General features: G+C 42.1%; 2 protein-coding genes across 2 annotated transcripts in view; one reads left to right on the forward strand and one right to left on the reverse strand.

Moving 5' to 3' along the window:
* Window positions 1–8,134: 8,134 nt before the first annotated feature.
* vir (VIR_N domain-containing protein) lies at window positions 8,135–108,413 on the reverse strand. The gene is made up of 24 exons (XM_080271890.1): window positions 108,335–108,413; window positions 107,930–108,042; window positions 103,103–103,238; window positions 101,445–101,642; window positions 92,337–92,399; window positions 90,547–91,214; window positions 87,375–88,003; window positions 84,195–84,469; window positions 81,361–81,553; window positions 78,225–78,307; window positions 77,363–77,520; window positions 74,288–74,555; window positions 55,760–55,885; window positions 50,670–50,845; window positions 45,308–45,566; window positions 39,010–40,107; window positions 37,837–38,693; window positions 36,704–37,394; window positions 36,304–36,400; window positions 35,285–35,433; window positions 31,755–31,941; window positions 27,246–27,433; window positions 9,201–9,297; window positions 8,135–8,391 (listed from the first exon to the last, which is right to left on the reverse strand). The coding sequence occupies exons 1-24, from the start codon at window positions 108,380–108,382 to the stop codon at window positions 8,135–8,137; spliced, it is 7,014 nt and encodes a 2,337-aa protein (XP_080128016.1). The 5' UTR covers window positions 108,383–108,413.
* Window positions 108,414–122,371: 13,958 nt separating this feature from the next.
* LOC145399261 (serine/threonine-protein kinase SIK1-like) overlaps window positions 122,372–144,179 on the forward strand; it is a 102,816-nt gene continuing 81,008 nt past the window's right edge. The window contains exon 1 of the mRNA XM_080271957.1: window positions 122,372–122,587. Coding sequence (XP_080128083.1) covers window positions 122,465–122,587 — 123 coding nt within the window. The 5' untranslated portion in view covers window positions 122,372–122,464. The remainder of the gene's footprint in view (window positions 122,588–144,179) is intronic.

Raw genomic sequence — 144,179 nt, forward strand, 5'->3', positions numbered from 1 at the left:
AGCTGCAATTAAGGAGAAAAGAAGGCTTTTCCGGGAATGGAAGAAGGGTGGTAGCAAAGAGGAATATTTGGCTGCCAAGCATAGGGCCAGAAGAGAGGTATACAGGGCAAAGTCTGAGTCACTGAGACAATTACTTGATAACCTAAATCATGGGGAAAGGAAAAATATATTTAGGGTGGCAGGTCAGGTGAAGAGGGATAATCGGGATATCATACGTGAGCAGTGTGTGAAGAATGATGAAGGAAGGGTAGTGGTGAACAGTGAGGATATTACAGATGCATGGAGAGAGCATTATAACCGGTTGTTGAATGAGGAGTTTGACTGGGACAGGGAAGGTTTGGAGCCAGCAGATCCAGTGTCTGGCCCTTGGCCTTTGATTGATAATGCTACTGTGAGTGAGGCAATAGGCAGGATGAGGGTGGGGAAGGCAGCAGGTGTGTCGGGGTTGACTGCCGAAATGTTGAAGGCCTCAGGCGACATAGGGGTGGGTTTAGTCACTGACCTGATTAATAGGATTATTTATGAGTGTGTTGTCCCAGATGATTGGCTGAAGAGTGTAATTGTAAATGTGTATAAAGGGAAGGGTGATGCCCTGGAAAGAGGAAATTATAGATGTATAAAGCTTTTAGATCAGATAATGAAGGTAATGGAGAGAGTTTTAGAAGGTATGATTAGAGAAAAAGTGAATATTGATGAGATGCAGTTTGGGTTCATGCCAGGTAGGGGGACCACTGATGCCATATTCATTGTTCGACAGCTTCAGGAAAAATATATTGGTAGGAGAAGGGATCTTTATTTTGTTTTTGTTGATTTGGAAAAGGCCTTTGACAAAGTCCCTAGAGAGGTGGTGAAGTGGGCAATGAGAAAGCTTGGCTTGGAGGAGTGGCTGGTTAGGGTGGTTATGGCCATGTATGTGGGTGCTCACACCCAGGTGAGAGTGAATGGAGATTTGAGTGATGAGTTTTCCGTGAATGTTGGTGTGCATCAGGGGTCAGTCTTGAGTCCCATGTTGTTTATCATGGTACTTAAAGCCCTTTCACGTGACTTTAGAAACGGACTCCCGTGGGAGTTGTTGTATGCTGATGATTTGGTGTTGAGTGCAGAGAATGAAAGAGAGGCGGACGAAAGGTTTAGGAAGTGGAGAGATGGTATGGGGCAAAAGGGTTTAAGGGTAAATGCAGATAAAACAAAAGTGATGATATCTAGGGTTGGTGGCGGTACTATCAAAGACGAGGGAGAGTGGCCATGTGCAGTTTGCCACAAGGGCGTGGGAAGTAATTCCATCTTGTGTGGCGTGTGTGATAAATGGGTGCATAAGAGATGTAGTGGTATCAGAGGTAGACTGCGAGATAATGCTGATTTTATGTGTGCGGCGTGCCGGGGTGAGCAGGTGGAGATTGCCAGACGTGAAAGGATTGAACTTGCTGGTGAATCTCTTGAGTGTGTGGAAGAGTTTTGTTATTTGGGAGGCATGTTGTGTGCTGGAGGTGGGGCTGGAGCTAGCTCTGTGGCTAGGGTGAGAAGTGGTTGGAAGAAGTTCAGGGAGCTCTTGCCTCTCCTGACATTGAGAGGGCTCTCCCTACGCGCTAAGGGGTCTTTGTATGCAGCATGTGTTAGGAGTATAATGCTGTATGGCAGTGAAACCTGGGCAGTGAAGGAGGAAGATATTCGCCGCCTCAGACGTACAGAAATGACAATGATTAGGTGGATGTGCAGTGCGTCCCTGCGTCCAAGGCCTGGAGGGGCTGGGTTTACAATGGAAGAGTTGAGAGGTAGGATGGGACTGGAGTGTATTGGTGTTGTGATGAGGAGAGGTAGATTGAGGTGGTTTGGACATGTGGAGAGGATGGGGGATGATAATTGGGTGAGGAAGATAAGAAGTTTTAATATTGGGGGTGGGGTTATGAGGGGTAGACCGAGAAAGACATGGGACGCGGTCATTAAGTGTGACCTTAGGGTTAAGGGACTGAACAGGGAGGCTGCAATGGATCGTGCAGCGTGGAGAGCCGCCATTAGGTGACCAAGGCCGACACATGCAAGCATGTTGGAGCCTTTAAAAACGAAACGAAACGAAACGATATCTATCTATCTATATCTATCTCTATCTATCTATCTATATATATATAAAAGGGAGCAAAGTGAGTGCAAGAATTATCATGGCATAAGATTACTGAGTGTGGTAGGGAAGGTATTTGGAAGAATTATTATAGAGAATGTGAGAGAGATATCAGAGGTCCTAGTGAATGATTAACAGGGTGGCTTTAGGAGGGGCAGAGGATGTGTGGATCAAACATTTGCAGGGAGACAGATAGTGAAGAAGGCTTGTGAGAAGGATTGTAAGGTGTTTATGGCATTCATGGATCTGGAAAAAGCAGACAGTAAGTTGACAGAGAAGGATTGTGGAAGGTTTTGTGCATGTACAGTGTAGATGGGAAGCTGCTGCGTTCTGTCAAGAGGTTTTATGATGGTAGTGAAGCATGTGAAAGGGTTAATGGGCATCTAAGTGAATGGGTCACGATAGGCGTAGGCGTGCGACAAGGTTCTGTGATGTCTCCTTGGTTGTTCAATATACTGTATATATATATATATATATATATATATATATATATATGGATGGGGTGATGAGACAAGTAAAAACATGAGTAATGGAAAGAAGGACGCTGTTGGTAATGAATGGTCATGGATAAAATATCTAAAATTTGCTGTATGCTGATGACGCAGTACTACTTGCAAATACTGGACAAGAACTTGGGAAATTAGTGCAGAGTTTTGCTGATGTCTGTGGGTGTCGTGCCTTGAGAGTAAATTCAGAAAAGAGTAAAGTGATGGTTTTTAAGACAGAAGGTGACTCCCAGTGCAATGTTACAGTGAATGCTGAGACTGGAATAGGTAAGAGAGTCCAAATACCTGGGTACTGTGATAGAAAATATAAAGATGTGGAAATCAGAGTGACACAAGGAAGGAAAGTAGCTGGTGCAATGAAGGCCTTGATAAGAAACAGAGGCTTAAGCGTTGCAGCTGAACGGCTTACATGAAGGTGTGTTAGTACCAATTTAACATATTGATGTGTGAGACTAAGGTGTGGCATGAAAATGAAAAGTCATGGGTGAGAGCAGTCGAGATGGGATTGCTGAGGAATGTATGTGGAGTACAGAGAGTGGATAGGATACGTAATAATATGATTCATGAAAGATGTGGAATAAGGAAGTCTGTGGACACCAGAATCGAAGACAGTGTACTGAGATGGTATGGTCATATGGAGAGAATGGATAACAATAGAGTGGTGAAAAGGGTATATCTGAGTGAACTGAAGTAGGGAGGCGGCGAGGTAGACCAGAAGATGGAGAGATTTGGTGGATGAGTGTGTGAGGAAGAGAGGTTTGGAAGTCGGTGAGGCTAGGGAACTGACTAGAGATCGTGCTAGCTGGATGAATATTGTGAGGAGAAGTGAGCGATCAGGGATTTTGGACTTTTTTAACATAACAGCATCTGGATTGACTCTATCAGATACGTTTATGTGAAGCTACAGAACGTGGTAAAAGTTTTTGGCTTATCAGATAGAAACAGGCTTCTGGGGGCTTGAATGGTGAGTGAATGGAAGCATGGCCCATTGGTTTGGGTAAATTTGGGCTGTCTGGACATTGCAACTCCTCAACCTGCCCTCAGATGGGAAAGGAGGTCCAGATGATGATGATGATGATATATACCAAGGCATATACATGCATATGTGTATATATATATCTATCTACCTATTGCCAGACACCTCAATCCCGTTTGGGGTGGCCACAAACAAATCACCTCCAAGTCGCCCTGTCCTCCGCCATTTCACTGCCCTGCTCCCAACTCACACCCCCATCTCTCATATACCTCTCCACCCCTTCCCTCCATCTCATCCTCGGCCTCCCCCTCCCTCTTCCCCCCTCCACCTCACTCACATACACTCTCTTTGTCAGTCTTTCACCCTCCATCCTCTCCACATGGCCAAACCACCTCAGTGTGTTCCTCATAACGCTTCCTATCACATCTACATCCACACCACAGCGCTCCTTTATATCCTCATTTGTCAGCCTGTCTCTCCATATGACTCCACATGCTCCTCTTAAATAATTCATTTCCACTGCTCTCACTCTTGACTTGTGTCCTTCCAACAACGTCCAAGCTTCACTTCCATACGTTAGAGTTGGTATCACAATACTATCATGTAGTAACTTTTTCACTTCCATGCTCACTTCCCTGTTTCTTATCACTGCTTTCAAAGAACCAGCAACCTTTCTTCCCTGCTGTACCCTTTCAAGCACTTCACCCTCCAAACCTCAATCCTTACTCATCACACTACCCAAGTACTTAAACGTACTCACATTTTCCAATTCCTCACCATCCAACCTTGCTGTACATTCACTGACTTCACCTCTCTCAAAGACCATCACTTTACTCTTCCCTACATTCACCTTTAGATTCCGTTTCTTACACACTCTCCCAAACTCATCCACCAAGCCTTGCAGCTCCCCTTCGTCTTCACTCAACAACATAGTATCATCTGCAAACAACAGTACAGGGAGTTTCCAAACGCTATCTTCTCTCACCAGGGCCACTCCAACATCCGCTACCCTACCTTGTACCTCTTTTATTACCCCATCCATGTACAGATTGAACAACCATGGAGACATGACACATCCCTGTTTCAACCCAACTTTCAAGGAGAAAAATTCACTTAGTTCACCATCCACACGCACTGCAGCCTTCGCACCATCGTACATACTCTTCACAGCATTCAACAACTTCCCATCTACTCCATATATTCTTAATACTTTCCACAATCCTTGTCTATCCACCCTGTCATATGCTTTCTCCAAATCCCTTCTCTAGAAACTTTTCCACTAAAGATCTAAGAGTGAATATCTGATCTACACAACCTCTTCCCTTCCTAAAGCCTCCCTGTTCTTCTCCAACTAATTTCTCTGTTCTTTCTCTAACTCTGTCAGTAAGTATCCTACCATACACTTTTCCTATTATACTAAGAAGACAAATGCCCCTATGATTACCACACACTTCTTTTTCCCCTTTTCCTTTGTACAAGGGAATAATTATACCAGACTTCCAATCCTCCGGGACTCTACCTTCCTCCCAGGCCAATCTGCACATCTTCCACATCCATTCTACTACTATCTCTCCCCCATGCTTCAGCATTTCACCACACACTCCACCAATTCCTGGGGCTTTCCCCAATTTAACTTTCTTCATTGCTTCAACAACTTCTATCCTACTGATTTCTTCCTGTCTTCTCACCTCCCTCCTTCTCCCAGCCACTTTTACTCACATTACTTCCATCCTCTATGTTCAACAATTCCTTAAAGTGTTCTCTCCATCTGCTTACTTTTTCTCCCTTCTCCACTAGTAATTTACCATTTTTATCTTTCACTTCCCTGCTAACTTCACTTCCACCCTGTCTTACTCTTTTCACCTCTTTCCAGAACATTTTCTTACAGTCCCTCCACTTTACACTCAAATTTCTTCCAAATTCCTCATCCACTCTCTTACTAATCTTTTCACCTCTCTCTTTCTTTCTACATATAACTCTCTCTTCTGCCTCTCAACTTCTTCCATGCCCCTATTTCTCATCCATTCATTGTATGCTTTCTTCTTTTGTGCCACAGCCTGTCTCACCTGTCCACCACGCTGTTCCTTGCATCCCCCTCCGTCTTCTCTTCCTTCCACACACCACATCACATGCTGCACATATTTCTTCTGTAAATATCCTACACACACCTTCCACGTCTCCCATCTGCTCCAATTCATATTTGCCCAATCGTTCCTCCACTTCTCTCTTATACTCTGCCTTTTTGTCATCCTCTTGTAACCTTTCCACTCTCCTTGCAACTACTCCTTCCTCTCGTCCTTCCCTTCTATTCCTCCATCTTACTTGAATCCTAATTCTGGCCACCACCAAGTAGTGGTCAGAAAGTCCACTCCCCCAACCTCTATAAGCTCTTGCATCCATTACACATCTTCGCATCCTTTCATCCACGCACACATAATCAATCATTGCCTTCCTTTCATTCAGTTCACCACCCACCCTTCTTATCACTCGCCATGTATACCTGTGGATCATTTTATGCCTGAAGAGGGTAATGGCTATCACCAACCCCCTCCCAGCACAAATGTCCACTAACGCACTGCCATTCTCATCTACATCAGCAGGCACACCCCACTCACCAACTATTCCATCCACCTTCACATTCCCAACTTTACCATTCATATCACCGATCAAAAACACTCTCTCATTCCTTCCAAACTTTTCCATGCACACTTCCACATTTGTCCAGAACTCTTCTCTCACTCTTCTAGCACGATCTTGCGTTGGCGCATACACACACACAATCGCCCACATTTGTATTCCAACTTTCAACTTTACCCACACAATCCTTGACCCAACTGATCCATACTGTCTTATGCTCTTCTTCCATCTTTTACTCACAACTATACATACTCCTTCCTTTGCCCTCTCATTCTCACCTACTCCTGCACATATACCCCATCCATACTCCCATTCTCTCACACTTTCTCCTCTCCATTTTGTTTCAGTTATTCCACATACATCCACTTTCGCACCCTCAAGCACCTGGACAATCTATATACTGTATATATATATACTTTATATATATATATATATATATATATATATATATATATATATTATATATAACAGTAATCCCTGTACTTTCCGTCCCACTTTCCGGACTCCTCACTTACCGGACATTGTGGGCCTAGACCTTCGCCCCCCCCCCCCCCCCAAATCCGAATTTTTTTTTTTTCCCACTCGTAATTTGAAATTGCCGCGTGGCACCAAACAGCTGTTTACACCACGGCCCCTTCACCCCTTCCTTCCTCCCCCTTCCCCCCTCCCCAGTCACGATTACCATTTGGTATCTCTCATTACCAAATATGGGCCAATTTGGTGCTGAAAAGTTCGTTTGGTAGTGAATCAGCATGATCCATTACTAAACAGATTTTTACATGTATGAAGATATAGAGAATGGAGATGGGGGACTGTCTGCTTTCTCTGATTAATCTGCTAGCATACACAGTGCAAAAAAAACATGCTGCTGATTATAAGGCTAGTGATCATTTCCATTTGTACATACAGTATAATTAGTGAAGAATAAATGCTTCCTTTAAGAATTTGGTAATGAAATGTTAAATTTGGTAATGAAACTGAGGAGTTTGGTAATGTGGCCGAGTTCAGATCTGGCAACCCTGTCCCCAGTTACTGCCTAACCTTCGTTCAGGGAAGACGTCCATCGTAATGGATGCCGCACGTGCTCGTTTTTTATGGATGAACAGTGAATAAACTGCAATACCTCGCCACTAGCCCACATAGGAATTTACAGTGTTGTGCAGTGTTAGGAAATTAGAATTTAGAGCGCAAAGGATTAAGTGTGGAGTGAGTGTGGAGTGCAAAGTGGCGGTTGAAACTGGCATGGTTCAATTAAGAAGAATGTGCAGTGTTAAACAATTATAACTCACAGTGCAAAGAATTAAGTGTAGGACAACACTGGATTACTGTACGTGCTTCAAGAGCATTTTCACAACTACCAGAGCCTTAGAGAGTTAGAGGAGGTGGCCACAGACGTAAGTACAGTACCCTGTACACTGCTAGGCGTAAGTATTTTCCATACTCACTTCTAATTCCTCATTCTCTGGTTCCTTTTCATTTCCTTCATGCTTTACGTCCATAATTGGTGTGAATAGGGTCTTAAATAGGTTTAAATAAGTGCTATGCATGTCTGGTAGGGAGTTATTTAGGTGGCTTTCAAAGTTAGGCTAGGTTAGGGTCATAAGTACTAGTCCAGCAGTCAGAGGCCCACTTTCTGGACATGCCTTTGGCTCTATTACATCGAATAGTGAAGGGATTACTGCATATATATATTTATATATACACCAGTAAATAGAAAGGAGATTCATGAACAAGATTTTTCATACACTTACAGATGTACACAGATGCCTGTCACAACACTCCTACTCTCCAACATCTGCTCATAAAGCTTGCATCCCACATATAATGCATATCATTAACTAACATTTACACATTTCACAGCTACAGCTCCCTAATTGGGCATCCACATATTCCTGGAACTTACCTAAAGCCTCCTCTCCTATACCTACTTCCATTCATATCCCTTCTACCCCCACATTCACCAAATTTTCCTGAAAGCCTATCCTTTGATCCACTCCCCACCCCACCATTACCCCGAGTGTATGCTCCACGTCCTCTTGTGAACCGCATACTCCCGGAACTCATGGATGTGCCCCGGTAGCCCCTTGGAGACCCATCGCCCCGGAAGAGCCAAGGTGCTCCTCCCCTGCCACGTGGGCTGATGCCTCGGGTTGACCCTATATGGTGATGGCACAGGAAAATAAGTTATCATCATCATCAATTACAATTAATCCAATTAATTTAAGCAATAAAATCCATGTAAAAGAACAACACTGTACAATACACAGAGGTCAAAATACAGTATAATTACAATCTAAATATGGATATTCGGTATTATTTTTTAAATACAGTACATGTAAGTGTAAATACTGACTGAAAGCAATATCCAAGAAAATATGGAAATCTGATCTCTGTGAACCACAAATACAACCTTAAGGTAAAACACTAGTAAATATGGTAACTATGTAGGCACCGTATATTTGTATGTACTGTTGTGGTGATGGCGACCATCATCTGCTAACTTAATGTAGTCCTGCTTACTACTTCCTTCACTTTCATCATTCTTTTTCTGTGTCTGCCCTCCTCTCTTCCTATTTCCCCCATCTTTCCTGTCACTTTTTATTACTTTTCTTTCCTTTCCAGGTGACTTTACACTGAGTGACAAGTCTAATGGTTTCTAGTACGTGAAGAAACCATTTACAGTGCTCGGTGGTAACCATATAACCAACCCACACATGTTCCTTGTGTGTCAACAAGTGGGTTGGAGGAGGGTTAGTGCCCCTCCCCCTAAAACAACTAACTCAAAGACAAATGGCCACTCCTTCCAGGAGTATGGCATCTGGCTATAGACAGACAGATAGACTATTGCAGTGGGTGAAGTAAACATACATTATCAATGCAACAAAAAAGTAAATATAGAAACTTGGTGAAAGATAAACATTAACGGCTCCAGCAAATAACACATTCTCTCTCTCTCAGAACATACCAGGCTCAGGCCTAAAAGGTGGTCGATGAAAGAATCTGGTGCCTCTTCCCTCTCCTCTGCCACGACTGCCTCGTCCCCTCATGGAGTCTAACAGGAACTACCAAACCAATACAGAGTATAAAATGCATTATTTATATTTCTCTGTTTCAAGATACATTTCTTTCAACAATATTAGTCCCTATATATGGATTTTTCAAAGACAATTATACTGTACACAAATAACATTACAAACTGCTCTCTTACAATCACAAAGTAGTGAATTACTAACTCGAACATTACATTATAACATATGGTGATTCACAATATTTTAAACATCACAATAGTTATTTTTTCCCTTCATTATTAGTGACTGAGAAAATTCACATTTTTCTTCTTCAATAACAGTGACTTGTACATATGTGTGTGTGTGTGTGTGTGTGTATATATATATATATATATATATATATATATATATATATATATATATATATATACATATACATATACAGACAGACAAACAGTATATAATAGCATCCCCCCCCTCCCCCGGTATTACTGACAAAAAAGCAAAAATATTGTGACTGACAAAAAAAAATTTATATATACAGTACCCTCGCGTCCAGCACGGTAATATTGTCATGCATGGGTCACGTGTTGGACCAAAAACGTGTTGGACTAACAATAGAGCTCATGGGGAAAAATGAATTGTCAGCAACCCTCGGAAAAGTCACCCTAAATACCTACCATATACCTATACATATATTGGTACTATTGTAATTATAATAAATGGTACTGTGCTATGAATGATAACTAACCTTTTAGGATAGTGTTGGTGGGCTTGCTGGGAATGGAAGGTGGTATCCAAGGCTGTAGTTAGTCCTACTGGGTCCCCAGAGGATGGCTGCTGGCGTCACTAGCGGGTAATGGCTATTGCTCCTCCTCAACCTCCCTCATAAATCCTTCGAAATCAAACCTCCCTCATAAATCCTTCGAAATCACACTCAGAATCACTATCTTCGTCCATTAATCCTCGGCAAAGAGCATGCTTCTCACACTGTTGCCAGAGCCCCGTCTCGTGACTGTGGAAAGTGATCGCCGTCGCTGACTCGGTAGAGAATAAGGAGAAGCAACTTTGTTTAAAAACTGGTACGCACGCCGATGAGAAGGGTTTCAAAACGATTGATATTTATTTTAAAATATTAATATGTATTCAGTGTCATGCTAAATGTTCAATGCTGTAGTATGATAAATTCTCTGTCGAGTCGCCTGGGTTTTGGTCACACTGTTTTCCCCGTCGTATGCTCGGCAGGAATCCATCCAGATGAATTCCAAATGCCCGTGGTATCGTCGGCAATTTTACCACGTTACCGTTCCGATTTACCATCGTATCCTCGGCAAACCTTGTATGAAGTGCCGTGTGATAGCCTTCGGCTGCCAGGATCTTGTCTTAAGTTTTTTATTATGATCACTTTGGCTTCATTCATGTCATAGGCCTTGGCAATGTCAACTTTCCTCTCCCCTTTCTTCTTCCTCTCGATGCTTTCTAGCTTGGTGGCCTGAGGGAGGTGCCAACGCTTCTTGGGGTTCTCAGAAGGCTTCCTAGGCATCGTGAGCAGGGTAAAATGCAGTAACAAGGGCAGAAAATGCAGCAAGAAAAAAGCACCTTCCAATGCAATTATGCGACTGAGTGGCTCTGTGGCGGGAGAAATTTAAACAAAATATCACATGACACCAGAAGCGTTTTTAATTGGGCAGCATCACGATCACGTCACGATAGCGGGCGGGGAAGGCTACTTGATCAGAAGTTTTTCATTGGCTATCATCATCATGGGAATGTCCAGTATGACCGTGTTGGACCGGGGGTGATCGTGCTAGAGCGAACTCTGCAGATTTCGCCCACTTCTCGGAGCTCTGTGCATGTTATGCTAACACACTCGTGTTGCAGTAATTAAATCATATTAAATAATACTAATTAATTGCTCTCCATGCTGGACCCGAATCATGCTGGACTAACGCGTGCTGGACGCGAGGGTACTGTATATATATACATACAATATTTTTCTCCATCAATATCCAGTATTACTAACTGCCAAAATAGTCATAACATTTTCCCCCCAATATTAGTGACCATTAAAAATTTCAAAAATAATAATAATAATTCCCCCAACATTATGGAAAAGGGAGAAAGAGAGAAAGAGAGAGAGACTGCATTAACGATTTCTGAGGCTTAGAAAGAAAGCAACTGCATGAGACGATTTCTAAGGCTTCTCTCAATAATGGCCTCCCCATACTCTTCAGCAACCTCACAGACATGCTCCCTAATTATTCTTCATCCCAAACTGGCACTGAGGATATATCTGTCTGGAAAGCATTATTATTATTTTTTTGCTTAAATCTGTACTCAGTTTACTCTAACTTAGCCTAAAACTGCCATGTACCTATTTTGAATGCCGAGCTGTAGCAACAGATCAACACAAGAATAAAGTGACCTCGCGTCCAGTATTAATTAGACTGCACAACACTGCCATACTGGACTAATTCCCTACTTAACAAATAATAAACCTTATAAGGCAAATTATTTAGATCAGACAAGACTCTAATTCAAGGCAAAAAAAAATCCCTAGAAAGTTGTTAACGATGACAGGCAAACACAAAAAAATGCAATTTAACAAATATGGCCACTTGCCATGTTGGACTTTCAAGCTGATTTGGTTCCAATGTCAATTTGTCACTGATCATTTGTCCCTACTAACGTAACCTAAAATGACCTAACTTAACCTAACCAAATCCAACCTAACCTAACCTAACCCAATCAAATTCAGCCTAACCTAACCTAACTTAATTTAACCTAACAACTACATGGAACAATTTGGGGACAAATGAATTTTGGGTCTGAGTAAACCCACTGGCCAGTCTGTAGGATGCCACTGCACATCAACAAACTGTCATACAATTATGAAAGATAGTCTCTGTCATAAAATCTTCACCATTTATTAACCCATGGATTGCGCCATTACCTTTTTTATCCCACCCCGCAGCGTGGAAAAAACGAAAGGAAAATTTTGTTTAGTTTTTGTTTATTATAAACTTGAAGATAAACATCCAGGGCATCATCTGGTGAAAAAAAAAAAATCTCTCTCTCTCCATCTTGCATAAAGCCATGTGTAAGTTTACGTACGGGAGAAGTGAAAAAATGAAAAAAAAAAAATATATATATATATATTTTTTGTTGTTTATATAATAAACCTGAAGATAAACATCCAGGGCATCATCTGGTGAAAAGAAAAAAATCTTTCTCTCTCCGTCATTGCGTAGCACCATGCATAAGTTTGCCTAGGGGTCGAGTTGTTTATGGTGATGCATGGCCAGCACAGCCTGAACTGTGGCTCGCAACATGATGCTACCCAGCCTGGGCTGTGGCTCGCAATCCACGGGTTAATGCAGCTCCTGCAGTTTGCCCCAACAAGCTAGTATGGTGTAACTGTTACATTAGACAGCACAGAGAGATTGACACTTGGTGATGTCTCAAACACCCACCCACCCACCCACCCACCACACACACACACACACACACACACACACACACACACACACACAAATGTAGATATGGAGAGAGGACAAGATGAGCTTAGCTCAATTCTTGTTTACTACAAATAGGTAAATACACACACACACACACGAATGTTCTGATTGGCTGTTGCACCTCTCCCGCCACTGCACGTTCTCATTAGCTGCAGCACCTCTCCCAAGATTTCCCAGAATAACAGATAACCTCCCAAACTCCTTGGTTTTCGTAAATGTACCATTAACCCCTAAAGATCACAATTCCCCCACTCTGTCTGGCCCAGAACTGCATTTAGGGTCCGATTTTTCAACTTTCACCAAGGTAAATTTTGGTCTTGTGGATTTCAAGAACTTGATTATACACAGCAGAAAATGTATACTATATTTCATTTTCATATCTTTCGTGATTATCGCACCATCGACTGTCAAAGAACATCAAAAATAAAAATATTACTTTGTGTACAGAAAGAGAGAGAGAAAAAATGCATTAAAGTAAATTTTGGTCTCATAGATTTGAAGAGCTTGATTTTCCACACCAGAAAATGTATATTTATGTCTAATGGTTACCGCAATGTTGCCTGTCAAAAATAAAAATAGTGACCCCTCACTATGAGCGAGAATGGGACGTCACTGAGAAATAAGGGGGAACAGGGAGGTGGAGGGGGTGTGGGAGGTGCATCAGGAGGGAAGGAAAGGGAGGGAATATGTCTGCCACCCACAGACAATATCATCTAGAGGGGGGGTATGAGGGATGATTTGAGTGGGAGGAGTCATTGAGGACAGGGCCCACTGGAGCAGAGAGAGGTGGAGAACAGCAAGGGAATGGACCCTCCCTCACCACATCCAGGGGAACCAATCAGGCCAGACACCACCAGATATTGTACTTTCCACTGGCTAGGTTCCATATATGTCACCAAAGAGGCAGGGATACCTCACACCAGTTTTTGGTAGCTTGTGTGCAATCGATGATGTTAGGACTCTATGTACCAAGGACTAAACACAGCAACAATCACTGGCCTTCAGGGGTTAACTAATTTCTTTTTTTACTGAATATTTTGAGTGACGACCATATTAAAGGCAATTACTATTAAAGAAATCGACGCCACTATAAAATGCTAGTCATGAAGAAGTGCTATGGAAAGTGTTTCCAATGCAGAGCTGTAGCCTTGTCGTTTTTTGCCAACTGTGTAACAGACTTTACGTGCAAAAGGATAAAAATCTGGGCCAAGGTACTGTACTGTAAATGAACTATAGTGTTACAGCTAAAAATATTACTATCCCACTTAAAAATCACACCGCTCTCTTCATACAGAACGGGTTCAATTTTCCTGCATTCTATTTGAAATGAAAGGTTAAAAAGAGGGGTAGCTGGATATTTAAGTAGAGAGCAGCTACAAAACATCTTTTCTTGACAGCCATTCAACTCAGATACTCACTAACTTGTTATTCACATAGAGTATTCACCATTTAAGTACACTAGGATATGCCAGTTTTTTTTTTTTTTTTTTTTTTTTTTTTTTTTTACACTATTATACGTGTCAAGTGGGATTGGTGGAGGATTAGTGCCCCTCCCTGTAAAACAATTAACTCTAAGCCCTTGGCCACCCCGTTTGGGATACATGGCATCTGGCAATGAATGAATGAATGAAAATAACAGTACCAGTATGTACCACACATACAATACTTATTTTGTGCATCATACTGTAAAAGCTAGCAACATATTACAGTATCATAAATATATGATAAAGCTAACCATAGAATCTGCAAGAAAATAAAATGATGACTAACCATAGTTTCTGAAACAACCACCAACACCATACAGTTACACTTTGGTACACGATGAGGTTATGTCAAGAGAAAACCCATCACATGACAATTTATTGTATTGCAAGGTCGAAACAATACGGGTTCAATGGGGATACACTGGGGGTGAAGGGCCACTTAACCTTTAAAAAAAAAAAAACTTTCTGGCTTGCCCTCTCAATAGCATCATGTTTTCCACTAGGAGTAGCATCCTTGCCAGCATGATTTTCATGTCCCAAGCTTACATATTTCAAACATAGAGTGTTATCACTCCACTTAACATTGCCCACTGCACTATTCACTGCAAACTTGCACTGTTTTATGTGGCAATAGCAATGCTGTTTCAATGACCTTGCAAGCACGAAATAGAATGAGAGACAATAACAGTGGATGTAAACACTGGGTGGTCATCTTGGCCCAAACATCTGACTAACAGCTTGTGTGGGAGGCACCATGTACTAACAGAATTGTCATATGCAGCTAGCACAATCAGCATATCTACATAAGCAAATTTCATCATCATTATCATGTAACTGGGTATAACTTTTAGTTCATGGTTCTATCAATTTATCACAAACCAAACAGATGTATACTGTGGTCTGACTGTACTGAACATTCTGTGAGACTGAACAAATAATGTGGAGTATGTGAGGGAGTGGCTGGAAGAATGAGGAAGTAAGAAGAGAATTCAGCAAGCCACTGTACTGAAAGTACAGACAAATGGACACAATGATATATATTTTTATATATATATATATATATCTCTCTCTATATATATATACAGTAATCCCTCTAATATCCGAACGCCCAATATCCGAACGCCCAATATCCGAACATCCCCACTAACCGGACATAATCGTCCCGGGATCCAACATTCCCAAAATGGTCCGAAAACCGCAAAAAAAAAAAAAAAAAAAAAAAAAAAACTATTTTTTCCCGCCCGTAATTTGAACTTGCCGCGTGCGGCGCGGGAGAGCATTGTTGTGGCGCGTCATTCCTCCGATGTCCGATAGAGCGCCACTGCATCCTCCCCACTTTCTGCCTGTCTCTCGCCGCGAGTGCACGCTTGTCGTTATGGCTGCCCACGTACTCGCTTTTGTGGTGGTGCCTTACCTGCTACAGGCACTCCTGCTGCTCTCGGGCCTCCTCTTAGTGTGTGTGATGATGGCCCCGCCACCTGAGAAAAGGAAGAGAATGGTGTTGACTCTGGAGAAGAAACGGGAGATATTGGCAAAAGTAGATGCGGGGTGGTCTTCTTCCCGCATCCTCCGCGAGTTCAACCTGGCCCGATCTACTTTGTTCGATATTAAGAGATCCTGAGACAAACTCATGCAGTGCACGGCTGACTTCTCGCCGAGAAGCAAACGCAACGTGGAGAGGAAGGTGATGTTTACTCCCAAGTTTGCTGAAATCGACCGCTCCACGTTGATTTGGTATCGACAGCAACGTGCTGCTGGTGTGTTGGTACGTGGAACGGAGCTGAAGGCTGCTGCTGAGAAGTTCGCCAGGCTTCACGACACCCTAGGCTTCAAGGCATCCGAGGGTTGGCTCTTTGCGTTCAAGTTATGGCATGGCCTTACCAACCATAAAGCTCATGGCGAAGCTTTGGATGCTAACGAGGATGGAGTTGACGAGTTTCGGCACAAGGTGAAGGGCTTGATCGTCAGGAAGGGCCTCACTCTCGGTCAAGTCTACAACGCTGACGAAACTGGTCTATTCTATCGCTCTTTGCCAACAAACACTCTAGCCGAGGAGACAGAGAAGTGTGTACCTGGCCGCAGGCTCTCCAAGGCACGGATATCTGCTTTGTGTTGTGCCAATGCTAACGGCATGCACCAGCTTAAGCCCGTTGTTGTTGGCTGTGCAAAGCAGCCTCGGTGTCTTCATGGGATGATGGATGTCCTTCCTGTCATCTGGTACCATTCTTTGAAGGCATGGTTTATAGCTGTGATCTTCAAAGACTGGTTCCACCGCCACTTCGTCAAGGAGGTCATCAATTACCAAACGGAGACACTGGGAATCCCACGCGACCAGGTAAAGGCCCTCCTTCTCCTCGACAGTGCACCTGCCCACCCATGCGACAAGGACTTGGTGGCTGAGAATGGCCAGATTAGGTGCATGTTTCTGCCACCTAATACGACTGCTCTCATCCAACCAATGGACCAAGGAGTGATCATGGCAACAAAGCGCCTATACCGACGGAAGTTCCTGGACGAGGTGATGGTTGTTCTCAAGGACGAGGACGAGTGCAGGGAGGGACGGGATACACGAGGCCAGCCGACTTTGGAAAACCTTCACCGCTACAACATCAAGTCTGCACTGTACAACTGGGCTAGTGCATGGAAGGAAGTCTCTGTGAAGACTCTGGAAAATGGTTGGTCTCGTCTGCTTCTCGGAACGGATGTGGAGTACGATTTTCTAGGGTTTGACGTGGATGACTTCCATGCACGGCTACGTATGCACGGCGATGATGTTGATGTGGACGATGTTTGTGAGTGGTTGGATGACGACGAGGGCGATCCTGGGTATCAGACATTGTCTGATATCGAGATCGCGTCTTCAGTTGCAGGTGTCAGTACCGAGCCTGAAGATTCCGACGAGGAAGGCGACGATGATGCGGACTCCTCTCAGCAGGACACTACTCCAGCCATCCCCAAGCTGAGCTCACTCCGGGAACACCAAGAGTTTGTCCTAGACTACCTGGAACACCCGTACTGCGACAGGGAGATGGGGCCCTTGGGACTTGGGGAGGAAGTGCGTGCTTTCAGGCAGCGCATCATCAATCGTCAGAATCGTCGGTTATTGCGCCAATCAACCATTGACAGTTTTTTCAGGCCCGTGACCCCCGCTGTGCCCAGCCCTGGCTCCATTCCATTGCCTCCCCAAGACAGGCCCTCATGCTCTGAGCCACAGCCCAGCACATCAGCCACGGTGGAGTCACCGCTCGACGTGAGTTTGCGTCTGTCTTCAGAGTCGTCTGCAGTGGGTACACCATCACCACGACCCAGCGACGCACCCCTAGGTCACCTGCCAGTGATACTCTCGGACTCTGACAGTGAATAAACAGCAAGAACTTCTCCACTAGACCACACGGGAATTTACACTGTTGTGCAGTGAAAAGAAACAGTGTGTTGTGTTAAGGATTTACAGTTGTGAGTGAAAAGACTAATTTGGAACAAAATTTAACGTAAATAGACTTGTTTGTTTTTGCTTCAGAAAATTATTAGAAGAATGGGAAAAGTTAAAGTGCAGAGTGCAACACTTAGTAGGTTACAATGGAGCATTAGTTAGACGAGTGCACACTGTGAAGAGAACGACTTCTGAGTGTGATTGACTAAGTTCAGTGCAAGACTTCATGAACAGTGTTCTGGAAGTGCTCCAGGAAATCCTTCTTACTGTCAGAGTCCGAGAGGAGCCGGTTATTCATCGAGGTGGACATGGACTTGCTGTAAGTAGGAAGAATGTTTCATACTGTACTTTTTTCCATACTATACGTACCTCAAACACCTCATTTCACTCTTTAATGTCCTTTATTGGTGTGAATAGGGTGTTAGGAGCTATGCATGTGCAGTAGGAAGGTGTTTTGCTGAGTTAGGCTAGGTTAGGGTCCATAAGTACCAGTCCAGGAGCCAGTAACCAGAATGTTTAATATTGTATGAACCTACTTCTAAACCCTCATTTTATGCTTCTTTTGCATTTATTTCAGTCATTTATGTGCCTTATTGGTGTGATTTGGGTCTTAAATAGGTGCTATGCATGTCCAGAGGGAGTTGTATAGGTGTTTCTCTGAGTTAGGGTCCATAAGTACAAGTCCATAAGCTGGGGCCCAATATCCGGACAGGACCAGTATCCGGACCTGCCTATGGCTCTATTATGTCGGATATTGGAGGGATCACTGTATTCTATATATATATATATCTATATCTATCTATCTATCTATCTCTCTCTCTCTCTCTATATATATATATATCACTCTACTTTCAAACAAGGAAGAAAAGTAGCTGCTGCAATGAAGGCCTTGATAAGAAACAGAGGCTTAAGTGTTGCAGCTGCACAAGTTTTACATGAAGGAGTGTTAGTGCCAACTTTAACATATGGATGTAAGACTATGGAGTGGCATGAAAATGAAAAGTCAAGAGTAAGAGCAGTGGAGATTTGACTGCTGAGGAATGTATGTGGAGTACAGAGGGTGGATAGGATACGAAATAATGTGATTCGTGAAAGATGCGGAGTGAGGAAGTCAGTGGACACCAGAACTGAAGAAAGCGTATTGAGATGGTATGGTCATGTGGAAAGAATGGATAACAATAGGGTGGTGAAGAAGGTATATCTGAGCGAATTCGAAGGAGGGAGGAGGCGAGGTAGGCCAAGGAGAAGGTGGAGAGATATGGTGGATGAATGTGTGAAGAAGAGAGGTTTAGAAGTCGGTGAGGCTAAGGAAATGACAGGAGATCGAGCTGGCTGGATGAATTTTGTGAAGAGATATGCATGATCAGGGATTTTTGGCACCACTTTTTAACGTGGCAGCGTCTGGATTGACTCTGTCGGATACGATACGTGAAGCTACAGAATGTGGTGAGTGTTTTTGGTGTATCCGATAGAGCCAGGATTCCGGGGGCTTGAATGATGAGTGAATGGAAGCATGGCCCATTGGATTAGGTAATTTTGGGCTGTCTGGACATTGCTACTTCTCACCCTGCCCTTGGGTGGGAAAGGAGGTCCAGATGATGATGAATGATGATATATATATATATATATATATATAGATATATATATATATATATATATATATACAGTAATCCCTGTACTATCCAGACGCCCACTTTCTGGACATCCCCACTTACCGGACATAATCATCCCGGGATCCAATACAGGTATTCTCAAAATGGTCCAAAAACCGCAAAAAATTAGAAAAAAATCCGACTTTTTCCCGCTCGTAATTTGAACTTGGCGCACGCGGCGCAGGACAGCTTTGTTTTGGTGTGTCATTCCTCCGACGTCTGCTAGAGCGCCCCAGCATCCTCCCCACTTTCCGCCCGTCACTTGTCGTGAGTGTACACTCGTCGTCATGGCTGCCCACATGCTTGCTATTGTGGTGGTGCCTTACCTGCTGCAGGCACTCCTGCTGCTCTCGTGCCTCTCCTTCGTGTGTGTGATGATGGCCCCGCCGCCTGAGAAGTGGAAGAGAGTGGTTTTGACTCTGGAGAAGAAGAGGGGGACACTGGAGAAAGTAGATGCGGGATGGTCTTCATCACGCATCCTTCGTGAGTTGAACCTGGCCCGATCAACTTTGTTTGATATTAAGAGATCCCGTGACAAACTCATGCAGTACACGGCTGACTTCTTGTCAAAAAGCAAATGCAACGTGGAGAGGAAGATGATGTTTACTCCAAAGTTTGCTGAAGTCGACCGCTCCACATTGATTTGGTATCAACAGCAACGTGCTGCTGGTGTGATGGTACGTGGTACGGAGCTGAAGGCTGCTACTGAGAAGATCGCAAGGCTTCACGACGCCCTAGACTTCAAGGCATCCGAGGGTTGGCTCTCTGTGTTCAAGTTATGACGTGGCCTTACCAACCGTAAGTCTCATGGCGAAGCTTTGGACGCTAACGAGGATGGAGTAGAGGAGTTTCAGCACAAGGTGAAGGGCTTGATCGACAGGGAGGGCCTCACTCTCGGTCAAGTCTACAACACTGACGAAACTGGTTTATTCTATCGCTCTTTGCCTACGAACACTCTAGCCGAGGAGACAGAGAAGCGTGTACCTGGCCACAAGCTCTCCAAGCAAAGGCTATCTGCTTTGTGTTGTGCTAATGCTAACGGCATGCACCAGCTTCAGCCTGTTATTGTTGGCTGTGCAAAGCAGCCTCGGTGTCTTCGTGGGGTGATGGATGTCCTTCCTGTCGTCTGGTACCATTCCTTGAAGGCATGGTTCACAGCCCACATCTTCAAAGACTGGTTCCACTGCCATTTCGTCAAGGAGGTCATACATTACCAGACGGAGAAACTGGGAATCCCACGTGACCAGGTAAAGGCCCTCCTTCTCCTCGACAATGCACCCGCCCACCTGTGCGACAAGGACTTGGTGGCTGAGAATGGCCACATTAGGTGCATGTTTCTGCCACCTAATACTACTGCTCTCATCCAACCAATGGACCAAGGAGTGATCGTGGCAACGAAGCAGCTATACTGACGAAAGTTCCTGGACAAGGTGATGGTTGTTCACGAGGACGAGTGCAGGGAGGGACGGGACACGCGAGGCCAGCAGACTTTGGAAAATCTTCGCCGCTACAACATCAAGTCTGCCATTTACAACTGGGCCAGTGCATGGAAGGAAATCTCTGTCAAGACTCTAGAAAATGGTTGGTCTCGTGTGCTTCTCGGAACGGATGTGGAGCACGATTTCCTAGGTTTCAACGTGGATGACTTCCATGCACGTCTGTGCAGATGGGGACGATGTTGATGTGGATGAAGTGCATGAGAGGCTGGATGATGACAAGGGTGATCCATTCGACTGAAACTGCACTAACAAGGATTCAGAGCGACTTGGTGGCAAACACTTGTAGTGGGATGTCCTCTCTCCTAGTTCTTTTGGATCTGTCTGCAGCTTTTGATACAGTAGATCATAAACTATTGTTGGATGATCTGTATTTTTATGGCGGTCGTGATAGTGCCCTTTTGCTCCTTAAGTCGTGTCTGTCGGACAGATCTCAGAGAGTGGTTGTTGATTACGCTAGCTCTGATTCTGCTCCTCTTCTATTTGGAGTCCCTCAAGGATCAGTTTTTGGTCCAATTCTATTTACTATCTACACAAGTAGTTTATCGTCTTTACTTGATGCTCATGATGTGTCCTATCATTTTTATGCTGATGACACCCAGCTCTATGTTAAGATGTCAGATATCAACGATACTAAGATAAAGTTTGAATCTCTATTGTCTGATATTAAGATTTGGATGGCTAAGAGGAAACTTAAGCTGAATGATGGTAAAACTGAGATCATCATCATCAGAGGAAACAGAAGGGGTGATGACACTGACAATGCCCTGGCTTTGAACATTGGCGTGTCACAGCTGCATCCAGTCAGTTCTGTTCGAAATTTGGGTGTTTATTTTAATTCTAAGTTAAATTACAAAGAACACATTAATCAGGTTGTAAGAGGGTGTAACTTGCATATCAGAAATCTGTATTCTGTGAGAAGATTCCTGAATAGACAGTGCCTCCTAACATTGGTCCATGCAGTGGTCTTGTCTCGTGTTGATTATTGTAATTCACTGTGGGTTGGTCTTCCAAATAATATACTAACAAAAGTTCAGTCTGTGTTGAACAGGGCGGCACGGCTTATCTTTGGTCTCCCCCCGAGAACCTCAACTACCCCGTTTCTGATTGAGTTGCATTGGTTACCAGTAAAGGCTAGAATTGAATTTAAACTATGTCTTATTACATTCAAGGTTCTTAAGTTTGGTGAACCGAAGTATCTTGCTGAATTGTTAAAACTCCCATCGACACACCCGGGTGTGATGTTACGCAGTGAAGATGATTCCTTGCGTCTTGATGAGCCAGGAGCCATTCACCAGTCATCTTTCTCTGATCGTTCTTTTGCATATAGAGCCCCTAGATTATATAACAGATTGCCATTGTCCATAAGACAACTCTCTACTGTTGAATCCTTTAAGAGACAGCTGAAAGCCTTTCTTTTTTCAAAATGCTACGACCTGAAGAGAGGTATTATGACAGATGATTATAGGGTTTAATTTTTGCCACTTTCATGTATATATGATGTAGCTTGTATTATATACAAGAAATGTCACAATTCTTGTAATTGTAAAAATAACGAGCGCTAGTGAATTCCCAAAAGGAAGAACTGGCGCTTTTGAGAAACAAAAGGCCAGATTATTATTATTATTATTATTATTATCAGGCCCTGTCTGATATCGAGATCACATCTTCAGTTGCAGGTGTCAGTACCCAGCTTGAAGGTTCCGACGAGGACGGCGACGATGATGCGGACTCCTCTCAGCATGACACTACTCTAGCCATCCCCAAGCTGAGCGCACTCCGGGAACACCTAGAGTTCGTTCTGGACTACCTGGAACACCCGGACTGCGACAGAGAGATGGGGCCCTTGGGACTTGTGGAGGAAGTGCGTGCTTTCAGGCAGCACATCATTAATTGTCAGAATCGTCGTTCCTTGCGTCAATCAACGATTGACAGCTTTTTCAGGCCTGTGACCCCCGCTGTGCCCAGCCCTGGCTCCACTCCGTTGCCTCCCCAAGACAGGCTCTCATGCTCCGAGCCACAGCCCAGCACATCAGCCATGGTGGAGTCACCGCTCGATGTGAGTTTGCGTCTATCTTTTGAGTTGTCTGCAGTGGGTACGCCATCACCACAACCCAACGACACACCCCTAGGTCACCTCCCAGTGATACTCTCAGACTCTGACAGTGATTAAACGGCAAGAACTTCTCCACTAGACCACACAGGAATTTAGTGTTGTGCAGTGAAAGAAAAACAGTGCATACAATATTGTTAAGAAATTAGAAATTTGAGTGAAAAGACAAACAATTTTTGGACTGTAAATTTAACGTAAATTAACTTAAGTGTGTTTTGTTTAGAAAATGGTTTTATGAGTGGAAAGACAAAGTGCAGAGTGCAACACTTATTAAGTTACAATGGAGCATAAGTAAGACAAGAGTGCGCAGTGTGAAGAGAATGGACTTCTGAGTGCGAATGACTAAGTTCAGTGCAAGACTTCACGAACAGTGTACTGCAAGTGCTTCAGGAAATCCTTCTTACTGTTAGAGTCTGAGAGGAGGCGGTTATTCATCGAGATGGCCATGGACTTGCTGTAAATACGCAGAATTTTTCATACTGTACTGTACTGTATTTTCCATACTGTACTTACCTCAAACACCTAATTTAACTCTTTTATGTCCCTTATTGGTGTGAATATGTAGTGTCTTAGGTGCTATGCATGTGCAGTAGGGAGGTGTTTTTCTGAGTTAGGCTAGGTTAGGGTCCATAACTACCAGTCCAGAAGCCAGGGACTTGTAAGTACCCAGAATGTTTAATATTGCATAAACCTACCTCAAAAACCTCATGTTATGGTTCTTTTGCATTTATTTCAGTCTTTTATGTGCCTTATTGGTGTGATTTGGGTCTTAAATAGGTGCTATGTATGTCCAGAGGGAGCTGTAAAGGTGTTTTTCTGAGTTAGGGTCCATAAATAAAAGTCCAGGAGGCTGGTGCCCACTATCCAGACAGGACCACTTTCTGGACATGCCTTTGGCTCTATTACGTCGGATAGAGGAGGGATTACTTATATATAATATATGTATATATTAAATATATATATATATATTAGATATATGTATATATATTAAATATATATATTCTATATATATATATATATATATATATATATATATATATTAAATATATGTATATATATTAAATATATGTATATATCTCTATCTATATACCTAGGCTGCTTCCCCCAAGGAAAGGGAGGTAGCCGAGACAGGACGACTCACTCTCCATTTACTCATCCATTCAAACACATTCATTCGCATCTTAGCCCCAAAGGGTAGAACGGACAGATCCTCACCGCACCACACCGCACAAGGGTCAACTGGGCAATGCAATCAGTGACATCCGCAGCAGGGCCCGACAGCAGAACTGGTTTACCCCTGCCACATCATAACAGACCCATCCCCTTACCCGCACCTGACCTGACTAGCTGATATATATATTATATATATATATAAATATATATATATATATATATATATATATATATATATATATATATATATATATATATACAGTACCCTCGCATCCAGCACGGTAATATTGTCATGCATGGGTCACGTGTTGGACCAAAAACGTGTTGGACTAACAATAGAGCTCATGGGGAAAAATGAATTATGTCAGCAACCCTCGGAAAAGTCATCCTAAATACCAACCATATACCTATACATATATTGGTACTATTGTAATTATAATAAATGGTACTGTGCTATGAATGATAACTAACCTTTTAGGATAGTGTTGGTGGGCTTGCTGGGAATGGAAGGTGGTATCCAAGGCTGTAGTTAGTCCTACTGGGTCCCCGGAGGATGGCTGCTGGCGTCACTAGCGGGTAATGGCTATTGCTCCTCCTCAACCTCCCTCATAAATCCTTTGAAATCAAACCTCCCTCATAAATCCTTCGAAATCACACTCAGAATCACTATCTTCGTCCATTAATCCTCGGCAAAGAGCATGCTTCTCACACTGTTGCCAGAGCCCCGTCTTGTGACTGGAAAGTGATCGCTGTCGCTGACTCGGTAGAGAATAAAGGAGAAGCAACTTTGTTTATAAACTGGTACGCACACCGATGAGAAGGGTTTCAAAACGATTGATATTTATTCTAAAATATTAATATGTATTCAGTGTCAGGCTAAATGTTCAATGCTGTAGTACGATACATTCTCTGTCAAGTTGCCTGGGTTTTGGTCACACTGTTTTGCCCGTATCCTCGGCAGGAATCCATCCAGATGAATTCCAAATGCCCATGGTATCGTCGGCAATTTTACCACGTTACCGTTCCAATTTACCATCGTATCCTCGGCAAACCTGGTATGAAGTGCCGTGTGATAGCCTTCGGCTGCCAGGATCTTGTCTGAAGTTTTTTGTTATGATCACGTTGGCTTCATTCATGTTGTAGGCCTTGGCAATGTCAACTTTCCTCTCCCCTTTCTTCTTCCTCTCGATGCATTCTAGCTTGGTGGCCTGAGGGAGGTGCCGACGCTTCTTGGGGTTCTCAGAAGGTTTCCTAAGCATCGTGAGCAGGGTAAAATGCAGTAACAAGGGCAGAAAATGCAGCAAGAAAAAAGCACCTTCCAATGCAATTATGCGACTGAGTGGCTCTGTGGCGGGAGAAATTTAAACAAAACATCACATGACACCAGAAGCGTTTTTAATTGGGCGGCATCACGATCACGTCACGATAGCGGGCGGGGAAGGCTACTTGATCAGAAGTTTTTCATTGGCTATCATCATCATGGGAATGTCCAGTATGGCCGTGTTGGACAGGGGGTGATCGTGCTAGAGTGAACTCTGCGGATTAGGCCCACTTCTCAGAGCTCTGTGCGTGTTATGCTAACACACTCGTGTTGCAATAATTAAATTGTATTAAATAATACTAATTAATTGCTCACCATGCTGGACTCGAATCGTGCTGGACTAACGCGTGCTGGACGCGAGGGTACTGTATATATATATACTGTATATATATGTATACAGTAAACTCGTCCGGAACACGTTCTCGCCGAACGCGCTTGCAATTATACACGGTTAGTGCTGGGATATGTATAAGATAATGTAAGATTAAAGAACCATTACGGAAACTATATATTTACGCAAGAGAGGCCTTTGATAGGCCAAATCCTCGAACATCAGCTCAGCACGCACAGTTTGTTTTGATCATGTGATGTGATTCGCTGTACTGCTTTTCCTCAGTGCTGTATTTGTAAGTTAAATATTTACAGTACTGTTCTGGTAAGTTTATGTGCAAGTTAAAGTATTATTAAATAACGTTCAAGCAAGAATTAAAGTCTTATAACCAGTTTTCTGATAGGCGTCAGAATATTACCTTTTTTATTTGTTTGTTAAATATTTGCTGTACTGCTTTTCCACAGTACTGTATTTGTAAGTTAAATATTTACTATTCTGGTATGCACTTGTAAGTTAAAGCACTTAAAGAAAGTAGGTAAAACATTAAATAAAGCCTTGTAACCAGTTATAGATTACACACGATCGGTGGGTTCCAAAACAATTCGCCATCATGTCAATTCCCCGTCAAAACATGAACGATTCCCCATCAGGACAATTCGCACCCTATATGATTCCCCATCATTCTATACATATATTAATTAATCAATACTTTTATAAATATAATTATAAATTAATCAATACTTTAATAACTATATTTCAGGGGGATCCATCAAAGTCTGTGTTGTCTTGTTATTGTTGTGACAGCGAACTGGCTTGACAACGAATAGTCCAGAAACCATTTTGCTCCCTAGACTCTCTAAACATGGTCTTTTGCTGTTATCTGCCATTGATAATCAATATGAAGCACTTTAAGTGGTTAGAAGGTTTATTTAATGTTATAACTTACAAATACAGACTGCACAGCAAAACTTCGACATAGAAATACGTAAACACAAGGCAACATTCCGACGCCAACTGGTTTCGGCCTTGGAATGTTGCCTTGTGTTTAGGTATTTGTATGTTGAAGTTTTGCTGTGCAGTACTGTATTTGTAAGTTATAACATTAAATAAACCTTCTAACCACTTAAAGTGCTTCATATTGATTACCAATGGCAGATAACAGCAAAAGACCACGCTTAGGAGATCTAGGGAGCAAAATAAGTAGTTAAAACTTACGTGCTTTCGCGCCGAACGCGCCACGTTAGGAACGAAACCCATGCGTTGGGGGCGAGCTTGCTGTATATATATATATATATATATATATATATATACTGTATTTTTTTTTTCCCCAACTCTAGGCACAGACTTGACAGCCACACCTTCTGTGCTTATACCAACCATCTATGCTGCCCCTGTCTATGATTTAAGTCACATCCTTCAAACAACAGACTACTTCTGTATTTACTTAATCAACAACTCCCATACGACTGACAGAAAGCGCTCACCTTGCCACGACCAAAGGAAATCTTATTATACCCGGTTGGTCCCGTGGGCTGGTGGCCAGTGCTCTCCAGGGCCACAAAGTCGTCTACGTGAAGGGAAGGTGGCCGTGAGGTGTTAGGTGGTCGGGAGCGGAACGGATCACTTCTTATATTCATCCCACGACTGAAAGAACGTCCTCTCATTGGAGCAACTGTTGGAAAGGACTCATATAAGTTATTATCACCATCTCCAACATCGTCATCACTAAAAAGAAGGGAACGTATGTAAGTTCTCATCACTGTCACCATTATCACTAAAATGGAGGGAATGTGTGTTAATTCTCATCACTGTCACCATCAACACTGACAAGAAGGGCTTTCCAACTTCACAACAAAGAGGGCTCTCCAAACTTCCACATTTTGGCTTAAAGGTTATCAAACAAATGCTGGTATATGTGTTAATTAACCAACTCAGAACCCCGATATTATTTTATCATCACTACAGTGGACAGTTTCATTCAGCTGAAGAGAGACCCCTTATAATGAAAAGATGAGAAAATTTCCATGAACATGTTTTTTTTTTCATTTTTGTTTCATCCATTTGTAAAGGTTCCAACATACTTGTATATGTCAGCCTTGATCAACTAATGGCAGCTCAGGACACCCTCAGTACAATGATGGACTCATTCTTAATACAGCAAGACAAATCTGGCTCTGGAGAGATCCCTTGAATCAAAGAGTTTTGAAACATTATCCAATAATCTCTTCAGTAGAAAGACATAAGAACAGTGGACATGAGGTCACGTGCTTACACCATTTAATCCACTGGACATTAATAAAAGTTAAATGTAATATACAACAAATTAATAAAACACTGTGCTCGCTTGATCCATTTAATGTGTCACAGCTGCCAGATGTGTACAAACATGCAGCAGACTGTACTTGTAAAACAGTAAACTGATGCTTCCTGGAAGGTAATGCTGTGCAGTCTGAGAAACATGCCTTGCTCTGGGTCCTACTTAAGAAACCTGATCTCAGTGTTGAGGGCATGTTAAACTTCCATCCAGTCTCTAATCTCTCATTCTTCTCTAAGGTTACTGAGTGTGCTAAACTCGATCAACGTCTACCACTACTTGAACAACATAGTGTTGTTCCCTGTTGAATCGGCATACAGGAACCAACACTTGACTGAAACCTCATTAACAAAGATTTATAATGGCTTGGTGGCACACACCTGTAGTGGAATGCCCTCTCCTGGTTCTGTTTGATCTGTCTGTGGCTTTGGACATAGTAAATCATGAACTGCAGTACTGTTGGATGATCTGCATGTTCATGGTATCTGTGACAATGCCCATTTACTCTTATAAGTCATACCTGCCTGACATTACAGAGTGTGGTAATTGACCATGTTTGCTCAGACTCAGTTCCCCTTAGGTTTGGAGTCCCCTAAGGATCCATTTTAGGTCCAATTCTATTTACAGTTTATACAAATAGTTTATCATTTCTACCACATGCAAGTGAAGCATCTTCCCATTCTTGTGCTGATGATATGCAGCTTCATGTTATGATGCTGATAATTATTAATGATACATAGAATAAACTAGAATCCCTAATGTCCAATATTAAGATCTGGATGGCAAAGAGGACAGTTAAACTGAATGATGTTAAAACAGAATTACTATTTGGGGAAACAGAAAGGATGGTGATTCTGATAATGCCCTGACTATGAAGAGTGGCATGTCACAACTTTGTTCAGTCTCTTTTGTTCAGAATCTGGGTGTTCCTTTCAATCTGAAACTAAATTATAATGAACATATTAAATAAGCTGTCAGAAGTTGTAACCTGCACATCAGAAACCAGGATTCTGCAAAACAGTTTCTAAATAAATGTTGCCTTTTACACCCTGGTCCATACAACGGTTTTGTCTCATGTTGGTTACTGCAACTTGTTATGGACTGATCTTCCAAATAATCTATTAAAGATGGCAGTCTGTGTTGAACTGGGCAGCATGGTTTATATTTGGCCTTTTCCAAAGAACCTCAACTACCATACCCCTCGGTTACACTGGTTGCCAGTAAAGACTAAAATAGAATTTAAACTGTGTCTTATTACTTTCAGGGCTCTTAAAGTTTGGTGAACTGAGGCAGTTTGCTGAACTGCTGAAACTTTTGCCGGCACACCCAGGTCTGATGTTACGAAGTGAGGATTTGTACCGTGATTAGCCTACAGTTGGTCATGTCATCTCTCTCTGATCTTTTCCCTACAGTGCCCCTAGGTTATATGATATATCATCGCTACCCATGAGGCAACTGACATATGTTGACTCTACTAAGAAGTAGCTCAAAGCCTTTTTCTTTTCAAGGCGCTATGATCTGGGAAGGAGTGTTGCGACCAATGGTTATTAGGTTTAAAATGCTGCCACTTCTGCTGACTAAGTTTGTATATGAATGCTATATATATATATATATATATATATATATATAAAGCAGCTCAAACCCTTTTTCTTTTCAAGGAGCTATGATCTGGACAGTGGTGCTGCGGCCAATGATTACTGGGTGTAAATTGGTACCACTTCTGCTGACTCAGCTTGTGTGTGTATATATATATATATATATATATATATATATATATATATATATATATATATATCCATCCATCCATCCATCCATCATCCAATCCTACATTGCTCCATGAGGAGCGTAGGAGCCCGGGGCTAGGCAGTTGGTCCCGACATTTAAGATGAGAGTGACCAGCCTCACTCATCCCTGAGTGGCATTACATGAGCAATCAACCCCAACCATCCCTTGGATATAAACCTTCACTGGCTCAATCCGACCGGAGCGCAATAATTACCCACTAAACCACCAGGCGCCAAAATTTGGTTATATGGTTACCACCCAGCATAGTAAATGGTTTCCTGGTGCACAGGAAACCATTTGGCTTGTCACTCAGTGTAGAGTCACCCACAGGCTGAAGGAAGTGGAAAGAATGAAGGAAAGAAAGACAGAAGAGGGAGTGTAAAGTCACCCGTTGGCAGAAGGACAAGGAAAGAATAAAGGAAAGAAAGACAGAAGAGAATGGAAGGAAAGAAGGATGGAGAGGAAAGGGCAGACACCTGAGAGCAGCACTACATCGAGTAAGTGGATGGTGAGCCCCCCCACCTACCACAACATATATATATATATATGTATGTATGTATGTATGTATGTAAAAATGTTGAAAGGGTGTCGAGTGATTGTGAATTCCTTACTGGAAGAACTGGCACTTTTAGAAACAAAAGACCAGATTACTATTATTATAAGGTGGTAAGTGGGGGTGCTCACCATCCACTCACTTGATGCAGTGCTGCTCTTGGGTGGCTGTCCTTTCCTCTCTTCCTTCCTTCCTTCCTCTTATGTCATTTTTTCCTTAATTCTTTCTTCTTCCTTCTGTCTATGGGTGACTCTAAGTGACAAGCCAAATTGTTTCCTGTACACCAGGGAACCATTTACTATGCTGGGTGGTAACCATATAACCAAACTATGGCACCTGGTGGCTTAGTGGGTAATTAAGGAGATCCAACTGGATTAAGCTTCCGCTGGTTCATATCCAAGAGATGGCTGGGGTTTACTGCTCATGTAATACCACTCAACTGGATTAAACTTCCGCTGGTTCATATCCAAGAGATGGCTGGGGTTTACTGCTCATGTAATACCACTCAGGGATGAGTGAGCTGGTCACTTTTGTCTTAAATGTCAGGACCAACTTGCCTAGCCCCAGGCTTCAATGCTCCTCATGGGGCAACACCGGTTTAGATGACGTATGTATGTATTGTTAATATTATTATTATTATTACAGTAAGACCTCACTATAACGGACTAATTGGGGCCCAAGCCACTCCGGAAAATGTGAAATTCCGATAAGAGCGACATCCGGACTTTCCCCAGCTAACTCAGACTTTTTCCGATATATCAGACATTAGTCCGGATAATATGAATGGTTTTTAAACTGTTCTGACTATCACTGCAGTACTGTACTGTGCTATAACTTCACTACATTAATCAAATAGTATAATATATATAATAATACTGTACTGTACACTAACAAACATGTCTTTTATTTGCCTTATTGTAGTGAACATAGCTGAAGTGGTCAGGCAGTTCGGACTGCTTCTGGCTTTATCAGACTTTTTCCGATATAAAGTATAGGAGTTTAGTCCGGTAGCTCCTCAAATTCCGATAAAAGCGAATTCCGGTCTATTGATGTCCGTTATATCGAGGTTTTACTGCATTATTATTATATCATCATCATCATCCTGTTCTTGGTAGCACTGCAAAGGGTCCACTAGTTTCATATCCAGGTGAACCTGGGTTTGCAACAAGAAGAAAAATAATTGTCTTAGTAATGCCACATTCATTATTAAAAAAAAAAAAAAAAAAAAAAAAAAAAAAAAAAAATACAATGATGACAGTAAATATGGTACAGATTATTTTATTCAGCTTATGAGTGACCCCTCACAGAAAAGGAAGGATAAAACCTAACTGCTTGACTCACCAAATGGGCGACCCCTCTTATCTGGTCTGATAGCCCCAGCACTATGCTTGTATCTGGGAGGACCTTTTCCGAGTTTCTGTGGTGTGAGTGCCTGTGCTCCCTGGCCTTTCATCAACTTGTGTAGGGATCCCATCAGATCATAGTCACCTGCATACTGTCGACATATTTCAAGGAGGTTTGTGGGCACCTTGGTAAAAACAGAAAATCAAATGTTAATGATCTGGGCCTAGCCATGGGCTCCTTCATCTATAACTGCAGTAACATGAGACTGGCTGTTGCTGTTTTCATAATTCACAGAAACAGTACATTTCACCTTGCTTATTAGTATCTAATATAACTCAAACAATGGAATATGCATCACATAATGTGCAAGAAGCATGGTATTAGAAGTTTTTAAGTGAGATCTAAATGTCAATATAATCATCATAATATAAGTAGGACCATAACATGGATAGTACAAGAAGGATGTAGGAGACTTTAAACAACCAAGTCCTCACTGAATTAATCCATCCATCATCCAATCCTACATTGCCCCATAAGAAGCGTAGGAGCCTGGGGCTAGGCAAGTTGGTCCTGACATTTAAGATGAGAGTGACCAGCCTCACTCATCCCTTAGTGGCATTACGTGAGCAATAACCCCAACCACCCCTTGGATATAAACCTTCACCAGCTCAATTCGTAATTACCCACTAAATCACCAGGCCCCATAATTTGGTTATATGGTTACCACCCAGTGCAGTAAATGGTTTCCTGGTGTACAGAAAACCATTTGGCTTGTCACTCAGTGTTGAGTCGCCCATAGGCAGAAGGAATTATTTCAGAAATTTATCACATCCTTCTGTATGATTTCTGATATCTCTCTACTGGCTGATGCCTGATTTTAAATCTACGTCAATCACCTTTACTTTCCAATTTGTACTCATTTCAAGATTTCAGGTATAAAATGTATTGTTACTGTGAAGAGGATAACATATTTACTTTACATTTATCAATATAGGCATATCTGAAGCAGGCCCATAATTTTCAACAGAATATGGGGGGGCTACACCAAATGTATATACCTCTGTACTACAAACTTAAATCGAAGCATATAAGTTTGGAGACCATCCGATAATTTTGTGTTTGATTCTACCAAAAGGTTGATGGTTAATGAGGCATGTATGTTCAGAGATGGAGGTGGGTGTTTAAATAAATGGCTTCACTGTCTGCATTTCTAAACTTTCAATTCAAACTGTGACTACTTTTAATAATTTGGCCATTTTACATTTTTGAAGCAGTATGCTGCACTCTCATCAAGATTGTTCCTAGATGCCTGCGGTAGGATGCAGGGTGAATTATTCCACCCTGCCTTTATTCTTTTGGAAATGATAAAAATAACAAAATCTAAGTACTACAGTAAACCCCCAATGATCAGACATAATAGAGCCAAAGGTATCCCCAAGTAGTGTCAATATCTGGATAATGAATAACATCCCCCTACTATACCCAGACAGTACCTATACCACACCTCCATCCTATACCTAAGCTATTTATACAGTACCCCTGCTTACTTTGCCAGTGTTTTCCGGTCATTCAGGCATATTTAGACATCAAAACACACACAGGAATATCCAAAGTAATGCTAAAAGCCAAGAAAACCATTAAAAAAAAAAAAGGAAAACCAGAAAACACCCTACCTACACACTACCATATATACAGTGCCCCTCCTAATTTTGGCACTATTTTAATGTCAATCTCCATATTTAAACATCAAAACACACATAAGAATATCCAAAGTAATGTTAAACACCAAGAAAACCATGAAAAAGCAAAAACACTGACAACCAAAAACACCCTACCTATACACTACTGTATGTACAGTACCCCATCTAATTTCACTGTTTTTAGGTCAATCTGCCATATTCAGACATCAAAACACATACAGGATTATCCATACTAATGCTAAACCCCAAGGAAACAATGCATAAACAACATCTATCTATCTACAGCCCAACGCCATAATCACACAAAGGGTGGCTGCAAACAAAATGCCTCCAAGTCGCTCTGTCACCCACCATTTGACTGCCCTCCCCCCAAATCACTCCCCCCTCCCTCATAAACAATACATATCCACACACACACACACAGACACACACACACACACACACACACACATACACACACACACACAAAACTCAGGAGGGTTGGAAATTCAGTTGTTTGACACCAGTAATAACTGCTCCAGGGCCGCAAAAAAATTCCACGGCCAAATATGCCATCGGAAATTGGTTAAATTGGTATAAATGGTATGTCATCTTCTTCATTGGTGTTTATACTATAAACTAATAAAAACACAGAAAACTGATGGGTAAAAGTACAGAATGCAGTGAAAATAAATAGTGTTCAAGAGTAAAACTTATCTCCATAAAACTTCCCACCATCTTTGTGCGAAATTTTGCCAGCACCTTCCAAAAGCTAAGCTCATATCTAGATGCAGAATTTCATAAGCTTTCTCGTGGTCACTTCAGAATTTCAAAACAACCAATAGTATTCAAATACATCACAAAAAAATTTAAAAACTCGCAAGTCAATGCTATCAGTGCAAAGGAGAGGAGGGACTGAGGGAGCGAGGAGGGAGCCGGGAGGGTATGAAGGAGGGATGGGAAGGGGGAAGTAGCGAGGCTGTGGGCAGAATTTTTACCCTTCTGTCATAAGTAGCGAGGCTTGCGGTATGTTAGACATGTGGTGGCCATTTGGAAACAAAACTCCCAGTGACTGGGCGACTTTGGATGTTCAGTAGAGAGACGGACGGCTGCTGTCACCAAACACGTACTCATGGCTTGTGGTCTCTGTTCGATGCGTGGTGGCAGTTGAGAAAGACAGCCCGGTGGCCGTGCAACTTTGGACATTCAGTGGGGATGCATCTGGATGTTTTGGCACCGTTTGTGGGTTACAGTCATATTACTCGGGTGCTGGAGGTTTGCTGGGAGTGATCGGACCAGTGCACGACTTTGGCCATTCAGTGCAGGGGTGGACAGACATTTTAGCTCAAGTTGTGGGTTACAGCCTATTTCCCACTCACAGCTCGAGCCCAGCGGCCACAATACTGAATGTCTGAACATGTCAGTTGGCCGGCCAAAGTTCTTGGGGACTTTTACGTCTAGATAATAGCAAGTAAATTCAGATAATGGTTTAATAGAGCTAAGGTGCAGTATCTGGATAATGAACCGGTCCGGATACTGCACGTCCGGATAAATGAAGGATTACTGTATTATGATTTAGTTTATGATTAATTTGGATCAAATTTAGAAATATCCGATCAAACACGCATAGAACTGTTTAAATTTTCAACAAAACTACCCCATATTTTTCTTCCTTTATATTTTCAAGTTCAGCCTTACAAAACTACCCCAAATTTTTCTTCCTTTATATTTTCAAGTTCAACCTTATAAGCTTTCAACCTCAGGTGAATATTTGACAAATTAATATACAGACCCCCAGAAATTACATGCATTCACAGCCTTACATCTAAAACACAAATAAAATCTTACCATTTCTGCATGATCTGCCTCCTCATAAACAGGAGGGACCAGCCAGTATGATGGAATATCTTCATCCGACACAGGAACTGTCCACACAACTCTTGAAGAAAAGAGAGACTGAAGACTCTCCACTTCTGGTCCACTGGGTTCAGTCATTTCTAAAATGTATAAACAAATGAAAGCGAGATGAAAATGGGGTGAGTATCTAACTTTCTACACAACAAACAAGGGAACTCTTGTACTTCCCTGGGGATTGGGAAGAAGGAATACCATCCATTTATTATCTGCATATCACTCTTGTACTTCTCTAGGGACTGGCAAGAAGAAATACCATCCATTTATTCCTGGTATCTCTGTTTCCCTGGGGACTTCGGAAAAATGATTAAGTTATTACCTGCATGTCATAAATGGTGACTAACTGGTGCAGGCCAGAAACCATTCTACTTTGAAATGACACAGAAATGAGGCTACTACATCATGCAATACTTGTGATGCAAGCAGCCTATTACTCCTATGACAGGAGGGGGACTGTACCTGAGGTTTTCTTTCTTAATCATTTCCCAATGAGATCAAAGAACCTTTCCCTTGACCTCCCCACTTCATGTCATCTGGAGATATTGGGATACAATGAAGAAGATGGTAAATATAAAATTATGATAAACAAGCACTTGAAGAAAGCTGAATATTTGCACTGAAATAATGAATGAATCCATGCTGACTGATTCAGTGTTACAGATCTCGATGTCTGACACTAAACACTGACACTGGGTTAAAATGATGATTGCTGACAATGAGGGTACATCACCTAACAGTGTGATGTGTTGGTCACTTGCAAGAGACATGAACTGGTGAAAGATTTCATGTGAATACCTTTGTGGATCTTCACCTCACAGTTCAATATACAACATGTGACTACCCAGTTATGTTGGTGCCACTGCATGAAGGCACCTACTTCCTTAGTAGAGGGTGTCAAGTAACAGATAACTGGACTAAGAAAAGTGATCTGTGGGACAATTATATGAACTTACCTTTGATTTCTGATGGGCAAGCCTGATCTAAAACACTGATCAGCTGCGAGATGTCATCATAAAGACTCTCCATCACTTCCTCCTCACACCCCTCTGCCTGTAATGATAAAGAGACATTCATCATCATCACCATCTTGGGGGTCATATGATCATGTAAATATTTTCCTATATAAAAAATGATCATCAACCTACCTACAATACCCTACTGCCTACAGTATACAGAATGTGTCATCAATATATTTACAGCATTCTCATAAATTAAGATGGAGAAAAAAAACAACCAATCTTTGACCTCTATGGGAACACAAATAAAATAAGAAGAGTCCCACACCAATACTGAGAAAACTGTTTCCATATCATTTCCAAAACTGAAGTGGCTATGAGGAAGTGTCATACTCACTATAACTTGCTTTTCCAATAGCTTCAGTGGGTGTATTCTTTCTTGAACCTCTTCCTCCCTCTTTGGCTCCTCCTTCCTTTGTTCTTCCCTTTTTATCTCCTTCTTCACCTCTTCCTCCCTTTTCTCTAATTCTTCAGCTTTTTCTTGTTTTACCTCACTCTCTGTTTCTATTTCTGTTGTGTCCTCTTTTACCTCAGTGTTTCTATCTTCTTGTGTCTCCTCTGCAACTGTTGCCTTCTCCTCCTTCTCCTTATCCTCCAATGATTCTTCCTTCTCATCTTTCTTATCCTGGGACTTGAATTCCTTCTCATCTTTCTTCATTGCCTCCTTTTCTTGGACACCTTTGACCTCCTTATCTTTCTCCTCTTTCTTGACCATCATATCTTTTCTCTCCTTGTCATCTTTTCTTCCCACTTCCTTCCTCTCATCCTTCTTCCCCACATCCTTCTTATCCTGACTGTACTTTGAGAACTGCATTTCATACCCCCCTGGCTTCCATCCTAAATAATTTGCCAGCTCTGCAGGTGAGACAACCAGCACTCTGTTCATTGGCTCCTCGGTGGATATCAACAACTGACAGAATTCCAGCGCACCCTGTAGTGATGTCAGGTGCTCAGTCAGCTCCTTCCTGAAGCCGGTACTGAGGCGTTTGAAGAGGCTAATCAGGCAGGCTTTCTTCTTCTCCATTACACTGAAATAAAAGACAAAAGTGTGAGATGATCAGCCTTACTTTCTTTTGAATGAAACTACACTGAAGAAACTGGATAACATAACAGTCAATCTTCCTACTTCTCCTACATGCTAAAATAGGATCAACTGATCAGACAAACTTTCTTCTTCTCTCAGCATGCAAGAATAAATGAAAACAGGATGAATTAAAATTTTCTCCAAAACAATTCATATTCTCATCACCATCCTCAAGCTGAATTTTATTTCATGTAATCTTAAAAAGGAAAGAAAAAAGGACAAACCCTAAATGAAACTGAAACTTTATTCTAGCCTGGGCTATTAAGATATAAAACTTGCACTAGAAAAAAAACATTTTACAAGGCTTATCCTCGAAAGGTGTTTTTTCAACAATACTATAGGGTAACTCTGGTCAGATAAGTAATGTAAGATAATGCACACAGTACCTCTTGATGTGATAGAAACCATAGTCATGTTCAGTGAGGTGGATGAGGGCACGAAGGACCTGCTGGAGTGACTGGTGCGGCGTGTGGAGGTTACGTAGGTGGTCCACCAGGGCATCCACCATAGGGATTAACACATCTTTATTTGGTACCCCACTCAAGCTGCTGCTACTACTGGGGCCAGGGGTGGTAGATTCTGGGGCACCTGGGTCTTGGTATACATGCATGGCATTCTCATGATCACACAGGTACTGAATAATAGACACTAAGCAATCCTGTGCTTGCATGTGGCCTTGGGATCCACTGGCGGCAACATTGAGAATACGGCACCAAAGGGGCACCAGCCCAGAATACTTCTCCTCAGCCCGAGGTGTGGCAGGGGTGGGAGCAGTGGTGTGGCCACGCAGCAGGTGCAGCACAGCAGCTTTGGTGGGGGCATGGGACACTAGCGTAGCCAGCATGCCCAATACTCTAGCTGTCTGAAGTGAACATGGACCAAAATCCTCTCCACAAGCCCGCTGGTCCTGTTTGTGAGCCTGTAGCACTAGGTCCAATGCTGCCCTTGCCACCATCAGAGCCATGGCTGCCGAGAGATCTGCCAAGGCCACACACAAGCGGCGCAAGAGATGCATCAGCTGTGGGCAGCTGGTGATGCCTAGACGAAGGATGATCTCATGTAAGTTGGGAGCAAGGAGGTAGAGGTGGGCACTCCATGCCTGCCTCAGGGCCACCACCTGGGTCTCCTCCTCACTGCTCAGTGCCACTCGAGTTTGTAGAGGCAGCGGCACAGGTAATAACTCTATCACCAGGTTAATCACCCCTAAGAAGCTGTGTGGTCCCATCATCAAGTGTTTCAACACCTGCAAAAAGCATAGTACCCTTCCATACCAAACCAACCACTGCATACTGCTAAATGTAACCAAAATGAGCGGTACTGGATTAATTAGCCTACGCTGCACACAATATCAAAATACTACCATCAATAAGATCTTTGGTTTACATGCTAAAATATTACAAAGCACTTATATTTGTCCAAAATTTATATTAATAACAATTTGAAGACATGACACATTAAACCCACTAAGTGTATTTGCTTATGACTACAGTAAAACTGTACAATGCTTATCAAAACATTATCATCACTCTTCCCCAAACAATGAAATTACAATACATTACCTCAGCCATCATTTTAGTCCAAAGACTCTTGGCAAGGTCGTCATCAGCCTCAGTGTCTGAGTGAGGCTGTGTGTACACCAGCAGGATGGAGATAACCAATCGCTGTAGCTGCTGTGCCTTAGGGTGGTGCTGGCTGCCAGGAGGGAAGGCATGTAGCAGCAAATATGTCTCCACCAAAGGCCCCACTGCACTTAGATCTTTAAAACTGGTGTTACGGGCTTGGATGACATAAGTAAGGATATTACTAAGGACAATCAATGCTGGGTGTAGCACAGCCAGCAGCACAGCACCCTCTGAGCATGTGAGGCTGGAGGCATGAACAGCAGGTTGGGAGTACATGGCACACAGACGTGACAGAAGATTGGAGAGATGAGTATGGCAGTCAGCAGAGAAAAGTTGTACAGTGGCATATTTGTACTTCAACTCTTCAATTAATTCTCCATTGTGATCATGTGGAGTGAGGTCAGAGACAGGGCGACGAGGAACAGTCAGGTACTGAATAATACGAAGATGGGTCACCAGTTCACCAGAGAACTTGTCAATCTTCTCTAGCTGTTCTTTCAAACTGTTTGAGAGATTGGCTAGATTGTGGTAGGTGAAATTCTCAGCAGGTCTGGCAATGGATACCCAGGGTACCAGTTCAGTCAATCGGGCATGCTCATCCCCTTTAGTTCCCTCTCTGGCCTCCTCATATTCTACTATTTCCAGTATTCTTGGGGCAAATTTTTCCAACACCTCCACATTTTCTGAGAACTTCACCACCATAGCCACCAGGTCCACAGCGTACCCATAACATGCCAGACGAGTTGGGGCATTGTCCTGGTCATCTCCAGGTCCCAGTCTTAAGTATGGTAGTAGAATTTCCAAGTTGTGACCCAAACTAAGAAGAGATGTAATAGAATTCCGCCCCATTTCCGATACCATGAGGCCTGAGAGTGCATTAAAAAGTCCACATGCTTGGGAATAGTCTATATTTAGTGAGGCAGCCAAATGAGCCAGCCCATCCAGCTGTTGTAAGGCCTGGAACATGTAAACCATTTGTGTACCCAGGTGCAGAGCTGTCCCCTCTCCACCTTCCTCGGTGCCATCCTCACCCAACTGAAACAAAATTTAACAATATACTGATAATCTGACTATCAGTGCCATGTTACAAAAGGGGTACAATCCTTATTTTCTATACCTCCATACATATGGGTTCATATCCAGATAAACCTGAGGTGAGATTCTCAAAAGTATTTATGATGAATTCCCTGTTGTAACTCATGACTTGTTTGTAGTAGGAAAGACAATAAGCAAAATATTTCCGTCTCTCCTTCTTCCACCATATACAAGTCCTGGTTATGAAAGGAAAACTGTCATAGCTGTTACCTGTTTCATGCAGAAGGATAAACAAAGAAAAAAACAGTCTTTTCATATCTTCAGTTCTTCCTGAAGAAACAAATCTAAGTTACGACAAGGAATCAACTGTAAGTACGGTAAACCTCACTATAACAGACTAATTGGGGCCCAAACCATTCCGAAAAACGTGAAATTCCCATATATGCGACATCCCGACTTCCCCCTGCTAACCCGGACTTATTCCAATTCATCAAATATTAGTCCGGATTGCACCAACGGTTTTTAAACTGTTTTCACTACCATTACAGTACTGGACTGTATTATACATTCACTATAATAATCAAATGATATAACACTGTGTATACAGTATAATAATAATATACTGTACACTAATAAACATGTCTTTTATTTACAATTGTGGTGAACATAGCTGAAGAGGTCAGGCAGTCTTTTTTTTTTTTTTTTTTTTTTTTGTGAGGAAGAAGGAACCAAGGGCTGCGAGCCCGCAAAATTGCTCCTTCCAAGAGAAAAACAAAATACAAGAGAAAGCCAAATTCAAGATCTGCTGCTTCTGGCTTTATCGGACTTTTTCTGTTATACAGGGAGTCCTCAACCTACGAAAATAATTGGTTCCTGAAGGTCTTTCGTAAGTCGTTTTTTTTCATCAGTAGTTTTTTTTCCCTTAAACTTCCATCAATCTTAGTAGCTCTTATTTTCATGCATGTATGATTAATATAAACTTGCAAAAATACAAAGACCGTGATATATTTACGTACTGTATTCTGTACAGTAGTGTGTAAGAAAAGTTCCTTGTCCTTTAAAATTGTTCCTACAGTTGAGGGATTCAGTTTCAACACATGTGCCACATCACTCAGCCTCTCTCCTCTTTCCACTCTCGTAATTATGTCCACTTTGGATTCCATTGTAACTGCATGCCATTTTCTACTGTTATCATCACAACTTTCACTACTTTTCCGTTTATGAGACATTTTTAGGGAAATACAGTAATCAAGTCTAAATGACAAAAATCGCAGCTGATGTTAATTGAGCTGATAACAACAATGCTCTGGGCTTCCAAGCATGAGGAAGGCGGGAGTGCACTGTTGGCATCTGTTGGGGACTGCAGACTTGTACTTGGTGTACAGTTTGAATCAGTAAATTATGTTTTTTTAACTTTCTACCCCTGAAAATAATTTCTTTTGTATATGCGGATTTTTCAGAAATCGATACTTCGTAAGTAGAGGTCTGACTGTATAAGAATTTAGTCCAGTAGCTACTTGATTTTCTATAAAAGTGAATTCTGGTCTATTGAAGCCCGTTATATCGAGGTTTACTATATCTTTGAAAATCTTTCCTGCGGTTGTGACAACAGCAACACCAAAAACATGTCTTTTGCTTCCTTAACCCTTTGTCTGCAATGAGTTTCTATGAGCTGAATAAATATCATCTGTTGTTAGCCACTGTAAAATATGAAGTTTCTTTATTATCTGCCAAGACCTTAGTTAGCTTTTAGAAGCTATGATGCCATAGGCTTCTCTTGAGCGGTCATCCAACATCAGCCAAAATGTAACGCAAAGTAGATGTTTTGCAGCTAAAGGGTTATTTCCATACCACATCCAACCATCTTATCCTTGGCCTTCCAAACCTCCTCCAACCTCAAACTCACTCACATATAAACATTTCACCATGGTATTCATATCTACTTCCATTATCACTGGGCCATCTGCACAGACTTATTCTACGTTTCATCAACTGATTTCCTACTTACATCTTTGGAGGCACTTCGTATCCTATCCAACCTAACACCCAGTATTGACATTTTAAGTCCCAAGTCCCATTCCTGCTGCATTCATTGACAAGTTATCAAACTCATGTCATTACCAAATCTTGAACTCATGAGCTAATGTGAACACAAACACATCTTCATGCAGCTGTCTTGCAGTCTTTACACTCAAATCTCTTGTTTCATGCCAAGGTCTTTGAAGAACCAAAAACTTTCATTCATTTAAACACTTACTCCAGTTCCTTCACACATCTGCCTCTATTCTCTGTCACTGCACAAAGGTATTTCATATCTCCTAGCAATTCAGTTCATGTTCATTTACCAGTATCTCACACTAAATAGGGGGGTTTGAAGAAGGAGGGGCCACATACAAGGCACAGGCAACGAAACAGAGGGCAGCTGAGGAAGACAGTGGTATGGTGTAGGTTTCATTAACTGATTGTTCCAGACAAGGCGCCAGCTTGTGAGTGTCCATCCCCAAAACTTTGACAGTCAGTGAAACTATAACCCACCACTCAGAGCATCCTCCAAATGTGGGGCCAGCACTAAACTGATCAAGCCACTGTGTTGCCCTCCATATCGCACCCTACATTATCATAACCTCCCCATCAACAGGCATCTCTTTACTCCCATCTTATTTTCAGACCACGGTGATTGTAGACATCCACAAAACTCTGAATCAGCTACCAAAGATCCATTAACTGTCTTAGCACAGAGGACACCAGTGAAGCTTAATTAACAGCTATGTGTGTACTGAATACCGTGAATTTTTTAAATGTAGACCTGGGTAATAAACTATATAAATGAAAATAAAGTGCAAAGAGATAACTCATCTGCATTAGATTTCTGGCAATTACAGGCATACACCGGTTTAACGATGCAATTGGTTGAGTAAAAACCCATTGCTAGGTGAGGTATCATATCTCAAGGCTGATTTAACATGTAAAGTATAGGGATGTGTTTTTGAGCCTTGGGTTCCCCCCTCCTCAACCAAGTCCTAAATCCAACCAAATGAGTCCAAAAAAGATTTAAAGCCAATCTAAATGGTCTAACAGCTGTACAAGATGCTAACCAAAGCCTAAAACCAGTGCCCATCTTCCTTGTACCCAGTCAAGGTCACTGGAGAATGCAATCTCCAACTCACATTCAAACTCGGATGTCAAGAAGCGGCAACACTGAATACAATCCCACCATCAGATGGTCCCAGGATAATTAATCCCCTCATGCTCCGCAAGTTTTCTGTAAGTGTTAGTGATATGATCAGAGTAAATGCCACGAGGGCAGGCTGGACTCGTGCACAAAGGAATACATTCCCATGTATTTTATTTGCTCCCAAAATTGGATATGATGGATATAATGATTATACTATACGATAAGCTAATAAAAACACACAAAACTGATGAGTAAAAGTACTGTGAAAGTACCAAATATGAGATGAGAATACTGCTGTTCAACAGAAAAATAAATGCCCTACACTCTTGCACAAAATTTTGCCTGCATAATGCAAGAGCTAAGCATCTGCCTAGATGTAGAATTTCATGAGCTTTCAAGTGGTTGTCAGAGTTCTAGTACGACCAACAGTTTTCGAGTAAATCGCCAAAAATCACGCTCGCGTCCCCCCTCCCCCCCGAACTGAAAACCGAGAGAATGCCAACTATTTGAGAGTGCTGACCTGGAAATAGAAACCCTCCCTTTGACACACCAAATATTGACACATTTCATGCTAGAACATAATTTTTGGTTAATATTTTTGTCTAGAATTGCCTAATCGGCATCCCTTCAGACCAACACTGACAATCGCGTCACATTACGTCATCAGTTCCTCTTCAGACTAACACCGTTTTGACTTGTTTTGAGTCATCATGCGCGAGCAGGTTCTATGCAAAATAATAATGTATGAATGACGCAGAATCGTCCAAGATGTGAATTGTTGTGACGGAGAATCACTAATGTCTTGACAGGGAATGCGATCAATGATGCAATTGGGATTGCCTTTGCAACGTCCCCCCTTTATGTCATTTTTGTTAATGTTCTGGTTGTTAAGCTGCTTTATTTTCTTCTTTCTTATTTTCCAACATTTATTTTAGAAATTCCTTTGCATTTTCGAAGCATTTTCCCTTTAACAACCCGAATGAAAACACGTGATTTATCGACTGACAATGAAATCAGGATAGCCTGTTCAAAGGCCCCTCCTCATGTTAATTTCATTACTGTTCTGGTTGCTGAGCTCCTTTACTTTCTTCTCTCTTATTTTTCAACATTTATTTAGAAATTCCTTTGTATATTCAAAGTGTCTTCTCTTCAACCCAAACGTAAACACATGATTTATCAATCGATGATGCGATCGGGATAGCCTGTTCAAAGGCCCTTCTTTATGTCATTTTAGCTACTGTTCTGATTGTTGTGCTCCTTTATTTTCTTCTCTCTTATTTTCCAACATTTATTTAGAAATTCTTTTGTATTTTCAAAGCATTTTTCCTTGAATAGTCCTAATGCAAACACATGATTTATCAATGTCACAGTTTTCATCAATGCATGAAATATTTACTTTCTAAGGTTTTCATAATTATCAACATTTATTTAAAATTATTATTCTGTATTCCATGAGAGATTAGATGACAGTTCAATGGTCAAACATGAAATATTCTTCGTTGAGTCGCCCAGTTGTCCACAATGTTTTGTACCTCGTCTGATGGGTGAGAATCCGTATCCCAAATGACAGTGTTCACTCCATCTATGACTAAAACATACAGTATTACTCAGTGTCTAAAAACACTTTACAAATCAACCTAAACACAAAATTCAAGTCTAAAATATCAAAATTGGTACAAAAAATAATAATAATAATCGCAAAACAAGGGGTAGGCCTACGACAGGCAGGGTAGGGTGGTATCATCACTATTCGGGGGTATCGCATCTAAGGGGTATCGTAAATTGGGGTTTGCCTGTACAGGTGTACTAAACTGAGGATAAACTTAAAAAGTGACAATTTACCGGTATTAGATTTCAGAAAAGTATGGCTGTCACTGAAAACAGTACAATTTACTTGTATTAGATTTCTGAGAATTATGGATGTCATTATCTGAAAATAAATACAAAACAGACAATTTACCTAATGTATTTAAGACTTCTGATGATTGTTGATAGAGAGAGAGAGAGAGAGAGAGAGAAATTCACCTGTATTAGACTTCTAATAATTATGGATGTGTGGTGAGGATGAGTGGCTAAGAAGGTGATCCCATGAGCTTCCTCCAAAAATGCCTCCAACAATGCCTTAACCCCCTCAACCACTGCACCCCCGTGCACCATTCCCCCCACCCCCAGAAGAGCAGCCACACTCCCAATTAGGTCCCCACGTTCAAGGATCAGGTACAGCTGTGGGTATGGGTCATGGGGGTTCTTGGGCAGCTGGAACTGCTTTGATCCGGGAAGCCATCTGCAAGAAAAGAAAAAATATCATCATCGTCAGAGTCCTGTGCATCCATCCATCTAATCCCGTGTTATCCCATCAGCAGTGTTGGAACTTGGGGTTAAGCCATTCAGTCCACATATTTAAAGTGAAGGAACTGTCACTCCTATGCATGGGAATAAGAAAAAGTTTACTGAAATCAAGACAAACATTCAAATCACCCTGAAGTGACTTTTTAGGTTTTATCAAGTGAATGCTACAAGGGCATACACAGGTGTTTCATATTACAGCAGCCTAGCTTCAGGGCCATATATCCCAAAGGATGTAATATGATACTGGCTTTTTTTATCTCAAACTTGAAAAAACAAAGCATACACTGATTCCTCAAAGAACTACAAATAAAACTCTGTAAGTTTCATTTCATTTATAAAAGCAAAGCTTTCTTCATTTTGTTTATAAGGACTCCAACATGCTTGCATGCGTCAGCCTTGGTCACCTAATGGCGACTCTTCACACAGCTTGATCACTGGCAGCCTCCCTATTCGGCCACTTATCCCTGAATGAACACTTTATGACCTCATTCCAGGCCTTTTTTTGTTTGCACTACACATCCATATACAGTAATCTTCCCAATATCCGATGTAATACAGCCAAAGGCATGTCCGGGAAGTGGGTTTGTCCGGATACTGGGACCCTGTCTCCTGGACTGGTACTTATGGACCTAACCCAGCCTAACTTTGAAAGCCACCTAAATAACTCCCAACTGGACATGCATAGCACCTATTTAAGACCCTATTCACATAGATAAGGGATATAAAGCACAAAATAAATGAAAAGGAACCAGAGAATGAGGAATTAGAAGTGAGTATGGAAAATGTTTAACAGTGTACACGGTACTTACAGCACGTCTGTGGCCGCCTCCAATAAGGCTCTGGCAGTGGTGAAAGGGCTCTTGAAGCACGTACAGTAATTCAGTGTTGTGCTACATTTAATTCTTTGCACTGTGAGTTATCAGTGTTTAACAATGCACATTCTGTTCTTAAATGCGCCACGCCAGTTTCAACTGCCAGTTTGTACTCCACACTTAATCCTTTGCACTAAAAATTCTAACTTCTAAACACTGCACAACACTGTAAATTCCCATGTAGTCTAGTGGCGAGGTATTGCAGTTTATTCACCACTTATTCACAAAAACAAGCACGTGTGGCATCCATTGCGATGAGCATCTACTCACAATGGTAGTTAGGTGGTAACTGGGGAGGGGAGGAACAGCAGGGGGCCGGTGGCCGTGCGTAAACACAACTGTTCAGTGCCGCACGCCAAGTTCAAATTACAGGTGCGAAAAAATTTGGATTTTTTTCTTACTTTTTTCGTGTTTTGGCCATTTTTGGGTTCCGAAACCCCAGGCCCAAAATGTTCAGGTAGTGGGGTGTCCTGTTATTGGGTGTCCGGATTACAGAGGGATTACTGTAATCATTATCTTCTCTGTTTGAGCTGACAAATATCTCTTCCTTTATTGTGCAGGTCTCACTACTATACATTACACTCCTAATACATGCTGCATACAAGGACCCCTTAGCACAGAGGGAGAGCCCTCTCAACATCAGGAGAGGCAACAGCTCCATAAACTTCCTCCAACCACTCCATACCCTTGCCACAGAGCTTGCTGCTGCCCCACCTCTGGCATATGGTTTGATGGCTATTGTGCCAGAGCAACAGCCCAAAAGTCATTAGCATATAACTCTTACTTAAAATCAAAAACATCTGAATCACTCTCCCAATTTAAAATTGCTAGAAATCATGCAAAAGCTGTATTAAATCTATCTAAATCAAACTTTCTTCAAAAGCAAGCATCAAAACTACTTAACAACCCTAATGACAATAGAATATTCTAGTCAACTCTTAATTCTTTCAATAATAACTTTAACAAGTCATCTTCCATTCCCTCACTAAAAACTTCAGATGGCAATATTACAAATGACCCACGTGGGAAAGCAGATATCTTTGCTAGTACCTTTGCAAGAAACTCTACTATAGATGATACCAGTCAGAATGTCTCAGTACTGGAACTTGATTCTCCCGAAATTGCCCCACTTAAAATACAGACAAGATACATAAAATCCATCCTAGACAATTTACCTACCAACAAAGCTCCAGGCCCAGATGGAATTCCGCCAATTGTTTTGAAAAAGTGTTCCCCTGAACTTGCCTCTGTCCTAGCTAAATTATTCAGACTATGCATACGTACTTCTTTATTCCCAAATTCATGGAAAGAAGCCAATATCCACCCAGTTCCGAAGAAAGGAAGTTCGTCTGACCCCTCCAATTACAGACCAATAGCTGTCACATCTTCTCTTGGTAAGGTATTTGAAACTTTAATTAATAAGCATATTGTTAAACATCTTGAATCCAACAACTTAATTAGTGATAGACAATACGGTTTTCGCCACGAAAGATCCACCATTGACATACTCAATCTCTTAACTCATACCATCCATCAATCAATTGATCTTTTTGGAGAAACTCATGCAGTAGCTCCTGATATCTCTAAAGCTTTCGACAGAGTATGGCATCGTTCCCTGCTGTCCAAACTCCCTTGCTATGGAGTAACGTCTTTTGTTCCTTTGATTTCTTCTTATCTTAGAGACAGGACAATAAGAGTAAAAGTAGATGATGTATATTCGAATTTCCACTCAATTAACGCCGGCGTGCCGCAGGGATCAGTTCTGGCGCCAACCCTACTTCTGGTTCATATTAATGATCTCTTATCTGTCACTCACAATCCCATTCACTCATATGCAGATGACTCAACACTACATAGTTCATTCACACTCAGACATCCATTTACAAAGTCTAATATCTCTACCTCTCAACTCAGTACAGCCATCTCCATAAATCAAGATCTATCTACAATCAGTGTACGGGGACAACACAACCTTGTCTCTTTTAATGCTAGTAAAACTAAATATATACAGTTTACTAATAGACAGATATTGCCAGATTCGTACATTACCTTCAGAGCTACTAATATTCCCATCTCCAAAAGTATTGAAATTTTTGGTGTCTCACTTAACAGTGCCTTCAGCTGGACCTCTCATGTCAGATCACTTGCTAAAACCGCCTCAAAGAAACTTCGATTATTGTACAGAGTTCGTAACTTCTTCGCCGATGAGCAGTTAGCTATAATTTATGAGTCATGTGCGCTCTCAGTTTGAATATTGCTCACCCTTGTGGGATGGTTGTGGAGAGGTTGCATTAAGACAACTAGACAAAATTCAGAATAAAGCTGTTAGAATCATTAACAACCCTGCCATTACATATAAACTACCTCCCCTGCAAGTAAGAAGGAATGTTGCCTCCCTTGCATTATTTTACAGATATTTTTTTGGCAAATGCTCAGACGAAGTTGCGTCCATGGTGACACCTCTCCATGCCTTCCCTCGTGCTACACGGGCATCTGGTAGCGCTCATGACTGGAATGTCACTCAACCATATTGCAGAACTTCTGCCTATCAGAATTCTTTCATTCCCCGAACTGCATCTCTCTGGAACTCGCTTCCCCAGAGTTGTTTTCCTCCAAATTTCAACCCACAACTGTTCAAGTCTAACTGTTGCAGATATTTTATGAACAGAGGACACCAGTAATCTGGTGTACGGATTATTTTTTTTCCCCATTTGTTTTTCCTTCCTCCGTTCTGTTATTAAAAAAATAAATAAATAAATAAAAATATATATATACGTCCCCCCAAAAAAAAAAAATTCCTCCACACACTCAAGAGACTCTCCAGCAAAATCAATCCTTTCCCACCTCTCAATCTCTGCACACTCTCACCGACATATCAGGGAAAAGGGTGGCTGAATCGATAGAGAGATGGCCTGCAATCCTATTGGACCCAGGATTGAATCCCGGTTGGGGCAGGGAACAGTTTAAGGATTTGAATTTCATAAAAGCAGACTTAACTGATCTACCAGAATACCTGCTGACATATTGTAAAAATACCCTAGCTAAAACCAGCACACCAGTCCTCTATGAAAGTCCTTGTATGTATTCAATATGGATGGTGGGTGTCAGCACTGAAGTGGTAACATGTGGAGGTGTGTAGGAGGACTATTGGGCCTTGAAATAGACCTTGAATCCTTTGCCCAGGGGGGGGGGGGAATAAAAAAAATAAAGCATTATTTCACAGTCTACCACTAATACCGCTTCATCTCTTATGCACCCACTTAACACAAACACTGCACAAGATGGAGTTGCTTCCCACAACACTGTGATAAACTGCACATGGCCACACTCTCTCTGCTTTGAATGTACTGCCACCAGCCTTAGATACTGTCACTATTGTATATACCCCATTCCATCTCTCCAGTTCCTAAATCTTTCCTCTGCCTCCCTCTCACTCTTTGTGATCAACACCAAGCCATCAGCAAACAACATCTCCCATGGGAATTCAGTTCTGAAATCACATGAGAGAGCTTCAAGTATCATGATAAACAAAATAAGGCTCAAGACTGACCCTTAATGCACACCAACATTTACGAAAAACTCATCACTCAAATCTTCATTCACTCTCATCTGGGTGCGTGCACCCTTGTACATTGTACATTTTCATAACCACTCTGACCTGCTACTCCTCAAGCCCAGGCTTTCTCACTGCCCACTTCACCACCTAACAAGGTACTATCAAAGGATTTCCGCAAATCAACAAAAACAAAGTACAGCTCCCTCTTCTTTCCTAGGTATCTTTCCTGAAGCTGTCAAACAACGAATACTGCATCAGTGGCCCCTTTACCTGGCATAAACCCAAAGTGAACCTCATCAATACTTAAAAAAGCCAAAAGCAAAAAATATAGAAATTAGCACATAAAAGACTATAAATAATATTTTTATCATGATTATAGCCATTAACTTCAACCCAATGACGTCCCATATACAGTATTTTATTCTGACTACATCTCAAAAAGTTTATATCCATGAAGAGGCTCTCTGACCAAAAGAATAAAAAACTTTTCAATTACCCCTTCACTGAAAGTGGTCCCTTTAAAACTAAATAAAATCATATACTATAGTGGCTGCAAGAACAGAACATGAATATCATTGTCATGACGGAGTTAATATGACTAAATTATTACCTGTGTGGGTGGGCAAGGAGTTGATCAGCAAAGTAGTACACCCTGGTTATTTCTCGCAAGCAAGAATTAATGGACTGAAGAAGAGTTGATGGTACACCATTACCCCAGTTTGCCGGCACCTCCACACGAACTTCACTCTCGTCTACCTCCATACCATCATCATCCAGATGTGGTGGCTGGAAAATGATAGGTGGTTAAGCCAGACCTGCTTGTGTGTCATTCTATCAAGTTTTTCTGGCTCTTGGGACCCTATCCCATCTGACTCTTAACATGGGAAAGAGGGTTTGGGTGATGATGATGATGATGATGATCAAGATGATGGCTATGTTGTGAGCAGGAACCAAGTATCAAGCAGCCTGAATGGTGTGTGAATGACTGTGTGGCCCATTTCATGACTTGCTGCTGATATTTCACCCACTTTTGTACTTTCTCTTACCTTGTTTCTAGATTCTACCTCATCTCATCCTTAGCCGGAAGAAAAAGGTCATGATAATGATGATGATGATGAAAAATTAGATACAATGGTTATGGGTTCTCATGCTGAGACTTTGGTGGAAGAATATACTGCACATTTTGGCACTGTGTACCTGAGACATTTCACTAAGGTTTAAAGGCAAAAAGGCACATGTTAACAGATTTCACACTTTTCTCCTTAAATTAATTTTAACTACAATGGAAAGCCACTTTTAAAAATAAAAATTACTTTTAATTATTTAGCATTCATTTAGGGTACTAAAGGTGTGTGCTGCTGTTGATGAATAACTCTAATCTGTCTGGCTCAGTAGACCTATCAACTACAGGCAAACAACCATCCCTGCATAGCCATACTATGCTGTAAACTAATGTTCCCTTGTAGTGCACAGTGCCTTGCCACAGCAAGGCATGAGGATGAGTGTGAAGGTTTGGTTCCCAGACAGATGTCACAATTGCATCTCACCACCCAGTTACCAGGGGCACCATAGCGGGCTCCACATAACCCTATCATTTAATTATTCAAAGTGGAAAGAAGTGTAATAAATTAAAATGGTAGGTGAGGATGCTCACCATCCATTCACTTGGTGTAGTGCTGCTCTCTGATGACTGCCCTTTCCTCTCCTCCTTCCTTCCTCCTTTCCTCTTCTGTCTTTCATTCCTTCATTTTTCCTCTTTCTTTTGTCTATGGGTGACTCTACACTGAGTGACAGGCCAAATGGTTTCCAGTACACCAGGAAACCATTTATTATGCTGGGTTGTAACCATTTAACCAAAGTATGGCACCTGGTGGTTTGGTGGGTAATTAAGACTCTCCAACTGGATTGGGCCTGTCCAGGTTTATATCCAAAGGGTGGCTGGGTTTACAGCTCATGTAATGTAAGGCTGGCCACTCTCATCTTAAATGCCAGGACCAACATGCTTAACCCTGGGCTCCTATGCTCCTCATGGGAAAACACAGGTTAGGATGATGATGACGATGATGAAAGGAAAGATGGGAGAAACAGGACGACAAAAGGGCAGACACAGAAAAAGGATGATATAAGTAAAGGCAGAAGCTAGCAGCACTACATCATGTGAGTGGATGATGGTTGCCACACTATACCACCACTAATGGTGTGCATTAAATATACCTGTGTATCTACCTCTGAATGATAATCATCTCTATCTATCTATTGCCAGACGCCTCAATCCCGTTTGGGGTGGCCACAAACAAATCGCCTCCAAGTCGCCCTGTCCCCTGCCATTTCACTGCCCTGCTCCCAACTCACACACCCCTCTCTCATATACCTCTCCACCCCATCCCTCCATCTCATCCTCGGCCTCCCCCTCCCTCTTCCCCCCTCCACCTCACTCACATACACTCTCTTCGTCAGTCTTTCACCCTCCATCCTCTCCACATGGCCAAACCACCTCAGTGTGTTCCTCATAACGCTTCCTATCACATCCACATCCACACGAAAACGCTCCTTTATATCCTCATTCATCAGCCTGTCTCTCCATGTGACTCCACAGGCTCCTCTTAAATAACTCATTTCCACTGCTCTCACTCTTGACTTGTGTCCTTCCAACAACGTCCAAGCTTCACTTCCATCCGTTAGAGTTGGTATCACAATACTGTCATGTAGTAACTTTTTCACTTCCATGCTCACACATGGATAATCATGTGGTTAAAATTAACATTTAAACTTTTAACTGGGAAAAATAATATCTTGTCTTATGTATTGTTATCATTACTGATTATTACATTTTTGGCTGCAATGCACTTAAACATCGAGTAACGTGGATAACAGGGACTAGACAAGAACAATGTTACTCAAACCTGCATCACTCAAACAATATGTCTGCATGTATAACAGTACAATGTGGTCTGGCGACTTTTCAGAACTCTCTTTTACCCCTTCTTACCACCCTACCCCACATTATTACCCTTACTTATACCCACCACCTACTAAAATCACTGAAAGAGATATAACTATTGTATTGTAATTAAGAACATGAATGGTATTAAAACAGCATTAACAAAAACAAAAGTATGGCTGGGTACCCGTGTGTTACTGATGCGTAGCTCCATGGCACTCTCCCCGTCCCACAACCCCCATGTTGTTGTTGTCATAAAGTTCCACCTTCTCTCATATTATGTAGCCTTCTGTAAGGCCATTATTCATTCTCTGGCACTCCACATAACACCCTATGAGCTTCTGAGTCAACTTCAGGACAACACTGCGAACTTTTGATCACCAGGGTTCCCAAGGACGGTCTTCTTTACCTTCTCCTGGTCCCTCTAAATCATTCTGATGGTGCTTTCATCCATGCCATGCTTTCTCATAATTTCTACCTGCTTCTTCCCCTGCTCTAACTCCTTTACTATCTCATACTTCTGGGCATACGTGAGGATGTGCCGCTTTCCGGGTGGCATGACTAAAAGTCAATGTCCTCATCTGACACTCACACACACCAAAAATTTTTTGCCGCACAGCACAAATAGAACTCGGTGAGATGCGAGAAAGGACTGAGAGCCATATGGTCAGTCGGTCCAAAATGTGTTGGGAAGTGTGAAATCAAATGAAGAATGTGGAACTGAATGCTAACTTACAAGAACACACGGATGAAACAGTAATTTTTTTCTGATTAGCAAACATTTCCGTTCCATAATTGTGAAACGCATAAATTTTTGTCTATGCATACGGCCTTAAGTGTGCCTAGGATAGGTACAAAGATGTAAGCTGGTCAATCATGGAGAGTCTGGCAGGTGATGTCATCATGCGTGACTTTCAAATTTTGTTGCCAGGCCAGTCAACTTCCCATGCGAACTCTTCTGGTAAATTACCAATATGCTGGGAATCGAACCAGGGACTCTCAGGTGAGAGCCAGGCAGCATACCACTACACCACGACCAGGTAAAAGTTAACTCACGTTGTCACAATCTTGTAACCAACGTCCCTCCAGATGATTTTTCCTGTGTACAGTACAGGTTTCTTTCTTCATTCTGACTTGCCGTAAGTGCTTGGGATAGATTAAAAGCATCTACTTGCCCGAGTGCCAGGGGGTTAACTCATCCTCTTGATACCCACAGTGGGGGCGGAGGGACGTTGGTTACAAGATTGTGACAACGTGAGTTAACTTTTACCTGGTCGTGGTGTAGTGGTATGCTGCCTGGCTCTCACCTGAGAGTCCCTGGTTTGATTCCCAGCATATTGGTAATTTACCAGATGATTTTTCCTGTGTACAGTACAGGTTTCTCTCTTCATTCCCATGTGAACTCGAGTTCTTCCCTACGTTGATTATGACCTGTTGGATTATGCTGAACGTATCAGAACAAAAACATGTTACTCAACTGCACGTTACTCAAGGACTGAGAGTATGTTCAACGATAATGAAAAGAATGTGGCAGACTTGTGAACAGTGACATGATGAGTACAGCTACCACATAAACTGTACAGTACTATGTATTTATAGAGAGACCAAGATGTTTTTACTTTAACATGACATGGTACCTTCACTTCCTGGTGAGAATGGCAATGAAGCAACTCCTATTTATTCCCCATGAATGAAATTTTACAAGGCAGGGAAAGTAACAGGCATCTGTGTCCAATATGAGGTTCCCATTCATCCATTCAAATTAGAGAGGTTTGATATACCCTTCAATAACCCATTTCAACATAAGATGTGTTTTCTAGCTGAATCAAATCATCTGGTGGTAGAAAAATTAATATATAAAGAGTGTCACTGGAAAAATTAACTGATGCATTTCCTAGCTGCATTAAACTGTCTGGTGGCAGCAAAATTAATACCTATATTTCCTAGTTACATTAAATCATCTGATGGTTGCAAAATATAAGGAATGTCACTGTATTTAAGGGATTAACAAGTGTCTGTGGACACAACACTGTTACTGTTTAGTGTCTACAACGCAACTACATATCCACAGAGTCCAGGGTGAGGTTCATACATAATGATAGGTACTACTCTTCTCAACATGAAGGAGTCAAAGGCTTTTCATTTCATTAACTCTCCTCCTCTTACTGGCTCCCTTCAACCTCTGTCTCTTCGCCACACTGTTCTATCTTTTATCTCTTTTTTATTGCTACTTCAATGGTCACTGTTCCTCTGAACTGTCTGCTTGCATCCTTCCACCACTACGGTGGGCGTGTAGTACCCATCTAGCAACAAACTCTCATCCTTTTCCAACTCTCTAATGCAAGAGTTAACCATTACTCCCAGTCCTTCCTGTATACAACAGGTCAACTCTCGAACTGTCATCCTCTGTCTGTACTTCCTACTTCCTATCATCTCCAGTTTTTCAAAAGGCAGTATGTTCAGGCATTTTGAATTGAATGGATCTTGAATTTGGCTCTCTCTAGTATTGTTTTAGTTTTTCTTGGAGGGAACGGTTTGTGGGCTCCTGGCCTTTGGTTCCTTCTTCCTTGCATTTAAAAAAAAAAAAAAGGATTACTGCCTGATTAAGCTGCTCTCCTAAGATTGTAGTTTTCATCCCATGAAAAAGGTCCCACGGCCAACCATAGTACAGTACATAGGGTTCCTCAAGAGGAAGCATGGCACCATTGTGATGACATACATACATGCAAGTGAAAAATTCATAATTTTGTCCAACTTACCTCTTCCTTCACTCTTAGTTCCTCCTCTAACGGTCCCAAGTGTTTTACTAGAGCTTGTACATCCTCTCCTAGTTTGAGGCACGTGTCCAGCAAGTGAACTTTTCGCAGGGTGGCAGATAAAGCAACCTGGAAAAACAAAAATACACCACTGATACCTTCCCCATCTTCCTGAATATGAACACAGTACATGATTTTTTTTTTTTTTTTTTTTTTTTTTTAATGCGAGGAAGAAGGAACCAAAGGCCATGAGCCGGCGATAACAGTTCCCTCCAAGAGAAAAACAAAATACAAGAGAGAGCCAAATTCAAGATCCATTCATTTCAAGATGCCTGGACACACTGCGTTTGAAAGACCGGAGATCATACGCAGCAGGAAATACAGAAAGATGGAGACAGTTCCAGAGTTGACCTGTTGCATAAATGAAGGATTGGGAGTAATGGTTAACTCTTGCATTAGAGAGTTGGACAGAAAAGGGATGAGTGTTTGCTGATAGACTGGTGCTACGTGCCAGTCGCAGAGATGGAGGAATGCATGCGGACAGTTCAGAGGAGCAGTGACCATTAAAGTAGCGATAGAAAAGAGATAAAGATGCAACAGTGCGGCGAAGAGACAGAGGTTGAAGGGAGTCTGTAAGAGGAGGAGAGTTAATGAGACGAAAAGCCTGTGACTCCACCCTACTGACAAGAGCTGTATGTGGGGAGCCTCCCCACACATGAGAGTTGTATTCCACACAGGGGCGGATAAAACCCCTGTATAGAGTCAACAATTGTGCAGGGGTAAAGAAAGAACGAAGTCGGCTTAGCACATCCAATTTCTTGGAAGCAGATTTTATAAGAGATGTAATATGATCTTTCCAAGATAAGTCCCGAGTAAATGAAACCCCAAGCATGTTCAAGGATGATGCAGAATTAAGCTGATTATTATTAAACATTAGTGGGTATACCTGTGGAAGATTCTGACGGGTTGATAGGTGTAAGAACTGAGTCTTAGATGCATTAAAAACAACAAGATTATTTTTACCCCGGTCAGAGATACGAGCCAAGTCAGACATTAGGTGTGCCATAGCCTCATCCCTTGTTTGTTGAAGTAACTGCTGAGATGGGCGTTGCGGGAACCGAATGGAAAGGTGAAGGGTGGAGTCATCAGTGTATGAGTGGGTAAGGTTAGATGTACAGCTTAGAAGGTCACTGATGAATAAAAGGAAGAGAGTTGGTAATAGGACAGAGCCCTAAGGAACACCACTGTTGATAGATCAAGGAGAACAACGATGGCCGCCTACAACAGCGGCTATAGAACGACCAGAAAGGAGGCTAGCGATGAAGGCACAGATAGAAGGATAGAAACAGTAAGAGGGCAGTTTGGAAATTAAAGATTTATGCCAGACTCGATCGAAAGCCTTTGAGATGTCAAGTGCAATGGCAAAGCTTTCACCACAGTCCCGAAAGGAGGATGACCAGGAGTCTGAAAGGTAGGTGAGAAGATTGCCAGTGGAGCGTCCCTGACGGAACCTTACTGACGATCAGAAAGAAGGTTGTGATTGGAAAGATGCCTTAAAATTTTTCTATTGAGAATTGACTCGAAAACTTTTGAAATACAGGACGTTAAAGCAATTGGACGGTAGTTAGAGGGTTGGGAGTGGTCACCCTTCTTTGGGACTGGCTGAATGAGAGCAATCTTCCAGCAAGAAGGAAAGCTACAGGTTGACAGACAAAGACGAAAGAGTTTGCCTAGGCAGGGTGTAAGCACAGAAGCACAGTTCTTGAGAACAACAGGAGGGACTCCATCAGGCCCATATGCCTTGTTAGTACTGAGGCCAGTGATGGCAGAAAATACATCAGCTGAAGAAATTTTATTGTCAGCCATGAGGAAGTCAGAGGCGGGAAGTGATGGAGGAACAGCACTGGAATCGTCTAAGGTGGAATTGGAGGAGAAAGTCTGTGTGAAGAGTTCTGCTTTATCAGTAGAAGAAATAGCTACAGAACCATCAGAGTAGAAAAGAGGAGGGAAGGATGATGAGGTAAAGTTGTTAGAAAGGTTTTTGGCAAGGTGCCAGAAGGAGCAGGAAGAATTTGAGTTGGAGAGTTGAGAGCATTTAGTAGAGATGAAATTATTCTTAGCAGTGTGAAGAACTGACTTAGAACGATTCCGGGCAGAAACGTAAAGATGATGTGATTCAGGGGTGGGTTGGCTCCGGTACCTTTTGTAGGCCCTTTCCTTGTTGCGGACAGCATTAGAACAAGCGTGATTAAACCAAGGCTTTCTTGCGTTAGTCAAAGGATATGAGAAAGGAATGTATGTTTCCATGCCCGAGAGAATAACCTCCGTAATGCGCAAGGCACACTCAGATGGCTCTCGGCCATGGAAGCAATAATCATTCCATGGAGAATCAAAGAAGTACTACCTGAGGGCCTCCCAATCCGCGGCTCGAATCCGCGGCAACTAAAGCCTATTCAATCTCTTCTGAGAAGAGCTTTAAGCTTTAGAAAGCTGGCAGCTGGATGATTGTCCAAGTGCATACATTAGTAATGGTATATTTTAAATAATTTTTATTGTATGTGTTACAATAACATTTCCAATGATAAGAGTGCTCAAATTTTATATATATATATATATATATATATATATACATATATATACATACACAGGCATTCCCCTGTTTAACGATCTAATTGGTTAAGTAAAATCCCATTGTTAGGCGGGGTATCGTATATCGGGGTACTTTTAACATGTACAGTATTTCAATGTGGACCGTTTACCAGCCTTGGGTTTCCCCTCAAACCAAGTCCAAAACCCAACTTGATGAGCCCCAAAACAGGTTTAAAGGCAATCTAAATGGCCTAACAGGTGTCAAGGAAGCTAACCTAAGCCTAACACCTGTCGATAACTCACTAAAACCAATGAATCAGATCTGAACATCGTCAAATGTAAGTCTGAAAAAAATCAAGCTTAGTAAACTGTACCCCAAAATGTACCCCAAAAAGACAATGCTCACCCCACCTGCGACTAAAACACATTAACCCGTGGAGGCTAACCTAAGCCTAACACCTGTCGATAACTCACTAAAACCAAAGAATCAGATCTGAACATCGTCAAATGTAAGTCTGAAAAAAATCAAGCTTAGTAAACTGTACCCCAAAATGTACCCCAAAAAGACAATGCTCACCCCACCTGCGACTAAAACACATTAACCCGTGGATAGCAACAACGCTTCCGTAGGTACCAGGCGCCAAGCGACGATTTGGCTGAAATTTCGAGTCATACAGAATTGAATGAAACTCACATCATCGTCTTGGACAAGTTCGCGCACATCCGGCTATATATATATATATATATATATATACTGTATATATATATATATATATATACTGTATATATATATATATATATATATATATATATATATATATACTGTATATATGATCACAAAGTCATGTGGTGGTGAGATAAAATGGCCAGAAGATGAACTGCTGGTGGCACAAACAACCCACCCACCACCCACGGTGACTGAGGTAGGTCACTGTCCTGGAAAAACAGCCTATATTTACCATGGCCTTGGCAAAGATCACGTGATTACTGTATCATCAACTCTCTCTCTCTCTCCCTTTCTTCCAGAAAAATGCCATCTCTCTCTCTCTCTCTCTCTTTCCGAGAGAGGAGGGAGGGAATGGAGAATAAGAGAGAGAGGAGGGAGGGAATGGAGAATAAGAGAGAGAGGAGGGAGGGAATTGAGAATATGAGAGAGAGGAGGAAGGGAATGGAGAATAAGAGAGAGAAGAGGGAGGGAATGTAGAATAAGAGAGAGAGGAGGGACAAAGTTTATGCCTCATCTCCTGACTCAAAGGGACGCTCCTTTGCCATTCCCGTATTTGTTCTCTCTCTCTCTCTCTCTCTCTCTCTCTCATGTGTGTGTTTGTGTGTGTGTGTGTGTGTGTGTGTGTGTGTGTGTATATGTGTGCATATCCCATTTATCTCTCTCACTCGTGTGTGTGTGTGTGTGTGTGTGTGTGAGTGCATATCCCATTTACCTCTCTCTCGTGTGTGTGTGTGTGTGTGTGTGTGTGTGTGTGTGTATTTACCTAATTGTGATATACAGGAAATGAGCTACACTCGTAAGGTCCCGTCTCTGTTTCTCAGTAAGTCAAACTTAGCTTTAAACTCGTTTAAGTTTTTAGACTGGACGATCTCTCTGTCCAGGCTATTCCACAGGTCTATACATCTATAAGGAAAACTATATTTCTTGATATCCTTCAAGCACCCTGGTTTCTTCAGTTTCATTCCGTGTCCTCTTGTTACTCTCTTATCCCGTACAAACAGATCTTCTTTGTCAATTTTATCTACTCCCACCATGGTCCTGAACACTGCAATCATGTCGCCTCTTTCCTTTCTTCTAAAGAAGGCAAATCCAACTTTTCCAGTCTCTCTGTGTACGACAGATCTGCCAGACTGGAGACCACTTTGGCTGCTGTTCTTTGTATTCTCTCAATCTTGTTTATATCTTTCTTTTTGTGTGGGGACCACAGTGCTGCTGCATATTTTAACCTGAGGCAAATCATGACCACCATTAATTTTTTCATCATCTCCTCATCCATATAATGAAAAGCTACTCTTACATTAGTCAGGAGTTTATGTCTCTCTAACTGCCTTGTTAATGTGTTTTTCAGGTGACAAACTGTCCTGGACCAGCACTCCCAAATCTTCCTCTTCTCTCGCTTTTGTGATTGGTTCAATACCCATCAAATAATTCAATGATGGCCTCTTGGTACTTTTACCCATTTCCAATATTTTACATTTCTTTGAATTAAGTTTCATTTCCCACATCCGGCTCCAATCGTGTATCTTATCCAGATCCTCCTGCAGGATTTTACAATCCTCCTCAACCTCTACCTTCCTCAAGATCTTTGCATCATCTGCAAACAGACTTGCATAACTGTTCACTCCATCTACCATATCATTTACATAAATCAGGAACATTAGTGGCACGAACACCGAGCCCTGTGGGACTCAACTTGTTACTTCCCTCCATCCAGACATCCTATCCTTTATTACTGTCCTCATTTGTCTGTCTCTCAAAAAGTCTCTCATCCATTCCAGGAGGATCCCCTTCAGTCCTCCTATATGCTCTAGTTTCCACATTAGTCTCAAATGGGGTACCTTGTCAATGGCCTTCTCTAAATCTAAATACACACAATCCACCCAACCATCTCTCTCCTGTAGCCGACAATCGCTCTTCAGTAAAAACTCAACAAGTTGGAAACACATGACCTTCCACTTCTAAATCCAAAATGGCTATCAGCCAAAATATTCGTCTCTTCCAGATATTTTATCCATCTATCTTTCAGAATTCTTTCGCACAATTTTGCAACCATGCTGGTTAGGGACACTGGTCTATAATTCAGGGGTTCTTCCCTGTTTCCTCCCTTATAAATTGGTACCACATTTGCCCTCTTCCATTCTTGAGGCACTTTCCCCTCTTTCAGGGAACATACAATTAGACTGTGAATCTTATCAGCCAGTTGTTTTCTGCATTCCTTCAGTACCCAATTAGAGATTCCATCTGGTCCTGGGGCTTTCCTTACATCCTGAGTTTCCAGTAATTTATATACTTCCTGTACTTCCACTTTTATATTTTTTACCATTACATTTGTAGTCACTCCCTCCCCTTCCTCAAACTCCTTTTCTTTAGTGAAAACTGACTGGAAACATTTGTTCATTATTTCTGCTTGCATTGCTGCATCTTTATAGACCTCTCCTTCTACTTTTAGCTTGGTGATTCCTTCCTTTTGTTTCAGTTTGCCACTGACAAATCTATAAAACAGTTTGGGTTCTTCCTTACATTTATCTATTATACTTTTTTCAAATTTCCTTTCTTCCTCTCTACATATTCTTGTGTATTCATTTCTAGTTCTTTTATATTCATCCTTTGTTCTGTCGTTACCTCTCTTTCTCCAATTATTCCACGCCGTCTCTCTCTCTTTTTTTGCTATCATACACCTTCTATTAAACCTCTCCTTTTTCCTGTTTTCTTTCCCCCTTACTCTTGGCACAAATTTTTCCACTCCCAAATTATAGAGGTCTAGAAAAATATCCCACTTCCTCTGTATCTGTCTTGTTTTTCTTAATTTTCTCCAATCAGCATTTTCGAAAAATTTTCTCAATCCTGTAAATTTTGCTTTCCCAAAGTTGTATCTTCCCTGCCTGTAAAGCTTGTCTCTTGGTTCCACGTTCCCTGTTATCATCTGGAACTCAATGACCACACAATCGCCTTTTCCAATAGGACACAGATATTTCAAGGATTCTATTACATCGGGTTATTTGGTAAACAGTAAGTCTAGTCTTGCTGGTATGTCCTCGCCTCGGAACCGTGTCTCTTCTTTGACCCATTGTGTCATCACATTGTTCATTGTTTTTCTCAATCATTTTCTGTAAATAACTAGCTATGTGTGACAACATTTCCTGGTAATCATCATCACTCCATGCTCTTGTCTTAGGGGGAACATACACTACTGCCATATCTCTCTTGCTATTCTCTCCAGTTTCTAATTTCATATTTATCGCTTCGGCCCTGCCTTCTCCCATTTCCACGGTATCCACATTTATGTTGTTCTTCATTGCTATCATCACTCCTCCTGTTTTTTCTTTTCTGTCTCTTCTCCACACTTTGGATTTACCATCTCCCATATGAACACCAATATCTTCTCTTAATTTGGTCTCTACAAAGCACATAACATTACGTTTATGTACCCTCAAAAAATTGTTGGTTTCTAGCCTTGCCAATATTAAACCATCAACATTAGTATATGCCACTTTCCAATTATTTTTGATGTTTTAATACCCTCTTTTCTCCTCTCCGCCAGTACCACTTCCTTAATTTCTGATCCATGACTCTCCAATAAAACAGTCTTCTCTTCCTCCGTTCTCTGTTCGTTTTTACCTTTGCTTCCTTTACTAACTCCTTTATTTTAGCTTCTTCTTCCTCATTTGCATCTCTCCTTATCCAAACATTTTTTAACCCTTCCTTGTCTGATAATTTCCATGTTCTACTGATAATTTTGTTTACTGTTGCCTGAGACTTAAACTTTACCTTCAATGGCCTTGCCCCTCCTTCCTCGTACTTTCCTAACCTAAACACCTCTTCAATCTCTTCTTGAGCTTTGTTGTACTCCTCCATGATTACTGATATTATTTCTTTAACCCGTCACATCCCAACCAATTTCGCACCTTCGTTACCCCCCAATCCCGAGCTATTTTGGAACTTTTTTTTTTTGGCTAAAACCTTTGCTTTTGGTGAGAATCATCGAAAATTCATAGAGAAATCGCTCACCTGAGGTTTAAAATACTCGATACAGGTAGCAGTACTCCTTACCTTACCGGGTTTTCTATCAGGCTGGCTCCAAAGAAAACGAGTTCTATGGGAGGGTAACTATTCCACACCACTCATAAACAGTATTTACTTATTTATTTGGTACGAATTTATATGTAGCACAAGAGTATATTGGTTTTCAAACAGTAATACAGGCATTATTTGCATTGTTTCACTCACTAACTCATCAACATACCTGACCTTTTTGGGCGACATTACCTGATCATCATTTCTGACTGTTTCTTCCTCTAATGCTATGTAAACTTTGTCCTCCACATTTTCATCGATTGAGGAATCACTCTGACCTTGTCACTGGTAAAAGGTGACTTGCTGAGACAATGCCATGCAGGGGGGGGGGGTTATGCGGTGTAAGGCATTGTTGCTGCCTGGCATCTTGTAGAGGAATAGAGGAAGGTGTCCCGTGTATACGTACCAAAAATCATGCGCGAAAATTGAAAATTGTGCAAATTATGAACCATGCAATTGTGCCACTTACCAGTATGTCGTCAGGACTGGCAGTTACATAATGTTTGCAACGTACCCATACATCGACGGGATGCCTCGGGTTAATTTTACTCAGTTCTTCTCTTTCTCTTTCTAATCTTATTGTCATATGTTTTTCTTTAACTCCTGAAATTATTACACATATTTTCTTATCTGCTACATCCCTAACTAAAAATTCTCTACTTCTCAGCACCCTAACAACTTCCCTCTCCACCTTTTCCTTGCTTTGTAGTTCTATAATCTCTTTCAAATTTACATTTCCCTCTTCCTGAATTTTCTTCCACCCCTTATGTTGCTCCTTGATTTCTTTAATGTGATCGTCCTGTATTCTTGATGTGGATTCATACTCATCTAGTTTGCTTTTCCTGTCTCTTTCTTCTTCCAACCTCTTATTCTCCCTCTTAAGCTGTTTTATTTCATTTGAGGCTGATTCATTGGTCACTTTTAATTCAGTAACTTCTCTTTCTTGTTTGTCACTAAGTGTACAAATTTTTTCCAGTTTATTTCGCAGACTTTCGATCTCGTTTTCCTGCTCTATAGTCTGTTCCTGTATCTCTTTAATTCCTGCCCTTACCTTTTTTCTCTCCTGGCCATTCCTCTCCGCTGTGTGTGTTTGTGTATGTGTGTGTAGATCCCCTAGCGCCTGATGAGGGGTTGGCGGCGTCACGGAAGGAAAATTAGTGCGCGTTCCATGGTGTCCCCGTGTGTGTGCGTATTCTGAGCGTCTATGGGGCAGTCCATGGGTGGTATCGAGAGTTGCCACCTGCCCCTATTTCTCATACAAATTTCAACCACCTACTCCTCGTGGCGCAGTTTTGGTACACCTTTGAAATTTGTGCTCTTTTGAGGCCTATCGACTCCGGTAAGTCCCAAATGAGAGTTAATCGAAGTCTAAAAGGACTTTATAAATCAAACTATAAACACAATTTTAGTCTGAAATATAATCAAAATTGGTAAGAAAAATCAAAACCCATCGTTAAATCCGGGTTTGGCCATTGTTAGGCTGGGTATGGTGCAATTTCTACCCCAATCATTAAGCCGGGGTATCGCATCTAGGGGTATCGTATATCGAGGTATTACTGTACATATATATATATATATATATACAGTAATCCCTCCAATATCCGACATAATAGAGCCATAGGCATGTCCGGATAGTGGTCCTGTCCGGATATTGGGCCCCAGCTTATGGACTTGTACTTATGGACCCTAACTCTGAAAAACACCTATACAACTCCCTCTGGACATGCATTGCACCTATTTAAGACCCAAATCACACCAATAAGGGACTTTAAAGACTGAAATAAATGCAAAAGAACCATAAAATGAGGTTTTAGAGGTGAGTTTATACAATATTAAACATTCTGGGTTCTTACAAGTCCCTTGCTCCTGGACTGGTTTGAACCGCCAGTTTGCAGTCCACAGTTAATCCTCTGCACTCTAAATTCTAATTTCTTAACACTGACCAACACTGTAAATTCCTGTGTGTTCTAGTGGCAAGGTATTGCAGTTTATTCACAAAAAACAAGCACCTGTGGCTTGCACTGTTATGAGTATCTGCTCTCCATCGGAGTTAAGCTGTGACTGTTGATGTTGGTGGGGTAACAGAGTTGCCAGATTGCAACAGCCACATTACCAATCTCCTCAACTTTCATTGTCAAATATAACTTTTCATTACCAAATTCGTAAAGCTAGCATATATTCTTCACTAATTATATATACAAGTGGAAATACATGTAATCACTCTCCTTATAACTAACACCATGTTGATTATTTTCACACTATGTAGGGTAGCAGATTAATCAGAGAGAGCAAACAATCCACCATCTCCATCCTGTGTATCCTCATACATGTGAAAAATCCATTTGGTAATGCATTATTCTAATTCATTACCAAACGAATTTTTCATTACCAAATTGGCCCACACTTGGTAATGAAAAATACCAAATGGCAACCTGACAGGGGAGGGGGGAAGGGGAGGAAAGAAGGGGTGAAGGGACCATGGTGTAACAGCTGTTCGGCGCCAGGCGGGAATTTCAAATTATGGGAGGGAAAAAAGTCAGATTTTTTTCGAATTTTTTGCGGTTTTGGCCCATTTTGGGAATATTGGATCCCAGGAGGATTATGTCCGGTTAGTGGGGATGTTCGGATATTGGACATTCGGATATTAGAGGGATTACTGTATACATATATCTATATATATCTATATCTATCTATCTATATATCTATCTATCTATCTATCTATCTATATATATACAGTATATATATATATATATATATATATATATACAGTAACCCCTCCAATATCCGGATCAATAGAGCCATCGGTAGGTTCGGATATTGGTTTCGTCCGGATATTGGGCCCCAGCTTATGGACCCTAACTCAGAGAAACACCTATACAACTCCCTCCGGACATGCATAGCACCTATTTAACACCCAAATCACACCAATAAGGCACATAAATGACTGAAATAAATGCAAAAGAAACATAAAATGTGGGTTTAGAAGTATGTTCATACATTAATAAACATTCTGGTACTTATGGACTCTAACCGAACCTAACTCTGAAAAACACATTCCTACTGCACATGCATAAGGTAAGTATAGTATGGAAAGAAGTACAGTATGACACATTCTGGTAAGTATAGTATGGAAAAAAGTACAATATGAAACATTCTGGTAAGTACAGTATGGAAAATAGTACAACATGAAACATTCTGGCTACTTACAGCAAGTCCCTGGGCACCTCGATGAATAACCGCCTCCTCTCGGACTCTGACAGTAAGAACGATTTCCTGAAGCACTTGCACTACACTCTTCCTGAAGTCTTGCACTGAACTTAGTCACTAACACACAGAAGTCCGTTCTCTTCACAGTGTTCACTTTAGTCCAAATAATGTTCCATTTACTTTAAGTGTTGCACATTAACTTTTCCCAAGTTTTTTTAGTTTTCCAAAGCCAAAACAAAGAAGGTTAGTTACGTTAAATTTCTTTTCTACTGAGTCTTTTCTCCCAACTTGAAAACCTTAACACAACACACCGTTTTTTTCACTGCACAACACTCAAAATTCCCGTGTGGTCTAGTGGAGAAGTTCTTGCTGTTTATTCACTGTCAGAGTCCGAGAGTATCACTGGCAGGCGACCAAGGGGTGCATCAGTGGGTCGTGGTGATGGCGTACCGACTACAGAAGACTCTGAAGATAGCCGCAAACTCACATCGAGCGATGACTCCACTGTAGCTGATGTGCTGGGCTGTGGCTCGGAGCATGAGGGCCTGTCTTGGGGAGGCAACGGAGTGGAACCAGGGCTTGGCACAGCGGGGGTCACGGGCCTGAAAAAACTGTCAATCGTTGACTGACGCAAGGACCGACGATTCTGGCGATTGATGATGCGCTGCCGGAAAGCACACTTCCTCCACGAGTCCCAAGGGCCCCATCTCCCTGTCGCAGTACGGGTGTTCCAGGTAGTCTAGGACGAACTCTAGATGTTCCCGGAGTGCGCTCAGCTTGGGGATGGCTGGAGTAGTGTCCTGCTGAGAGGAGTCCGCATCATCATCGCCTTTGTCGTCGGAATCTTCAAGTTCGGGACTGACACCAGCAACCAAAGACGCGATCTCGATATCAGACAACGTCTGATACCCAGGATCGCCCTCGTCGTCGTCCAACCACTCACGAACATCGTCCACATCAACATCGTCGCCGTGCGTACGTAGCCGTGCATGGAAGTCATCCATGTCAAACCCCAGGAAATCGTACTCCACATCTGTTCCGAGAAGCAGACAAGACCAACCATTTTCAAGAGTTTTCACAGGGACTTCCTTCCATGCACTAGCCCAGTTGTACAGTGCAGACTTGATGTTGTAGCGGCGAAGGTTTTCCAAAGTCCGCTTGCCTCGAGTGTCACGTCCTTCCCTGCGCTCATCCTCGTCCTCGAGGACAACCATCACCTCGTCCAGGAACTTCCGACAGTACAGGCGCTTTGTTGCCACGATCACTCCTTGGTCCATTGGTTGAATGAGAGCAGTCGTATTAGGTGGCAGAAACATGCACCTAATACGGCCATTTTCAGCAACCAAGTCCTTGTCGCACGGGTGGGCAGGTGCATTGTCGAGGAGAAGGAGAGCCTTTACCTGGTCGCGAGGAATTCCCAGTGTCTTCGTCTGGTACTGGATGACCTCCTTGACGAAGTGACGGTGAAACCAGTCTTTGAAAATCACAGCTGTGAACCATGCTTTCAAAGAATGGTACCATACGACAGGAAGGACATCCATCACCCCACGAAGGCACCGAGGCTGCTTTGCACGGCCAACAATAACGGGCTTAAGCCGGTGCATGCCGTTAGCATTGGCACAACACAAAGCAGATATCCGTTCCTTAGAAAGCTTGCGGCCAGGTACACGCTTCTCCGTCTCATCGGCTAGAGTGTTCGTTGGCACCGAGCGATAGAATAGGCCAGTTTCTTCAGCGTTATAGACTTGACCGAGAGTGAGGCCCTCCCTGTCGATCAAGCCTTTCACCTTGTGCCGAAACTCGTCCACTCCATCCTCGTTAGCGTCCAATGCTTCGCCATGTGCTTTACGGTTAGTAAGGCCATGTCGCAACTTGAACGCGAAGAGCCAACCCTCGGATGCCTTGAAGTCAAGGGCGTCGTGAAGCCTTGCAAACTTCTCAGCAGCAGCCTTCAGCTCCGTTCCACGTACCATCACACCAGCTGCACGTTGCTGTCGATACCAAATCAACGTGGAGCGGTCGATCTCTGCATACTTGGGGGTAAACATAATCTTCCTCTCCACGTTGCGTTTGCTTCTCGACGAGAAGTCAGCCGTGTACTGCATGAGCTTGTCTCGGGAGCGCTTGATATCGAACAAAATCGACCGGGCCAGGTTGAACTCGCGGAGAATGCGTGAAAAAGACCAACCCGCATCAACCTTCTCCAATATCTCCCGTTTCTTCTCCAGAGTCAACACCACTCTCTTCCTTTTCTCAGGAGGCGGGGCCACCATCACACACACTAAGAGTAGGGCAGAGAGCAGCAGGAGGCCTTGCAGCAAGTACGGCACCACCACAAAAGCGAACACATGGGCAGCCATGGCGAACAGCGTAGGTCTAGTCGCGGTGAGAGACAGGCGGGAAGTGGGGAGGATGCAGCGGCGCTCTATCGGACGTCAGAGGAATGACGAACCAAAACAATGCTCTCACGCGGCGCGCGCGACAAGTTCAAATTACGGACAGCAAAAAATCTATTTCTTTTTAAATTTTTTTGGATTTTCGGACCATTTTGAGAATGTTTGATCCCAGGACGATAAGGTTCGGTTAGTGGGGATGTTCGGTTATTGGGCGTCCGGATATTAGAGTGATTACTGTATATATATATATATATATATATATATATATATATATATATACTGTATCTATATATATATATATATATTATGTATATATATATATATATATATATATATATATATATATATATATATATATATACTGTATATATATATATATATATATATATATATACTGTATATATATATATATATATATATATATATATACTGTATATATATATATATATATATATATATATATATATATACAGTATTTATATATATATATATATATATACAGTAGTGCACCAACTTTCGCTACAGCAGGATTCGCGGAATCCACTTTCGTGGCATGCACCAAATATTCCCTAACTTCCACTTTCGCTTGAAAAAAATCGATTTTCGCGCACAAATTTTGGGTTTGGGACAATATTTTGAACTTTGAATTTCCTGCACCACCCGCCCACAACCCACCGCCATCTTGAATGATGTTATGTCAACACTCTGTCCACCCATTCCCGCCATTGTGTACGAGCGTGCTAGCTCCATTGTGTTGGATTCTCACGGTTCAATGGCCTCTACTATACCTGGTAGTGTGGGGAAAGGGCCTGGTGGTGTGGGGGGAGAGCCTGGTGGTGTGGGGGGAGGGCCAGGAGGCAGTGGTGGTGATAAACAGTGGCCGGGACATTCAAAGTCGGGAGGAAAGGATACTTGCCCCCAACATCCATTAAACACCTCAACCTGGTCTCTGTGGTATGTTTCTCCTCATATAATGTGTACTGTACAGTTTTTATTGTTTGTATCTCACAATGCAATGTACAATAGTGATTTGATGTACTGTATTGCAAGTGAAAATGAAAATCTGATGTTACTTTAGGATAACCGGGAACCAATTAGCCTTTTTGCCATGAAGACAATGCCCCAACTTTCGCTAATTCCACTTTCGCGCATTATTTTTGGACCCAATTAGGCGCAAAAATTGGTGTCCCACTGTATATATACAGTATTTATATATATATATATATATATATATATATATATACACTTTAAGGAATTGTTGAACATAGAGGATGGAAGTAATGCGAGTATAAGTGGCTGGGGAATGGCTGGGAGAAGGAGGGAGGTGAGAAGACAGGAAGAAATCAGTAGGACAGAAGTTTTGGAAGCAATGAAGAAAGTTAAATCAGGGAATGCCCCAGGAATTGATGGAGTGTGTGGTGAAATGCTGAAGCATGGGGGAGAGATAGTAGTAGAATGGATGTGGAAGATGTGCAGATTGGCCTGGGAGGAAGGTAGAGTCCTGGAGGATTGGAAGTCAGGTATAATTATTCCCTTGTACAAAGGAAAAGGGGAAAAAGAAGTGTGTGGTAATCATAGGGGCATTTGTCTTCTTAGTACAGTATACAGTACCCTCGCGTCCAGCACAGTAATATTGTCATGCATGGGTCATGTGTTGGACCAAAAATGTGTTGCACTAACAATAGAGCTTATGGGGAAAAATGAATTATGTCAGCAACCCTCGGAAAAGTCACCCTAAATACCTACCATATACCTATACATATATTGGTACTATTGTAATTATAATAAATGGTACTGTGCTATGAATGATAACTAACCTTTTAGGATAGTGTTGGTGGGCTTGCTGGGAATGGAAGGTGGTATCCAAGGCTGTAGTTAGTCCTACTGGGTCCCCGGAGGATGGCTGCTGGCGTCACTAGCGGGTAATGGCTATTGCTCCTCCTCAACCTCCCTCATAAATCCTTCGAAATCAAACCTCCCTCATAAATCCTTCAAAATCACACTCAGAATCACTATCTTCGTCCATTAATCCTCGGCAAAGTGCATGCTTCTCACACTGTTGCCAGAGCCCCGTCTCGTGACTGTGGAAAGTGATCGCCGTCGCTGACTCGGTAAAGAATAAGGAGAAGCAACTTTGTTTAAAAACTGGTACGCACGCCGATGAGAAGGGTTTCAAAATGATTGATATTTATTCTAAAATATTAATATGTATTCAGTGTCAGGCTAAATGTTCAATGCTGTAGTACGATAAATTCTCTGTCGAGTCGCCTGGGTTTTGGTCACACTGTTTTGCCCATCGTATCCTCGGCAGGAATCCATCCAGATGAATTCCAAATGCCCGTGGTATCATTGGCAATTACCACGTTACCGTTCCGATTTACCATCGTATCCTCGGCAAACCTGGTATGAAGTGCCGTGTGATAGCCTTCGGTTGCCAGGATCTTAAGTTTTTTATTATGATCACGTTGGCTTCATTCATGTCATAGGCCTTGGCAATGTCAACTTTCCTCTCCCCTTTCTTCTTCCTCTCGATGCTTTCTAGCTTGGTGGCCTGAGGGAGGTGCCGACGCTTCTTGGGGTTCTCAGAAGACTTCCTAGGCATCGTGAGCAGGGTAAAATGCAGTAACAAGGGCAGAAAATGCAGCAAGAAAAAAGCACCTTCCAATGCAATTATGCGACTGAGTGGCTCTGTGGCGGGAGAAATGTAAACAAAACATCACGTGACACCAGAAGCGTTTTTAATTGGGCGGCATCACGATCACGTCACGATAGCGGGCGGGGAAGGCTACTTGATCAGAAGTTTTTCATTGGCTATCATCATCATGGGAATGTCCAGTATGGCCGTGTTGGACCGGGGGTGATCGTGCTAGAGTGAACTCTGCGGATTTGGCCTACTTCTCGGAGCTCTGTGCGTGTTAAGCTAACACACTCGTGCTGCAGTAATTAAATCGTATTAAATAATACTAATTAATTGCTCACCGTGCTGGACTCGAATCGTGCTGGACTAACGCGTGCTGGACGCGAGGGTACTGTAATAGGAAAAGTGTATGGTAGGATACTTATTGATAGAGTTAGAGAAAGAACAGAGAAATTAGTTGGAGAAGAACAGGGAGGCTTTAGGAAGGGAAGAGGTTGCATAATCAGATATTCATTCATAGTTCTTTAGTGGAAAAGTTTCTAGAGAAGGGAATGAAGTTGTATGCGGCTTTCATGGATTTGGAGAAAGCATATGACAGGGTGGATAGACACGGATTGTGGAAAGTGTTAAGAATATATGGAGTAGATGGGAAGTTGTTGAATGCTGTGAAGAGTATGTACGATGGTGCGAAGGCTGCAGTGCATGTGGATGGTGAACTAAGTGAATTTTTCTCTTTGAAAGTTGGATTGAAACAGGGATGTGTCATGTCTCCATGGTTGTTCAATCTGTACATGGATGGGGTAATACAAGAGGTACAAGGTAGGGTAGTGGATGTTGGAGTGGCCCTGGTGAGAGAGGATAGTGTTTGGAAACTCCCTGTACTGTTGTTTGCAGATGATACTGTGTTGTTGAGTGAAGACGAAGGAGAGCTGCAAGGCTTGGTGGATGAGTTTGGGGGATTGTGTAAGAAACGGAATCTAAAGGTGAATGTAGGGAAGAGTAAAGTGATGGTCTTTGAGAGAGGTGAAGTCAGTGAATGTACAGCGAGGCTGGATGGTGAGGAATTGGAAAATGTGAGTACGTTTAAGTACCTGGGTAGTGTGATGAGTAAGGATGGAGGTTTGGAGGGTGAAGTGCTTGAAAGGGTACAGCAGGGAAGAAAGGTTGCTGGTTCTTTGAAAGCAGTGATAAGAAACTGGCAAGTGAGCATGGAAGTGAAAAAGTTACTACATGACAGTATTGTGATACCAACTTTAACCGATGGATGTGAAGCTTGGACGTTGTTGGAAGGACCCAAGTCAAGAGTGAGAGCAGTGGAAATGAGTTATTTAAAAGGAGCCTGTGGAGTCACATGGAGAGACAGGCTGATGAATGAGGATATAAAGGAGTGTTGTGGTGTGGATGTGGATGTGATAGGAAGCATTAGGAGGAACACACTGAGGTGGTTTGGCCACGTGGAGAGGATGGAGGGTGAAAGACTGACGAAGAGAGTGTATGTGAGTGAGGTGGAGGGGGGAAGAGGGAGGGGGGGGCCGAGGATGAGATGGAGGGATGGGGTGGAGAGGTATATGAGAGAGAGGGGTGTGAGTTGGGAGCAGGGCAGTGAAATGGCAGGGGACAGGGCAACTTGGAGGCGTTTTGTTTGTGGCCACCCCAAACGGGATTGAGGCATCTGGCAATAGAGAGATAGATAGATAGATATACATACATACATATACATATACATATATATATATATATATATATATATATATATAATTGAGCCGGTGAAGGTTTATATCCAAAGGGTGGTTGGGGTTGATTGCTCATGTAATACCACTCAGGGATGAGTGAGGCTGGTCACTCTCATCTTAATTGTCGGGACCAACTGCCTAGCCCTGGACTCTTACACTCCTCATGGGGCAATGTAGGAATGGATGATGGATGGATGGATATATATATATATATATATATATATATATATTATATTCATCATCTAAACCACCTGCGTTGCCCCAAGAGGAGCATAGGAGCCCAGGGCTAGGCAAGTTGGTCCTGACACTTAAGATGAGAGTGACCAACCTCACTCATCCCTGAGTGGCATTACATGCACAATAAACCCCAACCACCCCTTGGATATAAACCTGCACTGACTCAATCAGGTTGGATCACCTTAATTACATACTAAAACCAAGCGCAATAGTTTGGTTATATGGTTACCACCCAGTGAAGTAAATGGTTTCCTGGTGTACAGGAAACCATTTGGCTTGTCACTCAGTGTCCAGTCACCCATAGAAAGAAGGAAGAGGAAAGAATGAAGGAATGAATGACATAATAGGAAGGAAAGAAGGAAGGAAGAGAGGGAAGGGCAGCAACCCCAGAGCACCACTACATCACGAGAGTGGATGGTAAGCAGCCCCACCTACCACCTTAGAGAAAGAGAGAGAGAGAGAGAGAGAGAGAAGGAAAGAAGGAAGGAAGAGAGGGAAGGGCAGCAACCCCAGAGCACCACTACATCACGAGAGTGGATGGTAAGCAGCCCCACCTACCACCTTAGAGAAAGAGAGAGAGAGAGAGAGAGAGAGAGAGAGAGAGAGAGTTATTTGCACAGATTAATTTTAAAATGAAGCCCTACAAAGTCTACCAAACGGTATACATATGTGTGAAAATTTTCAGTCATCACGTACTGATTCATCTGATGAGGGTCTGTTGTATTTTTGCCATTACCCTCAGGATACATTATGATATACAATAAAGGGCAACTTTTTATACTGTACACATACAGACAGACAGTATACTCCTTGTCGTTTGTAAATCACAATGTCTCTTGTTGTTCCCACAAAAATGTATCTTAACTTATACTGTAAATGGACAATCTTCACGTTATTCTGTGAATCTCAATTCTGAATAGTAACACTGACCTTGGCGCGTGTCTGTGGAACCGTTGCCATTAGTTCCAAAAGCAACTCATAACCATTTTTTTGATCAACTGATGGTGCTCCTTCCACTGGCTCCAACTTCTCTGATTCCACCATTTCACCACTTTCCTCTTTCTTTGCTTCCATTTTCAATGCTGTATCTAATCTCGTACACTCTGTCTCCTCCACTGGCTCCGCATCCCTTACTTCTAGGGGTTCCCCAAGGAAAAATTTCAATCCAAGTGATGTTCTAGTGATGCTGTCAATAGTTCTGAAAAGCACAAAAAACAAGTCACTGGGATACAGGAAACAAAATGAATGTTCTAGATACCATTTATAAACCTTGCTCTTTGATACTACAACAGCAGCAATAATACAGTACTACGATTGTACCATATACCGTAAGTCCTACTGTCATGGGAGAGCTGAATGCTCATCAGTGCTTATATGAATGGGACAATATGCAATATCGTGTACATGAAACAGAATGCTGTCCAACATGAAGCAACATATACAAAAATTATCATCATTCGGACCTCCTTTCCCACCCTAGTGCAGGGTGAGGAGTAGCAACGTCCAGACTGCCTAAGTCTGCCCAATCCAATGGGCCAGGCTTCCATTAACTCATCATTCAAGCCCCCAGAATCCTGGCTCTATCTGATATGCCATCACATAAATGTATCCAATTGTGTCAATATACAAGCAAATACACATGCTAAATGATCATCAACATATACATAAAAGAACACAAATGTACAACTGAACACAGAAACATAATAAAGAAAACAAAGAGAAAAATTAAATGAAAGATTATACTGTAGATGGTCAAAAATAAATACAAAAAAAAAATATATATATATATATATATATATATTTTCCATCCATCCATCCATCCATCATCCAATCCTACAGTACATTGCCCCAAGAGGAGCGTAGGAGCCCGGGGCTATGCAGTTGGTCTCGACATTAAAGATGAGAGTGACCAGCCTCACTCATCCCTCAGTGGCATTACATGAGCAATCAACCCCAACCATCCCTTGGATATAAACCTTCACCGGCTCAATCCGACTGGAGCGCAATAATTATCCACTAAACCACCAGGTGCCAAAATTTGGTTATATGGTTACCACCCAGCGTAGTATATGGTTTCCTGGTGTACAGGAAACCATTTGGCTTGTCACTCAGTGTAGAGTCACCCACAGGCAGAAGGACAAGGAAAGAATGAAGGAAAGAAAGACAGAAGAGGGAGTGTAAAGTCACCCGTAGGCAGAAGGACAACGAAAGAATGAATGATAGAAAGACAGAAGAGGATATATATATATATATATATATATATATATATATATATATATATATATTGTACTGTAATACAGTACAATAAAAACTCCTTGGTAACATAAAAAAAACTCGCCTTTCACCACTTAAGTCATGCACCCTCTGTTATAACTTCCTTTACCCCATCTGTGCAGTCCACATAAAATCCTTTTCCTTCCACTTCTCTAATCTCCAAAGTTTCATTCAAAGCAGAAACTCAGTAAAATCAACATGCACTTAAAAAAAAAATAATAATAAAGCCAATACAAGTAAAAATGTATATGTTGAAGATCAATGTATTTTAACCCGTAGATTGTTTAACCCGTGGATTGTGCAATTACCTTTTTTTTTTTATCTCACCCCGTGGTGTGCAAAAAAACTAAGGAAAAAAGTCTTTTTTAAAGTTTTTGTTTATTATAAACTTGAAGATAAATACCCAGGGCATCATCTGGTGAAAAGAAAAAAATCTCTCTCTCTCCGTCTTTGCATAGGGCCATGCATAAATTTACGTACAGGAGTAGTGAAAAAAAAATAAAAATAAAAATAAAAATAATAATAAATAAATAATTAATTTTTTTATTTTGTTTATTATAAACTTGAAGATAACCATCCAGGGAATCATCTGGTGAAAAGAAAAATCTCTCTCTTTCTCTCTCCGTCTTTGCGTACCGCCATGCGTAAGCTTGTGTAGGGGTTGTGTTGTTCACAGGATGCACAGCCAGCACAGCCCGAGTTGTGGTTCGCAATACAATGCTACCCAACCTGAGCTGTGGCTCATAATCCATGGGTTAAATAAGGATATGGAAAATATCTCCCCCCCCCACCACCACCACTTAAAGCAAAAAAATCATGGAGTACAAATACAGTATACCATTATCATGTTCCTGACAGACCAGGCTGTCCACCATTTTTAATGAGAACGACCTTGATGCCAGCTGTCTTGGTGGTGGGCTGACCCCAGAGGTCCATCCATTCATCATCCAATCCTTCGTTGCCCCATGAGAGGCATTGGAGCACAGGGCTAGGCAAGTTGGTCCTGACATTTTAATGATGGATTTATTTTTTTGCACACACTACAGTATATTCAAAGAGTGGACCAAGTTGCCAGCTACTAATTTCTGTAATTTCCACCACTTTCAATGGGTTCCCAAGGACTGATGACCAAGCAGGATTTCTAAATACCCAAGGGTATACAGTATACAGTACACATACTAAACCTTGAGTGATGTGCTTCAAACAAAGTACATACTAATCCACCAATGAGTTAAAATGATATAATACACCAATAAATGCCAAATAAACTAAAATGACTCCCTGAAATCGCTAAGAAACAAATGATAAACAGATGACATCAGTAGCGTACTGGGAGGATGATACAGTGAACTGGAAACCATTTGGCTTGTCACTCACTGCATCACCCGTAGGGAGAAGGAAGAGGAATAAATAAATAGAGACCCACAAAATATATGAATCATGACCGACAAAGCAACCATATCAAGAACTTGTTGACTGACTGATTAACAACAAAGTACTTGGCAGCATAACAGATAACCCACTGACTAAGCTTGAGCTCAGGCTACCATTATACTGTAATAAGCATACTACTGCTACTGCTCCTATTGCCATACTACTACTACTACGACTACTACTACTGCTTCTACTTGTATATTACTAACACTAATAACACTACCATTAATAATAATAATAATAATAACAACAATAACAATATACAGAGGCAAACATGCAAACTGAAACCCAACATACTTTAAAATGAGGAGCTTCATGGAGAGGGCCATGTGGGGCTGGTGGTAGAGTGTGTGGAGGCGATGAAGGACAGAGTGCGAGATGAGTAAGCGGGTCACCTCACACCAACACAGGAGCAGCAACTGGGTCAGACGTACTCCTGCCTTCATGTGTCGAATCTGCAAACATTAAGCAAAAATTATTTAGCATGACATCATCTTCATCATCATCATCATCCCATCTCTTTTCTTCCTAGGAGAATAAGGCAGGCTCTACAAACCAAAAATGGAGGGGAACAATCAACAGCATGCCCAGTGAAATGGTCATACACTCATCCATACGCCATTCAAGTGCCTGGAATCTTGGCTCCAACTTAGAATGCAAACCATCTCCACATATTTCTATTAGTGTTTTTCGTTTAGTTGCACCTCATAGATCTCCCTGATCAAGTCAATTTGCTGACTGTCAAACTTTAAAAGGGGGTGCAAAATCCTTGTCATGTGCTCCTCCATACATCACTCATTCAGCCATCTCAATCCTGTTAGCTTCATCAGCTACAATTATTTAGCATGACATCATCATGCTTTTTCCCACACTCTATTACAATATCCATCCACCTACTTGGTAGCTGAAATACTTAAGATACACCAAAATCTACGGTTCCTATAAGACTGTAGCTTTTAGAGCACAGAGTATACTTTACATGGTATGTTACCTTGCAAAAATTATTTCTGATTCTGAAAATGCTGGGTGCCATACATGCACTCTAAATGAAAATTAATGTCAAAATGTCTAACTATTGGAGCCTGTTATTGACTTGAAGGGAAAAAAAAAGTCAATAAGAAAAATACTGTAAACATGCATTAGTAGTAATGCTGTGTACCTTATAAACTGGCTGTTCCTGTGCTAGTGCTCTGTTGAAGTCCAGTCCTGCCTCAACCCACCCACACAGAGTCTCAACAACATCTGTAAGTATTATATACATACATAAAAATGACACCATGTTTCCTCATTAGGAATCCCCATACTGAGGTTGGCCATGATAGAGCTGATGTTTCCTACAGACTGGAAGCTAAAGTATGTACTGAAACCAGTTAACTGCTTCCCAACAGTTGCTGGAAGCTGTTGGAAAAAAAAGAAATCTGAGATGTGTGATACAATCTATAACAATATGAGAGTCTTAGCTTGGACTTTGATTCTGCATACAGTCACTCAGAAGAAACCACCATATAACTATACTTGTGGCAAAATCTTTCATGACTAAGAGCGATGACTATGTGTCTTATTATCAAGTTTGTGGCCACACTTCACTCTCATGGAAGTACACCACAGGGTCAATGGTAGCCACCAATCTACTACCTAAAATAACAAGTACAGGTACTGAATTAATAACAAATAAACCCAATATAATGATGTTGTGTAAGAGAACTGATGAAGCAATTTCACTAAGGAATCCTGACTGAGTTTATATTAAGTATAACATTCACAGCAATGGTAAGAAAATTTTAAACACAAAGTACGACAAAAAGGATCCTATTGATAACCAGTAGTTACATGTGTTTTCTGTGATTCTCAATGACAGATCAATGTCATTCATGTGTTCCATCCATCATCCAATCCTATGTTGCCCCATAGGGAGCATAGGAACCCAGGGCTAGGCAAGCTGGTCCTGACATTTAAGATGAGAGTGACCAGCCTCACTCATACCTGAGTGGCATTACATGAGCAATAAACCCCAACCACCCCTTGGATATAAACCTACACAGGCTCAATCTGATTGGAGCACCTTAATTACCCATGAAACCACCAGGTGCCATAATTTGGTTATATGTTACCACCCAGTGTAGTAAATGATTTCCTGGTGTACAGGAAACCATTTGGCTTGTCACTCAGTGTACAGTCACCAACAAGCAGAAGGAAGAGGAAAAAATGAAGGAAAGAAAGACAGAAGAGGAAGTGTAAAGTCACCCATAGGCAAAAGAAAGAGGAAAGAATGAAGAAAAGGAAGACAGAAGAGGAAGAAAAGATGTGAGGAAAGTGCAGACACCCAAGCAGCACTATATCGAGTGAGTCGATGGTGAGCACCCCCACCTAGTTTAAAAGAGGGATACAGCAAGCAAAAGATTATTATTTTATCTTCTGTCTGATGCTGCATTCCCTTGGAAGTGACCTGACAACCACTGTCTCTATTCAGCAACAAATTTAGCACAAGAAAGTTTCTGTTCATCTGCACTGCTACATATTAATTCCAAGTTTTATAACGCTTCAACTACTGTACTACATCTGCACTGCTACATGTTAATTCCAAGTTTTATAATGCTTCAACTACTGTACTATCAAAATATGACTAGAATTACAGAAGATATGGTGTACTGTATACACGGTGGCATCCCTTCAATATCTTTATCTCAAGATTTGTCAGACCTCACACCCATGAAATTCTTCCTCTGTGGATTTATTAAAAATAATGTCTACATCCCTCCACTGCCGACATTACAATTCTGATGACACAGACTAAACATGCTTTATATGGCTGTTACAGATATCCAGAAGGAGTGGAACTGGAGGTTGAACATAATTTGGAACGGCTTGGGCCACATGCAGACCTCGTGTTGAAATTAGGGATGTGTCGATAGTACTGGTATCGGTAGCAGCAGTACTGGCCTTTTTTTTGTAGTATCAGTATCGGCAAGGTAAAAATATGGCCGATACTCCGATACTTTTCTGGTTTATTATGTGATTCAAGACACTCATGTTCCATGACACTGATAAACAGATGGTTAAGATATTATATTACATTATAATTACACGTATGATGTAACATTATATTAATATTACATATCGATTACTATATTGCTCCTGCATTAACAACAATCACGCTACTGGCATCAAATAAATAAAAATAAAATAAAATAAATAAAATCCAAATACAAAAATAACTGTATCGGCAAAGTATCGGCCATTTGTTAGTATCGGAGTATCGGTATCGGTATTAGCTGAAAAGTGGGTATCGGTATTGGTATCGGCCAACATCTTGGTATCGGCACATCTCTAGCTGAAATTCTTAAATTCAAAAAGTAAAATTAAACTACTTGAGTTTACTATCTACATACGGTAGGTCAGATTTTATTACAGTATCTACCATGCTCTAAAATGTAAAGGATTACACTGTCAAAAATCTATAAAACTTCATATGTGGTGTATGTAAGTGTTAATTTGAATCATGTGGAGGGAAAGATAAACATTTAAAAGGTTAATAATCCAGAGAGAAAACAGATAAAACTGTCGAAGAGAGGTACTGTTTAAATGGGATAACTGTCTGGAATGAGGATCCCCACAAAATTAAGCTCCGGAGAAATATTATTCCAGCAGGCAACCGATTACCAAGGTAGGACAGTAATACATGGTTTTGTAAGGGTACTTCTTTGCTTGGTAAGAGATGATCCTCAAAATATAAGGAACATTGGAGTATCAAAGAAGAGTGTCAAGTTTGCAAATAATCCTACAACAATTTGGGGATGCACTGTAATTGATATTTAGTGTCAATTAAATTTCTGGTCATTTATCAATTTTTGTAATATACAGTTTTGTACTAAAAAAGTAATCCCTTGAATCTAAGAACATTTCGGTACTCTATGTTACTCTGACTATCTTCATATAACTTAATTTAGCTCAGGGAAGTCTTTCAAACTCAAAGAGTTAGGTATAGCTTTCATTAAATCCTTCACTACCAAAGGGTAATCTAAGCTCTATATCATCATTATCACGATCAGTGTAAACTAATAAAAACCCTGTGTACACCCTCTGATCCGAAGGGTTGTTACCCTTGTGGCCCCAGGCTCACTTAGATGTGGTGGACTGCACAGTGAAACTGTTCTCTGACTAAAGTTCACCATCCTTCTTTTGCATGATAAACCTGGAGCCAGAGAGTATTTGTATTGGCATTATTGATGCCACCATATGAGAGCATCTTTATCCAGCACTGGTTCAAAGGATTAAACATCACCTCCAACACTCACCATAACCTTTCTTAGCAACAAGGAAGGGAAGGCCTTTGGGGATGAGCTGACACACAGACTCCACTGCCTGCACCCACTTCTCCCCCTCCTCATCCTCTCCCTTCACCTCTCCTCCTTCAGCCTCTCTTACACTCTCATGACAGTTAGCTGGGGGGATTGCTGTCTCTGTCACCAAAGTCTCCAGTTTCTCTGCCTGTGTTAGCAAACCATAAGTACAAGTGTTAGTACAGTATATACTGATCATCATCATCATCATCATCATCCAGACCTCCTTTCCCACTCTAGGGCAGGGTGAGGAGTAGCAATGTCCAGACAGCCCAAGTTTGCCCAGTTCAATGGGCCATGCTTCCATTCACTAATCATTCAAGCCCTTGGAATCCTGGCTCTATTTGATATGCCAAAAACATTCACCACATTCTATAGCTTCACAAGAACGTATCCGATAGAGTCAATCCGGATGCTGTCATGTTAAAAAGGAGTGCCAAATCCCTGGTTATACTGGTAATAAACAAAACCATATTTAAAAAAGTTATATGTTGTGACAAATGTCCATCACTAACTACTGCTGATCCTAAACCCCTAAAGACCGCAAATCTCCCACTCTGATTATCCCCCCTGCCAGATTTTTCAACTTTTACCAAGGTAAATTTTGGTCTTATAGAGTACAAGAGCTTGATGCTACACACCTGAAAATGTACAGTATATCTCACTCTCATGTGGCTAATGGTTACAACACTATCGAATGTCAAATATACAAAAAAAAGTCACCCCTCGCATAAGAACGAAAATTGGGAACATTTCGGAAAATATCTTATAATCAGCAAACAACCTCAAAGAAATCACTAAAATCAATATGATTTATATGCCTATGCATTAAAAAAGTTGAAGGAATGGGCATGAGAGAAAGAGAGAGAGAAAAAAAAAAGCACAAAAAATCTATATACTGTACAGGGTACAGGTATATTCAGTCTGTCTACGATCGTCAGTATTAAGACTTTACATAGCAAGACCTGAAACCAAAGACCATCAGACATCGGTCTTTTAGGGTTAATAATACTGTAATTACATGGTGCCAGAGGTAAAAAAAAAAAAAAGGGAACACTTTATTATCTCTCATCCTCACCCCCTATTATGTTCAGCAGCTACTGAACACTTCAGCTACTATGACAAAATTCATTCACTTCCTGATCCATTTACCACTGCATTAGCAGCAGAGGAAGGCTTAAAATATATATATACATATATATATATATATATAATGAGGGAGGGAGGGGTGATTAACCCTGAAATGCAAAACCTGGGTGAATTTCTCCCAGTCACGTGTTTAGGACGCGGTCATTAAGTGGCTTTGGGCTTAAGAGTACTGTGTGTCCCTGTAGTCTCCTGACGTACTTAGATATTGTTGTGAGTGGTAGTTTTCGGTTCCTCCTCCCATTGGTTTACTCTGTACATTCATATTCGGGTGATTTTCACCCAGCATTTGTAATAAATGGTGGCTACACCTGGCCCATCAAGTGCAGCCCATGCTGACACAGCTACAGTACACCTGGCCCATCAAATGCAGCCCCTGCTGACACTGCTACACCTGGCCCATCAAGTGCAGCCCCTGCTAACACAGCTACACCTGGCCCATCAAGTGCAGCCCCTGCTGACACTGATACACCTGGCCCATCAAGTGCAGCCCCTGCTGACACAGCTACACCTGGCCCATCAAGTGCAGCCCCTGCTGACGCTGCTACACCTGGCCCATCAAGGGAAGGCTCGCCTGCCCCAGTCACCAGGTCAACAAGGAGGAGGACCTGGGATGACAAGGATGTGCCACCAATTGTAAATTTTCAAGCGAGCACCCTGGCCAGTGCATCAGGCTTCAAGTGGAGTTGTCGTCCACAGATTGCCCAAAGAGGAAGAACACCATCTAGAAATATTACTACACCATTTACCCCTGGCCCTACTAGACAGAGGTTTAGCATTTAATTACTCTAAAAAATACCCCTTTTTTTCTAACCTCATGTAGGCTGATGAGTGAGGCCAGGGAAGCAATGGGGGGGCCTACCTCAGGGCCACATGACTCAAGTGTGTGTGAGCCATTGCTGAACTCTTAAAATGGAATATTAGGAATCGCAAGGATTTTTTTGTGAGAGTCACAAGAAAAATTATGTTATTTACATAGTTTATTCAAGTCACGCCTTTAGTTTTAATATTTATAGTTTAAGTTGTTTTTGTGGGAATGTACAATAGAAAAGTTGAACTTTTGTACCCCAGTATCAGAACTAATAAATCTTTATTAGAAGTTACATTTTATTGCGTCCGAAAATTGGGTATATTTCATCCGGGTTTTGCATTACCGTTGCAAAACCTAGGTTTTGCATTTCAGGGTTAAACAGTAAAATCAAATGCAAGGCTGATAGTGGCTACGGGATGAGAGGGAAAGATGGCAATAAACTATCAAAATAGCGTGTCCTGCTCAGGTTATGGGTTACTGGACTAACTGGCTCTGACAGGAGTGCAAACAGCTCATACAGGTGCCACTTGCCCACAAACTAGGAAACTTCCAACCACAATAACTCCATAACTAGGGTGAGCTGAGCAAAAATATTTCAAGGGTAGGTGTATAATAGGTTACCATTTCCAAGATGGCAATGTACATTTGAAGTCGCTTTGCAATGGCTGCTAAACTGGTCATATTGCCACACCACTGAGCCTGTTTTGTAACTCCCCAGCCACATTACAAGGGTTAATTGACGGGCGCATGATGTCTGCACCAGGATTCAAACCCTAGTGGTGATGGGCCTCTGATCCCAAGAGCAATTCACACATAACAAATGCATACATACCTCGGATGGGCAATCTTCCACCTCTCTTCCCTCCTCCTCCTCCAGCCTCATCCTCCACCTATTGTACTCCACATGGAGAGGAGTGAGGGTGGGGGAGGGAAGGTACTGGAGTTGGGTGAGGTGAATGAGCGGGGCAGGGGGGAGGGTGTATGGCTTAAGCCAGTCCTCCCATTCATCAATGATCCACTCTTCCTCATACTGGTATTCTGGTAACTCTTCTTCATCACTCATTATCTCCTCATAGCCAAAACCTTCTCCCATGTCCTCTCCTAGAGCTTTAAAAAAAAAAAAAAAAAAAAAAAATCCAGAATCACTAAAAACAATATAAATAAATAAATAAATAAGCTGTGTGCGTGTGTGTGTGTGTGTGTATATATATATATATATATATATATATATATATATATATATATATATATATATACAGTATGATTTCAACAATAACGTTTTCAGCAATAACGGTAAGTTAGAATAGATATCCTGTTTCTATAATAATGTTTGGATTCACCTGAATAATGGTTATTTCGCGAATGCCACATTGTTATACTGCAAATATGTCTATAACAAGATGAGGAATGAGACAAACAAGAAGAGATGAAGGAAATAGCCGAAAATGTGAGCAGTAGTGAGTAGGAGATGGAGGAACCTCCCCTCGCCACCTCCCCTGACTCACCCGCCTCCGTCCCCTCCACCTCCACTGCCCTACCTGACTCACAATCTGCCTCCCCCTTCACCTTCACGGCCCCAAGTGACTCACCTGCTCCACCTGGCATACGTGCAACCCCCACCATAATGACTACTGCTGCATTCTGGAAGAAATATAACATTCAACTGGCCGTAAATTTCTTCGTCAATGCCTGGAATAATACAACATTGGTAACCATTAACTATGCCTGGTCGGCACTCCAGCCACAACTCAAGTATGCTGAGACAGAGAGAGTGGCCATCAGAATTAATGACTAATGACTGGATTTGTAAATCAGATTTCAAGAAAATACCAGAAACAGTATCACCATTGAGTGAATGCCCGCCATCAGTCACTCATCATTTTCCCGTTGTTCTGTGAATTTTGTTTGTCTGGATACCGGATTGCAGGGGTTGTACTGTATATATCTCCATCTATCCAATCTTACATTGCCCCATAAGGAGTGTAGGAGCCCAGGGTTAGGCAAGTTGGTCCTGACATTTATGAAGAGAGTGACCAGCCTCACTCATCCCCGAGTGGCATTACGTGAGCAATAATCCCAACCACCCCTTGGATATAAACCTTCGCTGACTCAATCCGAATGGAGCGCCGTAATTACCCACTAAACCCCAGACACCATAATTTCCTTATATGGTTACCACCCAGCATAGTAATGGTTTCCTGGTGTACGGGAAACCATTCGGCTTGTCACTCAGTGTCGAGTCACCCACAGGCAGGTGGAAGAAGAAAGAATGAAGACCAAAAAGATAAAAGAGGGAGTGTAAAGTCACCCATAGGCAGAAGGATGAGGAAAGAATGAATGAAAGAAATATACACACACATATGTATGTATGTATTTGCCATAAAGTAGTAATGGTATATACTGTGCTGAAAAAAAAAAAAAATTGAAAAATGAGATGTTATTAAACCAGTATATAGAGTACAGTATCAATCACATGATTATGATGCATAAAACACAAAAACTAAATAAAGAAGATGGACCAGGATAAAGTGTGGGTGCAAACGAGCAAAACATTTTCATTAGAATGTAGCATGAGGTCTTGAGCACGAAAAAAGGAAAAACAACAACAACAACAAAATATTAAGGCAACAGAAAACATCCATCCATCATCCAATCCTAAACTGCTCCTAGAGGAGCGTAGGAGCCCGGGGCTTGGCAGTTGGTCTCGACATTTAAGATGAGAGTGACTAGCCTCACTCATCTCTGAGTGGCATTACATGAGCAATCAACCCCTACCACCCCTTGGATATAAACCTTCACCAGGTCAATCCGACTGGAGCGCAATAAATACCCACTAAACCACCAGGTGCCAAAATTTGGCTATATGGTTACCACCCAGCATAGTAAAAGGTTTCCTGGTGTACAGGAAACCATTTGGCGTCACTCAGTGCAGAGTCACCCACAGGCAGAAGGAAAAGGAAAGAATGATGGAAATAAAGACAGAAGAGGGAGTGTAAAGTCACCCATAGGCAAAGGGACAAGGAAAGAAAGAAGAGGATGGAAGAAAAGAAGGATGGAAGAGAGGAAAGGGCAGACACCCGAGAGCAGCACTACATCGAGTGAGTGGATGGTGAGTGCCCCCACCTACCACAAAACAACCTGGGTATATTTATGACCATGCATAGGTCTAAAATAATGATTCCTGCGTAAATTTGAAAATACAACGTGGGAAAACTGATGAAGGACAAGACCTAGTGATATAATGCTGCTTTTAAGCAAGTGGTATGTCAAGGACAGCACACAGAAGCAGAGGCAGAAAAGGATTAATCTTGCTAGGAAGCCTCTTCAGTGTGCAGAGTTTTGTTATTTGGGGTATATGATATACCAGTATGTTGTAGGTGGGACCAGAGCTAGCTTGGTTGCAAGGATACAGAGTAGTTGAAAGATGTTCAGAGAGCTGTTGCCTCTAATCACATTGAGAGGGTTCTCCACCTTTGCTGAGAGGTTCTTCTATGGAGCATGTGTCACAAGTGAAAGGCTGTATGGAGGTGCTGCGCAGTAATGGAGGAGGATATTCATAGGTTCAAACGACAGAGGCGAAAATGGTCAGATGGATCGGTAATGTTTCCTTGAATGACATGTCTGGGGGGTTAAAACTACAAATGAAGAACTAAGAAGAAGGATGGGACCTGAATGTATTCGTGATGTGATGACACAGAGTAGACTGAGATGGTCTGGCCATGTGGAGAGGATTGAGGACAACAACTGGGCACAGAGGGGGAGAGGCATGAATGTCGAAGGCAGAGCTGCTAGAAGCAGACCGAAAAAGAATTAAAACGAGGTCATACTGTGTGACCTCAGATATAAGGGACTACACAGAGAGGCTGCTAGAGACTGAGCAAGCATGGAGAGCATCATTAAGTGATCAAGGCCAACTCATGCAAGCATGTTGGAGCCTTTATAAACAAAACAAAATAAGCATTATGAACAAAAACTGGACCAGTTAAGGCAGAAAGGTGAAAGGAATATGTACCTTCATCCTGGTGTTGATCATCTAACGGCATATCCTCCATACATTCCTCGGCAGTGTAATCCTCGTCTGCTGCATCTGGTGTCTGTGGTGGCAAGTCTGGCAGATCTTCATCATCACTAATGGCCTCCATGTCCTCCGCAGGAAGAGACAGAGGGATCAGTACTTGCTTGGGTGTCTCTGCTTCTCTCTCTTGGCCTCCCTGGAATTCAGCTGCTCCCTTTGAAGGACCTGCATCTCCCTGGCCAGTCTGATACTCTGGACCTCGAGAGAGATTCCTTTCAGTTACTCCTGCTTGGTAGTCTGCACCTCTGGGGCCTCTATCATTCTGTCCCTGGTATTCTGGCCCTCGAGCTCTATCTGCCTGTCCACCCTGATACTCCATACCTCTGGATATGCCCCTGTCGCTCTGTGCTGCCTGGTATTCTGGAACTCGGGGAAGATTCCTATCTGGCTGTCCTCTCTGGTATTCTGGCACCCTAGTATTAACTCCCTCATCACTAACATTTTCAACAAGATAGACTGAGGGAGTTGGAGGGGCTGTTGGGGTAGGCTGGGAGGGATCTACCGGTGTGCGTGGACGTCGACCAGACTTGTCAGACCGCTCAGATCGCCGCTCATCCCACTCACCCCTGTCATGAGCAACAACATGTCAAAGCCTGGATTATTACTATCTTCACCCCTACGAGCCGTTACTATCTTAACCTCTATGAACCGGGGGTTTTCTGATGTCTCCCACTCCTCCCTATGAGGGATTTCCGTGATTTTGGAAAAAATACCCTTATTTCAAACTGTAATATCTGGCAAACTATAACTATTAGAGAAAAAACTGAAAATACAGAAGACTCAACTACTCGTCCTCTTTCAAATGAAAGTATCCCCAGGTCTCCAAGTGATCTTGTTGATGAAGGATAAGTTAAAGATGACTGGTTTTCTGTGTCTTGGCGGGCTGATTTCAAGCGTGTGCCACTGGCTGAGACCTTAGACTTACTGGTTAGCGTTGGCAGCACTGACCAGAGTGGAGATTGTAGCACTGCCCAGCCTTCATTTGAGAAAACCTGGAATTTTCCACTCAATCTTCAATTTTTCCTTAATCACCATTGTAAGGATGAGTCATCACCCTGTTTACGTGGCTCCCCATATGGTTTTCTGCCCGTTTCATAGTGCCACTATGCCCCGTTGGTGTGTGGGAAAAGAAGAGCTCTTTGATTTTCTGTACTCACCTCTTGCGTCAATTATGATAATTTCCCTTTATTAAAGCACTTATATTTGCACTTGACATCACGATTATGGGTGACTGCACTTTGAGAAGCAAATGCTCTGGCTGTTTCACGCAGTATGGCTAAGTAAGAGGTAATTACCTGTACTAAAATTGTGACTAATTTGTACTAATCAAGAGCATCGTGAAAATATTACTCAAGTTATACACAACTTACATTTTTTGTACCTCATATCACAAAGATGCTTATTCTCACATATTCACAATTATTTTCTGAGTAACGAGGGAAAAAATTTAGTTATAGCCAACCCGGTAATTTTCTTTCCTGCCTGCGCACTCCTGGTTTTCTTTCATGTAGCAGGTAGGGTTACTCAAGGTATTTCCAATCACTGTTTCACAAATAACCATAAACAGTAACACTTATTATCAAACACTTAAATCATAACACTTACTAGATATAACTAATAATAACTTACATTACACTTTTGTAGTATTAAAAAAAAAAAAAAAAAAAAAAAAAAAAAAAACACTTGTTCATACCTGTTTACTATTTATAATTTCCCACACACCTGCTCAGTCATTAAGCCTTTTCCCCGGCGGTAAGGGCAGAACTTTTGCGGAGGTCGATGATGCAGTCGGCCCCAAGCATCGGGGAGCAGAATCAGACGAGGAGGATGAGAAAGGCATCCCTCTACACTCTACTAGTGCCATGTATAGACTGAGCCACACATCAGTGGGGTACCTAAGGTACCTATCTACCCTACGGCTGTCAAAGAAAATGGCCACAGGTTCAAAAGGCGGCGGGAAGATGCTTGCTGCTATACACATCAACCAGCGTTGCTCTGTGCCCAAAATCATGATGGCTGTACACATCAACCAGTGCGTAGGGGTTACGGACATGCATCAGGGACAAAATCTTTAATTTCCTGCTATCACTGAACTAGCCTAATTTTCCTTTACCAAACAAAGTACTGTATTTAATAAAAAGGTCCATTGGCAATGGTCATTATGATCATTTTTCCTCCTCCTATTCTTCTGTCGTCCTTAGAGTACTGGTCCTATGCCTCTATCAATGTGATGTTTGACTTAAAGGGAAAAGGGATGGCTAATCAAATATTGATATTTAGAACTAAATTATTACAAAACTGACAAATTTTCCCTCATTATGTTTTCAATTACACTTGAAATCATACATACTGCTAACTTGGATTACTTAAACCTTTAAGAAATTTGGGATACTATATGCAATAACCACCTCATCATAACAGTGTCTGTACAAAGTATGTACAGTAAACCCTTCATAAGTTGAATTATATGAGGCTCTAAGGTAGTTCGACTTACCGGATTTTCCGACTAACCAGAAATAATTGTAAAAAAAACTATACTACCTCCCCAATAATCGTAGATTATGAGATTATTTGTTTATTAATACTAAACAGCCATTTTTAAAACAATCTATCCATCCATCCATCATCCAATCCTACATTGCCCCATGAGGAGCGTAGGAGCCCAGACAATAAAAATAAATAATAAAAACAATTCTGGCCATGTCACAGGCTAGGCTAGGATAGGAGGTTTCATAGGTGAATGGTGCAAAAGTCACTTAATTATGTAAAGTTCTACACTTATTTACATTGCTTTAGAATCAATTAAACAAAAATGCAACACTTGCAATATAATAAACCAAAATGTAGCACTTGGAACATAAAAAACTAAAATGTAACTCTATGAATAAACACAAAGTCACACCTCAGTCAGAGTTCGACTAACTGGAAATTTTGCCTTCTGAAGAGTCGGCTTATCAAGGTTTTACTGTGCAACGCATGGAATGGTAAGCTATTCTCGTGGGCTTACTAGTATATTACCGCAAATGGCATATTAACACACTCTTGTACATTATTTATGTAATCTGTAACGACATATGAAAGATACTGTATAAACAACTGGTGAACTTACTCAGTACTGCGTCTGCCTCTTGTAGCCGGCAGCTCTTGCACGGTATTCCTCTCATCCTCAAAATGGTCACGACTCTCTCTGCTCTGACGCCGTTGGCTGTCTCGTTCCCTCTCTCTCTCCTTCTCACGTGCTCGCTCCTTTTCTCTCTCACGTTCCTTCTCTCGATCTCTCTCCCTTTCTTTATCCCTATCCCTCTCTCTTTCTTTTTCCCTCTCCCTCTCTCTTTCTCTTTCCTTATCCCTATCTCGTTCTCTTTCTTTTTCCCTGGTATCCCGCTCTCTCTCTCTATCCCTATCTCGTTCCTTTTCTCTATCCCTGTCACGATCCCTCTCTCTTTCATAATCTCTATCCCTTTCAAATTCTTTCTCCCTCTCTCGATGCTGGTCTCTGTCTCTTTCCCTCTCCCTCTCACCTTCCCGGCCACTTTCCCTTCTTCCCTCCCTCCTGGACCTCTCCCATGATCTCTCTCTACTCCATGATCGTTCCACCGATCTCCTCCTCTCTCTCTCCCTATCTCTCTCCCGATTCTCCCCTCGGTAATTCCTCTGTTCTCGCTCTCTTTCACGTTCCCTCTCCCGCTCTCTTTCCCTCTCATAATCTCTGTTGTGCTCTGGTCTTTCTTCTTCCCACTGCTTTACTTCTTCATATTCTAAGGGTGACCTTGGTGGCTGTGGGGTAAACAAAATATTGCATCAATCTTAGAAATTGCCAATGCCTGATGAGAGATATCCACTGCAGTATACCACAAATCAAGGTAATGTTCTTCTTGCTTCCTTTGGTAAATAAAAAGCAATTAATCAAAAAAATTTTCACAATACTCCACATACGAAACACATGGGTCACCACAACAGCTAAGAAAGGAATGTGATAACTAAAACTGTATGCCAAATCAACTCCAACCAACAGGATTAACCATTAGATATCTTACAAGAGACAGAACATCACCACCTTGCTTCTGGGTCCACCCAACTTCCCAAGACTTACATTCTGAAGAAAAATTTAATGTCAAAAAGGTTACAATATACAGACTGAATTAGTTAGTACTGTATTGCTCAGTGGCTTATCTTAACTTTCTTTAAATCACCTACTTTGTCTATTTGCATACCTTACGTCCAAAAATACATTCTTGCTTTTCAGTCATGAAACCTTGGTATCTAGCACTTCTACAATAAGGCACACTAACAATATTAACAAATCATTGCCACGGGGAGACCCTAAGCACTGCTTTTGATATCTTCTTTAGGGTTCCGAATCTGAAGAAAATTGCAGCTTCTCCTTTCTGTGCCATTGGAGGCAAAAAGCTGCTGAGAATAATAAGGTTCACGTCATCCCAAAACTAAAACAAAGGGGAAGAGAGAGGTCCTAGCCTCCAAATCCTACCCCTTGAAGGTGTCTTTTATAACATACTGAATGTACCCTGCAGGTAACATTCTTCTTTATCCCTATGGGTACAGCACTATGCAATACTGATCAGAAACAGTATATAATTCATCGACACAATGATGAACAGAAATGCAAACACAACACACCTCGCATGACACACTAAATAAAAATACTTGTGTAAAAGGAAAATAAACCTAACCCAAGCTGGAGTATGGATATAAATCAAAGATGCCTGGCAAGCTTTATGGATTATCAGAACCTGGGTGTCATACAGTTCCCTAGATCACTGATATTCTATGGTAAATACTGTAATGTAAGGTCTGGTCAGTCAGGTGGCTCCTTAACAAAACTGACAGTGGTGTTCCTTCTCCGATATCAAGTGGCTTCCACCAGCTGTAAACTCTAACCTTGGCATCCCACTCGGGCTGGTTTTCCTCTGAAGGGTCATGGGAAAATGGCTGCTGCTTGCGCTGTAGAAATAAATGCTAATGACAGACATGCAATACAAGTGAAAAAATTATAGCAGAAGTCCAAATATTTGAGTACCTGATGAGAAGGTGCATGCGTGGAAATACTGCAAATTTTCCAAACCAAGAGGAAACTTGTCAACATTCTAACAAGTGTACACAGAACATGAGCTACCTGGGCTACTGGTCATGGGAATTTTGGGAAGTGCAAGACATCTATTATGATTATGTAAGTAAGCAACATATTCTGATGTATGAATATATTAGGAGATGGAATGCATGATAGTGACAGAATTAGCTGATGGAATGCATGATAGTGACAGAATTAGCTGATGGAATGCATGACTGTTATTAAAAGCATTTGTTTTCTATTAACAAAGGCTAATACTGACAATATGAGAATGATTGATGTTGAATACAAGAACTTATCATTACCAACCAAGGCTAATTAACCCCTAAAGGCCATCATTTCTCAGAGAACCTATACCCAGAACTGCAATTAGGGTCCAATTTTTCAACTTTCTTGGACTGTAATTTTTTTCCTTACAGATTTCAAGTGCTTGAATTTACACACATGAAAATGTATCTCTTATGCTCATATGTCCAATGGCTACAGTACTATGGTGGTATTACTCTAAACTGGCAGCTAGGGTGCGGCATCAACCTGTGTACAGTGTTGCCACATTTTCCATGCACGCGATCCCCCCCCCCCTCTCTCTCCTGGGGGGAGATGTGGGTCACTCTGGGGAATTTTGTTTCTTTTATGAGTGACGGTCATAAACTTGTGTTTTCATTTCTTTATTTTCTGTTTTTATTATATTATATATATATTTAAAAATATTTATTACTGTTTTACATATGGCACCAAATGACCTCGCTGCTGCGGCACCATGATTTGACTTCATTCAATCATTCTCTCCCTCCTTCCTTCCCTCCCTTCCTCCATCTCTCCTCCAGCCTGAAAATGCACTCAACACTGCTCCTGGCCTGCCTTCCCCCCCCCCTCTCTCTCTCATCTATGATATTTTAGGATGAATTTTGGTTATTTTCTTTTACATTATATTTGTACATATCGTAAATTAAACTTTATTTCCACACCACCCAGGAGGTAAAAGTCTTGGCACATTTTTTTGAAGACATGTCCGGGTCAGACTGGGTCTGTGCGAGTGTTGCCGCTCACGAGGGTTTAATGTATTTTTTTTTTTTTACTAAGAAATTGGCATATTTTTACTTATATTCCAGCACGTTATCTTATAATCATAACTTGACATTATTACCCACCCCAGAACAACAGTAAAAGCCAATAAAAGTGACTACATTCTTTTAGCAACACTGTAAAATACTGTATGTATGCCACGTTTCTGTATTGCTGTATAAATATTTTATGCACAATAAGTTTACTGTTCTTTCACATATTATAATACATACATTAAAATTGTATTCATATGTGTTTATCTTATTTGTGATGCCTTTTACATATATAACAGCCGTTTCACATTGCTGGTTTGGGAAACATAGCAACACTGTCCACAGGTTGCTACCCCAACCTAGCCGCCAGTTTAAAGTACCACCATAGCAACAATCAAAATAAAAAAAAGTCTCCCCTTGAATCTGCAACAGAATGGCTAATAACCATACATACATAACTGTAAACAATATACAGTAAGTTCTCGAAATACGAAAGGGATAGGGACCAAAAAAAACTTTCTTAATCTGAACTTTCGTATATTGGAGTGATTTTCCCCACTGAAATACAGTATACATATAAAGGGGGGGATGTGTTCCAGGACCCCATTGGACCCCCCACTTAAACTTTACCCCTCCTATTTAGAAGTATGCAATACAGGTATACAGTACTATACTATTGTACAAACATAAAAAATAAAACATACAACTAATTACTGTAGTATTAGTACACTGTATAGTTCAATATAGACCTGTGCTGTGGCTGGAGATTCGTGACATTGATATGGTGCTAAGTCACATGGTGGGACCCTGTTGTTCATCTGGTACTTCCTCGACAGGTGCAGGTGTTTCTGAAGCTGTTGATGGTCCAATTTCCTCTCCAGAGTCAGAGTACAGTGCTGTTTCTTCTTGACAGCTGGTTCCCCGGATGCTGGAGACGATGCAGGGCAATTGAGAGGCATGGTGAAAGAACGAGGAAGAACAATGAAAAACTGCATAACGTACAGCGAAGCTGAATGGAGAGGACGGACGTGACTTGACTGAGAAGCGCGCGAAAATGTGTTTACTAGAGAGGGGTTAGTTTGTTTTCTCGCCGCAAGTGAGCCCAGCGCTGTGCAGCATGCCCATTTTGAATTTTTTGTATTTCCTCTCGTATCGCTTTCATATCATCGAGACTGATAACTTTCATACTGTGGAATTTGTCCTACATTCATTGCTTTCGTACCATCGGAAATTCGTATATCAAGTTTTCGTATTTCGAGGACTCACTGTACAGTGATCCCTCATTTATCCCTCATTATACGGATACTGGACCTTGGCTCTACTAACCCCTCCGTGGCCAACCACGTGGAATTTATCGGGCCCCACAGGCTGCCCCCGCAACCATTTCTTGAAGTTTCGAAAATCAATTTTTTTTTCTTGTCATATTGAAGAGGAAGTTTTGACGCACCTGGCAATGTGAATTTCAGCTTCCTAGAACTACCCTGTGGTGTGCAATCGAATGCGGAAGTTGCATAAATTTAGGCAGCTGATAATAGTCACACGTAGGTATTGCAGTGATGCAACATTGCATCTTTTTTTTTTTTTAACCTAAAAACATTATCAATGGTGCTGAAAAGGTGTGAAATAATTAGATATGTGTATTTTGAAGTTTTTCAGTACCAGTATATAATATGCAAGGTTCAAATTTATATATACGCATATACTGTATATATTTACTGTACACACACACACATATATATATATATAAATATATATATAAATATATATATATATATATATATATATATATATATATATATATATATATATATATATATATATAAATATATATATATATATATATATATATATAAAAATATATATATATATATATATATATATATATAAATATATATATATATATATATATATATATATTTATATATATATATACAGTACCCTCGCATCCAACACGGTAATACTGTCATGCATGGGTCCCGTGCTGGACCAAAAACGTGTTGGACAAACAACAGAACTTATGGGGAAAAATGAATTATGTCAGCAACCCTTGGAAAAGTCACCCTAAACACCTACCATATACCTATACATATATCGGTACTACTGTAATTATAATAAATGGTACTGTGCTATGAATGATAACTAACCTTTTAGGATAGTGTTGGTGGGCTTGCTTGGAATGGAAGGTGGTATCCAAGGCTGTAGGTAGTCCTAATGGGTCCCTGGAGGATGGCTGCTGCTCCTCCTCAACCTCCCTCATAATTCCTTCGAAATCACACTCAGAATCACTATCTTTGTCCACAGCCATGGAAGGTCCTGCTTCTGCCTGTCCCAGCACTCTGTAAGCCTTCACTGCTGCCAGGATCTTGTCTTGGTTTTTTATTATGGTCCTCACGTTGGCTTCATTCATGTCGTAGGCCTTGGAAATGTCCACTTTCCTCTCCCCTTTCTTCTTCCTCTCGATGCTTTCTAGCTTGGTGGCCTGAGGGAGGTGCCGCCGCTTCTTGGGGTTCTCAGAAGGCTTCCTAAGCATTGTGAGCAGAGTAAAATGCAGTAACAAGGACAGAAAATGCAGCAAAGAAAAAAAGCACCTTCCAATGCGAATTATGCGACTGAGTGGCGCTGTGGCGGGAGAAATTTAAACAAAACATCACGTGAGAGCAGAAGCGTTTTAAATTGGGCGACATCACGATCACCTCACGATAGTGGGCTGGGGAGGCTACTTGATCGGAAGTTTTTATTGGTTGTCAGCATCATGGGAACGTCCAGTATGACCGTGTTGGACCAGGGGTGATCGTGCTAGAGGCGAACTCTGCAGATTTCGCCCACTTCTCAGTGCTCGGTCCGTGTTATGCTAATGCACCCGTGTTACAGTAATTAAACCGAATTAAATCTTACTAATTATTGCTCTCCGTGCTAGACACGAATCGTGCTGGATAAACGCGTGTTGGACGCGAGGGTACTGTATATATATACTGTATATATATATATATATATACAGTAGAACGTCTTTGGTCCGGACCCCTTTAATCCGGAGCTCTGTTAACCCGGACAAAATTTAAAAATAATAAGCTCCAAAAATATGTTGAAAGTAATTCTAAAGTCATTTTCAGTATCGGCGCGGAAAGCGATCGTCATTTGTTTAGTCTCGGATCACGCTAGGTCGCAACATCAGCGCCAGTTTAAACACATGCTAGCATTCATTCCATCAACTAGTTCACCAACCATTTATATTTTTGCGCGGTATTTCAAAAGTTAATCCTCCTTACCATGCCCCTTAATGCAAGTGTAGCTTTTGTAATGAATAAAGGTGTTAAAAGGAGGAGTTTGCTTACACAAAAATGGGTCAGAATATTCTGCAATGTTTAGTGATTACTGTAGGTTATTTTTTGTACTTAAATGTGCTTTACTTGTACATCAAACATTAGCTTCTTGCCCATATGGGTGTTATCAATATGCCAAAGATGACAATGTATTTTTTGCCTATATAAGTTTTATTTTTATTCCAAATATTACAGTTAATTAATTTATTTATTTTTTTGCCTACACGGGCCTTAGTTACTTACTACAATTTAAAATGTAGGCTAGTTTCTTGTCATGGCCTTACCTGTAAATTATGCAATACAAAACTATTGTACACGATTAGTTTTGTTATTTTAGTATCCTTTCATCTTTTGCAGTTACGTAGGGTTGACATATGCCACATATGTTAATAATTAACAAACATACCATATGTAGATAGAGTTTGGTATGAACTGGAGATTACCCTGATGGTCCTGACAATCTGCTAATTTGGACAACCCTTCCCCCCATATAGTCTGAATGAGAGAGGTTCTACTGTATATACAGTATATATATATATATATATATATATATCCATCCATCATCCAATCCTACATTGCCCCATGAGGAGCGCAGGAGCCCGGGGCTAGGCAGTTGGTCCCGATATTTAAGATCAGAGTGACCAGCCTCACTCATCCCTGAGTGGCAATACATAAGCAATCAACCCCAACCACCCCTTGGATATAAACCTTCACCGGCTCAATCCAACTGGAGCGCAATAATTACCCATTAAACCACCAGGCGCCCAAATTTGGTTATATGCTTACCACCCAGCGTAGTAAATGGTTTCCTGGTGCACAGGAAACCATTTGGCTTGTCACTCAGCATAGAGTTACCCACAGGCTGAAGGAAGTGGAAAGAATGAGGGAAAGAAAGACAGAAGAGGGAGTGTAAAGTCACCCGTAGGCAGAAGGACAAGGAAAGAATGAAGGAAAGAAAGACAAAAGAGAATGGAAGGACAGAAGGATGGAGAGGAAAGGGCAGACATCCGAGAGCAGCACTACATCGAGTGAGTGGATGGTGAGCGCCCCCACCTATCTCACATATATATATATATATATATATATATATATATTGAATTTATTTTGCATTTTTCAGTGTTTATTGTGTTTATGGTAGTACTGACTTATTTTTGTAGTCTGGGTGGTTGCATTTGTTAGAAAAGGGAGGCAAGAGTTTCTGTTTTCAGACCTAAATGAGATAAATGTCGTCCCTTGAGTGTACAGGCTGGACAGTGAGGTTTGAAATGTAAGATGACCTGCCATTCACACCTCGCATGAGCTAATTAGCAAGAAGGGAAGGGGGGCCTATCCATCCACAACAGCATCATGTGAACAAAGAAAACTTTCCTGTTATGCTTGTAAAAGGCAAAGAATATGTAAAATGACTCAAAACTGCGCAACAAACCTGAGCAAATAGGTAAAGATACCAAGCTTAATGAATTTTTCATTTATTTTCATATCTTTTTCGTTTATGCCTGTGTTTATTTATAATCGTAAACAGGGTGGTTGTGTGTGTTTTGCAAAGGAGGAGAAAGATGATATTTTCTGTCTGGGTCGAGGTAATGAGTGTAACTGTTTTTAGTCTGGCCTCGAGCGAAAAAATCGTACATCCATTCGTCACAGCAGCAGGTGGTGAACTGACAAATGAGGTGTGAGAGCGTGAAGTGAAGGTCAGTCTCATGTCCCAGATGTTTGTTCACTTCCCAAAAGTTTTTATAGTTCTCTACAAGTTGCACTGCATCGAATGATCCAAACCAGTACAACAAACCTGAGCAAACAGGTAAAGATACCAAGACAAAAATGTATTTTTCTCTTATTTTCATGTCTTTTTTGTTTATGCCTGTATTATTCACATTTGCAAGCACGGTGATTGTGTGTGTTGTGCAAGGGAGGACAAAGATGGTATTTTCTGTCTGGGTCAAGATAATAGGTGTAGTTGTGCTTGTCTAGGCATAGCCATGATTGAAAAAATCGAAAATCCACTCATCACGGCAGCAGGTTCTGAACTGCCTGATGGGGTGTATGGGAGTGTAGTGTTGGTCAGTCTCAAGATATTCAAAACATTCGTTCACTTCCCAAAAATTTTCGTCGTCTTTTCTAAGCCACGCTCAAATGATGCCGGCAATCACGGAGGGTTTAACCATTATCCAAACTTATGTGCCATCATCCAAACGTAAAAATCCCCAAGAACTTCAGCCAGGCAGCCGACATGTTTAAACATTTGGTATCGTGGTTGCTGGGTTCTACTCGTGTGCAGGAAATAGGCCATAACCAACAACCTGTGCTAAAATGTCCGTCTGCCCCTATACTGAATGGTCAAAGTCGTGTGCTGGTCTGATCACTCCCTATAAACCTCCAGCACCCAAGTAATACCAACCATAATCCACAAGCAGTGTCAAAACGTCCATACACATTCCCAATGAATGTCCAAAGGTGCACAGCCACCGGGATTAGCCTTTCCCAACTGTCACCACACATCTAACAGAGACCGCAAGCCACAAGTTGAGTAAAAGCGCTCATCCACCTCTACACCGAATGTCCAAAGTCGCCCAATCACTGGGAGTTTGTTTCCCAATGGCCAACACGCGTGCAAGATAGATCACAAGCCAAACGTGAGGTGAATGCGCCCATTTGCCTTGTGACAGAAGGGTGAAAATCCTCCCCACAGCCTCGCTTCTCCCCCCTTCCAGTCCCTCCTCCATACCCTCCCATGCTCCTCGCCTTGCTAGCTGGGCCTCCCGGCTCCCCCCTTCACTCCCTCAGTCCCACTCCTCCTTCTTGCTGACAGCACTGACCTGTGACTTTTAAAAGTTTTTGGCAATTCATTCAAATACTATTGGTCGTATAAAAATTCTATGAAATCCATGAGAAAGCTCATGAAATTCTGCATCTACACATATGCTTAACTCCTGCAAGGTGTGGGCAAAATTTTGACCAGGATGGTGGGAAGTTATATGAAGGTAAGTTTTACTCTTGAATACTATTTATTCTCACAGCAGTTTTATTTTACTCATCAGTTTTCTGTGTTTTTATTATCTTATAGTATAAACACCAGCAAAGATTATGGTATCCAATTTATACCAAAATAACCAATTTCCAGTGGCATATTTGGCCGTGGATTTTTTTTTTTTTTTTTTTTTTTTTTTTTTTTGTGCCCAGAGAACAGTTATCGCTCGTCACAATGATAACTTGCTTTCCAACTGTTTTTGTTGATTTTTGTGGTTTATGAATTGTTTTCTTGGTGTTTAGCATTATCGCAGATAATCCTATGTGTGTTTTGATGTCTCAATATGGCAGAATGACCAGAAAACACTCCCAAAATTTAGAGAGGTAATGGCATCTGGCAATAGGTGGATAGATAGACTGTACATATACAGTATATATATATATTTTTTAAGTTTTTCTTGCATGGTTTTCTTGGTATTCAGCATTACTTTGGATATTCCTATGTGTATTTTGATATCTAAATATGGCAGACTGATCTGAAAACACTGCCAAAATTGGGAGGGTACTGTACATACAGTAGTGTATAGGTAGGGTATTTTTAGGATTTCAGTAGTTTTTTTGCATGGTTTTCTTGGTGTTTAAAATTATTTTGGATATTCCTGTGTGTGTTTTGATGTCTAAATATGCCTGAATGACCGGAAAACACTGCCAAAGTAAGAAGAGGTACTGTACAAATAGGTTAGGTATAGGTTGGAGGTTGGGTATTGGTTCGGTCTGGGTATAGGGATATTGTTCATTATTCAGACACTGCCACTCCCCGGACATGCTTTTGGCTCTATTACATCGGCTAATCGAGGGACTACTGTAGTATATATTCTTTGGCATAAAACAAGGAGAAATAATGATCATGAATGGAAAATATAGATTATAGTGGTGTGCAGCAAGGGAAAACCCCACATGCCTGGAAACAAAGGGAAAGGATGAAGGTGAAGGGAGTGTGGTTGTGGATAGAGGGAGGAAGGGAAGTGTTGGGGATGAGGAGGAGGAGTGGAGGCTGGGAGGAAGCGTGCTTGCTAAGCACACCAGCTACAGTATCCTGGGGGTATATGGGGTTATGGGTGGTTGGGAGGCCATAATGAGGAGAGAGCCCATTGGGGCAGAGGTAAGGGGGGTTCCCCCCCCCGAGGCCCAATCCAGCGATACCCCACCAGCTACAGTAGTTCCCACTGGCTTGTCCCACATACGTCATAAAAGAGGAGGTGCTACGTACCACCAGTTTTTGGTAGGCTCTGTATCATCGACAGACACTGGACTTTAAGCTATATTTTCCGAAACTGTCGTTCGGCAGACATAGGTCTTTAGGGGTTAACTATATTATTACTGCAGTTAATACAATGAAGGTGAATGAATGCACATGGTTATGAGCATACATGCATGGATGAAATGCAGATAACCTAGAGAGATGATTATGAATTAAAGCACTTACATTACAGAATAGTTAGGAATCTACATGACAAGGAAATAAAAAAAGAAAGACAAGGAGGTCAAACAAAAGGCACAGCAGATGACTTACACATTCCTGAGTATCTTCCAGCCAGTCTCGAATGCGATCATGGGTGTTGACCTTTTCTGGGGGTGGGTGAGGTGCAACTTCCCCTCGCTTGGCAGCTTTTGGGGGTGTGGGCTCCCGCTGGACTTTTGTTAAGACCCCATAAACTGCCAGGGTTATGGTGTTGAAATTTCCACGAAGAAGCATTCCATCTGTGGGCACCTGTGAATTATGCAAGAGTAAGCTGACAAGTATCAGTATTCCTAATGCAAGGTTGGATCTAGCACTTTGGAAAAGGGGGAGGGGTAGGGAATCGGAGCAAAATTACCACTATATCCATTTCAACAATCAAATCAAAATGTACTTTTCTTCCATGTGTGTTAATCGTAAAAGTATAGGCAAGTGCAGTAAGATGTTTAATGTATATATTCTGATAAATTACATTGGTCTTTTATCACTGATCTGCCAAAAACAACAGGGCACATACCCGCCATAAATAAAAAATCCATGCTTGCTTAAGGTGACAGAAAGCAATAAAATTAACTGATACCACAGCTGAAAAAAATATGTATCGAAGTTGAAGGAGTGGTGAACTGACAGGAAATCAAGTTGACTGGCCAAAGTATGTATTGTATAAGGATGCAAATGACAAGGATCTGGCACTTTTTTTAACTTGATAGTCAATGGACTGGCTGTCTGACAGGTGAATGCAAAGTGAATTAAAAAAAAAAAAATCGTAGGTAGATGGGCCTGGGAGATGAAACCAAAATTATAGAAGCCTGAATGATGTATTAATGACAAAGAGGTCCATTTTCATTTGAGATGTGAAAATTTTTCTTACTGCTGCATTTTATCTTTCCTTGCTTCTAGATTCTATCTCACCCTATTCTTGGATGGGAAAGAGGGTAAGGATGATGATGATGACACAAGCAGTAAAATTTAAATCACAACAGAACATACAGATCTAGACTCCAATTTAAAGGATAACACTGTAAAGTAATATTGAGCCAGAGAGAACACAATAACCATGAGTATATATATATATATATATATATATATATATTACCAGTAGCTACAAAAATCCCTACCCTGACGTATGGAAGTGAGGCGTGGACCTTGCAAGAGGGGAACAAGTCAAGAGTGAGAGCAGTGGAAATGAGTTACTTGAGAGGAGCATGTGGAGTGACGTGGAGGGACAGGTTGACGAATGAAGAAGTGAAGGAACGTTGTGGGGTAGATGTGGATGTGGTTGAAAAGATTAGGAGAAATACACTGAGGTGGTTTGGACATGTGGAGAGAATGGAGAATGAAAGACTGACTAAGAGGGTGTATGTAGGTGAGGTGGAGGGAGGGGTAGACCAAGGATGAGGTGGAGGGATGGAGTTGAGAGGTATATGAGGGAGGGGGGGGTGAGTTGGGGGGAGGGTAGTCGAATGGTGGGTGACAGAGTGACTTGGAGGCGTTTTGTCTGCGGCCACCCTTTGCGGGATTAGGGCGTCGGGCTATAGATAGATAGATAGATAGATAGAGATAGCTACAAAAATAAGAATGGAAAGAAAAAAATGATCTATGTCTTTATGATAAGTGAATCAGTTTACTAAGGAGGGCACAGGAGTACAGTAAGCTTGCATGTATAATGCTGCTTGACATAAGATACGTACATGAAACAACAACCACCGTACCTTCTTCTCAAAGTCCATGTGAATCTTGCCATGCTGATTGTATTGCAGGCAGCCCACACTCTCAAAGGTTCCAACTCCTCGTTTACTAAGGTCATTCACAAAAAACTCTATTTCAAATTGACTGGGGTTTGTGGCTCTGGAAGAATGAAGGACATGATATTAGCTAAGCAATATATTCAAGAAACATACTGTAAGTAATAAAACATCCTAATTGTGAAACTTACATGGAATGACCCTGCTTGGTCAGACAGACCAAAGTTACTTTATTACTATGTAACACTACTACACAAAAATCAATAGACAGTAATCACCCAATTATCCAGACCTCCACTATCCATACAATCCAGTACTCGTACATTGTGATTTGGCTGTATTAAACCACTAATCATACATTTTTCAAAATATTTGGACAAAGTTCTCACCCCCAGGTTGAAATTTTGGCCATGTGAACATTTCTCACCCAGACAGGTAAGAACAGCCCAGTGGCTCCACACCACCTGGCTCTGTAATTTACCCAGCATCAGCTAGAGGTCCCCCCTCAGTCGTTCTCATTTCCCGCCCGACGTCGACTCAGTAAATATCTCCTCCAGGAAAGTTGTTATGGTGGTGCATGTGGTCGCTTTTGTGGTGATTTCCTACTTGCTTCAGGCATTGCTATTCCTCACATGCCTGTTCTTAGGGAGTGTGATGATAGCCCCTTCACCCGGGAAAAGGAAGAGGATAGTGTTGACTCAGTCAGAATCAAGCAGCTGGTGGTGCATGTGGTGGCTTGTGGTGATTTCCCACTTGCTTCAGGCCTTGCGATTCCTTACATGCCTCTTCTTGGGGTATGTGCTGATAGCCCCTTCACCAGGGAAAAGAAGAGGGCAGTGTTGACTCAGTCCATCAAGGAGCTAGCAGGTTAGCACAATGCCCTCTGAAGAACTGTGAATGTTGCCTTCATTTTATTCTAGTTGACTGTACTGTTCCTTGATTTTATTCTAGCCTACTGTATTGTTCCTTGAATTTATTTTGTTTTATCAAGATTTTATTCCATTTTACCACTGAGTTTTGCGTGGCCACTGCCTTTTTCTTGTGTAGCCAGTTTTATTCTAGCTGACTGTACTGTTGCTTAGTTTTATTCTAGCTTATTGTAATGTTCATGATTTTATAGTATTTTACCTTGATTTTATTCCATTTTACCATTTTCATTTTGTTTGCCCATTGCCTTTTTCTTGTATTGCTAGCCAATTTCATTCTACCTGACTGTGCTGTTCCTTTACTGTATTCTAGCTTAGGCATACTATACTGTTCCATGTTATTATTCTACTTTACCATCATTTTATTCCATTTTACCATTACGTTTTGTGTGCCCTCCGACTTTTTCTTGTGTTGCCAGTTTTATTCTAGCTGATTGTACTGTTCCTTAATTCTATTCTAGCATACTGTACTGCTCGCTGATTTTATTTTCTTTTACCAATATGTTATTCCATTTTGCCATAACATTTTGTGTGCCCACTTCATTTTTCTTATCATGTACAGTACTGTACAGTATGGTATTTTTTCCTGTCACTGCAGGGTATGGCTGCTGTGTAGGTATATTTTGTTTGTTCTCCAATATTTTTTTATTGAAAATCAAATGTTAATTTCCTAAGATGTATCTAATACTAAAATTATTGGTTTGAGGCATAAGGTGTGTAAATTCAAACTATAAACCTTGGGAATAAAACTTTTTACTTCTGTACGAGCTGAAAAATCGACTCCATATACTGTACAGGTTTTTAGGGAAGTTCGGTCAATCGAATTGTGTATCCTAAGGGTTAACGGTGTTCCCAAAGCTGGTGGTTGCATTCCCTTCCAAAACCTTTCATTACCGTAATTACTGTACGTTCAACAGTGACACCGCTATTTTCAAATTTCCTATTGGTATGAAGTGTTGACAGGAACTTTTGTAATTTTTTATTGATAAGCATGTACTGTATATTGAGCTTTCTAAAAACTTTTTTTTATTTTTTCTAAAATGTTCATAAATAGAAAGTTCCAATATTGTACTTCATACTGCTGTATCTTAGATATTACAGAATATAAAGCATTTTAATTTAATCACCAAGCACTATTCTGCTCTCCTGAGTCTATTCTTAATGGATATCTCCCGTGTGATGTACTGTATATAAAAGAAGTTGCTTTGTGACTGCACCAACCTTGGCCATCGCATAGTCTTATGGTGATTGCTGAATGCTCCATGGTTAATGCTCTTAAAGCACAATATTGTTTTGGTAGAAGTTTTGCCTAATGCACATTTTAGCTTGTGCACTAGGAGGTACCATACGTTATAATCACTAAGAGGTCTGGGGAGTAAGGCCCCCCAGTTAGGTTCCAATGACTTCTGTTAGGGTTCCAATGCTATTTGTGGTTTTTCTATCTATCTATTGCCAGATGCCATAATCCCGTAAGGGGTGGCCATCTGACTTTGAGTTATTTGTTTTATAGGGAGGGGCACTAACCCTCCACCAACCCACGTGCTGACAAGTAAGGAGCAAGTATGGTTTGGTTATATGGTTACCACCCAGCGTTGTACTGTAAATGGTTTCTTCGTTTATGGTTTTTAAATTGTATAAATCTGAGTCTGAAGTGCTGGTGTCATGTCATGTTGGCAAGATTGGCAGTAAACACACTATTGGGGGCATTCAGGCAGCTTTCTTTTAATACTGCTGTGTAGGTATATTTTGTTTGTTCTCCAATATTTTTTTTATTGAAAATCAAATGTTAATTGCCTAAGATGTATTTAGTACTAAAATTATTGGTAATTCTTTACCAAACGGGCACACCGATTCCATCTATATTATAACAAACTCATTATCTCAACTAATTCTGGTACATATGCCACACAGATAGTTTATTGTAGAATTGTGACTGCAGGAAGTGAATGGGAAAAGAAAAATATACCTATTTTTTAGTATTTAAGGAAGCAGCTAGGTTGCCCATGTCATATGCATATCAACAAACTCTTCGACTAGGCTACCCCCGTTGTTTACCAACCATTGCTCTGACTAGGCGCGTCAGTGTATCAAACATACTCAAATATGCGCAAAAGAATACACTAATAACCGAGTCAAAGCTATGGAAAACTTAGCGATTTGACCAAACCTAAAGTAATAATCTAACTTGGCCAAAACTAACTGGCCAGACCCCCCATACATCCATCCTAACTAAACCTAACTCCCCCTGAAATTGGGACTGCCTGGAGATATTACACTGAAGATTCAAAACCCTTCAGGGCAAAATTCAATTCAGAAAGAACGTGAACTAACAAATAAAAAAAATATATACTGTATATATATGATGGCAGAAAAAAGTTAATATACAGGAGTACAGTAAACCCTCGATATAACGAAGTAATTGGGGGAAGGGGAGGGTCATTATATCCGAAAGTTCGCTATATCCAATGGTCGTTAATAACCGTGGAATTACCGACCCAAGGTCGCTATATCCATGGAGTCGTTTGGTCCTGCGTGGGCAACCACAACTTACTCTATGAAGTTTCACATGGAGAATTCAATGGTTTATGTCGTTATACAGTACATGTACGGTAAACACCATCCTGTATGAAGTTGTATATAAAAATACAATGCCTATAATGTAATATAGTACTGTTAGTGTACACTTACCATGCCAGGGGGCGAACTTCCACCAGATACAGCAACCTTTGGTTGCTATATCCGGCGGAAGTTCTCTCTGGAAATGGTGGGTTGTTATATCCGAAGTTTCCTATAAAAGAGTTTGTTATAGCGAGAGTTTAGCAGTATTGTATAAAGAACAGCTGCAACCAGAGGCAACTTGAGGAATGCCACTTCTTGCAGTCCGCTGTGTCCTTGATAAGCAAATGGCAGCATATTAATGGACACAGTTGATGTAGCCTAAACCTCTGCAAAAAACACACAATTCCACCAAAGTAATCATACATCCTGGACACTATCTATTTATCTATTGCCAGACGCCACAATCCCGTAAAGGGTGGCAATTTGACTTCGGGTTATTTGTTTTAAGGGGAGGGGCACTAACCCTCCACCAACCCACTTGCTGACACATAGGGAGCACATATGGTTTGGTTATATGGTTACCACCCAGCGTTGCAAATGGTTTCCTGGCTTACAGGAAACCATTTGACCTGTAACTCAATGTAAAGTCACCTGTAAAGGAAAGAAAAGCAATAAGAAGTGACTGGAAAGATGAGAGAAATAAGAAGAAAGGAGGGCAGGCACAGAAAAAGAATAATAAAGGTTAAGGAAGAAGCAGGCAGCACTACATCATGTGAGTGGATGATGGTCGCCACCACCTACCACAATCATCATCTGGAAATTGCATCAAACGTAAAATGTGCATTCGCAGCGTTTGACATCCAGTGATAGATATGGTGATGTCAGCGGAATATGTAGGAATTCAAAATCCTAGATAACACCCTTCAGTGGTACCAAAAGTTTTCAAAAATCCCCAGTAGGTATGGTAATCTGGGAGACGTGCCAATTACCCTGTGAAAATTCATTTCAAGAGAAAACATGGACAGGCCATGCCCATTTGGTAAAAAGTTAACAGATTATTTTCCTTGAGATCGTAGGTCTATGAGAAAACAGTTCGAATTGCTGCATCACTGTCGTTTTTATTTTCCAACTTTCTTCTAGATGGCTACAGCTTCAAAGTGGTAGTGGATATATGCAGCTTAGAGATGATGAGACTAAAAGGGCAATTCATGGTCAATTATCTCCATGCTACAGGTCTCTTCAGACAGAACTGATCACTGTCATCTAACAACACATAAGTATGGCTTAGTAATAGGTGCATATTACTAACCCGAGTCGTACTCCTCCAGGGAAGTCAGCCTGGACACGCGCCCCAAGAGGAATGACCCGCACTTCTGTAACTTGTACTGGTCTTGGAAACTGTACCAAGTCAAGCTGTACCTTCTGTGCAATGTGAGAAAAGACAAATGGTTGAGTCACATGAAAAGAATAAATTAACTATAAAGTGTATCTATAAATTGCCTGATGTCAAAACCCTAAGATCATCCATAATGGTTTCAGTGAAAGTACTTCCTTACATAACTGAATACGTGAAAATATGCTCTATTAACTATACATGTACAATAGCCAAATTCATTACTGTAATTACACTGCATCGCTGCTCTAGTCCGACGGGCAATTTCATGTCCTTTTAACACTTCTCACTTGCTACGATCCATCATAAAATGTGACTTACATCGCTCACTTCATGGGAGAATGTGTCGAAAAAAAGGAGTTCGTACATTTTTAAAGCATCTCAGCCCTCACCACATCCTGACACTGTAAACAAACGCCGACACTCGACGAGTGTTCCCAGATCTTTTTCTCTCATTCCGCTAGAATGTAGCAGAAAACAAGTTCCCCCCCTCCCCCCCAAAAAAATCTTGTATTACCACTAAATCTCCCACCAAATACTAAATTTACTATAAACTATAATTATGAAGAGATAATTTAAATATCATATCTCCTGTGAATAAATATAATACCAGATTATTATTTTTTAAATAAAGCACAATCCATTCCTTGAAAAATATTCAAGAAAATATAACACGCCACTCCACATCTTAATTATAATTTTATGAAGCCATATCTGTTATGCTGGGTGTTTTTAGGTCGACTGCTCGTCCTAAGAACACTAGCTCCTGAGCCGGGGTTTTCTTTCGGGACCGGAACTAGAATACACTGCGAGAGGAACAGGGCATAAAAACTCAGGTCCACCAACCTCACACGTGTATTATCTTATATTAGTACACCACTGAATACAATGCGAATACAGTCTGGGCACACTACACTATACAGGTTCTAAAGTCACTGTCTGGACTGGAGGACTCTGACAGAGCTGCTGAAGTCTCGGGCTGTCTATACTGTAGGTATCGGCCAGGTGTGGGGGGGGGGTACCATCAGGTGTGCCTTCCCTTAAAAGGCACGGGACTACTCTCGGCGGCCGAGCCATCTGGAGTGGGCTGCTGGGCGGCGTGGAGAGGGACCCTTTCCTAGTGGGGCCTCAGTGGGGAGTCCGGTCCTTATGGCTGGGACAGAATATGGAGAGTGCCATGGCCCACAGCTCAGCTTATGTAAGCAACAGCGAAACGAAAACAATTGACGAGTGCGAGTGCCTCTATGTGATGGCCAAAGTTACACGCTCGCTGCTGGGGTAGCCTCTCCATACTACAGAGCTCAGTATGCCCCCATTGTAATCATAATGCTTATCTAATCCATCCATCCATCCATTCATCATCCAATTTAAAATGCCCGCCGCCGGACCATCCACCCCGCCACCCCCCACCCCACCACCGGGCCACCACCACCCCACCACCCGAGGAAGAGATAACGGGGAGGTTAATGACCCAGGGCAAAAGGGTCACCCAACCACCACTGACCTGTGCCCCTTCTCCCCGCAACTGCCCCAACGCCAGGTAAGCCTAGATCCGCAACAACTTCAACGGCGGGTTGACCATCGACAGCAATGGGGTGGGACTGATCTAACATCAGTCCCTAGTAGTATTGTGGTGACGACCACAGCTTCACCCCAGGAGGGCAGGAGGTCCCTTGGTGAGCCACGAGGTGTTCGCACCTCTGCCACAGTGAGCCACGAGGGAACACCACCCTCTGCCGCTATTCTGGTGAGCCACGAGGGTCCAGTACCCTCTGCCACTACCAGGACAGGAGGTCGTTTGACGAACACGAGGGAGAAATACCCTCTATCACAAACAGGGCAGGAGGCCCAATAGTGGACTATACGGGGCCAACACCCCTAGCCACCCCAAGGGTAAGAGCCCCTTGTATAAAGCCACAAGTGGGTCCCAGGGCCGATCGACCTGGTGCCACGGCTGTGTCGGAGACAAGAGAGAGAGTCGCCTCTGTGCTACCCTCCCTGTGTAAGAGAGAGAACACGGCCTCCGTGTGTCCTCTAAATTCAGCCAAATCCTGCAGGAGTAGCTGGACACCACCCGGGAGTGTTGCCCCGAAGGTGTCACAGAAAAGACCCGGTCCCAGTCGGGACCTACCTCCCACACCCGGGAGATTCTTGTCTTCCCCAGGCACCAGCAGGAGACGAGGCCGCAGCCCACACCTGACGGCGCGTCCCCTGACAGACCTCCACAGTCCCCGGACCCCCAGGCGAACCCAGCAGCCTACCAACGCTGTCCTCCTCCTGCCGCAGACCCTCCGACGCCAGACACGACTGCTTCACCTGTTTGGCTCCAGTCCTGAGGGCCACCACAACAGGTCGAGGCCCCACATAGACGGGCCTCCCTGCACCACTACGACGGGACCCTGAGAAGAGGGTCTACAACAGGTCGAGACCCCAGGCAAGAGGGTCTCCCTGCACCGTGACGACGGGACCAGAGAGGAGGGTCTACAACAGGTCGAGACCCCAGGCAAGAGGGTCTCCCTGCAACGTCTCAGTGGATCGGACCCGGGTCGAGTCTCCCCCCAGCGGGTACGGTGATTCCCGCCACGGGTAGAGCCCCCGGAGGTCCCCTTAAAGTGACCAGAGTGATATCGCCCCAGAAAATCGGGCAAGATTAGTGATCTTCCCTCCTACTGTGAGACAGGGACAGTGATACAGTGACAGAGTGAATAAGAGGGATCCCATCTATAAGTGTCCGTGATTACTTTCCCTTGATTAAAGACTATAAGTTCTGGGCCTGTGAATCTAGTGTTGTTCCCCAGCCCAGAATAGAGGAGTTCCCCCTTACCAGTGCACGCGCGGGCGAGAGTCGCCGCGCCGAGCCCAGCCAGTAAATTATAGTGAACTGCTCCCCCTGTTCTTTTATAGTAGTAATCCTCCCCTGGCTCCTCAAGCCTATACATCCCTATTGTACCAGTGCACTAAGACCTTTTGGACTCTAATGAAAGCCACTCACATTCACTTATGGAACCTTAACCCACTGTAAAGTGTAATTATAGTGTGTGTGAATATCCCGCGTTATCTTAACGTAACTTTGTATATCTATATCCCCTGTCCAGAATATCATTCTATGTAATATTGTCACGGTGTTAGAATTAAGGTAATAGATGTGTTAAAGGTGGACTGCCTATTGTCCGGAAAGAGGACCCCGCTTAGTAGCTAGTGTTTTTAGCACGAGGAGTCGGCCTAAAAACACTCAGCATAACACAATTCTATGTTGTCCCATGAGGTGCGTGGAGCCCGGGACTAGGCAAGTTGGAGATGTGAGTGACCAGCCTCACTCATCCCTGAGTGGCATTACGTGAGCAATAAACCCCAGCCATCTCTTGGATATAAACCTTCACCGACTCAATCCGATTGGAGCGCCGTAATTAGCCACTAAACCACCAGGCGCCAAAATTTGGTTATGGTTACCACCCAGTGCAGTAAATGGTTTGTACAGGAAACCATTTGGCTTGTCACTCAGTGTAGTCACCCACAGGCAGCAGGAAGAGGAAAGTATGAAGGAAAGAAAGACAGAAGAGGGACTGTAAAGTCACCCGTAGGTAGAAGGACGAGGAAAGAATGAAGGACAGAAAGGCAGAAGAGGATGGAAGGAAAGAAGGATGGAGGAGAGGAGGGGGCAGACACCCGAGAGCAACACTACATCGAAAGAGTGGATGGTGAACGCCCCCACCTACCGCAGGATCAGTAATATATAATCATAGAAGTATGTCATGCATGTAACTTTTCTACTCAGGATGAAAGCAAAAAAGAAAACCGAAGAGCCTGTGACATCAAAGTTGTTTATTGTTATTACTGAATACAATTGATCTCCAATCTAAGAACTTATGACAAACAACCTTACCAATTTTTTTTTTTTTTTAGCAACTTGCTGGGCTCAGCCTAACACAAGTCAGACGTCTTAATCTCAGTGTTGCATATCATTGTCTTCAAATTTAGATAACATTTACCTCGACCCTTATTTATTAGTTATTACTCTATCTCAGCATTGCTGGGTCACCCCCCCCCTTTTTTATTTTTTTTACCCTGCTACGCCCCTGTACCTTTTTGCTCATTGGTTTAGGTCCATCATTGCTGAGAGGTTGGGAGTCCTCAAGGGACACCGTACATATCTTGTGTGGGCGATAGACTGTCCTGTCACCAATCCTTGGCAAATTAACTAAAATTCAAGTACCATTGAGACGATTCCATCTTTGTTACCATCCTAAGCCACCTTAGGCCGAAATAATTTTCACGATAGCTACTGAATGTCTTTTTTTTTTTTTTTTTTTTTTAAATAGGAAATCTTAAAACCACACGATGACCGCGAAACCCGCACTCCCTAAATTTCCTGCTAAACAAGTTTTAAACCAGCCAAATTTAGCGGGAAACAGCCATATCTGGGAACACTGCATTCGATACAGTACGTAAAGCTACGCCGACAAAATCACTATACTTACTGTATGTTCTAACCAAAACCTACTTTATGACCCGTCTGTCTGTTTCCGATGAGTCAGTGATTGGATTACTATAATTCTCATTCAAAGATCTTTTACCACGGGGCACTTTCTTACTCCAACCTCTTTTTTATTTTCTCTTTATTCGTTTCAGCTTCAAAAGGTAGCGATGAATGGATTTACATTTTTCAGAAAAACTGACAAATAAATCAGCCCTGAGTCAGAAACATAATTTACAGAAATTTTGATTAATCCTATTGCCTGGGATGTAAACGTTTGGTGTGGTGCGCCCGTAGCTTTTGCTTATTTTCCCGTCTATCATCCCCGATCGCTTCCATTCTTGGTTTGCCTATGCCTCCCGGTTACTCTGGCACTCAACGCCGCAGACAACCCATCGGTACAGGGATGGGCTTAAAGGGCCCTTATTTCCTGCCTTTGCCTTTCCGGTTACAAATTGCTCTCTCTCTCTCTCTCTCTCTCTCTCTCTCTCTCTCTCTCTCTCTCTCTCTCTCTGTTAAGGGAATTTTATTCATTTGTTTTCCTTCCTCTGTTCTCTTATTTAAAAAAAAAAAAAAGCGACTTCATGAAATCCATACGGAATTCGTGAACTGAGTATAAATTAGGATGCGTTAATTAAGGTTTGGTTAATTTAGGCTGCGGTTAGGTGAGGCTGGGATACTCTAGTTAGGTTAGGTTATGCTAGGTTAGGTTAATTAACATGAGTGCTTAGTTATGTTAAGCGTCCGTATAAATTGACCTAACCTAACCTAACCCAACATATAAGCTTAGTCTTGATTATCTCAGCCTACCCTAACCACAGACTGAGGAGCGCGGTAGCTCGGTGGTAGGGTGTCGGGCTCGTAATCATGAGGTTGCGAGTTCGCGCCCCGCCCGATGGCTGCCGTACTGGGAGGGGTAGCGCTCTCCTGTAACCTTGGCAGGGCTATATGATCTGAAGAGATCTAGCTCGGGGATTAATCTCTTAAAAATACATCCCCCTAACCGCAGCCTAAATTAACGTAACCTTAATTAAGCCATCCTAATTTAAGCTCATTTGACTATTTCCACTAGGATTTCATGAAATCACTGGTTACACACACACACACACACACATATATATATATATATATATATATATATATATATATATATATATATACTAGCAGAGGTACCTGGCGTTGCCCGGCCAAAAAGGCGAACACTCTAATTCTGTTTGTTCTAGTTCAATCTTTCAACTTATGAAAGACCATGTACCTTTTATGCTTTTCAAGATGGATTATAAGAGGTCCAGGATCTTTCTACTTTAGCTTTCGCAGACTAACTCATAGTAGGCTATTTGTGCGCACTTGTTTACCATCACCGGTGACCTCAAATTACCTCCGACCGGTGACTTTAAATGACCTCGGAGGTCAACGTCACATAGCTTATGTCCACACTGGAGGTCGTCCTGCGAGCCTCTATGCCAAAAACCGGGTTGCTGGGTCCAGTCGTTCAAACGTTTATTACCGGTAATCTCAAATGACCCCCGACCAGTGGCTTTTAATGACCTCGGAGGTCAACCTCACATAGCCTATGTCCGAACTGGAGGTCATGTGAGTCTCCATGCCAGAAGTAGGGCTGCAGGGGTACCCGGCGTTGCCCGGGCCAAAAAAGGCGAACACTCTACCGGTGACCTCAAATAGCTCAGATCTGAATTTTGACCTGCCTAAAACTATCCTTGAGTCACCCTGACTCAGAATATATATGGGTCTGGGGGTCTCTGGCTCTTGGTTTAGGCGTGATTGATGGTAAAACAAACAAATAACGCGGCTCTTATATACTGTGTGTGTGTATATATATATATATATATATATATATATATATATATATATATATATATATATATATATATATATATATATATATACAGTATATACTGTATATATCGTAGTAACCGGGATCAGGTGTGGCTACCTCGTAGTAACCGGGACTAGGTATGGTGCCCATTTCTTAGACCGGCCCTGCCCTCAAAACTGTCTGTGCATGCCACTGCATCGCACTCTTTCCAGACTTCCCCTTGCTCTTCTGTAGACCTCATAATTATGAGGCACAATGAAGGTCTGCACGGGCCAAGCTTTAAGCTTCATATGAGGTATAAATTCCATAGGTATTAAAACAATTATTCACGGGAGGTAAACTACCTTGCAATGAACGAGCCCGGCAGGGATCCCGTCACTTTCATATGTTATGGTGTTTCTTCAGTGGAATGTCTTCCGTGACCATTGTCAAACATTCGCACCTTTACTTCCCACTTCTTCCCTCCCTCCAGGAAACTTTCTTCATGCCTCCTCGACTTCTATTCCTGGCTCTGCTTTTCTTGGATCCCCTCTTTCCCATGACACCGCCTTTCTTACCAACATAGGATGTTCCCTTTGAACTTGTTTCTATTCCTTCTGTACCTTATACTTCTGCTTGTATCTTTCTCCGTCAGTGGATCACTGTTAGCTCCCTGTTTCTCTCCTATCCTTTTTTATTTTCCAGACTTCGCCACCCTCCTTCATCCCTTTCATCCTCCGATTTTTCTTGTTTACATGCCCTGTAGGGTGACTGTGATTAGCATAAGGGGACGCTTATTAGAACAGTTTCGATCCTCACAAGATCTCTTCATCCTTAGCACTGGCACCCTCGCTCACTTCGACCTCTGCACTCATTCTCTCTTTTACATGGATCTCTTTGTTCACGTTCGATTTCGCTAATTTTCCTTTGGTCAGTGTTGGAAGACAATCTTTATCACTCCCCTTTCAATCTCACTCTTACCTCTATCTGTCCTGTTCTTCGTCCACCCTGTTAGCAGTTCCATGCTGCCGACTGGGAGTTGTTTTCTTCTCTTACTGTGCCGCCAGGTGGTAGATGATGGCGACCATCACCACTTGATGTAATGCTATCTACTTTTTCCTTACTTTTTATCATTCCATCTGTGTCTGCCTTCCTCCCGCCCAACAACTTTTTTTTCCTCCCAGTCACTTTTTATTACTCTTCTTTCCATTTCAGGTGGTTCTATACTAAGTGACAAGCCTAATGATTTCACATAACCCAGGAAAACATTTACATACCTGGCTGGTACCACATAACCAAATTATGGGGTCAAGTGGAGTCTACTTTGGCTCCCCTGTTAACTAGATAGAGAGACGCAAATGAGGCATACGTCCCGGAATCAAACCACACTTTTCCCGGCGCCTTGTGGCGAGGCGCTCTCAGTCGCAAGGTAACATAAGCTCACTGCACAGGACTGCCCAGCAAGGACGATTGCTTGATGGATGATTATGCACAGCTAGATAGATTGGGAATGATCAACAAAATCAATAACAACTGTGCTCCCTCTTCCTTCTTCCTGTGTTTCACCTCCTCAAGCTATGTTATCCTTCCACATTCTAGTTTTATGTGCTGGCATCGTTGTCATTCCCCGTGATATTCGACCACTTACTGCCAACCGTGTTCCTTGGTGGACCTCTGCTTGTACACGGGCCTTCCATGTAAGACGTGGTGCCTGGAAAAGTTTTCATACCAAGTAGTCCACGTGTCCGTAGTCTCCTCGTGTTTCAGTGAGCTTCCTCTGCATCTGTTATACCATCCGTCAAGCCAGATGTTCTTGTTGGAGGGACCATGTTTAATCTCTTTCCGCAAAGGCACCTGTTGCAGCAGTTTTGTCTTGATTGGTAGAATATCTGACAAATATATTCCGCCCCGAATTCCGGTTCTTATTATCGACGGCCGGTCCGTGACTGATTCTTTCTTGGTTGCTGATGCCATAGGTAATTATGTTTGTTAGTAGTCGGTCTTATCTTACACCGGGATTTCACCCCATTAAATTTGATTCTGAAACCACATCTCTCTCTTTCATTTGTCAGCCGAGGGTGCACTTAATACTCTCTTCTCTCTTCTCGATTTTTCATCCTCGCTTAAATCCTGTAAGATGAGAGCGAAGGACTTCACGGGTACATTATTATTATGTTAAAAGATCTCTCTCTTCACCAGGGCCGCCGACAGCCATCACTAGGCCCGGAACAAGATTTTCGACAACGAGCACCCTCCCACTGAAAACTGTGCTGAATATATTATACTTGAAGTCTAGCTCACGGGCTACACTGCTCGCTAACCAGTGTGTCACGGCACATTGATGTACTACCAAAAGAATCTTGGTGCCCCATAGCACCTTCCCCTCTCTCTCTATATAAAACAATGATAATAACTACAAGGAAATTGTAGTATATTTTGTAAAGAAAAATGAGAAATACTATTTAGTATGCATTTGTCTATATATATACATTTCTGATTGAGTGATAAGTCTATAAGAGATTAAAACATACGAAGACGGCTGATCAGGGGTTCGTTATATCCCTCGGTCCCTCCAGTATGACATAAAAATACGATAATACACAACTTTGTATTGTAAATGTTATACACAGCCTTATTTTAATGTGTTTCAATATAACTATTCCTACTTCCTTTTATATATTTTCTCTAGAAAGCGAATGTGTATTTCTAGAGCGAACTATGCTATGTTATATTTTCCTTCCGGGAGTTTATCCCCAGCTGATACCCCCTCCCCTTCTGCTCGGCCCTGTTCTTCTCAGGGCATGTCTTTCTCCTGACCCTCTACAGTAATTTTTGGACAGTGTTTCTTTCCTCCTGTTTGTCACGTGGCGGTCATACTTCCATTTCTTAAACCTGGTAAACCCGGTCACGTTCCTCAAGATTGCCGTCCCATAATCCTGACTAATTGTTAATATAAACGCCTTCAACTGATTATCAAATAATCGACTCATATGGCACCTTGAATCCACTTGTCTCCTTTCCCCCTTACAGTTTGGGCATCACAAGGCACGAAACACCTTAGATCTTCTCCTTAGACTCAAATACTTTTTCCGGTCTGTTTTTTTTTTGTTTTTTTTTTCACTTTGCCAATCAGTCATTGCTTTTTTTTTTTTTTTTTTTTTTTGAAAAGGTCTACGATACTACGTGGACGTAACATATTCTTCTCTGTCTTCGTTCCTTTGGCCTTCATGTTTCTTCGCTGTCTTCGTTCCCTTTGCCTTCATGTTAACACAAGTGTTTTTCTTCAAAAATTTCTTTTCCTCCAAACTCTTCGTTTTTCACCTAGGAACCCATCTTTCCCGTGCCTTTTCTCAACATGACGGTGCCCCCCAGGGCTATGTGCTTAGTACCAGCTTTTTGTTTGATAACTATAAATGGCATTAACTCCTCTCTACCTTCCCCTGTTTCGGCCTCTCTGTATGTTCACTGTTTCGTTATTTAAGCTGCAAATTCAGACCTACCTCGCCTCTAATCCCATCTCCAATCTGCCCTTGATGCTGCCACAGCGTGGGCCAGTACTCATGGTTTTCGTTTTTCTACCTCTAAGTCCTGTGCAGTGACGTTAACCGTTCACGAATTAACCATCTCAACCTTCTGTTTACCTGCCGCTCCTTTACTAATTTCCTTGGCCTCATCTTTGACTCCCGGTTAAATTGCGCTGCATATGTTTCTTCCCTTCAGTCTTGTACTTCTTATCATCTTCGTTTGCCGCAAACGCTATATCGTCTTTCCTGGGATGCTGATCGTGCCACACTTCGTCTTCACTCCGTTCTTATTCTTTCTAAGCTCTAATATGGTTACCATGTCATTTCTTCTGCCTCTACTCGCACTCTTTCAAAACTTGATTCCTTTCATCATACTGGTCTTCAGCAAGCTCTTCGTGCACTTTCGTCATCTCATACCGCAAGTTTTTGTACTATATCAGGCATTCTTATCGTCTTTCTATTCTCATCATTAGGTCCTACGCGCGTCTCCATTTTCGTAGCAGTAAGTTACTCTGCCATCTCAGGTTTTTCCATCGCTCTTTTTGCTCGAACTCCCATCTCTTTTCGGTCTCTTTTCGGGTTCCCATCCTTCTTTTGTCTCCTAATTTCATCTTTCCTCCTATTCTTCCTCTTCGTACTGTGTTCTTCCAGCCTTGGCTTCTGCTTCCTCCTATTGTTTGCGCTTTCCTCCCCTTTTCTAGGTATTTCCTTCCCCCAGTTACTCTTCGTTCCCTTTTTCTCGAACATACTCTATGTCCAGGTACTCTTTTGTCACGCATATCTTTACTGAAGGCTTTAAATTTTGCCATGATGTTGGGTCTGCTGTTTGTTCCCTGACTCCTTCATCCACAGTACTCTTCCTCCCATTGCAAGTGTTCTCATTGCAGAACTTTATGCTATTCCATTCATTCTGAAGTTTCTTTCTAGATTCTCCTTCTCATCCTTGTAATCTTCTCCGAGTCTCTACACACCTCGTCTCACTCTCCTCCCCCAATCACTCAGATTCGGGAGTGGCTGTCTAAAAAAGCTTGTTCGCTTCTGCTGGGTCTCTAGTAATATAAGGATTACTGGAAATAAAAAAAGCTGACTCACTGGCGCGATCTGCCCGTCGTTGCCATGGACATTGACAATATTTCTAAATCAGAAAATTTGTTCAGTGATTTCTTATTCATGTATAGGTTCCATAATATTTCGCTAGTTCCACCATCTCAATAGACTTTACTTGTACTCCACATAACCCACCGACATATCATAAAAACACCGCTCCTAATGCATGGTGAGTAGTGACATGTGAACATGTGTGGTGCGTAGAATTGCTGAACCTCAGGGAACAGACTATTTAATCCATTCCCAAGGCCACACACACACACACACACACACACACACACACACACACACACACACACACACACACACACACACGCACGCGCGCGCGCTCTGTGTGTGTGTGTGTGTGTGTGTGTGTGTGTGTGTGTGTGTGTGTTTTCACACACACACACACACACACACACACACATGCACCCATGACTCACCTACAGCTGAATAAACTGGTCAGGTGTTAGCCCTAATAAGTTGCTAAAGTCGAAGTGAGCATGAGGAGTTTAAATGGAACGTAATTCATTTGTGTCTGAGGGAATGCATTTAAACTTCTAATAACTCCTTTATTTTTTTTTTTAAATACTGATAAGGTTCTGAAGATGGAATGAGTTGATTCAGAAAAAATACACACTCGCAAACGAACAAACGCAAACATACAAACACACTTACTGGCAAGCGTGCACTCTGTCCCAGGTACATACATACATACAGAAACATGCAAGGGCGCATACACAAACATACATACATACATACAAAGCGTAGTCACGTATGTTAACTAATTCTGCCAACACAGGTAAACGATAAGTTAAATTAGGTTAGTTGAAATGAGTTATACGTATGATAGTGAGTTAAATACCTGCAGAGTTGGTTACAGTAGTTTGTTTTTGCCCCTACAGTATATCTCTGTAACCTACAGTATACAGGGTGGGTCATATACAGGGTGGTCCGAAAATATCTCTCCACTACAGCATCTGGCAGTATCTTATGTGTCGTGGGGACGGTGTATTCTGCTGATGTGGAAGAGAAGTGTTATATAAGGACCACCTTGTATAACTCGCCGCATACACCCCGCCCACTGCTACACCCACGCCCATACCAGCAGACTGAGCCGTCCCCGCAACACATGATACCCCTGGTGAGTTTCCAAACAAGTGCTATTTACAGACCACCCTGTGTTTTATTGTACTCTTGCTACCTATAGGCGATTTCATTCAGCTTATATCATCTCAGCCTGAAGGCTGAGTTTTATTTATTTATTATTTATTATTGTTACCTTAAGACACTTTTCCTTACTTTAAGACAATTTTATTATCGGTTTAACTGAACCTGCTGACAGGGACGGCTTCATGTGGAGGCATACTATAACCAGGTGGCTCAGCTGCCTTGCAAAGGAGGGTGCACTGCAGGAGGAGGAAAACTTCAGCCTGCAGTCCACTGGGTTCACATTCAGATGAACCTAGAGCTACAAGAAGAAGAACAACAACAACAATCTGAATCTGACACACAGTTGATGGTGGGATGTAGTCAAATTGCAGGACTGATCTGACTAGTAACCAAGGAGATTCATTCGTTCGGGACTGATATGGCTCAATGAGTTTCAGGCAACAATGACAGTAATCAAGTTGTGAGAGTATAGTCCAGTTCCGTCAGATGAAAACAAGCTGACTTATATAGTGCTGAAGGGATTATGGAAGGCTATGGCCTGCATTCTCGTCGATTAAGAAATCTCCTTTACACCTATTCCTAAGCGATTTATTTTGCTTATTACATCTGTCTTATTCTGTTATAAGAATTCTTCTAACATTGCCATACTCCGCATAGATAACGTACAAAAGGACATTAACCACTTATATCCAAAAATAAATTGTTAAGGAGAAAGGTGTTAGGGAGCTTCCTTACCCGACCAGAATACGGGTCTAAATTTAACTCATCCGGTTTGAAATGCCGGCTTTAAAATGAAAAAAAAAAAAAAAAAAAAAATCGTCTGGAGAGCACAAAAATAAAAGATAAAGGCACCTCATTGAAGGATGTGAACCGTTCTCTTCGATGACGATTTTTCCCTTGGATTTTGGCGCTTGTAGCCTATTCTGTTTAGGAAGAAACTGCTGCTGCCTCCAGACGATTTTATTGTCTAGGAAGAAACCACTCCTACCTTCAGACGATTTTATTCAGTCTAGGAAGAAACCACTGCTACCTCCAGACGATTTTATTCAATCTAGGAAATATCTGCTACTCCAGACGATTTTTTTTCGCTTAGGAAGGACGGAGTTGTAGAGAGGTTTGACACTCCAAAAAGTCCTTCGCTAAAATGGCCCGGTTTACTGTTTTATACTTGCTACCGCCAGACGATTTTACCCAGCATGAGATGGACCTCTCGTTGTGGAGAGAGAGAGAGAGAGAGAGAGAGAGAGGGTTGGGCAGGGGGTTGGGGAAGGAACACGAGAGAGAGAGAGAGAGAGAGAGAGAGAGAGAGAGAGAGAGAGAGAGAGAGAGAGAGAGAGAGAGAGAGAGAAAAAAGGTTGGGCAGGGGGTGGGGGAAGGAACAAGAGAGAGAGAGAGAGAGAGAGAGAGAGAGAGAGAGAGAGAGAGAGAGAGAGAGAGAGAAGGTTGGGGAGGGGGGGGGGGAAGGAACAAGAGAGAGAGAGAGAGAGAGAGAGAGAGAGAGAGAGAGAGAGAGAGAGAGAGAGAAGGTTGGGCAGGGGGTGGGGGAAGGAACAAGAGAGAGAGAGAGAGAGAGAGAGAGAGAGAAGGTTGGGCAGGAGGTGGGGGAAGGAACAAGAGAGAGAGAGAGAGAGAAGGTTGGGCAGGAGGTGGGGGAAGGAACAAGAGAGAGAGAGAGAGAGAAGGTTGGGCAGGAGGTGGGGGAAGGAACAAGAGAGAGAGAGAGAGAGAGAGAGAGAGAGAGAGAGAGAGTCAGGTGAGCTCAGGTTAGTTTGTTCCAGTCCCTCCTCATTCACAACCTTCCTTCTCCTCTCCTGCTCCTTCTCATTATTCTTCCCTCCCTCTCTCTTCACAAGAAACTTATAGAAAACCCCCCCCTCTCTCCGGGACTCCATGACCTAACCACTGAAAAATCCATAGAATCGTGAGAATTTTCCGAAAACTTCATCATTAAGAAAAGTGAGGAAGGGTAGAGCTTGTACCTAGCAAGATCCATTTAAATAAGGTGCCACGCTTTGTCAATATGCACATTTTAACTCTTGATTTACCATAGCTCGATTGGATTATACTAGTCAGACATACACTAGAGCTGATTCCGATGTACTGAGGATAGAATTTAGGAGACAGTAATCAAGTTAACGGCGTAATAATATAAATGAATAGTTTACGTGTGAGTTATTGGCAATGATTGTGCCGGGGTGAATGGCGGGTGTGACGTCAGCAAGGCTGGACTCAGGCAGCGTAGTGTGGCTCGAGACGGTGAGGGGGATACACGCACAGCCATGACGCGGCTCCACCACGCCCGCATATGAAAAAAAAGAAAAAGACAAAAATACCAAAGTAAATTACGCTAGAATTAAAAACCCTTCGGCCTGGAAATGGTCATGGCCGAGAAACCGAAGGCGCCCGTTAAGGTGGGCTTCTATGACATCGAAAAGACGATCGGGAAGGGTAACTTTGCCGTAGTGAAGCTTGCTCGCCACCGCATCACCAAAACTGAGGTGAGTCGCCGTGTCCGCTGGCGCCGTCCCTCCCACCTGACACCTCCAGCCTCCCTCCCCCTCGTCGCCATCCTGCCATCCATCCCGGCGCCATCCTGTCATCCTTCCTCACGGTCCCTTTCTGGTGCCATTGTTCTCGCTGTCACGTTCGGTGGTGGTGGCGATTCGGTGCCGTTGTGCCAACGGTGCCATTGTGTCTTCGTGTCATAGTCTTCCCGACGTTGCCATACCAGGCTAGTCACATTTTAATCCTGGTTGCCATATATCCATTGTCATCCTGGAGCCGTAATCCTCGTTGTCATGGCAATTCCTATCGTCCCTTTTTGAATCCCATTGCCATCCCGCTGTGTTACCATAAAATGCAGCTACCGTATTTGTGACTATTATTTTTAGTTTTGGTTTAATATTTCTGACTGCTGTTGACGTCATCCACTATCTCTTGTGGTTTCTGGTGATATTTCTTTGAGTGCCATGTTTTCCTCTTCCAAATTTCCCGATTTGAGGTATGATTACGATGATGATTATAATATCATTATTAGTGTAGTAGTAGTGTAGTAGTATTTGTATTAGTTGTAGTAGTAGTAGTAGTAGTATTAGTAGTAGTAGTAGTAGTAGTAGTAGTAGCAGCAGCAGCAGCAGCAGCAGCAGCAAAATGTCATTGAATACCTGAAGCTTGATAGCAGTTTAAGTAGAAAATTTACCAGTTTTAATTCTACTGCTATTGCTACTACTACTGCTGCTGCAACAAGTAGTAGTAGTATTTAAAAATAGGAATACTTAATAACAATGGTACAAGTACTCCACGACAAATAACACGCCTTTCTCAACTCAAAGCACATATACTTAAGATTAGACTGGCAGGAGGTCATAGTGAGAAATGGATCGAACAAGCCATAACAGTAAGCAGTGTAGGTGTAGATACAGTACATTGGTTTACTTAACTCATGGGCATTATATCTGTATCTTAACGTAATAGCATGTTCTCATCCCTTTATTGCGTTACTGCAACCACTATGCATTTAATTCGAGACTTTATTTTACTTTACACTTTATATTCCACTTAATGCGTGACATGCTTTCTAGCATTTGTAATTACTCAGTCCGAGGCCTTCCTAACTTTCTATTCGTCATTTTTACAGAATTCGAAAATTTATTAACTTTGCAACCGTCGTCACTTAAAATCATTTCTTTACGAACGTGTTAATGAACGGTAATTTGTGATCTTGTAACTGTCATGATGTACGGTACTTACGCACATTCTTCGCCCAGATCACTCTTACCTTCATAATGTACTTAATTCGTCGCTTTTACAGCCATCATAATACACCCGCTTTTACAACCATCAGAATATATTTTCATCCGTTACACTTCCTGTCGTCAGCTGTAGGTACGGTATTTCGTCACTCTAAATGTTTTAATGTACAGTACTTTAATTTCGCCTTTCATGTCTGTATAATGTACGGTACTTTATTGTCTATTGTATCTCCAAGTCAAACTCTTCATGAAGAGCATCTCCTTATTCACTTTCGTCGTAGCGTATGGCCTGGACCATTCACTACGATGATGCTGTTTTCATTTTATGCATCTACTCTGACGATTTTCCAAGAGTCCGACAATAATATCCATTAATCTCTTCACTTCGATAGCGATTTTGTTTTATGTTGCCATCAGACGATATTAATGAACTTAAGCAGAACTTGTCGTAGTGCAGGGGTTGACCATCATAACGCAATTATTTTCAGAGCAAAGATAACATTTCATGGCCATCAATCACTCCGATATTAAGAAGGATAACCGTGAAACCCCGAAGAGATGCCAGATGTCGGCGGCGCGGGAAACAGTATGCCGGTAATTAATTCCTTAACACTACAAAACGCACTAGACCATGTAGCGATTTGGTGTTGGAGATAATTTTGTCAGTCATATTTTAAACCCTCTTACGATGGTCATTAAACTAGAATAAATCAATAAATAAATAAAACCGGAATTCAAATGACAACTCCAAAGGACAGGAAGACAAAGGATGCAGATCGTCTCCGACCTTCAAAAACTTACTTAACCTGATCATATATCGCAACTGGAAGAAGGTTAAAGTGGAACGAATGTAGATCTGGATAAGACGATTGATTTTTACGATGGTGGCCGATAAGCTGCTGAAAGTGGTAGCTAAATAAAATGTTGACATGTTCTAAAGCAAAGAACGTTTGGGGTGGAAATGGGCGGAGTTTAACGTGGAATGATAACACGCAACATTAATCCTTAGAATACTGTTATCTTGATTCCGGTGTTGTTTTCCTATCTAGTACATACTTACGGCATGATAATCATACGTGGATGTGGTGAGTAGGCATGCTAGAATTTGCTTGTTATGGAGAGTGTTGTGCTTTATATTGTTTCTTGTTTTATATCAATTCTTAGTCCCTGAGCTCTCTCTCTCTCTCTCTCTCTCTCTCTCTCTCTCTCTTGTGCCCGAGTTTACTATCAAAACAACGATAAACGCACCGCACTTAACTTGTTAGAGTGGGTAATGGTGTGAGGTGTGTGGGAGGTGAAGAAAGTGTGTGTGTGTGTGTGTGTAGAAAAGTGAGGAGGGTGTGTGCATATGTGTGGAGGGGTGGAGTGAGGAGAGTTTACGTGCATGCGTGCGTGAAAGTATATACTTTAGAGTGTGGTGATAGTGTGTGAAAGTGAGAGGAGAGAGAGAGAGAGAGAGAGAGTTATGTAGAGTCGTATGATGGTGGCTAGGGTGTGTGAATAGTTTGTGAAAGTGTGTACAGTGTATAAAGGTTACCACTACAAATACAGGATCATTGATAGATTGGCAAGATTCTTGAAACACAATTCTTCATAACAGGTTTGTGATAGCGATAAAAAGGTATTAGTGCAATACATTAGAAGACAGCCAAATGTAGCCTTGGGGGGAGGTGTGTATGTGTGTGCGTGTGTGTGGGTGTGTGTGTGTGTGGGTGTGTGTACAGGAGAGAGAGAGAGAGAGAGAGAGAGAGAGAGAGAGAGAGAGAGAGAGAGAGAGAGAAGGTGTGGGTGTAAGAGTAGGATGGGGGAGGGTCGTGGAGAGTAGAAGGAGTGGCCAGGGTGAGCGTGGGTGGGGTGGGGTGTGTCATTACAGGTGACCTCAGACCCTGTTGCTGTCACCTCACCCCCACCAAGCTAAGATAAGGCTGCCCGTGGAGAGCTGCTAAAGGCGACGATCACATCAGACTTTTCATTATTTCTATTTCTTTCTTCTTCTTCTTCTTACAGTACTATTTTGAGGGAGGGTTGGTACCGCAATTTTCCCAACCCCTCGACCCCACGACCACCCTCCTGTAGCCTAATATAGTGGAGTTAGAAGGAGGGTAGGACAGGTATAAGGCCCAGGCAGCATAACACATGACGATGGTATATTGTAGGTTTGGGTATTTGATTACTGTAGCCTAGCCAGGAATTAACTTGTGAGCGGCCACCCTGCAGACTTTTTCACACTCTGTGGGGCTCGAACCCACTATTCTGGGGCGTCTCCTGAATGTGAAGCCAGTATCAAAGCGACCGAGCCACCAAGTAGCCTAAGTTGTGGCTGGTGTGGCTCCCGCCCTCCCGTGGGTGGGGTGGGAGGATGGCCGCCAGGATGCTCGGCCCATTGTTAACATGCTTTAAGTTCAGGTTTATCTTTAGCCTTAGGGGAGGTCTTTCTTATCTAGGCTATTTATCCATATCGTTGTGTCAGCTTGTCAGGCTTACTATCTATCTGTGTGTCTGTGTATGTATCTGTAATTAGATGTCTTAATACAGAAAAGAGTGGTCACAGCTGTAGCTCAGCTACGGGGAGGGGTACGCTCCCCTACTAAATCCCTGAACCCCAGCCCCCCCCCCTTCCACTACTTATTGATCTTGGTGTACTGTTGAACAAGCAAGAACCGAAAAAATCAACGTGGGTGAATGTGTAAGCAGATTTTTGGTGAATCACAATACAGTAATAGGAGAATTTAGTCGTTTTAAGATAAACAGTAACAAAAAAAAAAAAAGTAAATTGTAACATTTATATATGGTATTGCTGTGATGCAGTCATTGTTCGGTGCAGGAAATGTTGAATTCGTACAGTGTAATGATATTTATAGGTACTGGAAACTTGCACATTGAATAACTTACATAATGATAATTTCAAGAGCAACATATAGCCCACCTGTACAGTATGTGATATTTTCTTCTCAGAAATATAATATACCCTGCAATAATATCATGTCTGTATTATAATCTTTTATCGCAGTATTTGTATTTTTTAATTTCAAAGGATTTCGGACGTGTCGTATACTGTAATACCAATCGTAATCATAATAGCATTTATTGTCAGGTGTTGTAACACTTTTGAAAAGTTTCATGCGGTATTTTGGTGAGTACCGGTAGTAGTAGCTACAGTAGTGTAATAAGTATACATACATACAGATATATATATATATATATATATATATATATATATATATATATATATATATATATATATATACTGACATTATTTCGCGCACCGCACTGCCCCCCCCACATCGACCTCACGCCCCCCGCAGCCCCCGCCTCCCTCATGGCCAGACGGCTAGCAACTCCGCAGAGTCCGCTGGGCCACAGATGAATCGCCTTCATGTCATTCTGTCCTCTACCCCATCCCTCCATCTCTTCCCTGGTTTCCCCCTTCTATCCTCTTCCGCCTCACTTACATGCAGTGTCTTAATTATTCCCATTCTTCATTATCTCCTCATCTGGATTAAATAGTCTGTTATTGAGAACAAAATTTAGAAGTAACATTAATTGATAATTATGGTAACATTTTCACACCAGTTTGAGTTTCGGTTTGGTAGCTAAATGATATTAGCCTCAGTTTTACAGTCTCTTAAAACATTAGCCTAAAATGGAAATGGTTACCAGAGTAGTTATATGGTGTTGACAACTGTTGCTGGCTCAAGGGATAGCTGTAGCTTACTGGTAAGCCATTATTTTGATGGTGGTGGGGGTGGTGGTAATTGTGGTTGTGAGGTTGGTGGCAGTAATAGTGGTGGTGTTGGTGGTAGTAATGGTGGTGGTGTTGGTGGTAGTTGTGGTTGTGAGGTTGGTGGCAGTAATAGTGGTCGTGTTGGTGGTAGTAATGGTGGTGGTGTTGGTGGTAGCAGTGGTGGTAGTAATGGTGGTGGTGTTGGTGGTAGTAATGGTGGTGGTGGTGGTGATAGTAATGATGGTGTTGGTGTTAGTAATGGTGGTGGTGTTGGTGTTAGTAATGGTGGTGGTGTTGGTGTTAGTAATGGTGGTGGTGTTGGTGTTAGTAATGGTGGTGGTGGTGATAGTAATGGTGGTGATGTTGGTGGTTGTGCTGGTAGTGGTGGTGGTGGTGTAAGGGTCAGTTACAAGTGTACGGTACAGTATTGTACTGTAGGCCTAGTTGCCAGTGCTTAGCTGACGTTATCACATATCAGAGGGCAGTCACACCTGCCTCACACTCCCACCCACATCTACACCCAAACCCACACACACCCTCACCCTCACCCTCCACCCACACCCACACCTACACCCTCACTCACACCTTTCACCCACACCCACATCCACACCATACCTACACCCACACACACTCTCACCCTCACTCTCGCCCTCCACCCACATCGACAGCCACATCCTACACTCACACCCCACCCACGCCCACACCCTTCACTTAACACTCATACCATCTATCCCCACCCATACCTTTCCCCCCCTCCCCCAACCCTTCATACCCTCAGCTTTCATTTGTTGTCATCTTTGTCTTATTTTCTACTTGGTATAGACTAATCCTCCTATTATAGTTTGGCGCATCTTTTCATTATATTGTTATGAAACATTAAGAAAAGACAAGAGGAGCTTATACCCTATTATCATCTGGGGTGTTTTTATGTTCGTAGGAAATATTTATGGAAACAAGGGACACGTGAAACGTTTGTCATATCAGTTTTTTGCTTATTTTCTCAGAAACCTTTAGTTTCTGTAACGTAGGCTAAGAGAGAGACAAGAGGAAAGTTTATTCCCGTTTGTGTAGTTCACATGAAACATTTACTGAAACACAGAGAAGAGATAAAAGGAACGTTTGTTGTGCTCTTGTTATGTTCTTATGAGACTTTTAGAGTAGACAAGAGGGAGGTTTGTTGTCTTATGTTCTAATGTCCACCTCCCCCATCAACCACAGAGTTATAGGGAATCTTATGTAGCGAGTCATTTTGGTGTAGTGTGATGTGGTATGGTGTGGTGGAGTGATTGTGGTGTGGTGTAGTGGTAGTATCAAGGGTGGTGAGGAGGTGGTTGTGATGGCTGTGATATTAGTGTGATATGGTGGGGATTTGGTGTCAGGTATGATGTGGTGGTGTCTGCGGTGTCAGGTGTAGTGTGGTGGGGATTTTGATGTCAGATAGGCAATGGCATGGTGGTATTAGTGGCTGCGGCGCAGTGGTGTTGTCGTGACTGGTATAGTGGGATGGGTTGCAGGAGTATATGGAGTATGAGAGAGTGCAGAATGGTATGCATGGTGTAAAGTGCAGTGAAGGAGTGTGTGGTGTCAGGAAGGGGGTGGTGTTATGTTCAGAGAAGGGGTGTATGTTGATGCAGTGTGGCAATAGGAAGGGGATGGTGTTAGGCCTGAGGAGAGGGTGTATGGTGATGCAGTGTGGCGATAGGAAGGGAATGGTGTTAGGGTTGGGGAGAGGGTGTATGGTTATGCAGTGTGGCGATAGGATGAGGATGGTGTTAGGGTTTGGGTGAGGGTGTATAGTGATGCAGTGTGGCTATAGGAAAGGTGTATGGAGATAGTGTTAGGGCTGGGGAGAGGGTGTATGGTGATGCAGTCTGGTGATAGGGAGGGGATGGTATTATGGTGAGAGCTGATGTAGTGTGGTGATAGAGAGGGGGTGGTATGAAGGGGATGGTGTGTATAGTGGTTTAGTGTGGTGGTCAGGAGGAGGTGATGTAGAGGGGAGGGGAAGGTGTATGGTGACGTAGTGTTGTATTAGGGAGTGGATGGTGTCAAGGTTGAGAGAGGGGGTGTATGGTGATGATGTGTAGCGATATGGAGGAGATGGTGTAAGGGGGATGAGGTGTGTGATGATAAAGTGGGGTGGTGTTGGGGTTGAGGAGGAAGTGTATGATGATGTGTGGTGATAGTGAGGGGTGGTGTTAGGGGGAGGAGGTGTCTAGTGATGTAGAGTGGTGATAGTGAGGAGAGGTGAGCGGGTGGAGGATTGTGTGACCTAAATCAATATGTTTTATCAGTTCATGGTCGATATCTTACACACACACACACACACACACACACACACACACACACACACACACACACACACACACACACACACACACACACACACACACACACACACAAGGCTGGAGAGATTATGAGGGGAGGATGAGATGTCGTGTGGAAAAGGGGGTCGTTGCTGAATAGGGTCAGAGACACCCTTGAGATTTTTTGTCGAGGCCACCCCTCATAGAATGTAGCGTCATGCATCGACCAGATAGTTAGATAGATAGGCTAGAGAGATAGATGGATAGATTGGCTGATTGATAAACCCATTGATGGGTTGGTAGATAGATATTCACACAATGTATACCGGTGTATATGTATAAAACAGTTGTATATGTACCGTATATATGTATGTATGCACGTATGCCTGGTTTGTCCATTAATTCATTCATTCTTTATTCTGTAATCGTCCCCGGATTTACTTTTATATATCGTATCAATTATTCATCTGCTGTTTTCTTTCATCATTCATTTCCTTTCATTCATTCATTAGTAATTCATCCATTCATTTTTATTCGCATATTTCTTTCTTCGCCCCATTTTTCATGTTTATTCATTCTTCATGAAAGGACGGGAGAGGAGGAGATGGGATGGCAGATGGGAGTAAGGGAGATAGGTGGAAGAGAGAGATACTGTGCGGAAGGGGGTGGGGAGAAGAGGGAAGGAAAGGAAAGGGTATGAGATAGTGAGGGAAGAGGAATGGGGAGGAGAGGGGAGGGGAGGGGAGAGGGAATGACAGTAAGAGATGGGGTGGGGGAAGGTATACAGAGCGTGCTTTTCCTTATATCTGGGGTCTTGAGAGAGAGAGAGAGAGAGAGAGAGAGAGAGAGAGAGAGAGAGAGAGAGAGGGAGAGAGAGAGAGAAAGAGAGAGAGAGAGAGAGAGAGAGAGAGAGAGAGAGAGAGAGAGAGAGAGAGAGAGAAAGGAAGAGAGAGAGAGAGGAGAGAGGGGGGGGAGTTAGGGAGATTGGTGAGGTCGAGGAATACAGAGCAGGCCTATATAGGTTATGGTGTGTGTGTAGAGGAGGGATGGGTAATTAGGTCAACTTTAATGGTGTATAGTGGAGTAGATAGGCCTATGTAGTATGTTAGTTAGTGGGGAATGAGTAGATAATGTAATCATAATAGTTTTCATCGGTAGTAGTAGTTGTAGCCTCAGGTTCATTAGAGATGTGAACCACGTGCACCACAGACTGAACTTGCCTCCCCTGCTGCAGTCTGCCATCGTCCTACTGGGGGACAGGGAAGTAGATGAGAGACGTTCGTATAACCAGGTCGCCCGATTATATCAGTGCCAACACGCGAAGGCGTCCCTCTCCAGCAGCTTCATAGACAGATAGTGGAATTAGTAGGGTATACAATTTCTCTTATCTGTTTCAGCCCAAGGACGCCTTTTTTAGATAAGGGGGCTTCTATGGGAAGTGAGTTGTCCGTCAGTCACTCCTTATGTTTTATTCGGAAACGAAATCCTCAACTCTGGTAGAATAGCGAAGCCACATATCAGGGCCCTGATGATCGAGCATCTTTGTGCTAGTTCTGTATTTTTGTTTTTAATATTTGTACGCCAGGCGACTTTATCTATCTCTCTGTTTGTGTCTCTAGCCTGACGCCGCAATTTAGATCTCGTAACACATCATGGCGTCTGGTGGTTTAGTGGGTAATTAAGGCTCTCCATTCGGATTGTGCCTGCATAGGTTTATATCCAAGGGATGGTTGGGGCTTATTGCTTACGTAATGCCACTCAGGGATGAGTGAGGCTGGTCACTCTGATCTTAAATGTCTGGACCAACTCGCCCAGTCCTGGCTCCTACGTTCCTCATGGGGCGACATGGGATTGGATGATGGATGGATGGTAACACATCATTCTTAGCTACTAGATTCTGGACATTACACCTCATCACAGTCCTTGTATAATACTGAAGCAAACCATGTCGAATTGAAAACGATATACATCCCATACAACAGACTGCTAAGGTGTAATACAAAGAAAAAATCGCCAAAAATGGGGCACTACAAAGCTCCATATCGTTATGCCACGTAAAATACTCCTCTTGGTCTCGCTCGCCTCCTCCAGCCAGCCACCTCATCATTAGCCTAAAAAATGTTAGTTTTGCCCTTCATCACCCTAATATAGCTTTTTCTTTTTTTTTTTACTAATTTGTCCTACCATTTCACACACACACACACACACACACACACACACACACACACACACACACACACACACACACACACACACACACACACACACACACACATACAGAGAGAGAGAGAGAGAGAGACTTAACCTCACCTGCGTCGCAATAAGACAGGTTCATGAGTGACTCCGGCTTACTTTTTTTGTCCTTGTTTTACCACGCCCATGCTGCCCAGCCTACAACTACCATCTTCCCGCCGTGCCCTGCATCCGCCACCCACCACCTTCCCAGCCCGTCCCGCTCGTTCCTTTTCACCCCTCCCTCCCTTATTTCTCTCTCTCTCTCTCTCTCTCTCTCTCTCTCACACACACACACACACACACACACACACACACACACACACACACACACACACACACACACACACACACACACACACACACACACACACACACATTGTCATCACTATAGAGAAAAATTTTATTACTACCCTTTTCACCCCTCATTATCCCTTTAGTACAAGGATGTTTGGTATTTATTCCTGCTTCAACTATACTCTTTTCCCCTGAACTTGGCCCAGATGTTCGTCCTTTTGGGAGATTATTTCACGTCGCTCAGTGGCCGAAAAAGACAAATGCTACGGCTCACTATCCCTTCCACGGCAGCTGTTCGTGACTTGCCTCATAAGAAGTTAGTGTAAGAAGACCCTAGGCTACTTTACCCAGCTAAGGAGAGGTGATGAAGGCTGTATCAGTTTCCTTTAGGTCGAAAAGAGGAAGTGGAGGCCGAGGATATGGTGGAGGGATGGCCTGGAGAGGTGTACGAGTGTGAGTGAGAGTGATGTGAGGTGGAGAAAGGGCAGCGTGATGATGAAGGACAGATTGACTTGCAGGCGATTCGTTTATGACCGGCCCTTTTCGGATTATGACTTCTGGCTATTTAAAGATAGACGTAGACAGATAGATAGATAGATAGATAGAGAGAGAGAGAGAGAGAGAGAGAGAGAGAGAGAGAGAGGGAGAGGGAGAGAGAGACAGAGAACTCAAAAATGAAACAAGACCATCTGAAGATACATAGCAAAAATAACAGTATTATAGATGTCCTCAGACTGAAGGAGTTAGTAATCATCATCGTCATCATCATAATCATCTCTGTGTTTACCACTTCCTCTCATTCCATATCTGCTGCCATGTGTGTATGTGTGAGAGAGAGAGAGAGAGAGAGAGAGAGAGAGAGAGAGAGAGAGAGAAGGGGGGTTCTAGCTACCATGACAACGCTTCCTCGCCCACACGTGCCCCCCCCTCTCTCTCTCTCTCTCTCTCTCTCTCTCTCCCTCTCTCTCTCTCTCATTCTGGGTGATGATAGAGTGAACCAAGAGGAAAGATAGAGAAAGAGATCTAGAATCGGAGGAAGGAGGGGAGGAGGGAGGGAAGCAGAGGGGTAGAGAGGGAGGGAGGAGGGGAGGAATAATTTTTCAGTGAAGTTAATAACAACAACAATAATAATAATAATAATAATAATAATAATAATAATAATAATGAAAATAACAGTAATAATGTAATAACTGATTGAAAAGGTTACAATAATAGGGTGAGGATAATAGAGTTAGTTAGGTATGGTACTGGTAATGTTTATTATTGATATAAACTTTGATAATATCGTTTCTCTTTGTGATGAATAGATGGCTGATTCTTTTGCTGATTCTCCCCAAAATTGCTACATAAATATCACACCATCATCACAAAATCGTCGTACATCACCATACATCGCATACATCACCACAAAGACGTCATACATCACCACACATCCACCTTCACCACACATCGCATATATACATCACCACACAACCACCTACACCACACATCGCATATATACATCACCACACATCCTCCTACATCACACATCGCATACATCACCACAAAGGCATCATACATCACCACACATCCCCCTACACCACACATCGCATACATCATAAAGGCATCATACATCACCACACATCCTCCTACACCACACATCTCATACATCACCACAAACACATCATACATCACCACACATCGCATACATCACCACACAGAACCCTCTTCCTACAGTCCACACCAACACCGCACAAATATCATACCGGTATATCACCTTCCTGCACTACACTTCAGCAAACAAACATCATATCTCTTCCTGTATTACATACAAAATACGTCACCCACACAAATGTCATAGCTTCATCATCTTCCTTGACCACATGACGCATTCATCACCACAAAAACATTATACAGTACATTATCTTCGTACACTAGACAGCACCACCACCACCACAACCGCACGCCACATGCCTCACCACAATAACACAATAACACCATCCTACATCACAGCGTCACCACCACTACACTATATTATCGCCACAGTAGCATCATTAATCACCATCTTACATCACAGTAGCACCATATATCACCTTTGTACACATAAATATAATAAAATTATCTCATCCTCTACCACACATCATCACCACGTCACAATAGCAACATATTCCACTATCCAGTACCACAATACGCCACACCATGCCACACATCACTACATTACACTACACTACACTACACTACACTGCACAGTGTATTCAGGTAAGGAGTATGCTGACTCATTCTGCTGGTGTAACTAACGCTGGAGAGAGAGAGAGAGAGAGAGAGAGAGAGAGAGAGAGAGAGAGAGAGAGAGAGAGAGAGAAATTACTGCTTGAGCATAAAAGACATTGAATGAGAGAGGGTTCTGTGTGTGTGTGTGTGTGTGTGTGTGTGTGTGTGTGTGTGTGTGTGTGTGTGTGTGTGTGTGTGTGTCATTCAGGTATATATTCATCCTATTCAGTGTCTGCAATTTTTAAAATAATTATTTATTCTCTCTCTCTCTCTCTCTCTCTCTCTCTCACACACACACACACACACACACACACACACACACACACACACACACACTGAATAGGATGAATACCTGAATGACACACACACACACACACACACACACACACACACACACACACACACACACACACACACACACACACAACCCTCTCATTCAATGTCTTTCCTAGATTCGAGCAGTATTTTCTCTCTCTGTCTCTGTCTCTGTCTGTCTGTCTGTCTGTCTCTCTCTCTCTCTCTCTCTCTCTCTCTCTCTCTCTCATGCAGTTAACCTCTTCCCAGCGATGACCATTTTTAATCCTACAACCACCAGACGATTTTACTCAACTGTGGGCGGATCTTTAGTAAAGAAATTCGTGAAGGCTATATCTAATTCTGCATTTTGTAAACACTCCCTCAGGCTAAATTTAATCGTCAGGAGATATAAGGAATATACAGTAGAAAGGACATCCACGGGCTGAAGGGTTTAATACGAACAGTCATGAGCAAAAGTAGTGTCAGTGTTTTACGGTTCATATTTCTCATTCCTCCCCAAATGACGGAGAGTATCCTTGCATCCCACACTCCCCATACTCTGTTGTTGTGTGCTTCGTACTGTTATTGCATAAATAGTTCCTGTAGCGTCTTACATTGCTCCTGCCAGGAAGGAAGTATTGGAGAACTTTTGATCATGGCACACACACACACACACACACACACACACACACACACACACACACACACACACACACACACACACACACACACACACACACACACAACTACAACACTTCGACTTGAACCTGCATCGCCCCCTACAGACTCCCCATCCCCACTCGCACTTCTCTAGCATGTGTAAGGGTTCATTAAGGCTATCACTCTCCTTCCTAGAAGATGGTCCGGTCTTGCAGTGGGTCTAAAATGGACGGGTAAAGCGATTGGGCAGCCTGGATGACGCAGTTTTTCCCTCGACCAATCAGCGTCCTCGATACAACCCTTCCTTTGGCGATAGGGAAGCCCTAGAAGAATAGAAAACATGTGTAGGTCAGGGTTACGATGTGAAGAGAGAGAGAGAGAGAGAGAGAGAGAGAGAGAGAGAGAGAGAGAAACTAAACAACCCAAGTCGTCTGGCCGAGCAGATCCATCAACCACATGCAAGCAACCGCCCCCTGCAGTTGTCTCGTACAGTGAACTTAGGCTGTTGTGATGGTACCGTAACTAGCCGTGCCGTGGAGAGAGAGAGAGAGAGAGAGAGAGAGAGAGAGAGAGAGAGGAGGGGGTATCTTTGACCTGTCACTTCAGATGCTAAATTCAGATCGACACTTCATCATGTATTTTGAACGCCTAGTGACCTTGACCCTTGACCTTTGAGCCTAAATTTAAGTCTCAGCAGCCGTCTAATTGTTCCCCTGTGTTAAATTACAGAAATCTCTTCTGTGGTTTTCGTGCTTATTTGAATGTTAAAAGACCCATTCTGAATTCAGATTAGTCTGACCGTGAAACGTCACACTTCACATAAAAACAGCAGTAGTAGTAGGTGTTGTTGTAGTAAATAAGTTAAAAACGAGGATGAAGAATGAAAGCATATTCAAATACCAAGAACTTGATATATACGGTATACGAGTATATATGTTTATTTATTTATTTATTTATTGTTTTTTTTGAGGGGGGTGTATGAGGTGACATTGGTTGGAGCTTTCATTTTCATTGCTTAAAAGAAAAAAAATTTGAACAGTGATCGTAGTAATGATACAGGTAATAATGTTTACCTCAGACGTCACTTGATCGCGTGATCACATTCCCTCTTTCTGATTGGCTAGCGGTTGGAGTGACGTCACGAGGGGGCGGGAAAAAGTGCTAAAAAAGAATATACCGTGTGTGACGCTAAACTCGTCAAATCTAGGGGCGAATTGTGTTCAGGGTCGGTCGTGAAACGGAAGATAGTGTAAGTCCATTTAAGATAAGCCTTGCGATAATGGAGATAAGCTTGCGATTAGGATATTTGTTGTGTCATTCATATTCTGGAAGATAAGAGGTGACGAACGCACCGTAAATGGTTTTCTTTCTCAGTTTGTCTTTATATCTTTCAGGGTGTGGAAATTATAGTGGACAAATGTAGCTACCGTAAATGGTTTCCCACACATGATGTCATTATATCTTCTATCTACCGTACCTGTTAGCATATCTGTCTGTGTCTGTCTGTCCACCTGTCTGTCAGTTAGTATGTCTGTCTGTGAATTAGTATGTTTCTACATCGATCTCATGGTTTAAAAAGAAGGGGAGAGGCCAGACTGTATGATGGCATTAATGTATTTTTCATCTACCTGTCCGCCTGTCTGAAAGAAACCGCTCACGTTGAAGTGAATCAAAATGATCTCCATTAGCGCATTAGCCCTTGCAGTAGGTTATGATATTTATATTACGTAGCTACACGATACTGCCAGTCGATTGTATTTTGCGTAGGAGAGAGAGAGAGAGAGAGAGAGAGAGAGAGAGAGAGACTTCGTCGTAAGGGGGCTACAATTAGCAAAAGTCCTAGGCATGATTAATTGACTTGAATATTGCTGAGGTAATTTATAATATTAGTTTTTTTTTTATAGAATATCAGTGTTACAGAGGCGATATTATTACAGCGTTACAGGTAGTACAGTACAAAACGGATGTTGTATTTGAGCAAAGGTCAGAGGGAGAGAGGGAGATAGGCTAACGTACATTTGTGAGGGTGAGGGTGAGGTAGATGGACTGAAATGAGAAGAGATAGATGTACTGAACTGAGAGAGAAGTAGATATCTGTGCTGAAGTTTGTGTGTGTGTGTGTGTGTGTGTGTGTGTGTGTGTGTGTGTGTGTGTGTGTGTGTGTGTGTGTGCGCGCGCGATAGGTAGAATGATAGATACAGATAGACAGAGAGGGGGTTGGGGAGTTAGAAGGCAAATGAAGGTAGTAGATAGATATGACACACACACACACACACACACACACACACACACACACACACACACGCACGCCAGACATTCACCCCCTCCCCCAGGACCGAATATAGAACGTCTGGGTTATTCATCGCTATTCATACTCCCTGCTTTTCATTTTTACATCACGTTCGCTTCATTTTCACGTCACGTTCATGTCATTTTCATTTAGGAAAAATTTCACCCGCAAACCTTTACATCTGCTTCATGATCATCTCACTCACTTCATTTTCATGTTCTCATATTCACTTCATTTTCACTTAAAGTGCACCTCGCTTCATGTTCATTCTATTTTCACCTGTCGTTTAATTTTCATCTCATTCACTTCATTTCACCTCATACTCACTTCACGTTCATGTCTTACCTCATTTTCGCGGTTCCTATTCAGCTCACGTTCACTTCATGTTCACTTCACACTCACTTCACGTTCATCCCTCACCTCATTTCCGCGGTCATCTTATTCACCTCACTTTCACCTCACCCTGACATCATTCCCGCCACGTTCACATCATTCTCACTTCACGTTCACCTCATATTCACCTCACCTCAGGATAATTTCCTGCCAAGTTCACCTCATTTTCCCTTCCTCCCACACATCACATTCATCTCCGACACTTTATATCAAAATTGTCGCGTAGAAACCACGTCACTTTTAGCCCCGGATTCTTTAGAAGTGGTAGTAATTGTGGTGATTGTGCTGGCGGTGGTGGTGATTGTGGTAGTGGTGGTAGTAGTATTGCAGCTTGTGGCACTTGTGGTGGTGATTAAGGTTATGGTAGTGGTAATTGTGGTGCTGGTGGTGATTATGATAATTGTGATGGTGGTTGTAATTATGGCAGTTATGGTGGTTAAGGTAATTATGGTTAATGGTGGTGATGATAGCTGTCATCGTGGCTGGACTTGTAGTAGTACTGGTGTTAGTAATTGTGGTGGTGGTGGTGGTAATAATTGTGGTGATGGCAGTAGTAATAATGTTTCACTTTATAGAGGAGGTGATTGATGTTCTTTATGGTTGTGGCAATTGTGATGGTTCTTTATTGTAGTGGTTATTATGGTAGTGGTAATTTTTTTAGTACTTTGCGGTAATAGTAATTGTGGTGGTTCTTTATGATGATAGTTATGGTGGTGGTAATTGCGGTGGTTCTCTATGGTGATGATAGTTGTGGTGGTGGTAATTGTGGTGGTTCTTTATGGTGATGATAGTTGTGGTGGTGGTAATTGTGGTGGTTCTCTATGGTGATGATAGTTGTGGTGGTGGTAATTGTGCTGGTAATTATGGTGGTTCTTTACGATGGTGGTAATTATGGAGTACGGTAAATTTACAGCAGCGAGTAACTGTGGTCTGGTTTATGGTGCGGGTAATGTGGTGGTAACGCAGTCTCCCTTCGTTATTTTTTATCGTCCTATACTCTTCATTTATTTACCTCACCCTCTGTTATTATCCGACCCACCCTCCCCTTCTTCCTTCCCTCCTTCCTCTTTTCTTATTCTCCCTTCCATTCTTTCATTACTTTCATGCCTATCTTCTATTGTTCTTTCTCCTCTCCGTTCTTCCTTCCATTCTTCTTCAGTCTTTTTCTCCCCGTTGCTTTTTCCTCTTTCCCTCCCTTCTTTTTCTTTCGTTTCTCCCATCCCTCTCTGCTCTTCTTTTCTCTCCCCTATTCATCATTTCTCCCTTACCCTCAGATCCTCCTCTCTTCCCTTCCTTCATTTCTTTCTTCCTTCCATCCTTTCAATTTTCATCTTTCCCTCCATTTATTTCCTCATTTTTGTCTCTTCCCTGTTCCTCCATTCTTTATTATCCTTCCTTTATCATCACTTTCTTCTTCTTCCATTCATTCATATTTCACATTCCATACTCTCCCCTCCCTAATTTAGCTGCCACACCCCTTTAGTTTCTCTTTTCTTCTCACTCCTTTCTTCTCTCCTTTCCTGTCTCCCCTCCTTTCATCTTTCCTCTCCTCCCACCTTTCATCTTTCGTCTCCTTCCTCCTTTCATCTTTCCTCTCGTCCCTCCTGTCATCTCTTCACTTCTCTCTCCTCTTTTCTTCTCTCCTCTCCTTCCTCCTCTTTTTATCTCTCCTTTCCTCCCTCCTCCTTTCTTCTTTCCTCTCCTCCCTCCTCCTTTCTTCTCTCCTCTCCTCCCTCCTTTCATCTCTCCTCTCCATTCTTCCTGTTTTTTCGTTAGTGCTCTTTGTTGTATTTTCTTCCTCTTTCCTTCTCCGCCTTTCTCTTTTCCTTCATCCCCCCTCTTCCAATTCTATTACTCCTCTCACATCCTTTCTTCCTTTCTAAATTTCCCTACCCTCGGCTTTCTTCCTTTTCCCCTCCCTCCATCCCTCCTTCCTCTCCTGTTTCCCCTCTCCTTTGCTTCTGCCTCTCCCGTTCCCCCCTCCCCCGCTCACTCTCATATCCTTCTTCCCTCGTTCTTCTCTCCTTAACTCGCCTCCACTCCCTCCCCTCCCCTCCTTCCTTCTTTTACTTACCTCCCTCCGTTCTTATTCTCACCAATTTTCTCTGGTTTATTGCCTACTCTACTATTTCTTCCCTCCTCTGCCTATACTGCCTTTCCTCTGTCTGTCTGTCTCTGTCTGTCTGTCTCTCTGTCTCTCTCTCTCTCTCTCTCTCTCTCTCTCCCCTCTCTCTCGCTCTCGTTTCAGAATCGACTGGGGTTGAGTCGGAATGCGGAGAGAAAATATTATATATATATATATATATATATATATATATATATATATATAGAGAGAGAGAGAGAGAGAGAGAGAGAGAGAGAGAGAGAGAGAGAGGTAATTATCAAGTATTTCATCCTTGCTCTTCATTCCTGTCTCACTCTTTCATTTCGGCCACACGCGGCTTGGGAGGGCTAGGCTATTTCTGGTCTGCCTATCCTCTCTCTCTCTCTCTCTCTCTCTCTCTCTCTCTCTCTCTCGTTTGTGTTTATCAAGCTTATTCGACTCTTTGTCAGTTTTATATCTATTTCGTATTTACTCCTCAGTCGGTCTAGCTGAATCCAGTTTATCTATGTCTGTCGGTGCTCTTTCTCGATCGATTCCCTTTTCTGCCTTGTTTAGCCGTACCAAAGTCCAGTGAGAATCCGCACTCCGTCTCTCGTTATCTGTGTATGTTTTTTTTTTTTTTTTTTTTTTTAACCTGGCCCAGATATTCGTCCTTTTGTAGCTATTCTTCAAAAACCATTTGCGCAAAAAGGAAGTGCTACGATTCTGCATCATTTCCATAATACTTCTTTGTGACTAACATTATATTCTGGTGTTAATTTATTGCCACACCGTCAATAGGGAAGGTAAAGAGATGGAAATTTGAGTCCAAGTTAGAGTAAAAAGAGTATAGCTGTATGTCTCATACCTCATATTTCAGTATATTTATTTAACCCATTGTCTCAATATTTCCTCCTCAAATTTTTTCGTATCCACGTTCGTATTCACACTTTTTCCTTTTGTTTTTCCTCCTAGCTTCCGGTATATTCCTCTTTCTGCTTTCATCTCTTTCCGCTTTCATCCTTTCTGTCGACCTGTTCAGTCTTCTCCATTTACTCTCAATTTTTTACCTTCCTGTAGCACCTATTTGTGGCTTTTAATTTGCCTTTATCTTCCCCTATCTCCACTAGTTAGGGAAAAAAACAGGCCAATTTCTTTGTGTCAGACAATTTTCATTTATTTTTCACAGCAAGCCTTCCAAGTATCAGATTTCTATAAATAAATCCCAACTTGTTATCCTAAAGGTCAGATTCCACGAACGTAAACATTCTCTAGGGATGGAATGGGAATTGGACTTCTCGGTACCTCAGACACCTCGGCTCTTTAGGTGTTGTGGCATGGGACATGAAACGAATTTTGTTAGATTAGGCGAGGTTGGGGTAGACGAGGTAAGGATACTAGATAATGGGTATGATGAAGATTGAGATGATTCTTTGGCAGGTGTTGGTAGGGGTGTTGGTATGTTTGAGGCGCCGAAATGTCCAGCCCCTCGGAAGGGAATCCTCCCAGATTCTGACCACGTAAATAGGGAACTCCGTAGCCTAGCAACTATTGTCCTTATGCATCTTGCCAACAGAGGTTATCGACTTCATTTTACGCGTGCGATGCCCTTATACCATCCCCTGCTCCTGTGGTGTGGCACAATAGCGAACTCGAAGCATAGAAATGGACGCGTCATAGCAGAAAGCCAGCAGGTACGCTAGACTGCTGATCTCACTTAGAAACGCTTGACGGAAGAGAGAAAAAGTTTATTTCTGTGCGTTTTCCCTCTTATCTCTCACGCTTCTTTATCTCTCTCTCTCTCCTCCTCGTCTCATGCCAGTCTCCCGGCGTACTGGTGTTTAAGTGGTGTGCTCAAGTGCTGACAACTGGTTTATCATATAATTGTTTGGAGAAAAATACCTTCTTCCTGGGGTTGGCGATTTGTAGCGACTATTGACGTAAGCATCAGCTCTTTTACACCAGCATCCTCCGTTTTACTAATATTTCCCGTCTATTCCTCTGTTTAGGCGGAATTGGCTGTTGGTACAGTGATTCAGGGTTAATTCGGGGCCTGTTTTAAAAGTGATGGGAAGGTAATTGGGTGGGTTGGAGGAATAGTTTAGCGGTGCAGGAAAAGGACGGGAGGTAAATGTCAGCCTCCGAGATCATGCATTGCTCTGACGTCATCGAGGATAGACTTGGCAGAGAGTCCAGCGGAGGAATGATGTTTACCCTTATTTTTTTCCTCCTTTGGCCCTCCTTCCCAACTCCTCTCCTCTATGAAAACCCCCAATACTTAATTATCCATCGCGATAGTGGTGTTATTTGCTGCCAAGGGTCCAAAATGTTGATGAAAGGAGAGTCAAGTGTCAAAAATGGCCGCGATGTTGCCATATGAGGTTCGTACTATTAGAGCAGTGATTTGAGGAGCACGTGATCAATACTCAAGGTTGATTATTTTTTATGGCTCATTATCGTCCCTTTGCCATAAAGTTTCGAGTGTAGACTTGAACGATGTTTGGGGGGAGAGTCACGTTTTGAATTTAGGCAGCAGAACAGCTGATTCCCGCTCTGCCAGGTGCACAATTCATGGTCTTTTTATAAATACCCTAAATTACAGTCTGTTATGATTATGCCCAATAGTCTAACCTGCCTCTAATTAACCGATATTTTGTGATTTATAATTGAAGCTATTATTAAACGGATGTGGAAGAGGAAAATATGGATTATATACGTTTGCGGTGAGAGACTTCAGGTGTTGACAGACAAACAGACAGCAGGATAGATATACCCTCTCTCCCCCCCCCCTCCCTCCCTCTCTCCTGTCATTTTACTTGTTTTTAGTGTTCACGCGCATTCCTCTCTCTCTCTCTCTCTCTCTCTCTCTCTCTCCAACAGCTACTGTTACTATACCACTTTACTACTACCACTTTACTACTACTACTACTACTACTACTACAACAACAACTACTACTACTACTACTACTACTACTAATATAATGCTGTTACTACCACTACTGACCTTGCTAATTCATGGAAAGTGTTAAAAGCTTACCTTGTTTTTAGGTATTTATTATTTGTTCTACACGGAAATTTTTTGTATGTTTTGGAGGGAGAATTTGATGGTAAGTTGAGAGAGAGAGAGAGAGAGAGAGAGAGAGAGAGAGGTTATGTATTTGATCGGCAGGGAGAAAGGTGGACAAGGAGAGGCTAAATGAAGAGAGAGAGAGAGAGAGAGAGAGAGAGAGAGGATGAGGAAAGAGTAGTGATGAAAATAGCCTCCCTCCTCTTCCCTCCCCTCCCTCTCTTACATCATTCTGTCGTTTCCTTCCATCCTTCTTTTCTTCCTTCCTTCCTTTCCTTCCGCCTTTCTTCATACTGTATATATGTCATTTTCCTGTGCATGTTTTACCCTTCAATCCTTTTCCCATTATCTCTATTTCTTTTCATTTACCCTTCAATCCTTTTCCCATTATCTCTATTTCTTTTCATTTACCCTTTTACAGCCATCATTCATTCTTTCCCATTCTTTCATATTTTTTCTTTATTTTCTTCATTCTTTCCTCTTCGTTTCCTTATTGTTCCATGTCTGTTGTGCATTCCCTCTTTTCCTTCAGTCTTCTCTTTGTTTTTCTTTTCAGTGTACACTCTTCATTCTTTCCATCCATTTTCCCATTTTATATGTTATTCGCCCCTTTTGATTTCTTGTCATTGTTTCCTCATTTCATTGTTCTTCTGTCCTTCAGTTCAGTCTATCTTTTTATTGTTACATCTTAATTCTGTTTTTTCCTGCTTTTTTTTTTTTTTTTTACATCTTATTTCCT

Source organism: Coenobita brevimanus, chromosome 1 (genome assembly GCF_032717465.1).
Source record: "Coenobita brevimanus isolate Jiangsu-jjx chromosome 1, ASM3271746v2, whole genome shotgun sequence".
NCBI lineage: Eukaryota > Metazoa > Arthropoda > Malacostraca > Decapoda > Coenobitidae > Coenobita > Coenobita brevimanus.

What these genes read in the sequence shown, in the direction of transcription:
- vir (XM_080271890.1), bottom strand. Translation starts at nt 108,382, where the DNA reads ATGTACGAACTCCTTTTTTTCGACACATTCTCCCATGAAGTGAGCGAT. An exon ending in GGACTAAAATGATGGCTGAG is followed by an intron (nt 38,694 to 39,009) that starts GTAATGTATTGT and finishes TGCTTTTTGCAG; the next exon opens with GTGTTGAAACACTTGATGAT. An exon ending in TATTGGAAAAGCAAGTTATA is followed by an intron (nt 36,401 to 36,703) that starts GTGAGTATGACA and finishes TTATCATTACAG; the next exon opens with GCAGAGGGGTGTGAGGAGGA.